Source organism: Pristis pectinata, chromosome 26, assembly GCF_009764475.1.
Source record: "Pristis pectinata isolate sPriPec2 chromosome 26, sPriPec2.1.pri, whole genome shotgun sequence".
NCBI classification, from domain to species: Eukaryota; Metazoa; Chordata; class Chondrichthyes; order Rhinopristiformes; family Pristidae; genus Pristis; species Pristis pectinata.
In genome coordinates, this window is record NC_067430.1 from 18,663,123 (window position 1) to 18,806,448 (window position 143,326).

Sequence of the window (143,326 nt, forward strand, 5' to 3'; positions counted from 1 at the left end):
TTAGCCTTACATTCTAATAAAGAGTTTGTGTCAGATAAATAAAGATAAAGATAAAAATAAATAAATAAAGAGATTGTGTCCCTGACCATTCTCCAGGCTCCTAGTTAGCTGGCCTTACCCAGAGAGGTAATTCAATAAAACACCTGGCCCCAATACACCCTGTCAGCCCAGGTCAGGGAAGGGGTAAGGTCAGGCCTATCCTGAATCAGCCCTAGCCATTCCACTCCATCTGGAACATACCCATGTGTTAACATTGTGTAAAGGCTGTGTTTGGATGACAATGGCATGCCAATATTACCAGAGGCAAAACATGAAATTAGCCATTACTATGTAGTGGACATCTATGAAGCTGTACCCCAGAAGAAGATTGCACTCCAGCAGACACAACACCCCAAGAGAGAGAGAGGGAGAGAGAGAGAGAGAGAGCAACCAGAGGGAGAGAGAGAGAGAGAGAGACTCAATGAGCATCCAGTGATACAACCCTTGGAGCCATAAGAATGGTAAGAGAGAAAGAGGGAGAGAGAGAGCACCCAGAGAGGGAGAGAAAATCACTTATGTTCCACTATTCAGAGTTGTAATGACAAAATCTGTTATTTGCTGTTTCTTGATTTTCATTCAAACTCTTTTCAATTTGCATGTCCTACCACATGGATTTAGATAACTTGCCCAGTTTATTGATCACATGTTAAAGTACCAGTGACACTGGACACTGCTTTGCTAAACAACGGGCTGTGGTTGTTAGAGCACACAGTGTGAGCCGTAACCAGACTCTGCACTATGTTACTGGCAGTAGGCAAACTGGGAGTGAATCATTCCTGCTCTGCAGTATCCAGTACTCATGGATGATTGAACATCTGGGGGTCAGTTAGCATCAGTCAGAGGTCATGAGAATGCTGGGGTGTCCCGCCCCCTGTCAGCTGATGTGCTTTGGTTGCAATGCCCTCACGTCCTGGATCTGGGAGACTTGTTGTTGATGTGGTCAGTGTCGGAGAGCACAGCAGGATCCAGATGCCTGGGAATGTGGGCGCAATAATGGCACTGTGGGGCAAGTGGTGGTCACAATGACATTCCTCAACCCTACATCTGTCCCACTACCTGCTCTCACTCACTGCCTAAGGTGTTGCAGGTTAGCTAGTAATTTGAACTACAAACAAAGGTGCTTTATTTGTAAAAGAACTTACACTGTCCAACCAGTGGCTTTTTCCACAGACACACAGCTTCTGCAGGCTTCTACAGTGAAGCATCACAGCAGCATCCAGAGAGCAGCTGGTCACACACTACAGTCTTCCAGTGGTACCAGCCAATATCACATAAGTTACACTCCTGTAATAATGAAAAGAAATAAAATCACAAGGATGATGGACTGTCCTTTCAGATCTGGTCTGAACTGGCTGTGATCCTCCAGAGTTTGCTCATCAATGTTCTTGCTCTGCATTAGTGACCCTCAGTCTCAGTATCTCTACTTCCACCAAACAAGCCTCTTCTGTAGTCTACCTGAGGTGGCACCTGTTCCTCTGACATGAGGGATCCTCTCCTTCGTGATCTTCTGTGCACTGGGGTTGGTGCATCAAGTCACTGCTTCCTGCCATGTCTGATGTGGGCTTCATCCTCACCATGTCTCCAACATTTAGTGTTGCCAGCTCTTTGCAGCTCTGTTGTAGCATTCCTGTCATCTTTTGGTCCCCTCCATTGTCGTCCTTTAATTTTCTGCATGCTAGTTTCCCTGTTGCATGAACAAATGTGCGTATTGATCCATGATGTCATTGAATACTATTGATGATCCTGTCACACTATACCTTTATCAGTCTCATCTGCTGGACTATGAAACCCATCTGTAGCTCTCTTGAATTTTTGGGTCCACCATCTTCAAAGAGCATCTCCCAACAGGCTTCAGTTAAATCTTGCCAATACCTGGTTTGTTGGTTTTAACTGCACTGCTTAAAGATTGATTGCTTGCCACCTCCCAAGTCAATTTCAAATGTGACTGGTGGCTTTTGCACTAACATCATGGTATAGTAAGAGTTGCTTCTGCAGAATTCATTGCATTAGACTGTGAACCTGTGTCTGTCCCTGCACAGGTCATACTGTCCTCTCCATTGACTTTGGATGCCCTGTTCTTCATGCATTGCTGGTAGAAATGATTTTCCAATCAACATTGTGTACACTTTTCCATAAATCTAGAATAATAATAGAAATTGTGGAAAATACTTGGCAGACCAGGCAGCATTTGTACAGAGAGAAACAGAACCAATGTTTCAGGTCAGTGAGTTTTCTCCACCTATTACTGTTTCATGCAATTAGCTAACTCCCTTTCAAATGGATACTTTTCTCAACAATGTTTTGGACCTTCTCCTCCCAGATTTCATGTTCTGACATGGAGTGCCACTGAACACTCTCCTTTTACACACTCTTCCTTTTCACACATCATTCAGGTCTCAATGAATAACTAGCTCCTCACTTTGTTATCAAAGCTCTGGCTCCCCCACTGTTTGCAAAGTTGCCAAGTGAGTGATCAAGGCTTGCTTTCCTTCACCAAGCCTTCAAAAGGGTTGCCAGTTCTCAGTTGGTAGACTCCTGGAGCTTGGGCAGCACGATACCGAAGCTAGTAGAGTTGCTTACTCAGCGTCAGTGACCCAGGTTCAGTCTGACTTCTGGTGCAGTCTCCGTGGTGTTTGTACCTTCTCCCTGTGACCGTGTGGGTTTCTTCTGGGTGCTCCACTTTCCTCTCCCATTCTACAGATGTCCGGTGTTGGTGAATTGGCCACGGTAGATTGTACTTAGTCTGTAGGTGCATGGTAAAATTCGGGGGAGTTGATGGGAATGTCAGGATGATTAGTGGGGGAATGGGATTAGTTTAAGAGCCAGCGTAGACTCAATGGACCAAAGTGGCATCCTTCTATGTTGAATGGAAATCTGTCACAAAACTTTCTGCCTCCAGCTGCCCCTCGCCCACCTCTCTCCCTTTGGTCATCCAGCACATCCACTTTCCTCCAAACAGATGTTCATCTCGGTCTTCCTGGGAGTGACAAGTAGGTTAATCATTAATTCTTGGCAACTCCACAACAATCCAGGAGAGTTGCCAAACCTACTCTTCAATACTGAATGATAAAAAGAATGGAACATGCCCTCCTGATCCATCCTCTCGCATCCAGGTGGGATGTGACCATCATTAATCTGCCCTGTCTGTCTCTATCCAGCCCTGACCCAGACTGAGACCATTTCAACCCTGTGGACATGACCAGGAATTAACAAGCTCAGTCAGCAGTGAGTTGCACTTCTGAAGCTCCTCTGATTCAGTAAAAGGTGCGTCACAGAGACGTGATGAAACAAAATTTGCCACATACAGTGATATTGTGGGAGATGATCAAAAGCTTGGCGGAACAGGTTACTTTCAAAGACCATCTTAGAAAAATAGGAAGTAGAGGAAGAGAGGTTCAGGGCAGAGAGATGAAGGCATGGCTGTCATTGGCAGTGAGTCAAGTCAGAGTCACAGGAGACCGGGATTGAAGGAGCTCACAGATCCTGGAGGGAAGGGAATTTCGATTCGAGGCATTGCTGGAGTGGAGCCGGTGTTGGTCAGCAAGTACTGTTGCTTCCAGAGGTACTTCCTTCTCAGTGCTCACACTATCCTGATCCACAAGGTTCACCACACTTGGGTCACAGCTGCACTGCCACCGAACTTCATCTATATTATACAAAAATGCAAGGCCGATGTAACATTTTATGCAGTATATAAATAAGAAGGAGCAAGAAGATTCCTACACCTGTACCATCAAGTGGCTCAACTAACAATGCATGTATGCAGTTGTGAGGTACCGAGGGATCTTGCTGTGTATAAAGCAGCTGCTGCTTTCACCCAGCACGACAAAGTTATTGAGCTAAGAACTATGTATTTTTAGCTGTTGGTGTATGTAGGTGTCTCTGTGCACTGTTCCAAACTTAAAATCAGACCATGTTACGTTTTCATCCAGCATGTTATTTTATTGAAATGCACTGGCCTAGAGATTCTATGAGTGCGCAGGGAAGGTCTTTCACATTTGTAAACAAAAAGCTGATAAGTAAGCTGGTTTTGATTGCCTGACTTCCCAATCAGCTCATTAATTAGCCAATCAGATTCCTAAAGCTCATCATTGTGGAAGGAAGACACAGGAGCCTGCAGACGCTGCAACCTGGAGCAGAAAACAAACTGATGGAGGAACTCAACGGGTCAGGCAATGGACAGTTGATGTTTGGGGTCAAGACCCTTCACCTGGATCGGAAACCTGCTGTATTTAGCTGGTTGAAGACAGCAGGTGACTCCAGTCGCACAATCACACAGTTGACTCCGCTGCTCTGTGGGAACAGCCTGAGCAAGAAGGCACATCCCACCTTGCCAGGGAAAGGAAAGAGTGTTGACCGTGCTGATGAGACCCCCGCCCCAAGATATTTTCTCCCTCACAAAGGCAACAGTGGGCCAGTTGTACATTGGGACAGCCGTCCAGAAAGTGCATGTGAGAGACCGATCAGCTCCAGTATCACATTGAGTCATTGTCTGCCTCACAATCTGTCACAACAAGGTGCTAATCAATGAAATTTGATTCTGAAATGGGAGCTGTCCCTCGCTCCCACCTCCAACCACTTTCCCAGGATGAGCTACTTTGTGCTGACATTAATATCCTGGGATTTGTGAGACAAACTTGCCGTCCAGATGGCCCTCAGAGACTCAGGCTGCCCTGCCCACAATACAGAGGCAGATCCCGTCACTAATTCCCCGTGTAGCTGGGCACACGTCTATTGTCCCGTCAGCGAGTGGGGGGATTGGCTGGTGAGTGTGGGAACCCGAGGGAGAGCAGAGCCCCACACTTTGTCATGCTAATACAGGCCTTTAAATACAGCGGCTGCTGAGTCCGGCCTCACAGAGCTGGGTCAGTCGCTGCCTCTCACTCTCACAGTCCGCAGTGGGCTTCACCCCATGCTCCGCCTGACACACATGCCTCCGAGCAGCGCTGCGGATCAGCAACTGAGGGAAGGCACCAAAACCAGGGTCACCCCCAGGGAACCACGTGGGGTAAGTGAAGCTGAGACGGAGGCATTTCTGCACCTGGTGTGTCAAAGCCAGAAGGAGGCGGGTGAGAGGGCAGGTTTTGGGGGTCGGTGCTGATTCCTGACTGAGCTGTTTCTCTCTCCCCGTGTGCCACAGCTGATGAAACCCCTGGTGGAGAAGCGTCGCCGAGATCGGATCAACAGCAGCATCGTGCAGCTGAAGGGATTGCTGGAGAGAGAGTTTCACGCTGACCACAACTGCAGGCTGGAGAAAGCCAAGATCTTGGAAAGATGTGTGGACTTCCTGAGGCATCACCACCTGCTCGGTGAGTGTTTCCCAAACTGTTCCAGCTTCTCTCGGTGACTGGGAAGGCCGGGATACCAAAGTGGACCCAGTGTAGGTCGGAGATCAGTTACTGACGCCCAGCTCTGAGGGAGTGAACAATTGGCTGCATCTGGAAAAAGAAACCAATGAAAGGTAGTCACTGCTGTGATGTAGGGAATGAAGGGGCTAAACTGTGCACAGCAAGATCCCACAAACAGCACTGTGACCATGACCACATTATGTGTGTCAGTGATGTTGGTTGAGGGACAGTCATTGGCCCTGGAAGACCTGGCCTGTTCTTCAAAGTAATGCCATGGGATCCTTCACATCCAGCTGAGAGCTGGCGGGGCCTCAGCTGAACTCCTCAGAAGTTCCAGCCATGCAACACCTCCCTCGGATTATGTGTTCAAGTGCAGGAATTCCTGACCTGGGAACAGGGTCAGCTCATGGTCAGGATTCTGAGCTCACAGGTAAAAGCGTGCTCTGCCTCTGGGTGAGTGTGTAAAGGAACCACCCCGGTTTCCACAGACAGCAGTGTCCTGGGTTTGATGCCCAGTTTGTGCGGCATTAGCTGATACAAGCTGGGGCATTGCTGAGAGGCAGCGAGGGGACGTGTGCAGGGTGGGGTCTACAGAACGGGAGGGCATTATCATAGATCCCAGTTTGTTTAACAAGAATGTTTGCAAAATGCCAAATGTTTGACTCTGCGCTGTTCCAAAGCTGAGGCCTAACTCTGTCTCTCTCCTTCCAGTCTGCAGACATCCCCTGCAGGATTACAATGACGGCTACACCCAGTGTCTGCAGGAGGCCCTCTGCTTCTTGTCGGCACACCAGACCAAGGTTCCCGGCCTGCTGCAGTGTCTCCACGGAGCGAGGGGAGAGTGCAAGGGACAACGTGTCCCGGCTGCGGCTCCTCCCCTCACTACTCCGAGTCAGATTCCTGCGAAACAAGTGGCGCCTCCCAGCACCAGGACCCCATGGAGACCCTGGCAATTCTGAGCCTCACTGAGTGAAATAGCGGACACCCTGAAATACTGAGGACATTTCAGAAAGTCGCTTCCCAAGTATTTGTGTTGTTTTGTCATATTGACAAGTGTCTGTGATTGTAAGTCAATGATTAATCTTAATTGATTGGGGGCTGTGGTTCAACTGAGGCACCGCTCGTGGCAGTGGGACAGTGAAGGGGATTTTAACTCCACAGGGAGCATCTCCATGCAGTGCCGGATCCCACACAGCACAAGTTTCCCTGGCTTGGGACACTGCTTGGGCTGGCTCTGGCTCTCTTCCCAGATAGCCTGTTGGCTGGAGAGTTGACCTCAGTTCCCATGAACTGCGGGGAGGGAGGAAGTGGTTGGATCCTGGTTAACATCTGGCATTAACCCCACTCGTGCAATGCCGGATCCCACACAGCACGGCTGCTCTCTCTGTCGGCACACCACAGCCAGCTGCTCCGGCGAGGGGAGAGGGCAGATGCCCACGTGTCCTCACGGAGACTCCTCCCCACACTCCTGTTATCAGGCAAGCCCCCGGGTTTTCAGGATTGACTTGTTTCCTTTCAATTTCTGAGAGTGGGAGATGCTGTGTGGGGATAGTTTGACGATGAATGGCTGCTGTCCGCCAGCTACAACAATGGTAGCGACAGAAGCCCCGGTTTCCGGTTCTGTTTTAACTCCTCTTCCCCCCACCACTCCCTCCTGACCCTGCAAAGGCAGCAGGACAGCCGGGCACCAGGACCCTGAGGGACCCTGGCAGACCGGAGCCTGAAATACTGAGTATTTGTGTTGCTTTGTCATATTGACAAGTGGCGGTGACTGTAAATCATTGATTAATGGTAATTGCCTGACGCTAAGGTCACTCACTGAAGGGGATTTTACCTCAACGGGGAGCGGCTTCATGCCCAGTGCTGGGGATTTCCGCAGTAGGAACTCGCTGGCCCGACACACACACACGTGGGCTGCTCAGCACCTCCCGGTTCGGGCAGCCTATTGGCTGGACACGTCCGTGATTGACAGGGTGAGAGCTGGGGCAAGCTCATCCCCTGTCTGCGCATGATCTTGGTTGCCTGTGATCCTCCCATAGTTGAATAGCCTGTTGAGACGGATTGATTTGGTAAAGGGGAGGGGTGCATTGACTTTATGGACCCGACCCTATGTGGTCTGCTGCGGAGTACTTATCCATTTCTGTGAAATTGGAGCATTTGAGCTTGTTTCTTTCTTTGGAAGAGTTTGGGGATTTAATCCCAAAGAACGACGCTGTAACATTGCTGGATAAACGAGTGTACGGGGCGAATACCATGGAATATTTTCAATATTTGAAAATTGGCTGTTAAGAGGTTTGGGGGAATAAGTATTTTAATGCTGGAAAATTATCAGCTGGACTTTGGGAAAGTAAGTCAAATTGTTTGATCCTTGCAAAGAGCTTGGACTGACTTCATGGCTTTCCGTCTTACTTTTAAATTTTATATTTGTATATTCTATAAGGAAACTAAAGCAGATTTATTGGAAAGTGCCTTTTTTGTAAAATGTTGCTTTGGGAAAATTTGCCTCGGGGATAAAGTCGAAAATTTATTTTGATTTAGTTTAATGTGACCTAGCGCCGCTGCCAGGGAACATCATGTCTCCTGTTTATCAGCCCCTCCATGAGTTCAAAATTCCCCCTGGTATTCTGTGTGTGTGGTGTTAGTTCACCTGCAGTGCCTATTGATGCAGTGCCTTATTCTCGAATCAGATTGCACCACCACGTTGGGCCTGGTTTTGAAAGTGCCCAATGCATTAGAATTCAGAAGGTTTGGTGACTGATGAATTGCTACCCCAGAGTTCCTTGGTCAGGATTCCTTGGTGATTTGATCGTGAACTCTGATTTCTCCTGCAAGTTTGTTGAGTGCAATATTATTCTTGAGATTCCATTTTCCAAGGAGTGGTGTTCCATGGCAGCAGGAGTAATGGGCAGCAGTTAGACTTTCCCACAAGGAAGTGATGATGAATTGACCAGGAGCCAGTCTCCCTTCTTTTCCCCTTGCCCTGCCTCTCAACATCAGTTAACCACCTTCCACTGGACCATTGGAAAGCATCATCAGTAACAAAAGGGATCAGGCTATGCCCTAACATGTTGGAGGGAGAGAAAGGGGGACCAAGGGGGCTGACAGAAGGAATCATCTGTTAAGGTGAGGACAGACACCACAATGCCTTAGCAATGAATCAATAATGTCATACCCACTACTGTTCCCAATCACACATTTTGAACACTTCAGGTGTTGCACTTGGTTCCTGTCATGTGCTCTTTGTCACATGTTGATAGTAAAGTGGCAACTTGCTGAGTAAGAGCCTGGGAGATTGGCTGGAGTAACAGCAAACTGTTCTCCACAATAAGGACAAACTCTTTGGAGAATATCTGTGTCGGTTTGAGGGAGTTCAGATACAGACTGACACATTTTGCACAATCTCAATACAGGGTTTTGACCCAAAACATCAACAATTCCTCCCCCCCCCACCCAATGCTGCTTGACTCACTGAGTTCCTCCAGCAGATTGTTTGTTGCTCCAGATTCCAGCATCTGCGGTCTCCTGTGTCACTCAGGTACCAGATTTACTAACGTACTGATACGCAGAGACCCAGTATTGAACAGTCTTGCAGTTAATGCTATGTTTTACTCAGTAATGGCCCAGTTACAGTAGCCTAGTTCAGCTTCCTTCATCACTCCCAGGTGGTGCTGGGATTCAGTATTCCCCCTCAATTCCCTTCTTCAGTGGCTTCACAGCTAAACCCACCCTAACTGCAACACCTGCTGCAGGAGTGAGATAAGCCCCAGGCAGACACTGGGGTCGGTAGGAGGGGTTTGGAAAGACGTCTGAGATCTGATCTCAATATCATTCTGATCAGGCTGGCTGTCCCAATCACATGAGGTTTTATTCAATATTCTGAAAGTGAAACTGTGAGCAGAGGAGAAGCCAGTTCCTCAGCTGAACATGCTGAAGGGCAAGAAATTCCTGATCCCCCCTGAAGGAGGGTTCAGCTTTGAGAACTGCAACAGGTAGGAGATGGGTGGTGGGTGTGGGTTAATAGGATGGGAGGAAGAGGAGAACACGATGGGAAGTGAATGAATTTCTGATTGAAGCCTAGAGCAAAAAGGAAGCGGTTGCCAGACTGTTTGATGCGCCCGCTCCCCCATGACCCCGCTTCTGCCCAAGATCAGCCCCGAAACTGACCCAAGGCTGCCAGGTTCGAGGGTGCTCTGTGCCTGGGGGATTAAGATTACGGAGCAGCAGCTGGTCTGCCGAGCATTTTGAATAAAGATTTGCAAAGTGAAACTGAAACAAGGCAGTTCTGCTTGAGCAGCCAGTTCAATGGGGAAGTTTTGCTCAGACTTCAATGAGCCTATCCCTCTCACAGCAAACACACTCTTATATACAGACGTTCTGAGCTTTCCTGTGCCCCACTTGCAAGGTAATTGTCCCTGCTGAGTTCGTCATCTTGTTCCCCTCCCCTCCCCTCCCTTCACGTCTGCCATCCCCACACCTCCTCTTCCGTTTTTTTCTCCTCTCAGCTCCCTCCCCTCTGTTCCTCCATTTCCCGCCCTGCCTCCTTCCATCTCATCTCCGACTGAAGACTCTCATTAGGGTCCAGGACCCTGCCTTTCCTGAAGTCACTGACTCTCAGTGCAAGTAATTCCTCATCCCTGTATATTCCTCCATCTGTCTGGTACATCACCCAGGTCTGACTCTCTGCCAGTGAGCGCCCACAGCTTATTTAATTATGAGGCGGGAATTAGTTTGGGAGTGGGAGGGGGTGCAAGTCGTGGCTGGATCCTATTGTTTAATTACCGCACCCCAGCCCCTACCCCCATCACCACAAGATGACCCCTGTCTAACACAATATCAGGGGTAAATAATTAGGAGCAGTATCCCACTGGTTAAATGTTCTGCTCTGATCCTGATAGACAAGTTTAAAGACTTGGGCCAACTTGCTCAATCTCTCCATCACTTTTTAAAACTTACTGTGTCTTTCAGGAACAAAGCATTGGAGGGAGACCAACTGAAGGTGGGCCTCAAACCTCCAAAAGCAAAGAAGACAGGGACCACCATTGCTGGTGTCATCTTCAAGGTAACTGTTCACCAACAGCGCCAGTCACTAACTCTCCCAGGGTGGCTGGAATCTCCAGGGATTAATCGCCAGGGCAGGAGATGGCAGAGTTCAGTGGTGGCGTGGCAGTTAAATCAAAGATTAGCACTGTAGACACCTGGACTAACACTCTACTGACACGAGTTCAAATCCCACCACAGCAGCTGTGGGCTTTAAATTGAGAAACAATCTGGAATTAAAAAGCAAAAAAAAAAGTCATGAGTAAAGGTGAACACTAAACCGGCAGATTGTTGTAAAAACAGGTTCACCAATGCCCTATCGAAAGTGCAAACCCAGCTCACAATCACCTGTGGACTGGTCCCTAAAACAGGAGAGCTGTCACACGGACTGTTCAGCAACCGCCTGACTGAATGATACTTTTTAGAGACGGCACGCCAGACCCTCCCATCACCATCACAGGGTAAGTCCTGTCCCACAGACAGGACAGACCCCCCAGAGGTGAGGGGCATAGGGGTGGATACGTCAGAGGAAATAGCCCTGGGAGTCCTCAACCCTGACTCTAGATCCCATGAAGTCTCATGGCGTCAGGTCAAGCATAGGCAGGGAGATCTCCCCCTGATTATATCCTACTGTCGTGTGTGTGTGTGTGTGTGTGTGTGTGTGTGTATCTTTATTAGAAGGATTGCAGTGGTTCAAGAAGTTCGCTCAATACAACCTTCTCAGGGGATTTTAGGGATGGGCAATAAATGTCTGCATCCCAAAAAATGAAAGAAAAAAATCACATTGTCCAATTTTTGTTAATTCTTACACCTGAGGCTGTAATTAACATGAAGTTAACATAGCTCTAGGCAAGCTATTTTAGCAGCTTTGGATTCTCAGCTTGCTCTGGGCAGTGTGACGGGGATGGTGAGTGAGGATTGCCAACATGACTGACTGTCCCTGTGTTTTGTTGTGTAGGATGGAGTGATTTTGGGATCTGATACCCGGGCCACAGATGACATGGTCGTGGCTACCAAGAATTGCATCAAGATCCACCACATCGCTCCTAATATTTAGTAAGTCTTGTTCTCAGATCGAAGAATCTGTCGAATCATTACCTCTAATGGCCATGCTGTAAAATGACATCTCCTCTTAGCCTCCTTTGTTCCAAATAAAACGACCCAAGCTGATCCAGCTTTCCTCATAACTACAATTTTCCAGTTTTGGTGACATCCTCATAAACTTCCTCTTTACTTTTTCCAGTATAATCACGTATTTCCTGTGATGTTGAGAACAAAACTAAAGACAGTATTCGAGTTAACTAGTGTTGTACACAGTTCCCATATAACCTCTCAGGAGACAGACTATCAATTGACATTTACTACAAACCCACTGACTTCCACAGCTACCTTGTCTACACCTCCTCTCACCCTGTCACTTGTAAGGGCGCCGTTCCTTTTTCTCAGTTTCTCCATCTTCGCGGCACCTGTTCTTGAGATGAGGTCTTCCACTGCAGGATGTCCAAGATGTCCTCCTTGTTCAGAAAACAAAGTTTCCCCTCCACTGTTATTCTCTATTCCCACACTTCCGCTCTTACCCCATCCCCTGACAGACAGAACAGGGATAGAGTTCCCATGATCCTCACCTATCACCCCACCAACCTACACATCCAGCACATCATTCTTCACAACTTCTGCCAGCTACAACATCGTCCCCTCCCCACCCTTTCTGCTTTCCACAGGGACTACACTCTCCATGACTCCCTGGTCCACTTGTCCCTCCCCACCCATCCGTCCCCTTTCCCAGGCATTTTCCCCTATAACTGAGGTGTAACACCTGTCCCTACACCTCCTCCCTCACCCCCTTCCAGGGCCTTAATCAGCCCTTCCAGGTGAGGCAGACATTCACATGCATCTCCTCCAGCCTTGTTTATTGCACCCAGTGCTCCCGATGTGGCATCCTCTACGTCAGTGAGACCGGGCGCAGACTGGGCAGCCGTTTTGCCGAGCACCCGTGCTCTGTCCACCGTGGCTGTCTGGAGCTCTCGGTTGCGGCCATTTTAACTCCCCTCCCCATTCCCACACTGACGTGTCTGTCCTTGGCCTCCTCCACTGCCAGGGTGAGGCTAAGTGAAAACTAGAGGAACAGCGCTTCATATTCAGCCTGGGGAGTCTACAGCCCGATGGCATGAACACGGAATTCTCCAGTTTCAGGCAAACTGTACCCCCTCTCTCCCTTTTCTCTCTGCTCCCGATCTCCCCAGTTCTTCCGACAGCCACCCCAACCCCCGTCACCCTGTCCCTTTCCCCTCCTCCACCTGCCCATCACCCACTGGGACCCCTCTCCCTACTGGTCCCACCTGCCCACCCCTCATTTGGTTCCATGCTCCACCTTCCTCTCCCGTCAGATTGCATCACCTGCAGCCCTCGTAACCTGTTATCCTCTCACCTCCCAGCTTCTGTCATCATTTCCACTCTCCCCTCCTCCATCTGCCTATCAACCCTCCTCACCCAGGTCGACCTATTAGCTCTTGCTCAACCCTTTCCCTTCACCTTTTTATACTGGCGATCTCCCCTCTATCTTTCAGTCCAGATGAAAGGTCTCAACCTGAAACATCGACTGTCCATTTCCCACCATAGATGCTGCCTGACCCGCTGAGTTCCTCCAGCGTCTTTGTGTGTTCTCCAGATTCTAGCATCTGCCGTCTCTTGTGGTTCCCATACAACCTCCCTGCTCTTTTATTCTCTGCCTTGGCTAATAAAGAAAAGCATCCTGCATGCTGTTTTTAACAATTTATTGACCTGTCCTATCACCATTGAGGATCTGAAGGTGTACATTTCTAGGACCCTTATTCCCCCCACGCTTCTCAATATCCTCCCATTTGCTGGATATGCCTTGCCCAGTGGCTCCTTCCAAAATACATTATCCCACACTTCTCTGGATTAAATTTAATTTCCAACTTAATTGCTCAACTGACCACATCAGCGATATGCTCCTGAGCTTTATCCCCGTTGTTAACCACCTGGCCAATTTTTACATCATCTGCAAACTTCTTCATTATGCTGCCCACATGTAAGTCTGAAACATTAATGTATAAAATAAAAAGCAAGGGACTGTGGAGAAGCCCATGGAACCCCTGTGGTGACAGTCTTCTGCTAACAATCTTGGATAAGATTTGCCACTCTTCTTTGGATCCCATGAACTTTGACTTTTTGACCTGTCTGCCATGTGGTACCCAATCAAAAACCTTGCTAAAGTGCCCTTGGTGGCCCTCCTCCCCCCACCCCCCCTCCATCACATTACCTCCTCAAAATATCCAGTCATGTCAGGCAGACACAACCTTTCCTTAACAAATCTCTGCTAAGTGTCCTGGATTGATCTGATTGATCTAAATGAAGGTTTATATTGTATCTCAGAATTGTTCCAATAATTTGCCCATCACTAAAGTTAACCTCTCACTCTCCATCACACTCTCATTGTGATATTAACCTTCCACCCTCTCCCTGTGATATTAACTTCCTCTCTGGCTCTCTCTCCTCAGCTGCTGTGGCGCAGGAGTGGCAGCTGACGCTGACGTTACATTGGAGTTGATCTCCTCCAACATCCAGCTCCACAGCCTGTCAACTGGGCGCAAGCCTCGAGTGGTCACTGTGAACCGGATGCTGAAGCAGATGCTGTTCAGGTGTGAGACCGGTGACACAACAGGATGTGGGGCTCTTGGTGCATTAGAATTGAAGTGGGATTGATTGGGCTTGGGTGGAGGGTGGAGGGTGGAGGGAGTCGTACTGAGGAGGAGAGGGTTGGAGTCCCTCAGTGGCTTTTCCCTGATTTCCATGCTCCAGTCTCATTTAGCTAGGGTGACTCATCACCACAAGGGTCCCAGCACAGTTCAAGGGCCAGGGGAGAGGGACACAAGCAGAGCAGGCACCAGAGGCTGTCACAGTGGGGGTGGGATGTTGGGGAGAGGTTCACCTTGAAGTTGGGTGTTTCTTGATCACAAAATTCGGGGTCCCATGGAAGATGTGAGAGATCCTCCTTCTCCAGGGCACTGACTTTACAGAACATCTTCTCTTCCAGAGCACAGCTGGCCAGAGGCAGCACACAGCAGCTCTGCCCAGTCACCCTAAAATAATTAGCAGAGTTCTAGCTACCTTTTTATTAAAGTGTTCAGGCAGAGCCATTGAAGTCAAATGAGAGGCCCCTTTCAAAATGGTGATGGCCGTCAACAAATTTTACCCACCCCTCACTCCTCAGTTAATGCCCAGAGAGGGGGAACGATTGACCAGTTCCTGATTTAAATGCAATTGTCATCCTTGTCTTTCTGCAGGTACCAGGGGCACATTGGACTGTCAGTGATAGTGGGGGGTGTGGACTGCACAGGGTCCCACCTGTACGCAGTGTATCCTCATGGCTCCACAGACACACTGCCCTATGCCTCCATGGGTAAGGAACAGTCCAGATAAATACATAAATCTCCAGGTTAATGTGGGTGAGTTGGCAACTCTGACTGGTGTTAAAAGCACTGCGCTCACACAAGCAGACTGGGCAGGGGCACTGCAGACAGCCCAGGAGAGTCAGCACTTCATGAAGGAGGTGGGTGGAGGATGGGAGTGGGGAGAGAGAAAGACTTGTACTGACAAATTGTACACCATTCAGGTCTGCTTTGCCATTCCATAAGCTCATGGCTGCTCTTTTACCTCTGCACCACTCTCCTACATTAATTTCATAATTCCCTTAATATCTACAAAAAAAACCCCCATAGATCTCCGTGTTGAACATGCTCAGTCACTGAGCTTCCAAACCCTTTGCACAATCGATATCAATGATTTGACTGAGGAAAACACATTATTATATGAATACACAGCATAGAAACGGGCCCTTTTGTCCCACCTTGTCTATGGCATTCCTTTTGCCTGCATTAGGACCATATCCCTCTATGCCTTTCCTTTCTACCTATCTATTCGAATGCCTTTTAAATGTTGTTATTGCATTTGGCTCCTCTGGCAGCTCGTTCCAGATATTCACTGCCCTCTGTGTGAAAAACCGATCCCTCAGATCTCCACCCTCACCTTAAACCTATGCCCTCTAGTTCTAGACTCACCTACCCTGGGAAAAATATTCTGATTATCTATCCTAACTATGCCCCTCATAATTTTATAAAAGTGTAATATTTTGAGTTCCATGATACAAACCTGAGTGTCGTATCTAAATTTACGCATCTATATTCAGCCAGTATATTTTAAAAATAGAAATAAACTGACCCAAGTCCACACTGCATGGGCACTACAGTCAGAGGTCACTGTGCTTGGAACTCAAGGGCTCTACTGGGACAATAATCAGTGCCTGGGTGTTTCCTCAACAGGCTCTGGCTCGGCGGCTGCCATGGCCATCTTGGAGGATCGGTTCAAGCCAAACATGGAGGTTAGTGAACTACTGTGGCCAAATCAACATCTCCAGCCTTGAACTGCCCCAAGCCAAACAAAGTTTTATTATGGATTATGATTGGGAGTCCATCTCTAATATTACATCCATCTTACATGTGACTTGAGCTATTTACTTTTTTACTTGAACAAAACCTATCCAGCAACTCATCAGTGAGCAGTTTTCCCAACCATCGGAGGATCTAAATCCTTGTTATCAGTATAAGAGCTGGAGATAGTTCATGAGTTCTTGCTACTCATGGAAACCACAGCAAGCTTGGGGTCTCTCCCCTTCCATCGCCCACCGCCTACACCCTGCCATTCCCCCAACTCTCATTTTCTCCTACACAAATCATCTGTTCTTGCATTACTCCAGTGCCAGTGCTTGGATTACTCTGGCTCTGAGCCACTCCAGCCCAGGACCCATGTTATTCTTGCCCTAAGCTCTGGATCAACCTCACTCTGAGCCCTGAGTTACTCCAGCCCTGTGCCCTGAGTCACACCAACCCAGATTCCAGGTTATTCCAGCCCTGAGTCTCTGGGTCACTCCAGCCCCAAGTGCTGAGTAATTCCTGTCTTGATCCCTGGATTATTCTAACCCTGAGCTCTGGGTCACTCCAGTACCTGGGCTCTGAGTGTTAGACCTTGTGTTGCTCCATCTCTAAGCTTTGGGTTCTTCTTGGCCTAATCTCCTGGTCGCTGTAGCCTGGACCCTGAGTATCTCCAGCTGTAGCCCTGGGTCTTTCCCACCCTGGGTGTAAATTAATCCTCCCCTAACCCCGGGCACATCATGGAATCTCTAAGGCCTTTATCTTATCTCCAGGAGGAAGCAGCCAAGCAGCTGGTCTGTGAGGCCATTACGGCCGGGATATTCTGTGACCTCGGTTCTGGGAGCAATGTCGACCTCTGCGTCATCACCAACAACAAGACCGAGTTTCTCCGTCCTTTTGATTGCCCCAACAAAAAAGGGGAGAAGTAAGTACCCAGCCCCCAGGGTCATTCAACAGAAACCACCTGAGGAATATCTGGGGACAATTGGAAGTGCAGAATAGGAAAATAAGGAGGATATGTTTATAGCTGGAGGAATGCTGCCTATCCTGGTCACCGAACCAGGGAGGATGAAAGGCTCGGGAGGGGGTAGAGGAGAGTTCCATTGGAAGCCTGCGGTCATGTGGACAGACTGGAGAAGCTGGAATTGTCCCACATAGTAATGAAATGATTAAAATTCTGAAAGGAGAGTTGAGGGAGAAAATATTCCCATTGGCAGGAAGGTGGATAACCAGATGACATATTTAAAATACTTGTAATAGAACCAGGGCAGGATGTGGAGAGTTTTGTTTTGCAAAGGGAGACATTGTCTGCATGCACTGCCTGCAAGGGCAATGGAAGCTGATTAACAGTAGTCTTCAAAATGGAATTGGATGAAGACTTGAAGGGGAAGATGTGGAGGGCAGTTCTGAACGATCAGGGAAACAGGACTGTTACCCAACACAGCCACAATGGGCCAAATGGCCTCCATCTGTGTGTGTCATTCTGACACCCACCTCACATTGTCATTCCTCACCACACCCCCAACCAACTTCCCTGTATCTTATTAATTCCGACTGTTTCCTACAGGAAGGGTGTGTACCGTTACAAACAGGGCACCACTGCTGTGCTGACGGAGTCGGTCACTCCGCTCAAAGTGGAGCTGGTGGAGGAGGTTGTACAGAGGATGGACACTGAGTGACGAGTGACATCCCACCCGCTCTCCAGGATCCAACAGGAGGATTGTGACAACGTATTTCTGTTGGAAGCAGATGCATTTAATGTTTGGCTGTAGGGTTTTTACACATTTTCATAAACGTAGTTTCCAAATCAGCTAAATCTTGGTAGCTTCTATGCTTAGCAAATCAAATTAAGTAATGTATTTTGTGCAATTTCTACAGGATTAAGGGGCTGTTGATGTGGATTGGGCAGGACCAGGCTTCTACCACAACGGGCTGGTCATCCAGCCTCCTCCCACTATCAGGGTTTTTGACCTGACACCTGGTCAGCCCCAGGCCTCCCTTCTGCTTGCTCTTGTGGGTCTCTTGCTTACCCCTTGGCTAATCCCAGAGCCTCACACTCCCAGACCGTGCAGGACTCTGGCCTCCTCTCAAGCAGTCTTGGGAATTCTGCTCTCCCTCTTGGCCAATCCCAGGGTCTCAGCCACCTTCTTGGCCAACACTGGGACCTTTGCTCTCCCCCTAGGCCGATCCCAGGGTCTCTGGCCTCCAACTCAGCTGCTCCTGGAGACTCCTTCCCAGAGTTTCTGTCCACCCACCCAGGCCCAGACACCCCTACCTTCTGGATCCCACAAATCTAACCAGTTATGAGCCTGGATTGGAGCAATGGACTGCAGTGCAACAAAAGAGTTGTATTGAAGAATAAAAAATTGATACTAAGGTTAAACACTCAGACATGATTTAATAGCATGATTTAAATATTTTAACTGAAATATAAAGATGTTTATGTAGTTTCTTTCCCCTTGGTTAAAATAAAATTAATTTTACTTTTCTGCAATTTTATCTGCTTCATTTGCAACTGAGCCACAGTGTTCCGAACTTCATCCCAAATCTTAGGTAGGATCTTGTTCAGGAACAACATCTTCGTACAAAGGAGTGATGTGGATGTCAATCTTTGCCTGACAGCCATCTGAGGAGGAGCAGGACCACATGTGTAAAACATACAGCTTTTATTGATAAATTAAAGGATGGATATAACAATCTGAGATGCCTCATAAGATTTTAATAAGTAGTGATTTGTTTATTAAGCACTGGAATATATTTACATACTTTCCAACAGAGTTTTAATTTTATTAAAAATAACCGTGAGAAAAGAATGATTGGTTCATTTGCTGGGTGGGCTCGTTCACACACAGTACTTCCAGAAACAGTCCGAGAAGTTGTTCCGCTTTTTGCTTGGTTTCCTGCTCCTTCCAGTGAGGAGTCTGTCAGACCCTGCCTCTGCTTTTCTTCCATACAGAATCTGCAAAAGGAACCAGAATAGAGCCAGGCCAAAACTAATTCAAAGGGTCTTCCAAAATATTCATGTCTCCAACCCTTATTACATTATATTTCCAATCCCCAATCTGTAATGTCAGACCCTACCTGCTCCTCAGCCCAGCCATACACTGACCCAGTCCACAGTGGTACAGATAGTAGAGCTGCTGGCTAACAGTGCCAGAGACCTGACCTCGGATGCCACCTGTGTAGACTTTACACATTGCCTCCTGTGATCACGAGCTTTTCCTCCAGGTACTCCGGTTTCCTCCCACATCCCAAAGACATACAGGTTGGTGGGTTATTTACTGACTGTAAATTGCCTTTAGTGTGTAAGTGAGTGGGAGAATGTGGGGGAATTGATGAGAAGGTGGCGAGAGTATAAAATGGAATGACTGTGGGATTAGTGTTGTCAATGGTCGGCATGGACTCGGTGGGCCAAAGGGCCTGTTTCCGTGCTGTATCTCTCTATGACTCTCAGTGATTCCTATTCTCACCCCCTGCTCCCACCCCAATCCCTTTCCTTTGATCCTGTCCATCCCAAATCCCAACCTTTCCCTGGACCACCAATCACAATCCCACTTGCCTGCTCACCCCCAACCCCACCTTCACCCGTACCTGTCACACCCCAACCCCACCTGCCTGCTCATACCCCAACCCAAAAACACATCCAGGGCAGATACAGGTAGGAGACTAACATACAATGACTACTGACTGAACATCAGGGGCTGACAGACACATGTGGGGCTGACAGACAGATGGAGGGTTGGAGATACGTGAGGGGGTAGAGGACAAGTGAGGGTGATGGACAGGTGAAGGTGAGGACAGTTGAGGGGTGAGGGACAGGCGAGGAGTGAGGACAGGTAAGGGTGAGGACAAGTGAGGGTGAGGACAGATGAGGGGTGATGGGCAGGTGAGGGGTGGCAGACTGCTGAGGTGAGAACAGATGAGGGTGACGGACAGGTGGGGGTGGGGAAACAGGTGAGGGGTGAGGACAGGTGAAGACCTGACAACTGAGGGGTTGGCAGACAGAGGAGGGGCTGTGTTCTAAACTCTCACCTCTTTCAGGTTTCCAGAGCTGATGTCACTGATGTCCCTAAGGCCTGTGGATAAGGAAGGAAATTTAGTTCAACTCCTGAATCCAACGTATGTAGGAAACTCCACAGCAGAAATACCAGCTTAATCAGATGATAAGATGAGCCTGAGGTGTAAAGAGAGGGTCTGTGGAGGGGAGCAGATAACATGAAAACCTGGATTGTTTGTGTAAAGCTTCCAGTACACTGAAACTCTGGCCCGTCGGGTGATATTTGCCCTGCTCCCGTTCCACTCACCAGGACCCCGGTTTCCACACTCCTGTTGTACCCACAGGGGTCCCATTTCCTGTGCTCCCTTTCACTCACCAGGGCCCTAGGTCCTGCATTGTCTTTCAACTTAACTGGTTCACTGGAAAATTTATTATAATACTGTGTAACATCTTAAAAAAAAGTGAATGGAAAGTGGGCTGGGGTATTAATTGAAATGTCATCCAAGAGTTTGGAAACTCTGCCAGTCCGGCACCACCAGAGTCCCAAGCCTGTGGGATTATTGGAGTTTTGCTGTACTCAGGGCACTTTTCTGAATCCCCAGCTCACGTTGAATCCAATCCACTTCTGCACAATTAGACACAAGAGTAGAAATCTGCACCCACACTGCCCATCAAAGGTGAGTACAAGATGGGCCAAGGGCCTAAAATTTAAGTCTCGTTTCCCTCTGATGTTCTGGGCATTTCCAGCATTTTCTGTTTTTTTTCCTTTCTCTATTTTACAGCAGAAGTGATATGCAGAGTAAAACCCCCACCACCCTGGTGCCATCACCGCTCCCGGAGCAGGTACAGCAGAAGTTACAGTCAGTGTACACTGCCTCGGTGCTGGCCCATCCTGCAGCAGGGGCAGAGGTAAGGAGCCAGACTGAGTGGGTCCACACTGCTCTCTGACAGCAGCAGGAGACTTGTTACCTCATCCTGGTTTGACTCTGACCCAGGTGCTAGCTTCACAACATTCCCCACTGCTGGTGTCGGAAGTGAGCATCATGTTAACATCCTGATCACAAGATTTACCAAGACATTGAAGACCCAGCACTGGAACCACATCGTGTCTAAGCCTTCCTACACTACTTCTATAAACAGGCTGAACATGTGAATGGTGCCCTGCACCTGGAGTGTTTATTCAGTGGACTGTACCATTCTTATATTGCTCAGCAGCTTCTAGATCTTTGATGGCATCATAGAGGTTGTCCCTGGCCATCACAGCAGATCTCCAAAGAAGGAAGCTATTGTCCAAGTCTTGAAATTCGTTCAGATTTACCGCCTGATTTTCCTCCCCGGACACTGGAAGAAAATGATTTGAGTATTAGACCATCAGAATGTGGGAAGAGCGAAGGGCATTCAGACCATCACAACCCCAGTCCCCATCCCGTTCACCTGGGACCCACATCCAATTTTTCTACATCAGACTCCATCTGAAAGCTATTTTTCCTGAACTATTTTGCATTGGTATCTCATATTAAGATAATGTTTTTGTTCTGTACCCCAGTGAGAGTCAGTGTCTGTAAACTTAATATCCATGGAAGCTATGCATTTCAATGAGAGTTGGTGTCTGTGCAACTATACTCAAAGATCCAGCATCTTTTATAATAATCACAACTATAACTTTTCATTTTTACAACATCTTTAACAAAGTAAATTACATGAAGGCATACAGGACTGTTATCAAAGGAAATTGGGACACGTAAGATGTGAATTTGAAGTATGGTGTTAAAGGAGGAGCAACAGTCAGAGGTGGAGAGATGAATGCGGAGAGTTTCAGAGTTTGGACCACCCATGGAAGAGTGAACTGTTCGTACTGGAGGAACGCAGAGGGCCGGAGGAGTTATTGAGGGAGACAGTTTGGGCCCATGGGGGATTTGAAAACAGGAATAAGAATTTCAAAGTCAGGCAGTGTTGGGCTGGGGTCAATGTGAGTCCAGGAGTGCAGGGGAGATGTGTGATCAGGGCTCAAGGCAGATAAAGGGACGGGTCTCAGTTGTTTAGATAAGGTCTGGTGAACTGACAGGGAAGGACAGTCAGGAGAGTTTTGGAACGGTCGTGCGATTAAACTTATGGAGGAGGTTTCAGGAATGCATGTTTCATAACTTCCACATAAATTGGAAACAAAAGGGAAGCAAGTAAATAAAAACAAAACTGCTCCCAGCTTTGGTATGTGAATCAGGGAAGAAATCCCACAGGATATTAAATGCAGTAACACTGAAGCCAGGGTTTAAAATCACCAGTCTATATTTTTGATTAATGCAAGCAATTGCATTCTATAGGGAGTAAATAGAATGGCAATTGAATTGTAGCAACTGAACTCTGTACCCTAGCTGGAAATATGATTCTGGTCTTTAAATAGAGAAATGGAAATATAAACTGAAGTTAGCTTCTGAATCGGTCCCAAACTCACTTTGTACAATTGGGTCTCTAAACCAAACATCTGTTTCAAAGTTAGAATAGATCTTAACCTCATCCTTTTCAGGAATGCTGTCCTACACTAAACAATAGATTTATTATTAACCGATATATAAACTCTGGACTACAACATTTACGTACACATACTTATACAAGCATAACTATTATTTATTTATAACTCACAATAACACAAGAAAAAATAAAAAGAAAGGTATGTATTTATATAGCACCTTTCACCACTGCAGGACGTCCAAAAATACTCTACTAAAATATTTTTGCAGCGAACTCATAGTTCTAATGTACGATACATGGCAACCAAATGGTGCACTGCAATGTGATAATGACCAGATAGTCCATTTTGGTGATGTTAGCTGAAGGATGCCTGATAATCAAAACATCTAAGAGAATTGCCGGCTCTTCGTCAAATTGTAAGGTGAGATCTGAAAAGCCATTGAAAAGACAGTACATCCAACTATGTCATACACCCTGCAACCAAGTGCCTTAACCTGGTACTTTTCACACTGAGGTATGGAGATGGAGAAATGATGATGGGGACATACGAAAGAGCTCAGTACAAGCTTTCCTCAACCCCTTCAACCCACTTTCCCTCCCCAAGCTCTGCTTACCTGCTCTGTACCTGGAGTCTGCCACGGGGATAGCAAAGACATAGTATCCACTGAGAAGCAACACACCAGCCAGAAGCACCAAGGACATGATGAAAAGGGACTGGGAAACAACGTGCGTGTGGGAGCAAGAACAGGAGTGTGTACCCAGTGCACCACATGGACTTTATATACCCTGCTACCCCTTCCCTATCACAAAAAACAGAGCAAGATCAATAAATTACCTTGAGGTGTCGGATCCAATCAACACTTTATTCTGACTCATCTTCAAGGATAAAACAAGAAAGCAGATGGGACACAGATTTACTGCCCCTCACTAACAGTTACAGAGAACAAACACATCTAATTTACCTCTCTGTCAAACCCCAAACTTAAAGAGCTATTTATCATTCACAAGGAAAGTGACGCAGCTTTATCCAAGAGGATTTGAAATGATATGTAGGTATTATTGAATGAATTAAACACTTGCTCTTCTTAAAAAAATATTGCTTTGAAAATCTCTTAAAGACCCATCTCCCTGTCTTCTCACTTCCCTTACACTATCCTGTTATCCAATTCAGCTCCTTTTTTTGTATTTAAATATTTCTAAATATGCTCCACACCCTACTTCATCTTATTACTTCAGAGTAAATGCTTTAACCTTTCTCTTTGGATAATCTGGCTTCTTCCTAAACACATCTGTGCTATCTGCCTCAAACACCTCCTGTACTGAGTTTTTGCCACTTTCCAGGTGATGAAGTTTCATTCCAATTCCCTATTGGATGTGAAATAAAGAAAGAAATTACTGGAGATACCCAGGAGGTCAAAGGTGCTCCCTGGAGAGAGAAACAAAGTTAGCATTTCAGGTTGGAGACACAAGAGATGCAGACGCTGGAGTCTGGAGCAACAAATTGTTGGAGGAACTCAGCGGGTCAGGCAGCAGCTGTGGAGGGAAATGGACAGTTGACGTTTCAGGTTGAGACCCTTCATCTGGACTGGGGTTTTTTAGCACTTCATGTTGATGACTATTCATCAGAAGTTGTTTTTTGTTAAGAAGGAAAGCAGAAAGCAAAGAAGGTGAATAAAGTGAAAGAGAAATCCATCAGTGGAGAGCAGACTTTCTTCAAGATGGGAATTCCTGGAAGAGAAATAGGATTGAATTTAACAAAATGATTAAACAAAAGGTAACCAACAGTGCTGATGAAAGGTCATCGACCTGAAAAGTATCCATTTCTCTCTCCACATTTCCTGCCTGACCTCCTGAGTATTTCCAACATGTTGTATTTCAGATTTCCAGCATCTGTAGATTTTCCCCTTCCTGTTACATTTATTGGATTTATGATCTTATATTGACACCTCTAGTCCTGTTATCTCTCACCTTCTCTCCCCCATCCAACCACTTAGTGGTTTTAAGGAACACTATTGGAACGTCCTTCAGCATGTTCTGTTCAAAGATATGGAGTCTGTTCGATCTTTCCTAACCATTTCAGTCTCTCAGTTCTGATATCAACCTGAGAGAATGTTTGTCCACCTTCTCCACTCTCTCCAAATCCTTGTTGATAATATGGAGGACAGAACTGTTGACAGTGCTCCACGCATGGTCTAACTCAATGTTCCAAATAAATTTCACATAGCTTTTCTGCCTTGCAATTTTATTCTTCTCGAATGTATTGTTGGTACTTTTTATTTGCTTGTTAACTTACCTTGCTGCTTTGGTAATTTGTGAATCTATACCCCTTCTTTCCTTTGATCTTCTCCCCAACTAAACATTGATTAGGCAGACTAGGTAAGAAACTCAGTACCTCCTGGTCTGTTTGACCAAGCTTCTCACTAAACTATGTTGGCCTGCAACTTCAATCCACATTATTGCCTCTGTGCTGGTGCACAGCTTCATTATATATTACAATCGTAATATATCTTCATCTTATTAAATGAAGATGAAACTAAAACGTAAACAGAATAAATAAGTAGGACAGCCAAAAGTCAGTAAAGTTTAATTTCTCTGACTTTTACAGCAGGTTGCTTGTACCTACGTCTAAATACCTCTCATATTTCTCAATAAAATATAAAATAGATGCATCAGCCACACCTGCGCCAGAAAACCTAGGCAATATTTCTGTTGTTATAAGGAGTAATAAATATGTAGCACTGGTGTGAATAAATGATATTCAGATGTCATGTTCTGCAATAAATCTGCTAAAATGGGGACTATAAATGAAATTAAAGGAAACAAGGTAAAAAGTAAGAGGAACACAATGTTACCTTTGGTTGAGCTTTTAAATCAAGGTGCTGACAGCTGGAGTGGATGAATCTACAGTGGTGAATTAGAGGAACAATGAAACTGACTCTTACCCTGCCACAGGTTTCCATCGCTTCTGTCAAGTATCAGCTTGCTGTCCTTGGCTCCTGAAGGGCATTAGTTTCTGGTGGGAGGCAGTTCCAAAGGTCCAGATAACCACTTGTAACTTTGGTCACAAGTAAGGGGTCTTTTGTCCAAGTATTTGCAGGACATGGCCATCACTGAGAGCAGCATTTAATGCTTATGTCTAGTTGCCTGGTATAACAGCATGGCTTGTTACGTCCATATTAGGATGCACCTTGGTTGTATTTGGGTTGTTAATCCAATGCAGTCTAATGAATTAGGTCTTCAGTCATTTTTTTTACTATAATCTAGAAATGTACCCACCCTGGGCTATTCTGTAAATGACACAAGAGTTTCTCTATAATCTACACAAGTAATGAGAACCTTTGAGGCCCTTTTCCCCAATGTATTCCCAGTCAAAAGAAACCAATTATGGCAACAGATTCCCATCTGTCAGCTCCTGACCATGTCTCCATCAGCTGAATGTCTATGCCCTGGACCTCAATGTCCTCTCTCAGGATGCCTTGGTCTTTAGTTGCCACTGTGAAACATCCTGGAGGATCATCTTGGGGGCCCAACATACTCAACACCCCTTCATCCTAAGTTGTATTTGGGTCTCCTGATTATACTGGTGCAGATCGAATGGTGCACCATTGCAGTCAGGGCAATGCACCAATGTAAATAGGGCATAAAATCACAACAAATAAAATGAAGTGCAGTGTAAAAAGAATCACACCATTGCAGCTGGGATGGTCAGCAATTCAGAAAGGGTTGCGTGCCAGTGCAGCTGGGTAACGTGTAAGTGCATGGATTTAAACTAAGGCAATTTCATGAAGATGGAAGTGGGTGCTCTTGATGGTGGAGCATATATAAGATGGCATCTATTTAATTTCAAACACAAAATCATGGTTGTGTAAACTGGCGAAGCTGAAACACAAGACTATGTGCGTGGTAGGCAGGTGCGGGGGAGGAGGGGAGAGCAGATCCACCGGGTGATGGGTCAAAGGTAAGAAGGATAAAAAGTGGGGTAGAAAAAAGAAAGAGAGATGAGTGACCCAACTTCTGAGCTCCTCAAGGCATACAGGAGTGTGATGGAATACATACTACGATGCACCTCCAACAACACTCAAGAACGTTTACACCATACAGGACAAAGCTGCCCCTTGACTGTCACCACCCTAACCCTCAACTTCCATCACTCTGTAGCTGCAGTGTGAACCATCCAGAGAAGGCATGGCACTTGCCTCGGTTACTGTGACAGGATCTCCCAAATCCACAATCCCTACCAATAAAAGTGCAACAGGCACTCGGGAGCACCACCCCCACATAGTTCCCCTCCAGGTCACACACCATCCTGATTTGGAAATGTAGCACCGTTCCTTTATTGTCACTGGGGCGAAATCCTGGAACTCTGTCCACAACAGCACTGGGGAGTACCTTTACTAGACAGACTGCAATAATTCAAGAAGGTGGCTCAGCACCAACTTTCCGAAAGCAGTTAGGGATGGGAAATAAGTGTTGGTCTTGCCGGTGACAATCCGGCCCCATAAATGAAACATGAAAGAAAAACTCTTCTTCAGCCACAGACAGTGATCAGGGAGGGTGACTTTTGGGGCACAGACTTTGTGGTGGGCACTGAATTGTCAAACTTCCCAATATGTAGTTGTAAGAAGTTTCTGATTACGTGGGACCGCCCAGTCGCAGTGTGAGAAATCACAAGCTGTGTTGCTCTGCAGCATCTATGGAGCCCGGTGTTGTGTTTTCGGATAATGTTGTGGAGAGACAGCAGAGGGACAAAAAATAGGAGGGACCCAAGATTTACGATCTCTTTATTAGTCACATGTACATCAAAGCACACAGTGAAATGCGTCTGTTTGTGTAGAGCGTTCTGGGGGCAGCCCGCAAGTGTCCCACGCTTCCAGCACCAACATAGCACGCCCACAACTTCCTAACCCACATCTTTGGAATGTGGGAGGAAACCGGAGCACCCGGAGGAAACCCACGCAGACACGGGGAGAACGTACAAACTCCTTACAGACAGCGGCAGGAATTGAACCCAGGTCACTGGCGCTGTAATAGCGTTATGCTAACTGCTACACGATCGTGGATCCCTGACAGACCCCAGAGCCAGAGATGTGGGAGCAGGAAGAGGAGCCATCACAAGGCATTCTCTGGCTGCAAGTGGATAGAGAAGGATGGAATTGGACCTCAGCCAGCAGGTCTGCTGCAGAGAGGCATTGAATGTAAATGGTCCCATTGACTGTGTCAGAGGATGCAGGCAAGAGAGGGATGAGGAGGATTGTTTATCACACAAGAACATAGAGCAGTACAGCACTGTCCATGTAAGAGGTGACAAAGGATGTCATTTATGACTCTGATAAAGACCATTTTGGGGGCAAGTACTGAGAGAAGTGCCAAGTTTTGAAGGGACAGAAACGTGATTGGAGGGATTCAGACAGCATTGTGGGAGAGATGGGTCTACAGATTTCCGTCTGCTGCTCCAGCTGATGGCAAATACCCGGGGACTCATCTGCATAAAGCTCAATCCCTCTACGATAAATCTAATCTTGTTAAACCTGCAACATGCGAGGAGCAACCACCAGGTGGAGCAGTTCACCCCTGCTGAACCAGCGGTGGAAGGAATCAGTCACCCAAAACATGGGTTGGAGTTCAGGAGTGTGAAGTCCACCAGAGGTGGACGTCACCAGAAGCGAGCTGGATGCCGGTTTCCTGTGTCATGTTTGGTTCGTAAGGGCTGGGGGTTCTGGAAAAGACTATTCAAACCCTGTCCCCCCACGGGGACATCTGCCCTTACATTGGAATGTGTGTTTAATCACCACCCTTGGCACCCAGCAACCCTTGGCCCATGCTTCAGCTCCAGTCTTTCCTCTGTCCAGGTGTTGGTACATCAGAGTTCATTCCCAGCACTTTCTGTTTTTAGCAGAAGGTGAAGGCGACAGAAGGCTGCAGAAGGCTTTCTGTTTTTACAGAAAGTCTCGGATAGCCTCTGAATGCCAACTCGGGAGTACAGCCGGGGTATTGGTTCCTCTTCACTCTCACATCGAAATGTCCGTAAACTCAGGCTGATCCAAATCCCTCTGCCTGGGACTTGCCACTTCCCATTTCCCCAGCCGCCCTCTCCTCATTGCCCCACACATCAGCTGCCGGCTCCGCGATACTTCCTTTGCCTCACGGTTTGAATGAGCACATCTCCTGCAGTCACTGCCCGTGTCAGGCACCGGGCCAATGACCTCTCACCCTTGTGTTCGCCTTCCTGCACCGTCCCGTGACCTGCACACCAAATGCCGCAGGGACTCAGCGGGTCGGGCAGCGTCTGTGGAGGGAAATAGTCTCGGGTCGAGACCTTTCATCTGGACCGAAAGGGAGAGGGGAGATAGAGAGGGGAGGGGCAGGAGCTGGCAAGCGATAGGTGGGTCCAGGTGAGGGGGGTGATAGGCAGATGGAGGAGGGAAGGATGGAGAGATGGTGAAGGCGACAGAAGGCTGCAGGTGCTGGCATTAGTTCTGTGACCCTCCTCAGCCTCCAGTTTTCAGCTCTCTTGTGGTCTGACCCCTTGCCCAGACCACCCTGGCAGTGCCTTCAGATGTCCCAAACTCTGGAAGTCCCTCCCTGCAATCTCCCTGAACTCCTAAATAAAGCCCCCCGCACCCCCCACCCGACCCCCAGCTCTCCTCAGAAACCCTTCAGTGATCCTGTGCGGGTTGGTAACGTTTCCGAGAAGCACTTGGGGGGCGGCGGTTAAAGATGTGAATAATTGCAAGTTGGTGGTGGTGTTGACTGCAGGCGGGTGAGGTGAGAGGGGGTGGTGTCTGTTTACCAGCTGGACTATGTCCGTGCGGCACGTTGGCGGGCGGCTCCCCGAGATGTGTAGTTGTCTGTGCGGCGCTCCACAGGCGGCCTCTGTCCTCCAATTCACCACAACAGATGTGTGACAGGATTTTGAATGTGGTTTGGCAGCAGCTGCCCTCCGTAGTCCCAAAGACAACAGCTGTTGGAATCAGAGGTGGAGCATTGAGGGGTGAGGGGTGAGGGGAGAGGAAGAGGGAGAGGGGAGAGGAAGAGGGAGGGGGAGAGGAAGAGGGAGGGGTAGGGGAGAGGAAGAGGGAGGGGTAGGGGGGAGGAAGAGGGAGGGGTAGGGGGGAGGAAGAGGGAGGGGTAGGGGGGAGGGAGGGGTAGGGGGGAGGGAGGGGGAGGGGTAGGGGGGAGGGAGGGGGAGAGGGAGGGGGAGGGGGAGGGGTAGGGGGAGGGAGGGGGGGGGAGGGGGGGGGAGGGGGAGGGAGGGGGGGAGGGGGAGGGAGGTGGGGGGAGGGGGAGGGAGGGGGGGGGGAGGGGGAGGGAGGTAGGGGGGAGGGGGAGGGAGGGGGGGGGGAGGGGGAGGGAGGGGGAGGGAGGGGGGGGAGGGAGGGGAGGGAGGGGGGGAGGGAGGGGGAGGGAGGGGGGAGGGAGGGGGGGAGGGAGGGGGGGAGGGGGGGAGGGAGGGGGGGGAGGGGGGGAGGGAGGGGGAGGGGTAGGGGGGAGGGAGGGGGAGGGGTAGGGGGGAGGGAGGGGGAGAGGGGGGGGGAGGGGTGGGAGGGGGAGAGGGGGGGGGAGGGGTAGGGGGGAGAGGGGGGGGAGGGGTAGGGGGGGGAGGGGGGGGGAGGGAGGGGGAGGGGTAGGGGGAGGGAGGGGGAGGGGTAGGGGGGGGAGGGGTAGGGGGGGGGAGGGGGGGGAAGGGGGAGGAGGGGGAGGGGAGGGGGGAGGAGGGGGGGGGAGGAGGGGGAGGAGGGGGAGGGGAGGGGGAGGAGGGGGAGGGGAGGGGGGGGAGGGGAGGAGGGGGAGGGGGGAGGGGAGAGGGGGGAGGGGGGGGGAGGAGGGGGAGGGGGGAGGGGGGAGGAGGGGGAGAGGGGGGAGGGGGGGGAGAGGGGGGAGGGGGGGAGGAGGGGGAGGGGGGAGGGGGGAAGAGGGGGGAGGAGGAGGAGGGGAGGAGGAGGGGAGGGAGGGGAGAGGGGAGGGGGGAGGAGGGGAGGAGGGGGGAGGGGAGGGGGGAGGGGGGGGAGGGGAGGGGGGAGGGGGGGGAGGGGGAGGGGAGGGGGGGAGGGGAGGGAAGGGGGGGGAGGGGGGGAGGGAAGGGGGGGGAGGGGGGGAGGGAGGGGGGGGGAGGGGGGGAGGGAAGGGGGGGGAGGGGGGGAGGGAAGGGGGGGAGGGGGGGAGGGGGAGGGGAGGGGGGGGAGGGGGGGGAGGGGAAGAGGGGGAGAAGAGGGGGGGGGAAGAGGGAGGGGGGAAGAGGGAGGGGGGGAAGGGGGGAGGGGGGGAAGGGGGGAAGGGGGAGGGGGGAAGGGGGAGGGGGGGAGGGGGGAAGGGGGAGGGGGGGAGGGGGGAAGGGAGGGGGAGGAGGGGGAAGGGAGGGGGAAGGGGGGAGGGGGAGGAGGGGGGAGGGGGAGGAGGGGGGAGTGGGAGGAGAGGGGGGAGGGGGAAAGAGGGAGGGGGGAAGAGGGAGGGACGGGGAGGAGGGGGGAGGAGTGAGGACGAGGGGGGGGACGAGCGAGGGGGGAGGAGGGGGAAAGAGGGAGGGGGAAAGAGGGAGGGGGAGGGGGGACGAGGGGGGGAGGAGGGGGGGACGAGGGAAGGGGGAGGAGGGGGGGAGGGGGGAGGAGGGGGGGAGGGGGGAGGAGGGGGGGAGGGGGGAGGAGGAGGGAGGGGGGAGGAGGGGGGAGGGGGGAGGAGGAGGGAGGGGGGAGGAGGGGGGAAGAGGGAGGGGGAGGAGGGGGGAAGAGAGGGAGGGGGAGGAGGGGGGAAGAGAGGGAGGGGGAGGAGGGGGGAAGAGAGGGAGGGGGAGGAGGGGGGGAGAGGGAGGGGGAGGAGGGGGGGAGAGGGAGGGGGAGGGGGAGGGGAGGAGGGGGGGAGGGGGAGGGGGGAGAGGGAGGGGGAGGGGGGGAGGGAGGGGGAGGGAGAGGGGGGAAGAGGGAGGGGGAGGAGGGGGGAGGGAGAGGGGGGAAGAGGGAGGGGGAGGAGGGAGAGGGGGGAAGAGGGAGGGGGAGGAGGGGGGAGGGAGGGAGGGGGAGGGGGGAGGAGGGGGAGGGAGGGAGGGGGAGGGGGGACGAGGGAGGGGGGAGGGAGGGGGAGGGGGGACGAGGGAGGGGGGAGGGAGGGGGAGGGAGGGGGGAGGGAGGGGGAGGAGGGGACGAGGGGGGAGGGGGGAGGGAGAGGGGGGGAGGGAGAGGGGGGAGGGGAGGGAGGGGGAGAGGGGAGCGGGAGGGGGAGGGGTGAGGAGTGGGGGTAGGGAGGGGGGACTGAGGAGAGGGAGGGGGGAGGAGGGGGGAAGAGGGAGGGGGAGGAGGGGGGAAGAGGGAGGAGGGAGGGGGGAAGAGGGAGGGGAAGGGGGGGGAAGAGGGAGGGGAAGGGGGGAAGAGGGAGGGGAAGGGGGGAAGAGGGAGCGGGAGGGGGAAGAGGGAGCGGGAGGGGGGAAGGGGAGGGGAAGGGGAGGGGGGAGGGGAAGAGGGAGGGAAGGGGAGGGGGGAGGGGAGGAGGGGGAGGGAGGGGGAGGAGGGGGAGGGAGGGGGAGGAGGGGGAGGGAGGGGGGAGGGGAGGAGGGGGAGGGAGGGGGGAGGGGAGGAGGGAGGGGGGAGGGGGAGGGAGGGGGGAGGGGAAGAGGGGGAGGGAGGGGGAGGGGGAGGGAGGGGAGAAGAGGGAGGGGGAGGAGGGGGGAAGAGGGGGGAGGAGGGGGGACGAGGGAGGGGGAGGAGGGGAGACGAGGGAGGGGGAGGAGGGGGTAAGAGGGAGGGGGGAAGAGGGAGGGGGGAAGAGGGAGGGGGGGAAGAGGGAGGGGGGAGGGAAGGGGGTGGGGGGGAGGGAAGGGGGAGGGAAGGGGAGGGGGGGAGGGAAGGGGGAGGGAAGGGGGAGGGGGGGAGGGGGGGGGAGGGAGGGGGAGGGAGGGGGGAGGGAGGGGGAGGGAGGAGGGAGGGAAGGGGGGAGGGAAGGGGGGGAGGGGGGAGGGAAGGGGGGGGAGGGGGGAGGGAGGGGAGGGGGAGGGAGGGAGGGGGAGGAGGGGGGAGGGGGGGAGGGGGGAGGGAGGGGGGGGAGGGGGGAGGGAGGGGGGGGAGGAGGGGGGAGGGAGGAGGGGGGAGGAGGGGGAGGAGGGGGGAGGGAGGGGGAGGAGGGGGGAGGAGGGGGGAGGGAGGGAGGAGGGGAGGGAGGGAGGAGGGAAGAGGGGGAGGGAGGGGGAGGAGGGGGGAGGAGGGGGAGGGGAGCGGGAGGAGGGGGAGGGGAGCGGGAGGAGGGGGAGGGGTGAGGAGTGGGGTGTAGGGAGGGGGGACTGAGGAGAGGGAGGGGGGTGAGGGGAGGAGAGGGAGGGGGAAGAGAGGTATAAAGGGACGAGGAGAGAGAGATAAAAGAGAGAAGGTAGAAAGAGGATGATATAGGGGCAAAGGGAGAGGGTAAATTCTTGAATCAAAGAAAGGGGAGTTCACCGGAGAAGTGGGAGGGAAAGGAGGAGAGAGTGGAGAGTTCACTGGAGAGAGGAGAAAGAGAGAGGGAAAGGAGAAGGGTGAGGGAAAGAGAGAGGGAAAGGAGAAGGGGGAGGGAAAGAGAGAGGAGAGTTCACCGGGGGAGGGGAGGGAGGGGAGGGGAAGGGAAGTGGGGAGAGAGAGAGAGCACAGGGCGATGGCGGTATAAAGCTGGGAGCCTGCACTCCGGTCGGGTGCGGTGAGCGAGCGGCGGGACAACTTCAGTGACTCGGCGAGTTTTGTCCCAACTGTTGCAGCCCGTTCGCCGGCCGAAGGCGGCGGACAGAGAGAAGGCGGGGAGCAGCGGCTGGTAATGAACTGTCCGAACTGGCGGGGGGAGGCTCGGTTTCCGGACTTGCTGATCAAAGTTAAACTCACACTCTGTCCCCCATCGGGTGGCGGAGACTCTGACTGGGGGTTGATCGTTGGGCAGGTTTGCGAAGGACCATTGTTCGGGCTGTGAGCTTGGATTTATTTGTGGGAACCGGCTGTGATGAGCGCGGTCTTCCCCTGCTGTAAGGTCGAGGGCAGGGGGAACGCCGAGTCCCAGACGTGGAAACGTCCCCTCCAGTGACCGGCTCTGCAACCCCACCCAGCACCACAGTCTGTCGCCGTTCGAGGTGGCGGCTCCCCACCAACTTCTTGGGGGGGGGGGTTGGGGGAGGTTAGGGATGGGCAATAAATGCTGGCCCTTCAGTGATGCCCCCATCCCACGGTGAATTGTTGGGATGTGGTGCGCACTCTGGCCGGGTCAGTGTGTGGAAGATCTGCAAAATACCGCAGATGCTGGAAATAAAGCGGTAAATGCTGGAAATGTTCAGTCGGTGGAACAGCCTCTGCGGCGGGAGGAACAGGGTTGCTAACTCTTCATTGTTACGAGAAAAAGCTGGAGGAATGGAGGAGGAGAAAGGGAATCCGTGTTGTGGGTTAGAAGGGAGGAAAGATTGAAGGACAGTAGGAATGGGGATGAATAACTGACAGTCCCAGGAGAAGGTATGCATGGAATTACTGGAACCTTTGCCAAGGGCGGCCATGTGCAAAGTGCCACAGTGGCTCTTGCCCGAATGCCTCGAACCCAGTGCTGAGCCCGGGCTGTCCGGTGCTCTCACTGAGGGAGCTCTCAGTCTGCGGTACCTGCCAGGCATTGACCGCTGCCCTTCCTGGTGGTCCTCATCCTCTGGACCTTGTTTTCCACTGGCAGGATAGGGGCTCACCTTGGTCACCTGCACTGCCTCCCTGCCTCTGCTGGTGTGCTTCACCAGAGTGCAGCTTCACAAGGACAGGTTACTCTCCGCTCACCACCCCATGTGACCAATTCCTCTATAGGCCATTCGACCTGGAGACAGAAGCTTTGGCATTAGGCACACTTCTCTGTTGCAAACGGGTTTGTCCTACCATGTCCTGCTGACCTTCGTTCTCCCACCTCAGGGCTGTGGCCCTGATGGCTGACTTCTGTTTCCATTCTTCCACCATCTTAATGTGTGTACTTAGAAACCTTAGAATTTTAAGATCCACCAGTGGGCTATGAATCCTTTAAGTTTCTACCCATAAAATATTTTTGTGTGTGCTTTCTTTTCCAGACATTTGATTATTTGGATGTTCCCACCCAATCGTGCTCGATCCCAAATCCACAATGAATGAAATCGTGATTGATCAATCCAATCTACCTCGGGTGCGAGAAGGTGAGCAGGAGATGGGGGTGAAGCTTTCCATTTCTAACTTTGTGTGTGTATACTTTTCATATTAACCATATATTCATTTTGCAAGGACCTTTGACGTAGTAAAATATTCCAAGTGTATAAGTAACCCAAAGGTTGTAAGTCATCCCAAGATTAATACTGAGTCAAAGTAAAGTGTTATGATCTAATGATCAAGAGTTTGGTCAGATGTGAATTAGAGGTCTTAGTTTAGGACAAAAATTTCAGAGTTTAGTATCAGAGAGCATTGAGATAACATAGGTACTCAGGAGGGGAGGGCTGAGGACTTGTACTTGCATCGTATGATGGTTGGATGAACGCTGAGCTTGGAATCGGTTAATGCAATAAGTAGATAACATACTGAAACAATACTAAATACTGGAAACTATCTTTCCCTCTTAAGTGAGTTGAGTGTAACTTTATTGAGTTAGTAGCTCATTATCTCACAAAAGGATAAGGGGTGGCAGTAGTGAATAATCTTGGATACAGGATTGGATTTAGTGTTCATGTTTGTTCTTGCATGTACTTAGTCAAGGAAAGTAGAAAATCGATGCAAATCAATTGAGGGACATTGACAGAACAGCTCGGGGAACTTTATTCTATATTTAACCCATTGTGTCCCTACCTACTTGACAGGACATTGATGGTGTAGATGGAATTTCATTCCGTATTTAAGCTATGGTGCTTCTGCCCAGAGAGTGTTTGATGGGATTGTATAGAGTTGCTTTATTCTTTCTAACCTCTTGTTTTGTCTTTTCCATTTCTGTTTCTAGACCCATGCTTTCCCTGCCTTGGGAACGTTTGTTGTGATAACGCAGAAGGAGCTTTACTCTGTTTCTAAACTCTGCCCTATTTGCCCTGATGTTTGATGGGTCAGTGTGGAAAATTTTAGTCCACTTGAATTCAGACTAATGAACCAATCACCCAGGTCTGGAGCAGCTGCCCTGTTGATTCTGGATATTTTATTCCCACCAGAAACTTCCTGAGGAGAGAACTGGTTGGCAGACCCAGTAAAGTATTTAACTTATTTGTTTTAAGTTGGGGTGCAGTGTCCAGAATAAACAGATTGTGAGTTTTCTGCAACACCAGCCTTGTGTGCCCTGTTTGCAGAACTGGAGTTGTTTATTTCATGGCAGGGAGTGGATGTAAACATTAGTAAACTGTCAGCAAATGGCAGCAGTTTTATTCAATGATGTTTAAAATCTATAATGACCCACAGTCTTTATTTCCACTGTCATTGGAGTGAGTGGAACATTCCCAGCATCTTTTCAGTAGTATAACAGGGAGGTGCTCTGTGAGAGGTACTTTCCACGGTGCTTGTGAATATCCTTCAGCTTGTGTTCTGAATGAGGAGGGCGGGTTTCTTAATTCAGCCCTTGCTGCAGTGGGGGAAGGGCAATTTCTGACCCTCCCCTTCCCTGCTAACAGTGGTAAATCCAGTCATCCTTCCCTTCCAGACCTGGTGGATCACTTGGGGATGATGTTGGGAAATGTTCCTTCACACAAAGGCTGGTGAAAATCCAGAGCTTAACAGCTGGGAATTGGCTGAAAATGTCAAAAGTGAGATTAATATTCTTGACTAACAAAAGATTATCATAGGTTCTTGAACTCCGGCTGGTAGACTGGTATGTGATCTAACTGAACAGCACAGCCTGTTCAGATGGCCTTTCCACTAACTCCAGGTTGTTTTCTGTGAAGAATGCAGGATTTTAAGGTGGTTTAGATGTCGGCACTTCAGAGGAGATTACTTGGCCCGTTGTGCCTCTGCCAACTCCATGAAAGTGCTCTCCAATCAGTCCCATTCTCATGCTCTTTCCCCATAGCCGTGGAAATTTTTCCACTCTCTTTATGCACCCAACCCCCTTCTGAAGTTGCTCACAGAGTCATACAACACCGAAACGGGCCTTTTGGCCCAACTGGTCCATGCCAACCAAGATTCCTATTTAAGCTAGTCCTATTTGTGGGAGTTTAGCCCATATCTCTCTAAACCCTCTATCCCTCTCCTTTAAATTTCCCCCTCTTCACCTTAAATCTATGCCCACTAGTTGACGTTTCTACCCTAGAAAAAGATCCTGACTCTCTACCTTGTCTGTGCCTTTCATAATTTTATAAACTTCTGTCAGGTCTCCCCTCAGCCTCCATTCCAGAGAAAACAATCCAAGTTTGTCCAACCTCTCCATATAGCTAGTTTGTTTCCTCAATCCCTTGCATTCCATGATGCAACTTGTCGGTGGAGTGGCAGGATTGGGAGGGTGCTGCACTGGGGCAAGGAAGTGACCCTCCTTAAACGGGCCTTGTCTGGCCTGACCCTTGTGACTGAAAGTGTGGGTGCTAACCTTGTTCCCGAATTAGCTGCTGACTAGTTGCAGGTACAGCCTCCACACTGCTCCTCCTCATTCAATGTGGCCAAGGTCCGCAGGATTCCTGGGCTGCTGTCTGGTCCCGAGCCTGCTCTGCAATGTGACTCCTAAAGCAATGAGTAGGTCAACCTGGCTCTCCCTGACATTGAAGGTAGAATTTTCACATGGTCACGTTAGTGAAGTCTTGTTTCAGACAACACATTCGAAGCCTATCAGTGCTGTGCAGTGAAGGATGCACAGTAAGTGGTGATCCTACTGGTGCTGCTCAGTGTGAGAATGAATCAGAGGGTGCTGCTTTCTAGCCCAGGGCCAGTTTAGCTCCCAGATGTTGTCCTTTGTGGTGGATCAGCCAGGAAAGCATAGGTAAGATTTCAGCAGCAGGAGAGTGGGAAGGGGAAGGAGTCAGGTGGTGATGTAGCACAGACTTGGTGAAGGAGATGATTTGTGATTCTTCTCTTAGACAGAAGAATACTGGTAGTAGAATACGTCTGGGCAAAACAGAGTCGGGCACCTCCATCACACAGCTCCCTCAGCAGATCCCACTCCTTGTTTCAGCCGCCGCCAGCGTCTCCTGGTCCTCCCTCTGTCCCAGTCTCCACCTACAGCCCCTCACTGTTGGTCCCTGGACAGAGGTTTTTTCCAGTTCATCCTGTTACAATTTGGAATCTCTTTCGAAGAGTCCAACCAACCAGCAATCACTGCTGGCCAGCAGCTGGGGTCACAACTCACAATCTCCTTTGACTATCAGAACCAATGTTTGTTGTAAACTAACAGCAGGAGTGAACGTCTCATTTCTACAGTGGTTGTTGGGTGCTGAACCAAATGAGACTTCGGAGGTGTTAACGCAGTCCTGGCTATGTGTGGGCACAGCACCAAACCATTCACTGCAATGTCAGCAATCCCAGCGAGAAAGCTGTGGTTCTGGTGGTGTATGGCTAAGTAACAGACTCATCAGCCAACAAGTGTGAGTCCAGTTTGCATCAAGATGCATTGAGAATCTAAATTCATTACTTTCCAAATAAAAATTGGAGTACAAACTGTCATCAGTACAAGTGACCACTATGCTGCCAGGTTGCTGAAAAGTTAACTGTTATCATCATCCTATAGGGAAGGATTCTTGTTTTTTCTCTCCTAGTCTAGGCTGATATGTGACTCCAACCCCACTCCCACCAGGGCCATCACAGTGAGTGCTTTGACTGCTAACTGCCTTCTGAAGTGACCTAGTGAGGTGATCAGTTGTAACAGACTTCCTTGGCGCAATTAAGGATGCATACATTCCTCTCGCTCTCTCTCTCTATTTGAATATAATCTTCGGCTGAGGACCAGTTTGTGAATTGTTTGACCCATCAGGAAACCATTTGGTACGATTCCTCACACCCACCTCATCCCCTCTTCTCTCACCTTCTGTTTAACCTTTCACAGACCCATTGGATCATTGTGTGCGAGGCTCTAAATTTGGTCTGCCTGCAGTTTCTTTACATAGTCAGCATTTGGTGGCTCCTCATAGCTGGTAGCCGATAGCTAAAAGTTGAAATGTCTGCATTTACAAAATGAGTTTCCACAAGGATTTCACACTCGTTTCGGTTTTGCTGAAGTTAGTGTTTCCAGGCAGGACTTTTATCAAAAAATTTTTTTGTTGATGTTAAGATCTCTGTAGTCTCATGAATCCCAGCCCTCCCTCACCAAACCCCTCTGCAGTGAGTGTTTGTACCTTTGTCTCTGGCCCCATCTGTGAGGAATTAACATGTGAATGAGCTGCTGCACTCTCTCTGACATTCCTTTCCAAGGGATCTGTTCCCAGAGCATCTCCTTCAAAGGACACAAGGGCGAGAGGGCTGGGGCTCCATCCATCTGTTCCTCCCTCGGCTGAACACACATGGGAAGTTTCATTTTCATTTTTTTATTGAGTTGGAATGTTTTGAGGAATAAAAAGTGATCTTTTGATTTCAAAAGTATAGTGGAAGATTGTGGGGTATTTTTACATTATTACTGTATCTCTCACTCCTGTGTGTGTGTTTATTTTCTGTGCTCGCTGGAGTGAGGGGCTTCATACTGATGAAGTAGGTGCCTCCAATTTCAGACGAAATGTTTCAATTACAAAGATTTACAGATCAAGTTAAAGGAAAGTAAATGGCTCCCCTCCTAGGCTACCTAGGCTGTGAATTCCAACATTAGCCTCTGACAAAGACCATATAACACTTATCATATCCTGGTATTTCCGAGCACTGTCACCCATCCTGTGGTCTCTGAGTCAGATTGCCAAATTAGGGGCATTTTTGTTCTGGACTTGCACCCATTACTAATAACTATGGTCAGATGTATAAAGCACTTTAAAAGCAGGAGTATTCCCAAGCACTAAAATTTGATGCCCAATCACCCAAGGAGATATTGAGACAGGTGACTAAAAGCTTAGTTAATGAGTAGGTTTTATGGATCATCTTTAAGGAGAGATGGGATGCAATGTTTAGCAAGTGATTTCCAGAGGTTGGGGCCAGGAGCAGGGGGCATGTGGAAGGCTCAAAAATTGGGGCTGAGCAAATGATCATAACTAAGAGGAGGCCAAGGAGGAGGAGTATGGGCAGACCTGAAATGCAATAACACTGGGTTGGGCCTTGTAGAGTTATTTAAATTTGACATCTGACCAACAGACTTCACCCCAAGTCTGCATTGACCTGGAACTTCTGTTCCATGGGGTAACTCTGCTCTCACTGGCTTCCTGTAGCTCAGTTTCTGATTAGAATTTAATAGGTTTGGGATTCTGTTTACAAATTCATTAATCAAAGGGAGGTAGTTTTTCTAATCTTATAAATACTTGGGTCTGTACTTGTGTACTCTAAAATAAATTAAGTTGCTTATATTTACAGAATTAATTTAACCGTGAAGGAGAGTAACAATCCTTAATCATATCTGTAATCAGGGTAATCCCTACTACCGTATCCTTGGTGAAGAGCTAACGTACTCCTTTGTGCGCTTCTCTCCTTCGGTGGTGACATTCTCTGCAGTCACTCTCTGGGTGGGATGCTCTTCCCCGAGTTACGTTCTGAAACTCTACTCTGTTGACTTCAATCATCACCTTTAAGCCTTCTCCCACCGTTGTTTGGTGTTCAACTTTTCACCTCTGTAGAGCACCTTTGGGACATATCATGTAAACATTCTGCATAAGTGCAGATGAAGTCAGCCCTGGAGAAAACCTGGTTGCTGTTTCTTGAACTTTTCTCAGTGCATCCATATCCCTTCAAAGAACATTGTCCAGAATTGTTACAAAAACCCAATTGCAATTGGACTCACCTGGAAGTTTTATTCAGGAACAAGGGAACCTTCTGTGATGTATGCTTGTGTACCCAGTTCTTGATTCCGTCTGTTGATGGCAGTTCCACTTTGTATCAATTGTTTGTGTTTGAATTGTGCTAGGATCTGTAACAGGAAAAAATACTGAAGCACTGAACACATTTTGAGGAAAGGCTTCAGGAGATTTTAATATGCATCGACGGAATGTGGGTGGGCACTTGAGATATAGTGAACAGTTAGGGCCTGGGATGCATGGTCAGGGGTAGCGATGGTAAGAGATTCAATTGTACTTTTCAAAAGGGAGCTCTAAGTATCTGAAAGAAAAGAATTTGCAGGGCCATGGGGGAGAGAGTGGGACCAGCTGCATTGCTCTTGCATAGAGCCGTATGAAAGCAATGGGGCAAAATGCCTCTCTTCGCACTGTGATCATTCCGTGAACTGAGTTACGTGGAACGATTATTGTAGAAATTAGGTCAATCAAGCATGAAGCAAAGTAACATCTGGGCCAACTAATGTGATGGAAGAAGGAAATGGGGAACTCTGCAGAGAGGACACGTGTTCACACTAGGAAAAAGACCGTGTCAAAAACTTTTCAGTTCTGTGTAACCAAAACGGAATGAGTAGTGGATGGGGCAGTGGGTTTCAAAAGTACAAGTTTGATTGATGGAGTAGGGATTATGGGATTTTCTGGAAAGACTAGACGGAATAGGCTGAATTGGCTCTGTGACTAATTTATGATCTCCTGATCAGGGTAGGATTTGAGTGCATTTGTTGACCAGAGTTTTCCGCTGTAAATCTGTTTGCATTCGCATGCATCCAACTTTCCTCTGCTTACTTTTCCCCTTCTTGTATTACGTTGGAGCAGGTGAGCCTGTTGTTTAAGGGCAATGGGAAGACTTTGGGGAACTCCCTCACCAACAGTACAAGGCTCAGATTGGAAAATTCTTAATATTGATTTCCGTCAGGTCAGATACTTGGAGGTTTAAAGTGTCTAAGCACGCCACTGTCCAAGGTGACCCAGTCTTCCTTCCCATGAACTATCCCTTCAGTTTATTCATTCTTGGCCTGAGTGTGGATGGAAAGGGCAGTGTTCATTGTTCATCTCTTGGACCTGGGAGTGGTTTGACAAAACTGAGTAATTTGCTAGATCACTTCAGATGGGAGTTAAGAGTCAGCTCTGTTGATGTGAGATTGGAGTCACACGGAGCTAGATCAGATAAGGACCATAAGTAGGTAGGCAGTGCAGTGATCTGTGAGCTTTGTGGTCTCCTTTACTAATGCCAACATTACAGTTCCATTTTTTTTGAACTGAATTTTGATTCTGAACCTGCCCTTGAGTGAACTGGCCCTGCACTCTCCAGATAATGAGGCCAGAAACTAAACCATGCACCACCAGAACAGCATCCTTCTCCCTGGGATTGCTGACATTGCTTCTGAATGATTTGGGCCCCAGTGCCCCAAGCCAGAGCAAGGACTGGACTAATACTGCCTGAATCTCATTTAGTCTAACACCCAGCCACTATCAGGGAAAAGGACTTTCAGCCTTGTGGACTGGGGGGCATTACCTCTAATCCAACCGCCCCCATGTTTCTGCTTTGTCTTCAGGACTACTATTGTTTGATCGTACTCGGTGGCTGCTGTTCCACACTTGGTCTATACTGACACCCTGAAGAAGCTGGAATTAATTTGCGAGTTGTACCCCCTGTTCCTTCTGTTGGGAGTGAATTGTTCACAGCATAGAAAATGCTGGCCATTCAGAGGTTTACATGGGTTGTAAATATTTACAGCAAACATTGGTCCAATGCTCAGTGGTGGCTTTGAGTTGATCAGACACCTTGAAAGAGATTCCAAATTGACTTGAAAGAAACTGAAAGAAAGAAAAATGTTTCCTAGGCCTATGAAGTGGATGTGGGAGGGGACAGGCATGGGCTGGGGGGTGTGGGGGCAGGAATGTTTTGGGCGTGTTGGAGTGAAGGGAGGAGTAGGATTTGCTGATGGAGGTGGCCAGACCTGTCCACGTGTGAGTGAGGAGACTATCTAACCAGGGAGGGCAAGATGTGTGCAGCCAGGTGCCATTCTGTTCACCAGACTCCGGATGAAGGTGTAAGTGTCCTGATGGATTATACCTCCTTCCTGGTGTTCCAGTACTCTGGTGTAGACTTGGTTAACTCTGAGCAGGCTGGGAGACCTGGAATGTGGGTGTGTACAGAAATGCAGACTTGTGCCCTTTCAAATAAAGCACCTTTTTTCCCACCTCTTCCTTTAAAAATGAAGCCAAATCTGACCTCAGCCTCTACCTCCCTGTGTTTCCCCCTCAGACCTGTGAAGCCTGTGTATTTCCAAACTTTCCATCGACACATTTCCCTTGGCAGAGGTTGCCAACTCTTAAATGTGTCCATCTGTCTCTGTGGCTACACATGCTTCTGTTCTTCACCCGTCTTTTCCGATGTGGCAGACACACAATCTGTGTTTACAAGCTGCAATTATAGCGCTCTGGCGTTCCTGGAGAAAATCCTCTTAAGCTGCGGTTGTCTCATATGTTTTCAAGTGACTGGGTGCAGTATGTCAAGGGAAGAACACCTCAAATATCACAGTGGGTCTCCTTCCGTTCACCCCCACTCACAGCCCCCCCCCCCACCCCCAACGTGAGGCAAACAAGGGGCCTCCCTGCTCTTTGAGGCTGGTGTGTGTATCCAAGAATTGCTTGGGACTGATGAGCATCATTTTCCCCCTGACAGAGCCAGGATTCCACAGTCAGACCAATGCTGGTTTCTCTGTGGTAACTGCGCTGCTGATGCAATTCCCCCTTGAGCTGTCTCTTGGCCTGTGACAGGCTGGGGTGAGGAGTGCAATCCCACACATGTGAACAACAGAAGGAGTTTTGTGCGATGAATGATCTTTGGCCTGTGCACCTTGTAACAGCCTCCTTTATCCACAGTTGCCACGGCAGCATGCAAATAAATGTCTGGGTTCATTCTGCAGCAGTTGCTGGCGAATTGTCAACACCTCCAGTTCTCAGTGGGGTAGGCAATGAGGAGCCAAGGTGCAACTGTTACAGGAAAAGGAGTCCATTCAGCCCCTTGAGCCTGTTCTACCATCTTATTGGATCATGTGTGTCCTGGGTAATTACTCAGTCTGTCCACTCTGGTTCAGTATCCCTGGGTAGTCCTGCCTGACAAGAATCCATCAGTTCACGTCCTGAACATTTCAGTTGCCCGTCCAGCTGGACAACATTTGATGAGCCTTGGGTTTAAATTCCTGCTCTGTGTAGGGTGAGTCGACCCAGTGGTTTGTTGGCTCAGTCCCCAGTAAAGAACAAACCTGGGATCACACCTCAAAAACAAAACTTTCATTTTCACAACTTCGGCTCTGCAGGCAGAAGTGCTTCTGACATCTGGTCATGGTTGCAATTCAGGCAACATGTTAACCAATGGCACATGGCGAGCATCTACAAACAGCAATAAGGTCAACTGTGAGATCACCTGTTTACAGTGATGTTTTCTGGTTGAGGAATTAAATATTGGCCAAGTCACCAGTTAGAATTCCCTGTTTTGTTTTTAACAGTGCCCTGAGGTCTGTTGGATCCAGCTGAGAGGGCAGAAGAGGCTTTGGTTTGACAGCACTTCTAACAGTGTCAGCTTGGTTAATGGGTAGTCATTGCTTTAAGCAGCAGAGTGACCAAGCCAGCTCTTGGGATTGATTTAAATGATTCACAACCACAACGGGTGTCCTACAGCTGCTAACACTTTGATGTTGAAAGGAGCCCGTTATTTAGCAGAGCTATTAAACATCACCTGCTGGCTCTCGGATTGCTGTGCCCAGCGTAAGGGGTACAGAAAGGGTCCCAGCTTTGGTCCCAGCTTTGGCCTCTGCTCTGTGCATTTCTGGCCTCCTTGAGTAAAAATGAAAGATGTGCGCTTGCCAGAAAGGGAGTGCAGTGAAGGTTCATCCGGTTGGTTCCTGGGATACGAGGTCCATTGTATGAGGGTAGATTGAGTAGCTAGGCCTCTGTTTTCTCATGTTTAGAAGAATTAAGTGATTTCATTGAAAGGTACAAAGAGGGCTTGACGGGATAGATGGCGGGGGGTTGTTCCCCTGGCTGACGAGCCTGGACATGGGGTCAGTATCTCAAAACGAGGGAGAGGCCATTTAGGACTAAAATGAGGGGAATGTCTTCACAGATGGTGATTTGAATCTTTTGAATTCTCTCCCCGAGGGTTGTGGAGGCTCAGTATTGATTTCATTCAAAATGGAGATGAGCAGATCTCTGGATGTTGGAGGAATCGAGGGTTGTGGGAATCGGGTGCACACGGTGTTCAGGTGAACGATCAGCCCTGACCTTTTTGACCGGCGGAGCAGACTCCAGGCGTGGCTCCTCCTCCTCCATTTCTTCTGTCCTTGATCTGGGCTACGTTGCTGCAGGGGTCAAAGGTCAACCCAGATGGTTCTCCGTTACCGCCCACGTGATTTGTCAATTGGGATCGGTGGGGGGGGGGGGTGTGGGTGGTGGGTGGCATGGGAGGAACTGGGATCAATCTTCTCTGTCTCCTCCACAGTCTTTTCCAATTTCACTTAAGCCTTGCCCCTGTGGTTCCCCCCCAACCCCCTCTCTCTTATCCATTTATGCCCTCCCACCCTCTTTTTAAATTTTTACATATATACTTCTAGACCCCCATTCACCCAGTTTTGTTTCCCCCTCTTTCCCCCCCAAAACCTCACCTGGCTCCACCTGCCCACCATCCCTCACTCCCCTAGGTCCACCTATCACCTCCAGCCCCTGTCTCGCCCCTCCCCTCCCCTTTATACTGGCTATTCTCTCTTTACGCTCTGCCCTGATGCAGGGTCTCGACCTGAAACCTGACCTCGACCATTCCTTCCCCCCACAGATGCCACCTGACCCACTGAGTTCCTCCAGCAGCTTGTTTTTTGCTCCAGATTCCAGCATCTTGTTTCTCCATTGAACTGCTCTTTGATAACTCAAAGCTGCCCCATAGCATCTGGCAGGTGGGTGAGGTGGGCCAGAGCCAGCTGGCTTAGACTGTATTCGATGAGAGCCAGATGAATCCCACTTTCAAGACCACCCCTCACCTGCTCGCTGACTCATAGAATTACTGTGTGATTTATTTCCCGATGTCATACTTGCATTTGTTTTTTTTTTGCATTAATTCTGCATTTCACTTGTTTGGGGAATGGTGGACTTCACTCTCCCTATGCCCAGCATCAATATTCCCCACACCACCAGGTGTAGAGACTGCTCTGCTTGACCTTACAGTGCCCTGCAGCCAGATTTCCCTCTGTGCAGCGGGTCTGTGCCAGTCAGCTGCTTACTAATTGGGGGCAGTGTGGTGGGAGGTTGGTGGGGGTCAGACTGCTGTGGTCAGTCCAACGGAGGGTCAGACAGGATTCCCGCTCCTCGTTACCATCCAGTGATCCCCTGGTTTAAAATGCACCAGGACTGGGCTTTGCCAAATGGCTGGGACACTGAAATGGTGAATTTGTCCTGTGGTTACCTGCTGCCCGGAGCAGGCTCCTACGTGAAGAATGACCATTCATATCAGTGTATGTTGGTCCCAATGACTGGAAGTGTTGGGGTGACAAGCCCTTGGAGTGGGGAAAATAGGGAGGGGAAAGAATTGCAGTGTTTCCTATCTATTTATTCACATTAACCCCACTGCACTGCCTCGTTCTTTGCCTGGTCTGGGACAAGTGCTGCTGCACTGAAGTAGAGTCCTATCACTTCACCATCTCTGTCGTCTGACTGCCAGTGAGAGCTGAGCACCAGCAGACCACACAGCTTTCCAGGAAACTCTGTGCAGGCACCATTGGGAGGGTTCCTGCTGCAGCCTCAGGAGTCTGGATTTCAGTGTGTGTCACAAATCAAGTTATCTGATATCTATGAACAGATCCTCTGGAAGTTGTGGGTGTGGCTCAGGTGAGAAGATTCAATCAAGCAAGCCTTGTGTGGGCAGTGAGGTATCTCACGGCATCTTTCACAATAAATGTTCTGCTGTTAATGACAGGAGTGGTAACATGGGAGTAGTAACAATCATTAGTCTCTAGCTAAAAAAGCTCAAGAATCACTGAATCTTGTAACACAGGAGCAGGCCGCTCAGCCCATTTGTGTTGTGCTGGCTCTTTGAGTTCTCCAGTTATTCCTGTTTTCCCTTGCTCCGATTCCACAGAGGTGTGAGTTCCTCCAAGGGGACTGTCTTCAGGAAATCTGTTTTGTTTTTGTGAAAAGTTGCATTTCTTTCTGGCCACTGGCCATCATGTGGAGACCCCGAGGGATCTCGCAGCCAGTGAACTACTTTGTAGTGCAGCTGTTGTTGCAGGAAAACGCAGCTGTCAATTTGTGCACTGCAAGCTCCCGCAAATAACAGTGCAGCAGCCGAACAGATGCCCTGCTTTCGGTGATGTTGGTCGAGGGATAATTCTGCCCAGGATAGCGGGAAGAACTGTCCTGTTCACTTTGGACACACGGGTCATCCACAGGTTACGGCAGGGTTCCGTCGCTGGGAAGTCCAGTTTATTGTGGTGCGCGAGTATGGAGAGGGACAGGTACACTGAACCTGTACCTCACCCTAACCTGAATAATGCGCAAGTTGGAAGTGCGGCCATGAACAGAGTTCCCACACGGCAGGAGATGCCTGCAGGCCCACAGCAGCTGGCAAATCCATTCCCCGTTCTCCCAAACTTTAGTTCACGTGCACGGGCTGTACATAGGTCTGGTGTCTGTAAGCTGGGGGAGGACCTATGGTGCTGTGGGAATCTTTACACTCACCTCAGCGGGCAGGCAAGGCCTCAGCCTAACATTACATTCCCCCACCCCAAGAGACCATCAGTGCAGTGTTGTACTGGCAGTCCGAGAGCAGGGTTTGAACCCAGAACCCTCGGAATCAGCTGGAGTGCAAGCACTGAGCTACACTCGATTGAAGTATTTATCTTGGCCCATTCCTTTCATGCCACAAACTGTGATCCACCAGTTCAAGAATCTGGTGTGGTTAACTGTTTAGCAACCCCCAGTGGGAAAGTGCTGCTGTTTGTGGCTGTGCCTTTAGCACTAGCTCTAGGCTCGGGAATTCCCCACCAATCCTTTCCACCTCCCTTTTCTTGAAGGTGTTCCTCAATACTCCCTATCTGACCACAATTTTAATTGCCTGCCTTACTCATGTGGCTCTTCTGTTAAACTTTGTTGAAGATGGTTCCTGTGAAGAGCCTTGGGAGATTTTCCTGTCAGTGGGTAGATTTTCCATGTAATTGCAACTGGTTGTTACTAACTGCTGGTTAATCAGTTCTTGGGGCAGTTATCTCTTTAAAAAGAGTGTTTTCTTTGAAGGTGATGTGTGTAAGGCACAGACCGTGTGGCGGTGCAAGGTGTTGTAATGTTCTGGGAAGCGGGTCTTGAGCAAGGAGTTGGTGGGGACTGTGGCAGTGTGTCTGACTGGTATCGGCACCGGCTTGGCGGGGATGTTCACCAATGATGGAGGGTGTGACCAGAATCTTTTCTTTCCCCTCCATTGCAGTGTGCCGTGGCTTTGCGGTCTTGGAGGATGGGGCATTGGCACATAATCTTCAGGAGCGAGAGAGTAAGTAGAAGTGGCACCTGTGGATCTGAGAGCAGCCCGCCCCCGACACCCACAGAGGCTGCTCTTGACCGTTTGCTCTTCGGCCGCCCCTTTCAAAGGGCTTCAGGTTTTACACAAGGACAAACTGCAACAACAGTGCTCGATCTCTGAACATCCCCCAACCACCAATCACAATCCCCACCTCTAGACCAGGAGATGCGTGCAGGATGCTGGAGGGGCTCAGGCTTTGTTGCATGAGAGCTGATGGACTGGCACAAGGAGGGGCCACAGCTGACCAAGGTTCCTCCTGCTCCATTCACCCCTGCACATTGCCACAAACTCTGAGCAGCACCGACTGTGTGGCAGCTGAGAGGACGGGTTGGAAGTGTTAAGGGAGGAGGTTACTTGAAGGCAAGGAGGGTGGATCAGGAGAGGTTAGCATGATCCCGTAGTGAAGCACAAGAAGGCTGAAAGCTTTCTTGGTTGTGCTTAGGTTGGGACAGGTGTCCCAAGGTTATGTGGGGAGAGTTCAAATCCGGGACTGGGGAGAGTCTGCAATGAAGGTTCCTGGGGCTGGGGAAATGTATCTCTGGAGATGGGTGGGTGCTGCATCACAGTGGTGAACATAGGAGGGCGAGGGGGTGGAGGCAACGTGGAAGGCACAGCTGAGCAAGGGAGGGGGGAGGTTTGTGTGGTGGCAGTGGTTGGGGGAAGGTCTGGAACTCCCCTGGGTTCTCCTTTTTTGCTTCCTGTTTAAAAAATATAACTGAAGCAGTAGTTTCTAAAGCAAACAGTGAGAGCAGTGTCCCTTTGTTGGTGTCCCCAGTTGAACAGCACTACGCCTCGAACATCGAGAAGAACAAGTTGGTCCGGCAGGATGTCTGTGTGGCCAAGAAGCTGCAGGACGAGGAGGAACTGGAGGCCCAGCACTACAGCCGGGAACATCAGCAGCAGATGTAGGTCCATTGGTTGGGGTGGAGGGGAGCTGAGCTCTGTAGGAGGGTCGGGAAGGCAGGGGGCAGGTGGTGTGGGGAAGCCATCTCAAACATCAATAAGTTCCTAAGATGTTGAATGAAATCCTGCTGAACACTTGACTGAATGATGTCCGTATTTGGAACAAAGTGCCCTCTTTGATCAGCCACCTCTGACCCGGTCACCGGGCTTGGTTGCCGACAGTGACCTGCACGCTGCAGCAGACCATATAATAATGGACGGCGTGCTGCGGCCCTGGCGCTCTCACCGGGATCCCAACAGTGTCCTTGGTTTGGTGTTTTACCATGTGGTGAACTAATGATAGAGCCCATTCTATCCTCGGCTCTGGGTTGGAGCCCCCGTCGTGGAGAGGTGCTGAAACTCCTGACCCCAGCTTCTACCAGGCGTTGAGTCTCATCCAGTGACCAGCCGTCCATTGTGGATTGGCTGGTGTCACAATCACCTCCACCTCCAGGCCCAGGTATCTCCTCCACAGGCCGGGCAGTCAGTCCCACCAGGGCAGAGGGAAACAGTATTGGGGCTGCAGTAGTTCTTCCTCTGGGGAGCCCGAAACAAAGGCTGTGGTGGGTTGAGAGCCCTCTACCTCCTCTTTCTTCCACTCCCCACCCCACCCCACCCCACCTTGGAGCCAGTCAGAACTCTGTGCTGGCAAACAGTGTGAATTAGCTCACAGGCTGCCCTCAGCCCTCCTCATTGAGTTCAGTAGCAGGAAAAGTGTGTTCCTTGAGGAGAGAGCCCACAGAGTGCATGGGGCAGATAGGTGTCGGTCATGCAGCAGCCTGGGTCAGGGTTGCCTCTGCAGATTTTGTGCTCTTTCTCCTGCCCAGAAACATCCCCAGCTCTCGCCTCAGGATATTCAAACCTGTGCAAGTTTAAAGGATGTTTATGGAGTCCAGTGAGAGCTTATGTTTACATTATGGAACTTGCTGCTCCCCTTGGCCTTACCCTGCGCCCCCCCCCAGTTCTCACCCACACTTCCTGCTTCCAGTCATCATCAAAACTCTCTGAGAACTTCTTCCCCTCCCCATCCCAATTCCCACCTCCCCAATTTCTCCCTCGCCTGGCTCCCTGTTAAATTAACCAGGCTCCCTTTCTGCGATAGACTGCAGACCCAGTCCAGCGATGGCCCTTTCACCACTGGGTCACAGAGTCGATCACTAGTCCAGAGACTCAAGCATGTGATCCAGACGAAGGTCGCCAGTGCTGTCCCAAGGAAGTGGTACACTGTCGGAGCAAGTCTTTTGGAGGAGACGCCCACCAGCTAGATGCAAAAGTCCTTGTGGCCACAATTGTAAAGAAGTGGGGGGGGGGGTGCAGGCAGGGAGTCCACTTCTCTGTGTGGTTGACTCCTGATCAAAGTCAAGGTGGAGTTTATTGTTCTGTGCACGTATGCACAGGATCATCACAGCAGCATCACAGGCACATAGCATCAGATATGAAACATTTACAAGAACATCATAAACATATCATTTGTGGGATCTTGCTGTGTTCTTGAGCTGACATTTTTCCAGTGTTCTCACTTCACAGCTAGTGAAACACCTGGACTGTTCCAGATGTGCGAGTCTCTTTCCTGAACTCACCATGGTTTCTGTCTGCAGTGAAGAGCTCGATTCGCAGTACGCCAAAGTTGTGCAGGAGGAGATTGAGAAGCGGGTTGAGGAGAGTCTGCGACGGGAGGCACAGGACAAGGTAGGCCATGTCTCGCACCCACTAATCGGTATTTGCAGGGAGTCTGAGGGTGGGGCGAGGCCTACTGATCCCAAACACCGAACTTCAACCTGTAACTCAGCTGAGAGGAAACTCTCTCTCTCTATGTAATCACATGCTTCCAATTTATCAGTCCTCTGTTCCCACAAGTTCAGTCCTCTCCTGAATCCAAAGTTGATGGCTTGGGTACAAGTCGGGGAGAGGCCCCCTCTCTCCAGTCTATGCAAGACCCACCAGGGCTCTCGTGGCGTCATCATTCTCCAATATCTGCCAACGTAGGAACTGGATCATCATCCTTTGAGTGCCTTATCACAGGCAACAGCTGCACAAATTTGTGAGCAAAGAAGGTGTCTGTGACCTGACCCCCTGGGGCAGCAGATGGCCAGGTGAGGCCTCTGCCCTTGTGCCAGCACTGACCTGGGCAAGGGGTAGCTAACCCTTTTGTTAATTCCTCTCACTTCCTCACCAAACACCACCGGCAACCAGTGGGTTCGAGTGGGAATGATCAACCAACAGGCCAGACCAACAATGCCAGGACTGACTGTCTCTGCTGCTTGTGTCAGACACAGTTTTCCCCCTCCTGCTCTTTCCCCCACCCCACCCCCACACCTCACCCAAACACGTCCTTGTTACAGACACCTTGGGTCGGGGCCGGTTGAGCAGCCTTGGGTGTTGGTTGGGAATAAATATTGGCTAGGCTCCCAGGGAGCACCCTGCCCACTGCCTTCCAAGCGGTGCCATTCAAACGTCTACATCCATCCCAATGTACACATGGGGCCTCTGTTTAACGTCCCATTTGAAAGGCAGAGCTCGATCATTGCAGCACTCCCTCAGTACTGTACTGGAACTCCTGTCTCTGATGGGAGGGGGGCAGTGGGGTATATACAGGGATTGGGGGTGAAGAGCCTATACTTGATGCCATCTACACAGCATCGGGCCAAAATCTGCCTGTTGTAACCAGCAGCAAACAGACTCGAGGATCCTCCTCCCTGACCCTTTCCTCCAAGGAGGGGCACCCCTTTCTAAATTAAATGCACACCGTTTGTTTGGAACAGAGGAGAAACGAAAGTAGGATCGTGTTTGCAGCTGTTGGACCAGGCAGCTGTGGCTCTCAGCCACAGACAGAAGCTTCTAATGCCATGAAGCTCTGTCGACTGAAACCTTAAACCAGTGCCTTTGGGTGAGGAACTGGCAGGCTTACAGATGGGAGGAGCTGTTCCTCCTGAGAACCTGGCAGACACTGCAGTGAAACACGCTGTCAACGTGTCTCATCACTGGTTCTGTTACTGACACCGTATCACAACAGTGAGTGAAGAGAGGCATCTTGACAGGGTGGTAAAGAAGGCGTATGGCATGCTTGCCTTTATTAGTCGAGGAACTGAGTTCAAAAGACAGGAAATTATGTTGCAGCTTTATAAAACTCTGGTTAGGCCGCATCTGGAGTATTGTATTCAGTTCTGGTCACCCCATTATAGGAAGGATGTGCATGCTTTAGAGAGGATGCAGAAGAGGTTTACTAGGATGCTGCCTGGTTTAGAGGGCACGTGCTATGAGAGGTCGGATAAACTTGGGTTGTTTTCTTTGGAGCAGTGGAGGCTGAGGGGAGACCTGATGGAGGTTTATAAGATTGTGAGAGGCATAGATAGAGTAGACAGCCAGTATCTTTTCCCCAGGGCCAGGGTTGAAATGTCTAATACCAGAGGGCATGCCTTTAAGGTGAGGGGGGTAAGTTCAAAGGAGATGTGCAGGGCAAGTTTTTTTTTACACAGAGGGGTGGGTGCCTGGAATATGCTGCCAGGGGTGGTGGTGGAGGCAGATACAATAGAGGCGTTCGAGAGGCTCCTAGATAGGTCCACGAATGTGCAGGAAATGGAGGGATACGGACATTGTGTAGGCAGAAGGGATTAGTTTAGTTGGTAATTTGATAACTAATTAGTTTGGCACAACATCGTGGGCTGAAGGGCCTGTTCCTGTGCTGTACTGGTCTATCTTTTAACCCTTTGGTTGCCTGTGTCGATCTGGTACAGCCCCCACTACCTCTGGGTGACACATGTTGACGATGTGTTTCACTGCAGCGTCTGCCAGGGTCTTGAGCCATAGCTCCTCCCATCTGTAAGCCTGCATATGCCTCACCCAAAGGCGCTGGTCCAAGGTTTCAGTCCAACGTGTTACATGGCATAAGAAGCTTCTGTCTGTGGCTGAGAGCCTGTGTTGGACCTTGTGCAGTGTGAGTGGTGGGACTGGGCTCTCAGCGCCTGCCACTGAGCCTTCTATTTTCCCTCCTCGATTTCTGCAGCTTGCCTTTGAATCCTTCTCTGAAAGTTGCCTCAGTTGATCCTTGTATCATCACCACAAACAGAAGATGATAAGAAATCCCTTTCCCCAGAGAGAGGGTCTGGTTCTGGTCTCCCATACAAACACGAACCTCTCCTCCACTCCGGCCCATCTATTCCTTTCAGACCTCCCTATTGGACATCAGTGTAAACTGGCTCCATGACAGCTGGGCAGATCCTCTCTGATTCCATGAGGCGGATGTTTTAATTTGTAAATCCTCTTGCTACTTTTGTATTCCACAGAGCATTTCCTACAGCAACCAGTGTCGATGTAGTGTGATCAGAAACCTCAGCTCTGGGGGGGCCTGGTGGGGGGTGGTGGTGGATGTTTCTCTGTAGGGGGGCTATTAGTTGTTTTCTCTCCACCATCTCACCCAAGTGACCGCCTCTCACATGTTCTGACGCCTTCAGAGCCCCCAGATCTGTGCAGCACTAACTGAGGCGGGGGCAAGAGTTTGTTGATATTCCAGCTAAAGATTTGTCATATTTTATAAATAATAAAGACAGAATGTAGGTGATAAAATGAGGCTGACCCCTCACCTCCTTCCCTCCAAACCCACTGTATCTGACAAGTTGAGCAGGTAAGAGGATTTACAAAGATCTGCCATGTGAGAGAGTCTCAGGCACGGTGACTGCTTCATCTACAAGTAGTTTGTGGCTGGGTGCCTGCTTACACAAGTAGGAGTCGGAAACACCCTGTGTAATGTTGTTGAGCAGTAGATCAGCAGCCCTCCCTTCTTTGGGTTGCTTTATCTCCACACAGCCACGCTTGTTTTCACCTGAGGTGCTTTTCATCTTACTCGCTCCAAGTGGCTTCCTTCTGTTTCTCCCCCGGCGCAAATCCCTGATTAATCCCAGAATCGCTGCCACAGGCTGGTTCTAATTCTCTTTAACTTTAATGGCCGGTGTGCCTGCCCATTAAGCTGTCCCTGGCTGGGTCCCAACACTCTGCATCCTGCCGTTCACAGCTTGCTGATTGCATTCTTGGCTTTTGCAGGCTTCAGATTTGGTAATCTGGGGGAGTAAATGTGCTGGGGGGGGTGGGGGGGGGGAAGATTGCTGTTTGCCATGAGTCCCAAACCAGGGAATTAAATGCAAGGGAGTCGAGTCAGGACATCCCTTGGTATACAGCAAGGCACTTGCTATGTAGATTACTTGGAGCATTGATGTACTTCAGGTCAGAGGTGGAAGGGAGGTGGGACTGAGCTTGTGTTTGGTGTAAATGTCCACATGGACCAGTTGGGCTGAATGCTCTGCTTTGTGTTACAATCCTCTGCACTGTTTTGATCTCAGCATCAGCTCCCCAATGTTTGGGCTGGTTTATCTGAGCTCACTGCACCGGCATCTTGATGAGAAGGTTGTGGAGTTGAGCCCCCCTGAAGGTGCAACATTCTCTCTGTACCGCACTGGGAATGTCCACCTGGATTATCAGCTGGAGTCCCACCTGCAGAGCACAGCTCACTGAGCCAAATAGGTAGTGATGGCTCCTCCTCTGCACTTGGCTCTGAACTTTTGAGGGGCAATTCTAGGCACCTCACTAGGGATCATTTATTGTTCGCCCTTAAGGTGACCTTGGGGAGCATCACAACTGGGCTTGGTCCTGTTCACACCCGGAGAGTTCCTACCCTGGAGTAATGTCTGGTCTCCTGACACCCTGGCTGCAGGTGACATTGGCTTTCATTCAATCGCCATGGGACAAGACGGGCTCTTGCTACTCTGCATGACGTGGTGGATAAACCCGAGTGGTTTGGGAATCTGGAGTTAGATTTCTGTGGGCAGGAACTTCTAAAGAGTAGATTCACTGAACCGGAAAGCCTTCCTCCACATTAAAGTTCTACATCAGAATATGACATGTAGAGGGCCTCCCTCAAGCCACTTGTGCCACGTTTGCAGCTGACTCTAATGTAGGAGTTGCTTATTTATAATATGGTCAATGAGTTAAGTTATTTTTAAGATTTATTGCTGTAGAATGTGGTGAGCGAGCTGCATTTTCTGAATCCCTGTGCCACTTTCCTACTTGCTCTGGATAATGGGGTCTGCTCAGTGGGATCACGTTGGGTGAGGAACAGGAGGGGCAACTTCAGTGGAGGACGTCTGTTGTATGTGTGACCCAATCATCTATTAACTGGGCAAGGAGCATGACCTGAGCCTTGGTCCTCAGTTACTGAACTATCTGCCCTGATGGAGTTTCAATCTCCAGGCATGTTTAGTGTAAGAACACACATAGGAACAGGAAGAGGCCATTCAACCCCTTGAGTCATTTCCACCATTCAAAAAGATCATGGCTGATCCAGTCCTGGACGACACGACTCTCCTATTCTCTTTCCCTCTCCATGTGCCTTGTCTTCCTTGTAGTGTAACTGTCTGTCAATCTCCATCTTGAACAAAATCAATGATGACAACCCCCCACCCCACACCCCACAGCTTTCTGCAATCGACAATCCCAAAAAGTCATAACTCCCTGAAAGAAGAGATTCTTCCTCATCCCTATCTTGCGGGCAACCCTTCATTCTGAACCTGTGCCTGCACCAAGGGAAGCATCCCCTCAGCACCTACTTATCAACGCACCACCCCCCCCCCCCCCCACAAATTTCGATAAGATCACCTAAATTCCATCGAGGCTCAACCTCTTGTCAATCCGTTCATTCCAGGAGGCAACCTACAGAACCTTCTACCCTTCTACACCCTATTTCCAATGGACATGCCTCATTCCATAACTGCATGTCGTCCTCCAAGTGCTGTCTCACCAGCACCCTGCAACACAGCATGTAAACTTCCCTACTTTTTATAAAGAACAACATTCCATTAGGCTTCCTAATTGTTGTACCTCCAACCTTTTTGGCTCAGCCACCAGACCCCTCTGTACTGCAACATTTTGCAGTGACACTCCACTTAAATAAAAGGAACTTCTCATTGTCCTCTCCAGGGTGATGGCCCGAGTCAGGTTTTGTGGGCTTGGGATTCATGGGACTCTGCTGTGTGAGAGAGACAGGATAGATATATGACTTCTCCTCCCAGCTCCACAACACCACTCCATTAAGCTCGGTTCTGTCAGCGGTGAATCTTCTGGCGCCGATGCTGTAATGCGTCATTGAAGAGAATGGGTCCGGGCACAAAATAAATTGTCCTCCTGCATTTGGTTCAACCTTGCTTGTACATCACTGCTGACACCCTTAATGGGATCTCAACGTTCTCTCTAGATGTCTACAGTTTACTCATGTTTTTGTCGTCATTTCCTCCACAACTCTCAAAGATGCTGATCCTCATGGGTTCAGCTGCCCCTTTCCTCACCCTCTACAGTGCTGGTTCTCGCTGGGGTGAAACCCCTCCAATCCCACCCCTCGACAGTGCTGGCTCTCGCTGGGGTGTAACCCCTCCAATCCCACCCCTTGACAGGGCTGGCTCTCACTGGGGTTTAACCCCTTCACTGTCCCACCAGCCAAGTAATTCGGGTCACGTTACTGCTGCCCTCACCAACACTTAAGTCCCCAGCCTGCTGCTTTCTGCTGCACAGTAAGTGACTCTTTTTACTGTGGACTGATTTTAATCTTGGAGCATAAGTGCCAAAGGAAATGTAGAAAGGAGTTTGGCCTGTCCCATTACTAAAGAACCCAATAAAACATCTTGATGTTTTAAGTAAATGTGATTTAAGATGTGTAATGGCTGGGTAGCACAGGACTGAGTCACGGTGCTGGTTAGAACCTGTAGGCCTTTTATTCTGGGTTGATGGAATGTGTTTCCAATTATAGAACAGCTGTAAAATAAAACACAGAATGCTCGACTTTAAATGGAGAGCCTGGCCATGTGAACTTCCAAGAAGGCTGAGAATTAGAAATGGTTACCGTGAAAGATCGGCGTGAAATTCGTGAACACCAGGGAAATGATATTGGCTCAGGCTGGAGGGGGAGCCCTGGTTTTCAAGCGAACTTTGCCTCTGTTACCCCTACACCACCATTCCAGTCATCACCTTGTTGCCCTGGTGCCCTCCGGCTGCTCTTGGAGAACCTTGCTGCCTGGTGTCTGCAGCCCCCACCCACCCCTCCTCCGCAGCACTGAGCCACACTGGCTCTCCTCTTTACAATGTACAACCCACTGATCTGATTCCACAAATTTGCCCTTTCCCAATATTGCAACCTCCCCAGGCACAGCATTCCTGCCCATCCCCAGTTTATTTGCTTCCCTGTCGGTGGCTGCATCTTCTGGGTCCTAAGTTCTGATGAACCTTTCTGCTTCTTAACCTCATTCCTTTCCTGTCTTCCTACCTGTGTGTAGTCTTGTATCAGGTTAAGTTTGCCCCCTTCATGAAGCAGCTTGGGGCATGTTTTTAGGTTAAACCTCAAGACTCTGGTCATTTGCTTCTTGCTGTCTCTCATCCCTTGTCCATCAGACTGAACCTCCCCAGATGCTCCCTATTGCTCTACTCCTGAAATCACCCTCCCCCTTTGGACTACACCATCTCCCTTATCTCTCTGACTTCACCTAATCCATGACTCCCACCTCCCATTCACTTGATCTCACTCCAATCACACTGACTGCTCTGCTTCTCTTCCCAGCTGCCTCATCCACTGATGTCGCTCGTGGCTCCCTCTCGGGTGAAGGGCACCTTGACTTTACACACGTCATTGACATCCCCTCCCTGAAAACCCACCCTTGCCCCCTTCTGTCCTGGCCAAGCCTGGGCAAGACTTGAAGACCTTCTCCTTGTCCTGTCTACCTGGCCACCATTCCCATCCCTGGAAGTTGTCCAAAGCTGGGCCAGACAGTTCCTGACCTTGGTGGTGCAGCTGTGTTTTCCTCCCTGTTTCCGTGCCATCACTCAGAGAGCCCGTGTGTCCACTGTTAACATTAGCCAGCTCTGCCCTACCACAGCTCATCTACTGTAGCAACCCTCGCCCACACCTCTGTTGCCTGTGGCCTCGGGACTGACCTGCCCTTCCAGGCAGTTTCCCAACTTTCCCCCTGTCCCTCACGTCCTCACTTCAGCCTCGGCAGTCCCTCAGCTGCTGCCTGCCGACGGACCATGGATCCTGCTGTAAACAAGGTCGTGGTCTCAGGCCTCCTCCTCCCACCACAACATCTGAAACCTCTCACAAGCCCTTGCACTTCTGAGCCGCTTGATTTGGACCTCCTGCTCTTTCCTGATTTTTTTTTAAAATCACTCCACCAACGTTTGGCCCTTAAGCTCTGGAACTCTCTAACCCATCTCTGCCTCTCTCCCCGAACATAAACCTACCCCTCCGAGCCAGCCTCAGGCCTTCTCCCCGATGCATTTTTGGGTGCCTTGAGATGCTCTGGACTGTTTCACCGTGTGGGAGATTACACCAAAGGGCAGGGATGTGGTGCATCTGCCGCTTTTTCTTAAAGGTGGTCTCACTTCCCCCAAATTCTGTTTGGGATTGTGTTTTTCATTTTCACCCCAACGCTTGGAATCGCAGACTGGCCGCCTCCTATTCTCCAACAGCCATCTTACCTGTGCCAACTTTATGAAAGCACCATCTAATTAATCCCACTCTGTTCCCGTCGCTCTGTAAACCTCTCCCCCTTTTCAAGTATTTACTCAATTTCCTGTTGAATGTTGTTACTGAATCATGTTTTAAAAACGCTCCCTATATTCCCTCTTTATTTTTGCAAATCGCTTTAATTTATTTGGATATTTTTCACTTGTGGACTTGGCTCTGAGCTCCCGGGTCTGTTTATGAGTGAAAATTGCCGGGGCTGGGGGTTTGCATCGTTTACCAGAGTGCACAGCAGGGGGCGGTGTTCCAGCGTCTGCTGATGCTCCTGCCTGTTCAGCAGCTGGAACTGTGCCAGATGCAGCAAACAGATGTTGATAATTTACTCACCTCTAAACTGGTCCCGGGAGCCAAGAATCCCCCGCCGACCTTCTGGGGAATCGTTGGGTTGCAGGAGGTGTTAATCTGCCCCCGTGAACATTGGGGATGGTTGGGTTGTTGCAACCTACATTAACCCTTAAATGTGTGCTAATGCTGGCCTTGTAAGAATGCCTTGTGAGTGAGGAACAGGTGGAGAAGTTGCAAACCTTTGGAGCTGAATCCCGGCTTCGGGAAGAGAGTGGTGTAAATCAGGATTGTGAAATTGCTGCGTTGCTCTCCCCCGTGTGGTAGAAGATTGAACTGCAGCGCTATATAATCCTAGAACAGTTTCATGATGCAATTGGTAAAGTTCCCCTAACGTTGAATGAGAACAGAAACAATGAGCTGCAGTCAGGTCGACATTATGCACTTAGGCTTCCTTGTAGAAACCCAGTGCTGAGCTTGTGGTTCAATGAAGACTTGTTTCTGTGCCGTGCTCAGTTCTATACCCTCTCCAGAGACACAAGTACGTTCTGGACATTCTACCATCAAGCTCTGGGAGCGCTGCTCTGTCAAAGGTGCTGCCTTTCGAGTAAACCTTAAATCCCAGCTCGGTCTGCCTCTTGGCTGGAAGCAAAAGGTTCCATGGCACGAGTGGAGGAAGAGCTATGCTGTCCTCCCTGGGGCCTGGGTCAGTTGTTCGATCTGAACCAGCATTACCAAAAGACAGATTATCTGTTCATGGGAACTTCATGTGAATCACAGAATCATAGAACATTTCTGATACAGAAGGAGGCTGTTCTGTCCATCATAGTCTATATGATGGTTATAAAAGGACTACCCAGCCTGATCCAACTTCTAGCACTGGGATCACAGCCCTGCAGGTCATAGTTCCTGGTACTGCACCCTTTGAGGCAGGGAGTTCCAGACCCCTACCACTTGCTAGGTGAAATTTATTTTCCTCATTTCCCTACCCCCCCCCCCCCCCCCCCCCCCCGATTTTTCTTTACCTCTCCACTCAGGGAAAGAGATCCTTCCTATTTACTCCATCTGTTCCCCCTAATTTCATATATCTTCGTAGTCCCCACTCCTTGTCTGTTCCGGAGAAAATAACCCTAACCGATCCAGGCATTCCTTGTAACTGCAGTTTACCATTCCTGACAACAACCTCCCAAATCGCCTCTCCTCCCTCCCCCTGTTCTCCCCAGATCCATGGGCCCTGGGAGGGTGAGAGTCTCTGTTTTTTATAGGCAGTTAGTAATATCAGTGAGTAATTACAGCTGCTGATCAGAAGTGGAGGCTGCCAGCCCCCGCGTTATTGTAAGCTTCTTCCTCCGAGATCTGTGGCATCTGTCGCTGGTCCAATCTCGGAGTTTTGGTTTTATTTTGGACCAGACCTCTCTTCCTGGTAAATAAGCTGATCAGTACCTCCTCTGTTTTCTCAGCTTTTCAGTTCCAGTATAACCTTTCTGCTTGTATTCAATGTCTCGGCGAAGAAAGGATAGTGTCCCACATGTCTCTTTAACCACCTTATTGACCTGTCCTACAACCTTTAAGGATCTGTGGACACATACTCCAATTCCTGCACGTTATCCCATATCCTCCCATTTACCATGTATTCCCTTGCCTTTTTTGCACCCTGCCCCCCCCCCAGATTAAACTTCAGTTGCTACTTTACTGCCCAATTGACCTAACCACTTACATCTTTCCCCCTCGCTGTCTACCACCTGGAGTGCGGAGATCTCAGACCTCAGGACCGAGGGAGGTCATGGCGATGGGGAAGCATGAGGAGGCACCTTCTCAGTTCTGTACCTCTCCTGTTAACCCCAGATCCCATGGGCCCCATGAGAACGAGGGTCTCAGTATTTTTATAGCCAGTTAGTAATCTCAGTGAGTAATTCCTGTTGCTGATGTGGTGGTGCTGATCAGAAGTGGGGGCTGTCAGTCCCCACATTATCATAAAGCCTCTTTCTCTGAGACCTCTGTGATCTATCACTGGTCCAGTCTCCTAGTTTTGGTTTTGCTTTGGACAGGCGCAGTGCTACTTCTGAACTCTGCTTCCTGGTAAACAAACTGGTCAGTGTTTCATTTCCCGTCAAAATTTGCTAAAATTCCCCACCAACTGAAAGCTTCACTGTAATCACCGGCTGTCGGGCTGCCTCCCACCTCTTGGTTCTCACTTTCATTCTCCCCCAGTTCTAGCTGTTATGAAATAAGCCGCCCTGTGTCGATCTGAGTCTCCACCCTGAAAATCCTGCAGTTAATCCAATCCTCAACCTTCCCTTGTCAGTGAAAATCAAAAAAAGACTGCACTTGTTGGAAATCTAAAATAAAAACACAAAAAATGCTCAACCTTCCCCTCTCTGGTTAAAGTGTTGGCAAAGGTGCCAACTCTCACTGGGGATCAGCCCCCTTCCCTGAAGGTGCCGACTCTCACTGGGGATCAGCCCCCTCCCCTGAAGGTGCTGACTCTCACTGGGGATCAGCCCCCTTCCCTGAAGGTGCTGACTCTCACTGGGGATCAGCCCCCTCCCCTGAAGGTGCCGACTCTCACTGGGGATCAGCCCCCTCCCCTGAAGGTGCCGACTCTCACTGGGGTTCAGCCTCCTCCCCTGAAGGTGCTGACCCTCATTGGCTGTACGTTGCGGTTGAGCTCCATGTGCTGCCCTGTCAGCTGACCCCATCCCCTTGCCACTGAATGCCCAGCTGGACTGGGCAACTTTGTAGTTTTCTGTCCCCTCCCTGCCTGACCTGATGCACAGTTCATGTTTTGTTTTCAAGTGATGACTGCCCCTTGCAGCATGCATGGGGTTTTCATACTGGTGTCTAGAAATTTGAAGGGGCTTTTTTTGGCGGAGTGTTGCAGAGCGGTGCTGTGACTAATCTGTCCCATGTTTGTGTTGTAGGAAGTGGCCAGGAGGTTACAGGAGGAGGAAGAGCTGAGGAACCGGAGAAAACTCACTCTGGAGGCTGAGGTGTACGGAGCCGGACAGGAGGCATACCGGCAGAGGGGTAAACCATGCCACGTCCTTGCATTTGTACAGCGCCTTTCACAATCTGCAGCCTCAGAGCACATTGCAGCCAATGAAATACTTTAAGTGTTAACCCTGTGATAATGAGGGAGATGTGGCAACAAGTTTGCATACAGCAAGCTCCCACAAGCAGCAATCTAACAAGGTCTCTGCTCTGGTATAAGAACGAGAGAGATAGAAGCCGCTCGAGCCTGCTCCACTATTCAGTAAGATCATGACTGATCTTTTACCTCGGTTCCATTTCCCTCCACGAGCCCCAGGATTTCTTTAATATCCATTCAGCTTTCAACCTCTGCCTTGAATACACACATCAACTGAACTTCCACAGCCCAAAGATTCCCCATCTTCTGGGTGAAGAAATCTCTTCACAAATATCCCATGGCATTATTTTTTTGTCCAGGGTTTAATGCCTTCATCAAAGGTGGCACTACTGACAGTGCAGGGCTCCCCCAGCCCACCACTGCAGCCCCATTTTGGATTCCTGATAGGACTGGAATCATGACCTTCTGACCCTGAGGCCAGGGCACTGCCTACTGAGCCATGGCTGACACCCTGCGGCTGGGAAGGGGGTGAGGTGGTGACCTTCCCCCGATCAACTCATTGAATGTCACCGCATGGAAGAAGGCCATTTGGCCCATTGCAGCAGGGCTAACTCTCCAAGAACCATTTCTGCAGTCCCTCCTCAGACCTTCCCTCAAATCCTTTTCTGCTGCACTCATCTCCCTGTTAAAAGCTTTATCAATGGTCACGGAGGACATCAGGTTCAGGAGGGGTGACTGGGGTCATTGGTTGTGTAGGACTCGGAAGTGACAGGAACGGTTTCCGGGCTGGGTTGTACCACTCTGGAAACTCCACTGGTCACTTCCTGGCAGGGACCATGTTGTGGGGAATGGGCTTGTTCAGACACAATTCCGAGAGCGTTGTTAGCAGGAATCAGGTTCCATGTTTCCACATCGAGGATCCCATTCCCTAATGAAAGAATTCATCACCTCTCTGTCTTGGTGATCTAAAAATTATTCACCAGCAGAATGTGTTATTTATCACTCACCGAGCTTTATACATTTTGAGGCCCACACCCAGACCCCTCCAAGGAAGGGTGAGTTTTGGCACTCTCTCCAACTGATGGATGTTGGTTTAATGGAGGGAGCAGGGACACACCATCAACTGGATTTTGCGTGCACAGCTGAAGTCACGTGGCTGGTGTTTTCCCCGGTGACCACATGTTCACCCTACACCCTGGTGCGTAGCATGTTACGTTAGGAGGGGACAAGGTGGACCCTGGAGAGGGATGGGTCTGGCAACTACATAACCACTGCCATTGGACATCGCAAAGGGCATTACCTTGCAGTATGCAAATAAAACAAACACCCAGAGTTCATTGGCACCTCTCGTGGTGGGTTCCTCGGTCACTGCAGGGTTGTGTTATTTGTTCTGTGGCACAAAGCAGACAAAGGTGTCTGCCCTTTCCAAGTTGTCCTCTAACAAGCCACCTTCCTTCAAACACTGCACCATGTGGGGTGTGTGAACAGGGCGGGAGTGGGCCGTGAGCAATCAGTGGCGGTGGTGGCGTCAGGTCAGGTGTTCGGGGATCTGGGTCGCAAATGACCCAGTGGAGGAGAGTTTGTGAATCGGGCTGGAGTGAGGGTGGTGTTGGGGTATTGGATTGGATGATTGGTGGGTGTGAGGGTCAGTAAGGCGATGGGTGGGGCGGGGGAAGATTTGGGAGATGGTATGGGATGGGAGGTAAGTAGTTTAAAGGGGACCTCCTTGGGTCAGGGGCCCAGGGCGGACCCGGGACCCACTCGGAGAGATCCACTCCAAACCCCACTGCTGCAGTGTGAGAGCCACTACAGAACCACTGTTGGCTGGGCTTACAGGGCCCTGACCACAGACACTGTATGGAACCTGATTCCGGCTAATGATGCTCTCGGAATTGTGTCTACATAAGCCCATCCACACAACATGATTCCTACCCAGGAGTGACCAGTGGAGTTTCCGGTGTGGTGACCCAGCCCGGAAACCATTCCCGTCACTTCCCAGTCCGACAGAAAACCCCAGAGCTGCACAATCAACGTCCCCAGTCACCCCTGGTGACTCTTCCACCACCTCCCACCCACATAATGCCCCATAGGTGGACTTTGCCTGTGATGCCCCCACAGTGAAACAGTCGGGCTCCATTTGTGTGAGAGGAAGAGTGAGTTCAGTTGGTGCCCCGCGATCCTTTGCCCTTCTGCACTAACACAAGTTGCGCGTGTCTGAGGGACCATTGCTAATTGCTTTTTTGCCTTTTGACTTGAACAGGGAAGAGACTGTGGCGTGAGCAGGGTGGGAGCTCTCTGGACAGGAAGGTTGCAGAGCTGAATATCAGAGATTCCTACAGTGCTGATGAGGAGCAGCTCCAGAGGGACGAGGCATTGGCCCGTCTCTTGCAGGAGGAGGAGGAAGTGAGGATGGTACAGCTGGTACGTGGGGGCAATTGGAGCGCTCGGGGTTTAACGCTGTTGATCGGTCCATCACCAATCATGAGGTGCTGGGCTGGGCTGTCAAATAGCCTCGGGTTGTTGTCACGGTCATTAACTGTTTCCTGAGAGTTTCCTCAACCCTCCTCCGGCCCTGCTAGCATCAAGTACCGGAGGGGCAGACTTGGTTCAGTAGGGAGTGCAGGCGCATGCTGCAAGGCAAAGCCCAGAGTGAGGTAGCAACACAGTGAATCAGTAATACAGGACCACCTGCAGTCTAAACAGCACGCAGTAGATGTGATGCCACCTCCACCGATTGGCTCAGCAGTCCTGTTTGTAGCTCGTCACGCATGGTGGTGGTCAGTTAAACAGCCAGTAGGAGGAGCAGGAAGAGGTTCCAAGGACCTTCCCATCCTCCGCAATGGTGGGGCCCAGTAACTGAGCAACAACATCAAGCAGAAGCATTTGTCAATGAAGTGATCTGTCTTGGCTTCCTCCTGAGATCCCCACCACATCATTGTGGAAGCCAGTCTGCAGCTGATTCAGTTAACTCCACGTGAGACTGCAGGTTGCAGTGAAGGTTATGGGAAAAGATAAGATGCCAGCCATTGTAGGGAAGTCTAGGACTAGCTGTGCCTGTAGCCAAGCTGTTCCAGTATAGTTGCAATACCAGCATTTCCTTGACCAATGTGGAAAGTTAACCAGTGCGCTCTGTCCATCAGTGGTAGAATGACCAGTCCTGCTACTTATCACCGAATCAGCCTTCTCTCCATCCACAGCAAGGTGAGGAAAGCTGTCGTCGGCAGGGCTGCCAAGCAGCACTCGCCAATGACCTGTTCGCCAATGACCTGTTTGGGTTTTGCCAGGATGCCTTAGCTCCCAATCTCCTCAAAGCCTTGGTCTGAACGAGGACCAGAGGGCTGAATTCCGGAGGTGAGGAGAGAGTGACTGCTCTTGACGCCAAGGCAGCACTTGACTGAGTATGTCATCGAGGAGCTCTGATAAAATGGAGGCCAGTGGGTACCAAAGGGCAAACTGGCCAGTGGTTGGAGGTATACCTCCACCCAAATGAAGATGGAACTCCTCAGCAAATGAAGCAGTCCATGCCTACGTATAGCAAGAGCTGGACAACATTCAGGCATGGGCTGTTTAGAGGCAAGAAGCATTTGTGTCACAGTGCCAGGCAATGGCCATTTCCCACAGAATCTAACCACCCACCCTTAACGTTGACTGGCATTACCACCACCGTCCCCTCCCTCAACATCCTGGAGGTTGCCATTGACCAGAAACTCAGCTGGACCAGCCTCGTAGGGCTACAACAGCAGGGCAGATGGGTGAGTGACCCATCTCCTGTGCTCCCAAGGTCTTGCCTCAAGCTGTGCAGAAGCGTGATGTTGGAGTTGGATTATACCAGCCAGGACAAAGCAGCCTGTATGATTTGCACCCTTTTTGCCACCCTAAACATTAATTCCCTCCACCTCCGTCACTGTGTGGCTGCAGTGTGTACCATTTACAGAATACATTGCAGTTACTCACCTCTTCTGTTATTACAGCACCTCCCAAACCCACAGCCACGACACTTGAAGAGGACAAGGACACCCCACCACCTGTAGGTTCCTCTGCAGGACACTCAGCACCAGTCCTTCTTCATTGCTGTGTCTAAATCGTGGAACTCCTTATCCAACAGCACAGTGGGAGTCCCTTCACTAGAAGGACTGAAACAGTTCAAGGAGTTGGCTCACCACTACTTTGCTGAGGGATACTAAGGATGGGCAATGGATGCGGCATTGTTAGGAAGGCCCCAATCCCAAGGAGTGGACAAACAACCCTGTGAAATCTCTACACTCCAGTTCTGGCCTCCTGGCCCTCAGTGAATTGCTTCACAACTCGAGGCTGTGGCTGGGCTCCAGCTCTGGGAATCCCTCCCAGAACTTCTGTGCCACTCTCTCCCTCATTCTTTAACCCATCCCCACCACTTTAAATCCTATTATTTGCTCACCTTTCCTAATTTTCCAATGTTGATACGCTTTGGGAAGTTGTTCTCTGCGAATGCTTTTATGCTTTAAAGGAAGCACAGATGGGGTCTGACCTGTGTTGAGGTTTTACTGTGGATCTACATTAGGTAGAGGAGAAAAAGGGAGTGTTGCTTTTCCTCAGAGTGATGCTCGGGACCTGAGTTGGTCAGTCATGGAAAGTGGGAGAGGCTTAGTTACAGTATCATGCTTTGCTTTCAGTGCCAATAGTTTGTATCTCACTTGTAAATTCAAGCTTAAGTTCAAGAAAAATCTCTTACAGAAATCAAGGAGCCAAAAGAATCAGGAAGAGGACTTTCGCACTGCACAGGTCGCACAGGATGAGGTAAATCTTGCAGGATGGGGCATCACTCACAGGGTGGTGGGAGGTATTGTTTGTACAGGTTTGCTGCACAAGGTGGGTAGATATTGCCCAGGAGCAGGTCTGTACTGACGTTCCACACTCCCGGTCAGGGTGAGTATGGCTGGTGTTACTGAGCCTGAGTCTCATTGCCCGATGTAATCAGTGTGCTGTGGACAGGAGGGGTGAACTCTCAGACAGAACCTCCACCAGGTACTGTCCCTCAGTTGTGTTAGAGTCAACAGGCCCAACTGATCTATGCCAACCAAGATACTCACCTAAACTAGTCCCATTTGCCAGTGTTTAGCCCATATCCTTCTAAACCTTTCCCATCCATGTACCTGTCCAAGCATTGACTCTGGATCATGCAGTGGCCTGGACACATCACAGAGGCAGCTGGTGAGGTTCGATGTCCAGCAGGGTTCCTGGGTGGGGTGTGCCAGTAGGAGAGAGTGCGGTGTGCCCTGGTGGGTGGGGCATACCCAAGCAGGTGTGGACAGTGGTCAGCTTTGAATGGTCTCCCAAACACTGAATCTGGGATTAGCTGCAGCGATTCTCACTGTATGGACTGCAGCTGAGGAGCCGGTATCTTGCCCTGATGAAAAACACTATGATGCTGGAGGAACTCAGCAGGCCAGGCAGCGTCCGTGGAGAAAAGCAGGCGGTCATAGTTTCCAGTCAGGACCCTTCTTCTGGACTGAAGGTATGAAAAGGGCAAGGCCAATATTTAGGAGGGAAAAGTAAAGCAGTGATAGATGGACAAAAGAGGGGAGGTGGGGTGGGCACAAGGTGGTGATAGGTAGATGCAGGTAAGAGATAGTGATAGGCAGGTACGGGGGAGGTGGGGAGAGCAGATCCATGGGGGATGGATCAAGGGGAAGGAGAGAAAGGAAAAAAAGAGAGGCTAGGAAAGGGAAGAAGCATGGTGGGGTGGGTTGTGGGGGGGGGGGGGTGGGGATTACTTAAAGTGGGAGAATTCAACTTGGGCTGATGGTTCCCTCTCTCGTGGCTTCGCCCTTGACACAATGGCAGGTGCCAGCCTTTGCCCAGTGAGTAACACTGTCACAGATCCAGGTCTGGCTGCAGGGACGCGGGCCATTGCTGTAACTTCTACATATTTTGTTGTGAGAATTCCATTCTTAGTCATCACCTGGGACATTGTAAAGTGAGCTTTGCTCTGTATCCAACCCATGCTGTAATTGTCCCAGGAGTGTTTGATGGGATAATGTATCCAAACCCTGTACCTCCCCTGTGCAGGTTTCATAACACAGAGATCACTTTGGAGGATTTCTAGTCTTCCATTGGCTGCCTGTATTTGTAGTTTCTGGATTTATTGCAAAATCCTTTGCAGAAACATTAACTTCAAACAGTAACAAAAAACAGGCTGCTAGAGGAACTCAGCGGGTCAGGCAGCCTCTGTGGAGGCAGAGAGATGGCCTACGTTTTGGGTCGAGACTATAAACTGGTTGTGTGTGCCAGTGTTGGTGATGCACCGCAAAGATTTAAGGTTTTGGAATGAACACGCATCAGCAGGGGAAAAGTTGCCTAATTTAAGAATATCCTGGTTTATGTGTGATGCACGAGAAAATGTCACAGTCCCTGCTGGTTTAAGATTTTTAGTGGCAAATTAAACTTTCATTCCCTCATCCTGGCCACGGAAGATGGGCAATGATTACTGAGTCAGTTCCAGGAAGTGACTCAGCCCACTTCAATCCTCTGGGCTCCCCCAGAGGGTCTTGCAGCGAATGCTACACTGGCTAGAAATGAAGAGAAGTTGAGGCGCATCTGCTCCCACAGGTGGGCAGAAAGATCCCACGACACGATTTTAGCGGAGAGCTGGGGAGGTTTCCCTTGGTCCTGATCAACCTTCACTTGATCAGCAGTATGGAGGTAAACAAGCTGGACTTTGAGCGCGTTTGTCTGAGAGGTGGTGTTGCCAGCCAAACGGCTGGCAGGCTTCCTTCATCAGTGGTGAGATGTTTGTGCTCGATGTGGCAAAAGGCTGGAGGGGTTTTTCTTGTATGTTTGCCTGGGAATTAGTTTTTAAAAAAAAACACATCTATTCTTCGTAAGTAAATCATGCGTAACAAGCAACTTTCATATCTTTTAGAAATACCTATGCCCATTTTCTGTCAACTGCTGCCTATCGGACAGTTGGATCAGGCACTTCCTGACACAGTTTCCCCCTAACAGGTTCCCCACCATGTTACCTTTGTCGCCCTGCGCCCACACTACAACGTTCCGCGCCCGCCATGGTGCCGAGCTCTTCTGTTGCCTCCGTCTCCAGGCCTACCTCTTCAGCAAGGATTCCCCACTCCCACTGATGACCCCTTCTCCCACCTTGAGCCCTCCCTCGTCCTGGCCTTCTGCCCACTCTGGATCTCTTCACCTCCAACTGCCGACGGGACGTTAACCGTCTCAACTTCACCACTCCCGTTACCTATTCCAGCCTCACCCCCTCTGAACGCACTGCCTTCCACTCTCTCCATACTAATCCAAATCTTGCTATCAAACCTGCAGACGACGGGGTGCTGTTGTAGTCTGGCGGACTGACCCTCACATCGCCGAGGCCAGATGACAACTCTCGGACACCTCCTCTTGCTTATCCCTCAACCTGGACCCCACCAAGGAGCATCAGGCCATTGTCTCCTGCACCATCACCAACCTCATCACCTCTGGAGATCTCCCCTCTGCAGCCTCCAACCTCATAGTTCCCCTACCCCACACTGCCCGTTTCTACCTCCTACCTAAGGTCCATAAACCCAACTGCCTGGGTAGGCACATTGTTTCTGCCTGTTCCTGCCTTGTATCTTGATTCCATTTTGTCCCCCTTAGTCCAGTCCCTTCCCACCTATGTCCATGACACTTCACGTGCCCTCTGTCACTTCAACAACTTTCAGTTCCCCGGCTCTGACCGCCTCATTTTCACCATGGACGTCGAGTCTTTGTACACTTCTGTCCCCCATCAGGAAGGCCTTAAGGCTCTCTGTTTCTTTCTCGATAACAGACCCAACCAGTTCCCCTCCACCGCCACCCTGCTCTGTCTGGCAGAACTGGTGCTCACCCTTTTCTTTTGGCCCCCCCCCCCTCCCATGTTCTCCAAACTAAAGGTGTATCTGTGGGCACTCACATGGGCCCCAGCTCTGCCTGCCTTTTCATCGGCTGCGTGGAACAGTCCATGTTCCAAGCCTACACCGTTAACGCCCCCAACTCTTTCTCCGCTACATTGATGACTGCATTGGGGCTGCTTCCTGCACCCGTGCTGAGCTCGTCAATGTCATCAACTTTGCCTCCAACTTCCACCCTGCCCTCAGATTCACTTGGTCCACCTCCGACACCTTGCTCCCTTTTCTGGATCTCTCTGTCTCTGTCTCCAGAGACAGATTAACCACCGACTCCCACAGTTACGTTAACGACACCTCTTCCCACCCTGTCACTTTCAAGGACGCCATCCCCTTCTCCCAGTTCCTCTGCCTCCATGGCATCTGTTCCCATGATAAGGCTTTCCACTCCAGGACATCCGAGATGTCCTCCTTTTTCAGTGGTCGGGGTTTCCCTTCCACCATCAATGCCGCCCTCACCCGCATCTCCTCCATTTCCCGCACATCTGCCCTTGCCCCCTCCCCCCCCCCCAACATAACAGGGACAGGGTTCCCCTTGTCCTCACCTACCACCCCACAAGCCTCTGTATCCAACACATCATTCTCTGCAACTTCTGCCACCTCCAATAGATTCCACCACCAGGCACATCTTCCCCTCACACCCCCCCTGCTTTCTGCAGGGGTCGCTCTCTCCGCGACTCCCTTGTCCACTTGTCCCTCCCCACTGACGACCCTCCCAGCACTTATCCCTGCAACCACTTCAGGGCCCTAGACAGTCTTCAGGGTGAGGTACCGCTTCACCTGTGAATCCGAGGGTGTCGTTTATTGCATCCGGTGAGACCCGGCGCAGATTGGGTGACCGCTTCGTCGAGCACCTTCACTCCATCCGCCGCAACAGCCAGGATCTCCTGTTGGCCAGCCACTTCAATTCCACATCCCACACCCATACTGACCTGTCCATCCATGGCCTCGTCGACTGCCACGTTGAGGCCAGATGCAGGTTGGAGGAACACCACCTCATATTCAACCGGACGGCCACAACATCAATTTCTCTAACTTCCAGTAACCCTCCCCCTCTTTCCCCTCCCCCCTCCCTTTGTCTTCCCTCATTCCTGTGGCTCCATCACCCCTTCTCTTCCAAACCCCCCCCCCCCCCCACCATCTACTCCCCACCTCCTTCCCTTTTTTCCATGGTCTACTGTCCTCTCCTACCAGATTTCTCCTTCAGCCCTTTGCCTCTTCTACCTATCGCCTCTCTGCTTCTTGCATCTTCCCCCCTCCCCCACCCACCTCCCTTCCCCCTCTAAGCTGGACTCACCTATCACCTGCCAGCCTGTGCTCCTCCCCTTCCCCCGACCTTCCTATTCTGGCTTCTGCCCTTTTCCTTTCCAGTCCCGATGAAGGGTCTCGGCCCGAAACGTCGACTGTTTATTTCCCTCCATAGATGCTGCCTGACCCGCTGAGTTCCTCCAGTATTTCATGTGTGTTGCTCCAGATTCCCAGTATCTGCAGAATCTCGTGTCCCCACTATATCTGCTGCTCACGATGACATCAACACGCTCATTAACACCTTACCCACAGAAGTTAGATTGATCTTGAGTTTCCATTTTGTTTTACACACAATAAAAGAAGAAGCAAATAGCACATGAAGTTGCAAATAAGATGTGGTTTGAAGTGTCATCTCTGGATATAAAAATTCCCTCGAGTCATTTCACTCTCATGAAAATGTAATAGCTGTCAGCACTAACCACAGATTTAAACATCTGTGCACTGAACTGGTCACTTTGTGTGGTTTGAGGCCTCTTTACTCTAGGGTAGCATGGGAGGCCTCCCTCGAGACACAAGAACTCCTGGATCCCTCCTCCCCACAACCCTATTTTCCACCTTGTCCCACCCCACCAAATGATCCCCCTCGCTCCAACTTGCAAGCAGCTGTTCCTTTTGCATTGATTTCGATGCCAAAAACAGCCTTATCCAAGACCAAATTTGTTTCTCTCAGGAAATCGCTCGGTACATCCAGAGACAGGAACTGAAAGCCCACAAGCAGTCCAAGGGGCTCAGGAGAGCATGTTCTGGAGACAGCAACAATTCCTCAGAGAGGTGGGAGAGACGGGTAAGGAAGAGTGTGCCAAGTCCAGCGGGAGGAACATTGAAACTTGGAAAATTCGGAGCAGGGGTTTGAGCCTGCTTCGCCATTCAGTACAACCATGACTGATTCTCTGTCTCTGCCAGATTCCTGCTCTCTCCAGAAATCCCTAGGCTCCTTTTGTGTCAAGAAATCTATCTGCCTCTTAAATGTATTCATGAACCTGGCCTCCAGTACCTTCTGTGGAAGAGAATTCCACAAGTTCATCACCCTCTGAGTGGAGAAATTTCTCCTCATCTCAGTGAAACATCTCCCCTGACTTCCTGAGACCAAGTCCCCACTTCTATATCGCACAGCCAGGAGAAACATTCTACACCGCACAACCAGGAAAAACACCATACTATAACACAGCACGGGAACAGGCCCTTCGGCCCACCAAGTCCATGCCAGCCATCAACCACCATTTACAATAAACTTGTATGAATCCCATTCTTTTTACTCTCCCCACATTCTCATCAACTTCCCCTCAACCCCCCCCCCCACCCCTGAGATTCTGCCACTCACTTACCCCGCCGTCTTTGCGATGTGGAAGGAAACCAGAGCACCTGGAGAAAACCCATGTAGTCTCAGAGAGAACTCACAAACTCAACACAGACAGTACCCAAAGTCAGGATTGAACCTGGGTCTCTGGTGCTGCAAGGTGAAGGCACTGCTAGCTGTACCACTGGGCTGCACACCCTCCCTGCATCCAGTCTGTTGAGCCCTGTCAAAATTTTATACATTTTAACAAGATCTACTCTCATGCTTCTAAACTCCAGTAAGTACGGGTCTGGTCAATCCAATCTTTCCTCATCAGGCAACCCCACCATGCCGGAATCAGTACAGTGAAACTTCATTGAGCTCCTCCAATGGGAAGTATATAGAAAAGCTCAAACCTGCACACAGTACTCCAGCTGTGGTCTCACTGAGACCCTGTCTAATTATAATAAAACACCTTTACACCAGTACTCCAAACCTCTTGCAGTGAAGGCCAACATACTATTTGCATGTTTGCTTTCAGTGGCTGGTGTACAAGGACACACAGATTCCTTTGAGCATCAACATTTCCTGGTCTATTGTCACTAAATTAATGCTCTGCCTTTGTTTATTCCTACCAACATAGATAACTTATATTTGACCATGTTATACTGCATTTATTCTTCCATTCACTCAACTTATCAAAACACCCTGAACCCCTTTCTATATTCCTATCAAATCACAATTCCACCCAGTTTGTGTCATTATTAAATTTAGAAATATTTTTCAGTCTCTGATCTTTGTTGTCAATAGCTGGGGCTTAACACTGATCTCTGTGCTACCTGCTACACTGAGACATACCCATTTACTCCTGTTTCTTGTCTTCCAACCAATTTCCAATCCCTGCCACTATATTACCTCCAATCCCTTTTATACACTAATCTCTTATCTGGACTTTATTAGAGGCCTTCTGAAAATCCAAACACACCACATCCACTGGTTCTCCTTGATCTGTTCTATCAGTTACTTCCTCAAAAAAAAACTCCAGTAGGTTTACCAAACATCATCTCCCTTTCATAGATCCAAGTTAACTTTGTTTAATTCTCTTGGTATTTTCTAGGTGCTCTGTTATCACATGCTCTATGATAGATTGTAGCATTTCCCCCACTACTGGGTCTATACTTCCCTGTTTACTCTCCCATCCTCTTTAAATATTTGGATCATATTTGCCACTCTCCAATCTGCAGAAACCATTCCATAATTAATAGAACTTTGGAAGATTACAATGGCCCCCTCTTCCATGGCTCCGGGATGCAGACTATCAGGTCCTGGGATTTAATGGCTGTCAGTTCCATTAATTCCTGCAGCACTGTTGTATACTAGCTCTATTTTGCTATAATTCCTCCTTTTCATTAGAATCTTGGATCCCCCAGTCTGAGAAGTTATTAATGTCCTCTTCCTTGAAGACTGAACCAAAGTATTTGTTTAATTGCTTTGCCATATCTTTGTTCTCCATTTTCCCATTTCTGACTGTAATGGATGTATATTTGTTCTTTAATTGTTTTCATTTTGTATACTTGTAGAAGCTTTTACCATCCACTTTTATGTTCCTTGCAAATTTACCCTTCTCTATTTTTGCTCTCTTCACCAATCTCTTGGTTCATTTTTGCTGAATTCAAAACTGTTCCCAATCCTCAGAGTTGTAACTTGTTCTGACGATTTTCTACAACACCTCTGGATTTTGATAACCATGGTTGGGTTGCTCTATTTTGTGTCCTTCACACTGGAAAGGATTGTGGAACTGTTGGAGTTAAACTCACCAGTTACTGTGGTGTCCACACTGTACGTGTCCCTAATTTCCTGATTGCTGCTGTCTCTATGTTACCACTACTGTTTGAAGGCTGAAGTACAATTCTCGGCCGTGTTGCTTCTTGGCCCTACCCAGACTGATCCTACGTTTTGATTTTCCAAGGCAATGTTATTTCTCACTATTCTGATTTCCTCCTTTAGTGGCAACACCACCTTACCACCTTTTTCCTTTTTGACCATCTTTCCTAATTGTTCCTGGACAACAAGCTCCAGCTGTTGGCTTGAGATAGATGAGCTCAGCTTGGCCAAGGGCCCAGAGCTGGGATGAGTGGTCTGGACGCTTTGGTTCCTCTGTGAATGAACTCACCAAGTGGCAGGGATGGGGTTCACTCCAGATACTCTCCGTAACTCAATACTGAGTGGGGGGTGTTCAACCAGAGGCTTCCTTCATTTGTACGGCTCCTTTACCAAATGAAATGATTGGGGGATGAGGGTTGAACTCGCGCTGTGTGGGTGAATTGGTCTTGACTGGATCACCTTCTACCTTTAGAGTCAAACGGGCTTCTCTCGCCAAGAATGGCTGAATTCGGAAGAATTCCCATCTCCAAGTGGTGGGAAGAGCCCAGAGAGAGGGTCGTCACCCACAGAACAGCTGCAGCAGACCAGGTACATGTTCACAGGAAGGGAGGCAAGCAGCAGCTTCAGTCTCTGTCACACTGAGGGGGACTTCATGAATCCCCCCCACTTCATCCCGAAACTCTCCTCCTGAAGCCGCTGACTGCCTCTCTCCCTACGAGTATTCCAAGTTATCTACAATGGTGTAATCATTGTTGAAAGAAATAAATAGTTCCACCTACAGACTATATGAGAAACCTGCCAGTCTAAATATAGCTGGTGCTGGGGGCGGTTCGTACAGTCATAGTTTCCATAGTTACTGCTTTGAGGTATTCATCAGCGTCTCAAAGTACATTTTTTAATGCTTTTTAAAAATTTTGCTGCAGGTATCTGTTCCCAAGAAATATCGCAGAGGAGCTAGATCCGACCTTTAAAACCAAAAATGCCGAGTGTTCATCGGAGTCGGTCCGTCCTATTCCACCAGGTAACATCATACAGGGCAAGAGCTGTGTGTATCAATCATCCCTGCCCCTTAATCCAACTCTAACCTGTATCTCACTGCCAGCTCATCCATTATCCTCCATATTGATCCTGCCTGCTGGCTAAACGGTAACTTGTACACTTGTTCCTGCCGCAGGATTGCCTCGCTCCCGTGCTATGCCGCCAGATGGTTTCTACGACTACCTGGATGAGCCCTCCGAGCCCACGTTTGTTCCACCAACCAGACGGCAGGAAGAGAAGTTGGTGAGACAGAAATCAAAGGAGAAGAAGGAAGGATGTAAGCAACAGTGAGAGTGGTCTGTGCTGTGCAACAGGCTGATACATCTGAGAAGCCTCTGTCACACACTTGTGCACAAGTGCCACACACACACACACTTTTCTTCATATAAATTCCAGGTTTCCACTGCACACTTTGCTTGAAGCACTCGAACTATTTGCGTTAGTGCCTCTGGAGCCTGCAGCTGTAGGTTGTCCTGAGTCACACGTCTCACTGATTCCAGTGGATCTACACCTGCAGGCTCCAGTGCACCAACCTGGAGTGAGCAAAAGGCAGCTGGTGTAGGGCCTGCCTCTGATCCTGGTGCAAACAGCAGCCTGGCAGCAATCTGTTGCACTTTAGTGTCAGTGAAGGGAAGGGGTGATCCCCAGGTCCAAGAACCTGCCTCAAGTTTGAATGACACAACATGGAAATGGTCATTGATGAAACCAGCAGGTGTGGATTTGAGTGCCCCTTCCTCTCTTTTTCTATTTGAGGCTGAGGTAGAGAGACTGATCAAACAGGCTGCACCTCACTGGTCATGATAGGAGTGCCTGCCATAACTGTTCTTGTACGCAGTGCTTTTGGTTGAAAGTGAGAGCTGAGAGTGGCACCTTCGCACCTCTGGCCTGGAGCCTTCCTGGACAAGGTGAAGAATGACTCTCCCTTTTATAATTCTCCTCACTGCTCTTGTGTATGGGCAGGATTGACGGATGCCAGGAGCAGGGGCCAATGATCTCACTCCCGGCCCAGTTACACACACAGTGCCCAAACTCACCACTAGAGGCCGTACAAACTCAGATCTCGATCGCCAGCGTGTTCCTGCGGCTCCCCACACGAGTTGTGCCTCTGGCTCACTCCAACTTTGTACAGACCCTCACTGAGCCCTCTGCAGCATCTCCTTGTACATCGCAATCCAAAGAACCCGGCCCCGAGGGAAGGGCTGAACATTCCAGTAATTTAATCTTTGCCTATTTTGATGTATTTAATAATGCTGGAATTTCTTTGTTGATCATTACTTTGGACAATGAAAGGGAACTTTAATCTGTATCTGGCTCATGCTGTACTTGTCCCAGGAGTGTTTGATGGGACAATCTGAGGAGAGTTTTGCTTTGTATCCAGCCTCTGTGTCTAACCCTAGGAATGTTTCATAAAACAGAGATTGCTTTGCAGGATTTCGTGTCTCTCATTGGCTGCCTGTATTTGCAGCTGTTGGATTTATTTATTTAACTCCTTTCCGTAAACATTACCTTTAACCTCTAAACTGGCTGTGTGTGTGCCAGCATTTGGGGTAGCATCTCAAAGGTTTAAGTTTTGTATTATTAGTACTGCCCATAAAGAGTTTGTAGGACTGTGCGTGCACTAACAGGGGAAATGCTGTCTAATTTAAGAATGCCTTGGTACACGTGACGCATGAGGAAATGTCACATTCCATACTGACATTTTAAGAATCATGCTACATTAACTTTTCATGTCAGGTTGAAGTTGCATTTCCCAATACCATCCATGTGATTGTCTGGTCAGTGCAGAGAGAGTCAGCCCAGGGGGAAGTGACTCGGGCTCGTTCTGTTCTTGGGGCTCCCACCTTGGAGGCAAGAGGCTGTTCCATATCAGTGAAGAGGTGGGGTCTACAGCAGCCTCCCTTGAAGACTTCTCTGATGTTATTCCAGGTGCCGGTTGTCTTTGTCCCCAATAACTGGATTTCCTAAAACCACGACTTCCTCTTCTACCAAGACGCTCTGTCCTACACTTCACCCTTCATTACTGAACTATCACTGACCAGGGCCAGGTGTGTGTGGGATCTCGCACTGTAAACCCTGCCAATGGCTAGTTGATGGTAAAGCCAGTTACCAAACAAAAAGCAGTGACTGTTGTTACAGGAAGTGCATTGTCAGTGTACAGGGTAGATACTGAGAGCTACCTGCTCAGTGGACACAGGCGTTGATCCTGATTCTGTAAGTGGAGGTCGGTCTGTGTTCATGACCCCAGGCCTCTCTCCACCCACCTGACCCTTTCAGGTTTAAGAGGCTTTTTGCTTTTCTTTTACTGAACTGTGGAGCCCAGGGCTCCTTGATTATTGTCACTATGGAAACCATCTCCAGGGAGCCCTGTGCAGCCAAGGTAACCAGTCAAAGCTGGCAGGGAGGCTGGAACCTGTGATCACCATAGAAAACTCTCAGATATGAAAGGGGAGTTCTAGGGAAAGTTCCAAGGTTGACACAGCTGCTGCCTTGGGTTTCTTTTTTTAGAAATCCCAATGTTAATCCAAATTATCTCAAGTCAAAAAAGCGTGGAAAAGCCCCACTCTGAGGGCTGGCCATGTCATTCATCACTCTGTCAGAATTCTTCCCCAACTCCCCAAGGTTCAGAATCATGCTCCTCGAGTTTCTCTCCTGAAATATTTTAAAATCTCACCCCCCCCCCCACCCCGTGCCTGCTCACTGTGATTTGAAGGACTGTGCGTTTAATGAGGGACTCCATCTTCTCCTTTCCTGTCAGTCAGCCTCTCCTTGTCAAAGGGTGGTACCCAGTGACTCACGGTGCCCTTCCTCTAAGAGTTCTTGCTTCCTGAACCCTGAACTGAACAAACGAGCGGCTACAGGTGTGTCTCCCAGTGCCAGCACAACATGTTTCCTCACTCCTCCTCCCTCGAAGCCTCACACTGACTGACACGAGGTTTGCTAGAGTGAGGGTCAAAGTGACATCCTGGGATTGGGAACAAGTTACATGCCCAATGTACACTTAATATTGCTGATGTTCTCTTTTGTTTCTGCATCTAACCTCAAAGATGGGGCATTTATCAAGCACAAGGCTACCATCTTATGGTTTTCCAAGAATGAATGACGAACGTGTAGCTCCTGTTTTCCTAATGGGGAGCCCCGACCATGTGATCTTCACGTGAAGGATGACTCAGCACTGAAATGGCTCATTTACCAACCCATGACCTGTAGTCACATTCACTGACCTTCCAACCCATGACGTGTAGTCACATTCACTGACCTTCCAACCCATGACCTGTAGTCACATTCACTGACCTTCCAACCCACGACCTGTAGTCACATTCACTGACCTTCCAACCCATGACCTGTAGTCACATTCACTGACCTTCCAACCCACGACCTGTAGTCACATTCACTGACCTTCCAACCCACGACCTGTAGTCACATTCACTGACCTTCCAACCCACGACCTGTAGTCACATTCACTGACCTTCCAACCCATGACCTGTAGTCACATTCACTGACCTTCCAACCCACGACCTGTAGTCACATTCACTGACCTTCCAACCCACGACCTGTAGTCACATTCACTGACCTTCCAACCCATGACCTGTATTCACATTCACTGACCTTCCAACCCATGACCTGTAGTCACATTCACTGACCTTCCAACCCACGACCTGTAGTCACATTCACTGACCTTCCAACCCATGACCTGTAGTCACATTCACTGACCTTCCAACCCACGACCTGTAGTCACATTCACTGACCTTCCAACCCACGACCTGTAGTCACATTCACTGACCTTCCAACCCATGACCTGTATTCACATTCACTGACCTTCCAACCCATGACCTGTAGTCACATTCACTGACCTTCCAACCCATGACCTGTAGCTGCATTCACTGACCTTTCAGCCAGATTAACGGCTCTGCTCAATCCCAAAGGGTAGCTGGAGACACAAGAGACTGCAGATGCTGGAATCTGGAGCAACACACACTGCTGGAAGAACTCAACAGGTTGAACAGCATCTATGGGGTGGAAAAGAATTGTTGAAGTTTCGGGTCAAAACCCTGCATCAAGACTGGTGCAGGGTTTGGACCTGAAACGTCGACAATTCCTTACCTCCCACAGATGCTGCTCGACCCATTCTCCCAGCAGGTTGTTTGGTGCCCCAAGGGTCAGCTTTCATTCACGTGTTTCATCTGTGTAACTTTTAACATTTTCTTAAAATTTAAGTGCTTTCTTGGCTCTTTTTATTCTAATGTCCTATCTGGAGTTCTCTCCCACTAATTTGGTGCACGTCCTGCCCCAGAGCTGATACCCAGTCCCAGGTTGTTGACTGTACATTGGGAGCTGTGTCTGAACCATAGGCTGCCCCAGAGTAGCTCAGGAATGACGAGTGAAATTCTGCTTCATTTTCTCGAAAACTGCCAGTTCTCTCCAGAAAGAAGCTGTACCTTTCCAGTTTCTTTCAAGTGAGCCTCCTGCCTTTTCCTGGCAGGAAGTGAGGTGGAAAGGGTCTTGCCCTATTAAGATCCATTAAAATACTCCCTCTCAAAACTACACTAGCAGGTGGTCCTGTCTTCAGTCTGAGGATTCCGGGTCATTCTGAGGAAAGGTTGCATAATTTTCATTGGTTTTGGGTCAGATGGTAACTGATTTTCCCCTGTCCACACCAGCAGTTCTGTATTATTTTTCTATGTATTACTCTGTATATAATTAAAGAAAATGGAACCCTGCACACCCAGGCCTGGTCTCTAGGGTCTTTGATCTTTGGAACTTGTTTCATGGCCTGCCTTTGCATGGTTTGCAATATGTTTTTTATTCATTTTTATGGAATGTGGGTTTCATAGACACAGCCAGCATTTATTATTCTTTATTTCTTTATTTTGAGGATTGGGCTACAAAGCCAAAAACAGCAACATGGTTAAAGGTAGGTCCTCATTCTGCCCCATGGTGGTAAGTGGTTCTACAGAAATCACACCCGGCAATATTTGCAGAACAAATTGGAAATCCATGGTCACGATTATAGAAGTGTCTATTTTTATGGCCCCACGTCCCCTGTCTGGGAGTGAGGAACAAAGAAGTGACCATTAATAAAGGGTTGGTAGTGAAGCAATGAAACCTTTCTGACCTGATAGGGGTTTAAAAAGCCTGCTAAAAAGATGATGAGCAGATCAATTTTGATGTTCCAGAAGCCTCCACAGTTTAGAAGATCACCATAGACTGGAAGGTAACAATTTTAATCTTGTTATTCCAGAGAGGAAGGAAAGAAAGAAGCAGTGAGCTATAAGCCAGACAGTGATAGGAAAAATGCTTTCATATCACAAGGACTTGGTAATGCTGCAGCAAATCAGCCTCTGACTGGGCAAAGTCAACTCAGAATTATGAATGGAAATTTTATTTGACTAATCTATCAGTTTTTGAAGGTTAGATCTAGCAGTGTAGATAAGGGAAACCAAAGTTCATGATGAATTTTTTAAATGTTTTTGATAAAATGTCTATTTAGTTACGTCCTCAAAGAACTCTAATACAATTGTAAAATATGATTTGTTTCATAAAACCATATTGATTCTGCTGTCTGATTGTATTATGATTTTTAAAATGCTCTGCCATTACTTCCTTAATAATGGCTTCTAGCATTTTCCCGATGACAGATATTAAGCTAACACCGCTTCTGTTTCCTGCTTTCTGTTATCTGTTTTTCTTGAATAGGGGAATTACATTTACTGGGACCTTTCCAGAATACAGGGAATTTTGGAAGATCGCAAACAATGCATCCACTATCTCTGCAACCAATTCTTTTGATTCAGGGAAATCTCTATGACACAGAAGGCGGCTATTTGGCTCATATCCAGCTCTGACCCGTTGAGATTTCCAGCACTTTGTTTCAACTTGTGGTTCTAAGTAGCTACAAATTCTTTGTTTTCCTTTCTTCCACCTGTGCACCCCTTTTTAGTGTCTTCCCCGTTACTATCCACTTCCTCCACAATTTACTACATTGATGTTGTACATCAGCTACCTGGATCTCCGAGTGAGTGTGCACAGCATCCATTGTCGATCCTTTCTCCTCCTCTCCCCTTTCATCGATCTCTCTAGAAATGCAGCCTTTTCCTGCAACCTTTGACCATTTCCTGCAGCTTTTAATCCTTTTGCAGAAGCTTTTCTTTTCTAGCCCCCCCCCCCCCCCCCCCCCCCCAGTGTTCCTGCACTAACGGCTGTGTTCTTGGCCCAGAAGCTAACAAGCACACAGGTCTTAGCCATTTTCAATCTTTCTTAGCCATAGGAGTTTCCACCCATTCTTCATCCTTTTCCTTTGGGATACATATTCATTCATTTTTGAATGTTAACTTTCCACTCAAGTGCTGGTCTAACTTAACTCCTGTTTTCCCTAATTCAACTCCATCCTGGGCACCAGATCAGTCAATTGGTGCCTCTTACACTTATTCTGAGAAGCTGGTCTGTGTTGCTCCAGGCAGGTGGAACTAGCCAAGGCTACAGAGCAACACAACCAGAATCCACTTAAAAGTTTAAGACTGAGTAAATAATGCAAGTAAAATAATATAAATACAAGTACTGCAAATAATGCAACACATTACAAGAAATATACGATAGTTATGATAGTGGTGAAGTATTTTTTGATATAAAGTACTACAAAAGGCTGTGTACCATTGTGACCTCTGTACTCAAATGACTACACAGTTTCCACTGAACTGTAACTTGAACTTGCATGATCTCTTCTTGAACATTGAGTGCAATTCACTCCAGTGATCACTCGAAGGATCTTGTTCCCATCTGTACAGATGATCATTTGCCTCTGCCATTCCCTTTTGAAGTGCCTTTTAACTTTAAGTATTACTTGCTTATGCTTCTCTTTAACTCTGAATTATTTCCAGTGTAACTTGTCCTGGTGGTCACTTGGAGAAGGAATCTGTTCCCTTGTGTAATCCTGTCTGCACCTTCCTTGTAAGTTGATAATACAAAACTCACTCAGGGCAACTTATTTGACATTTCCTCTTCCCTTCCACAATTTTGGTTTTGCCATCTTTATCGTGTCTGTCTATTCTGTGTGTCAGAGAATTAATCCATTGTCCTCTGAAGGGAAGATGATGTTTTGACCAAACAAGGTTTAGATGGGAAAAGTTCTGGGTTTCTCAGCATCTAGAAAAGATGAATGAAGAGCAGTAACATTTCCAAAGGTTACAGAGGTGAATGCAGACTTAGTGGAATGAAAGTTGCTGCTCCTCAGTGGATTTGTAAATCCACTAGGCAGCCAGACCACTGGTATTAAGAGAAAGAAACAGACAGCTCATTTCCTTCAGCTCATTTTAGAAGTTCATTGAAAAAGTCGTTTGGCTCCTTGTGGCACACTGGGATATGAAGTTTGGTTGAATTTTAGTCGGTGTTGGTTTATCATGAGTTAGATGCATTCTTGCTGCAGGTTTGGTGATACAGCAAAGCAAACCAAAAAAGGATGCTAGTTTATTAAAATAAACTGGCAAAAAGTACAAAAAAAACATTGTAGGAGCTTCTCCAAGTATCAAAAAGGCTAAAGACTGAGGCTGGGGCATTGATAATGGAGGCGAAAAAGGCAACGGAGGAAACAATAAACAGATTTTTGTATCTGAGATAGCAGGTAATGTGAAAAATCTTCTCAATAATATCAAATCAGGGTGCAATAGATAGGAACTTAAGTGGTGCCATAGAGGCAGGTAACATTGCATGGGTTTGGGATGAAATCAGGGGAACGAAGTCAGGTGGGAGTGGTCTCTAGGACCCCAAAATGTGACCTCCAGGACAGAGCATTTATGGGGAAATATCTAGGGCATTCTTGAAGGGGACAGCCTGGTCATGGGCGATTTTAATCTACATATTGATTGAATGAGCCAAACTGGCAAGGGTATTTGAGAAGAAGAATTTGTGGAGTGAGTCAGGGGTTGCTTCTCAGCACGGTATGTTAAGACACTACTTGGAAAAAGGCTATTTTAGATTTGGTCATGAGCAATGAGGAAGGATTAAAAAGATCTTATGATTAAAGATCACCTACGTGCTGGTGACCACAATGTGATAAAATTTCAGGTACAGTTTGAGGGTGAACACCACAAGACCAAAACCACTGTCTTGAACTTGAGTAAGGGCAATTATAGTGGTATGAAGGTGGAGTTGTCTCAGGTGGATGGGAAAATAGCTAAGAGACAGGTCAGTGGACAAATCGTGACAGGTATTCAAGCAGCTGGATCATAACACTCAGCAGGAATTTATCCCAATTAGAGGGATTCCATGAGAAAGAGGCACAATCTGTGGTTAACAAAGGAGGCCAAGGATAACGTTAAATTGAAAAGTAGGGCATACAAAGTGGCAAGGGCTGGTGGTAGCCAGAGGGCTGGGAGGTTTTTTGGGATCCAGCAGCAAAAGACTAAGAAGCTCATAAGAAATTGATTTTGAGAAATAACTTGTGTGTAATATCAAAACAAACAGAGTTTCTATGGATATGTAAAGAGGAAGGAGGCAGCTAAGGTAAGTGTGACACCTCTAGAGAACGAGGCTGGTGAATCGATAACAGGAAACAGAGAAATGGCAGATGATAAGTCATTTTTCTGCATCAGTCTTCCCCATGGAGAACACTGCAAAAATCCCTAAGATAACAGATGGACTAATTCCAAATAGCAGGGAGGAATTTGTAAAAATTCCAATCACAAGGGATAAAGTATTAGAGAAACTCATGGGGATAAAAGTGAACAAATCACTGAGACCCAATGGCCTAAACCCCAGGGGTTTGAAGGAAGTGGTTGCAGAGATGGTGGGCCCATTGGTTGAAAATTTTCAAAACTCACTAAATTCCAGGAGGGTATCAGAAGATTGGAAAACAGCCCTTGTGACTCCTTTATTCAAAAGGGAGAAAAACAGAAGGCAGGGAACAATATGCCATTTAGTTTAACATCTAACATTGACAAGGTGGTAAAGTCAATAATCAAAGAGAAAATAACTAATCATTTAGGAAAACTGAATATAATCAAACCAAGTCAACACGGTTTTAGGAAAGGCTTCGACAAACTTTCAACAAATCATTTTTGACAAATTTGATTGAATTCCTTGAAGATGTGACAAGGAGAGTTGATTGGGAGAGGGAGGGATCCTGTAGATGTAGTGTATTTAGATTTCCAAAAGTTATTTGATAAGATGCATAAATTAAGAGCCCTAGATATTGGAGGAAGTGTGTTAGCATGGACTGAAAACTAACAGTTGGAATAAATGGTTACTTTTCAGGCTGAACGGATGTAACTAGTGGACTATCCCAGGATTGGTTCTTGGCCCTCAATTGCTTACTATTTACATTAATGACCTGGCGAAGGGAATGAACTGCAAGGTTTCCAAGTGTGCCAATGTTATTGTGATGAGGACATCGTAATTCTGCAATGGGTCATAGATAGAAAACCTAGCAAATGCAGTATAGTGTGGGGAAGTAAGAGAACTTTGGTAAGAGAAAAAAGGCAGATCATTATCTAAGTGGAGAGAAACTGCAACTGATGAAGTTCAGAGGGGTCTAGATATTCTAGTGCATGAATCGCAGAAAGTTAGCAGGCAGATCCAACCAGTAGTTAAGAAGACAAACAGCATGTTGGCCTTTATTGTGAAAGCATTGGAGTTCAAAAACCTGGAGTTTTTGTTACTTTTGTACAGGGTGTTGAGGCCACACCTGGAATACTGTGCACAGTTTTGTTCCCCTTACCTCACAAGGGATAATAGCAGCATTGGAGACGGTCCAAAGGAGATTCACCAGGCTAATTCCTGGAGTGACGGGTTTGTCCTATTGAGAGACACTGGACAGTTTGCTTCTCTATTCCTTGGAGTTTGTAAGAATGAGGGGTGACATTATTCAAACATACAAGATCTTAAGGGAGCTTGACAGGGTAGATGTTGCCATGTTTCCACTAGTGGGAGAGTCATGAACAAGGGGATATAGCTACAAAATAATGGACCACTCATTTAAAACTGAGGAGCATAGAAAGTTCTTCTCTCAGATGGTAATGAGCCGCTGAAGTTTTATGCCCCTGAGGGGATGGAGGTCAGATGACTGAATGTATTTAAGATGGAGATGGATAAATATTTGAAATATCAAGGAACTGAGAGTTATGGGCAATTGGCACGAAAGAGGAGTTGAGGCCAGAATGGATCATCCATGATCATGTTGAATGGTGGGGCAGGTTTGAGGGACGCGGTGACCTTGTATTCTTGTTCTAAAACAATCAATATCACCAGAGAAAGGGTTTGAGGCAAACGGATGGCCAGCAGACGTCGACCTGATCGTCTCTCTACTGGGTTCTGAAAAGCTTTTTATTCACTTTTAAAAAAACTTAAATCATCCCACAGGACTATGATCCTTGTGTTGGAAGATAGGATTGGGCTGACCAATTGAGTATTGCTCATGTTTTCTGTCCTTATTTCAGATTTCCAGCATCTGCAAATTTTTTGCTCTCCAATTACTTCAAAGCGCTGGTAGCTGAGGTGGGTCAGTGTGACTATAAAGAAGGACCAATAAGAGGCAGCTCTGCTGGACTAACCAAAGTCTTAAGTGTGCCTGGTTCAAGCAGACCTGGGATGACACCAAATAACAGATTAGGGTAGATTGCAGGTATGGAAGAGGTGGTCCATATAAAATCATTGGTGGGGAAGGAGAAACACCCAGAAGTATTTGATAACAGATAGGTGGCCCGTTTTCAAAGCAGAGAGTTAGAATGGTACCAATTGGCTGGAGATGATCTCTATCAACGGTTAAGAGCCGTTCTTGTTGGTACAAAGCTTATTACTAATGCAGCCTTGTCAGGATTTGATCTGGAGATCTAGGCCTGCCAGAGGTCAGTGTTACAGAACTTGATTATACTGTTGGAGGAGGAGCAGGATAGAACCAGGACCGAGGGAGGAAAGCAATCCCAGGCAACTCCAGACTCAGCTGTTGCACTGGGCCTGGGAAGTCAGTGGTGAAATGAAGGAGGCAAGGCACAGGGAAGATTGGGGGTGGGGGGCGGGGGAAACAGGTGTAGGTAATCAATCTAGAGTTAAATGCAAAACTGGAAATAAATGCAATTCCGACAAGGGGATAGATGGGGAAGTCTAGTCTGGGACTCTCTGCATCTTCAGGTCAATGATAGGGCCATAAACAGCCAGCTATAATAACTGTGTCCACCCTATGACAGCCAAGGAAGACTGATCTTGGACCTGATTGTAAAAGGAGAGCGGCGAGAATATCTGGTAGATGCAGTGCTTACAAACATCGATCCAAACATGGGATCTACAGGGGTCCAATTGTCCAGTGGCTGACCCTATATTTTGGTTGGATTTGCAGGAAATACACTGACTGGCACAGTAGCAAAACCCCTTTGTATGCAAAGTCTGGCTAATTGAAACGGGGGTATTCTTATTAATGAATTGGTTCCAGGATGAGAGTGTATTAGAATCAGATTGTTTGGAAGCAAATGACCTTGTGATAGATTTATTCAATCATTGCTAATGGAAGGGTGGTGAATGTCAGTGCTTTCTACAGGATTGGTGGGGAAAGGTGTACTCCCTGGAGAAGAGCACATAACTGGGAGGCTGGAGTGAAGGAAAGCCTGGAGTGGAGGAAAGCCATTATTGAATAGGAGAGGGTGGCCTCATCTGTGGGAGAGTACCAGGAGAGAGGTGGTGGCACAGGGAAAGCCTTTGAAAACCCCAAGAAGATAACATAAAGAGGGAGATTTAGAGGTAGCAGTAAAATCCCTCAAGATGCAAGGGAGTTTACAATGACTGGCTGTGCTTTTAAGAAACTGGATGGATCATGGAGAATGAGGATTGCCTACAGAGCTTTAACTATGAACATCCCAGCATGTACCCAGTGATTACAGCTGTGGTGGATCTACTCACAGTATAATGAGTGCAGCAGCAGTGTTACACAGCGTGGATATTTCTAATGTGTTCTGATCCATTCTGATGAGAAACAAAGATCAGTACAAATTTACCTTTTACACTTTCGGGGCAGCTGGAGGTGCCAGCCACACAGGTCCCCTTGCAGTCCATCCATATCCATCAGTGAATGGCTAAATGTTTTGAAGGTTTTTCTACCAGGAGCAGATCTGCTGCTATTTACAGACACTGCTGAAGAACATATGGTGTTGCTGGTGTAGTTGTTACAGCTCCTAAAACAACGTGGGCTAAAGATGAGACCTAAAAAGGCTCAGATAGGGTGAAAGGACACACAGGTTTGGGGAAACACACAGAAGCAAAGAGAGACGGACATAGACATAGTAAAAAGGAACACAGTGCAGGAGCTACCAATGCCGGAGGGTGTTTCAGCCTTCATGTTGTTTGTGGGACAAGGGATAATTCTGTGAGTTTATTGATGTTTAGCTGGACCTGCTATAGTGTGTTAACATGAAGACAGCTGAATGGGAGTGGACCATAGGATAATAGAATAGAAAGGTTAACAAAAAGTCTCAGAAAGCTCCAAACTTGGGAACAAAAGCCTCTAAGCAGAACTAACAGTGCAGTACTGTTAGAATTAGTCCAGCGCAAACTTGGACTGATGGGATGTACCTCTCATTGTCAATGTGTGCAGGACATCTATTACTTACCTCTCAAGCAGTTAACTACTTTGTTATGTTTACAATAACCTTGGGATCCACTACAGGTGGAGTCACTGAATCACTGACCCTAGCAGTAAACATGGGGTATGTAGGGAACCCACATCAGCGTACAGTCGAAGGAGGTCATAGAGAGACGCAGCACGGAAACAGGCCCTTCGATCCACTGAATCTACACCATCAGGCACCCATTTTCACGCTAATCCTACATTAATCCCATTTTTTAAATTCTCCCCACATTCGTATTAACTACCCCCAGATTCTACCATTCACCTACACACTTGGGGTAATTTGTAGTGGCCAATTAACCTACCAACCTGCACATATTTGGGATGTGGTAGGAAATCGGAGAAATCTACATGATCAGAACCTCGCCCAACATCCAATGAGGGGAACAGATTGAGCCCTTTCCATACAAGGGCAGCTACTACCCTGACCACAGCTAAAGTCTCAATGTGAGTGGTATTCTCTCCTTGGAGAGTCAAGTCAGGTTTCCCTGACTAGTAATGCAAGTGACCTTGAAACTGCTGGGTATTGAAAGGAAGTGCATATAACAGTTAATCTACAGACATCAGGAATTGTCAAATGTATGGATAGAGGTAAAAGAAATTCAGGAACAGACTGGGTGAACAGGAGAAAATTGGGATGAAGTGTTACCGTCAGTGTCAATGAATATCAGGGGATGTACCTCCCACATAATGGGATACACACTCCATGAGTTAATGACAGGGAGACACAGGAGAAAGTTAGTACACATGTTAGTATTTACTCTGACCAAAGGCAGGAGAATGAGGTAACTTGGGACAGAGATGTAAAGATGATTGGAGGAGCTTTATCAACAAGCTGCAGGGAATATTGGTCAAACACATCAAACCATAAGGATGAGGCATAGAGGATTAGGGTAGGAATATCTGTGACGCTATAGGCACTATATGATATCAGTTCCTGCTGCACAATTACCCAAGAAGATAGAAGGGTTTTACATTAATCAAATGATACAATATAAACCTCAAAAGTAACAATGGAGAGCAAAGGACACAGTAGAGGGTACAGTGAAATGGTGGATCTCAGAGGATGATGAGTTAGCTATATGGTAACTGACAGTATCAGCTTCTCAGGGAATGAGTGGGAGATGGGACTTGAGGACCCAAACTTGTAAATACGTATGTAGTTCATTTAATGAACCAGATCTGTGTGGCCCAGATCATTAAAACAGAGTCATGCAGAGTGAAACTTTGTTTTATTTCTACAAGGAAGAACAGAGAGAGTGGTGCCACTTCTGGGGATCGGGTGGAGTGAGATCGTGATCAATGAAGCTGATTGGTGCTCATCAACCATTACTTCCTCAGGGAGTTCTGACAAAGGGGCTCCAACCTGAAACGTTAGCTTTGTTTCCCTTCCCACAGATGCAGCCTGACCTGCTGAGTGCTTCCAACATTTTCTGGCTTTGTTTTAGATTTCCAGCATCTGCAGTTTTTTGGTTTTCACCTTCTCAGGGAGAGCAGCTGAAGTTGGAACATAAAGGATGTACTCACATGTCTTTTTAATACTGATGTCAGTTCTAATTAGGGAAAAGTAGGAGGCAAAGGCAGAAAATCAAAAAAAAAATTGCAGATGCTGGAAATCTAAAATAAAAACAGAAAATGCTGGAAACACTCAGCAGGTCAAGAATGAGAAGCAAGTGACGGACCCTTTACCAGAACTGCGCAGTTCTGGCTTCAATCATGACAAGGGATCTTTGACCTGAAGTGTTAACTCTCTTTCTCTTTCCACAGATATTTCCTGACCTGCTGAGTGTTTCCAGCATTTTCTGCTTTTATTTCAGGATGTAAGAGCAATTTAATTTTGGTTTACATTAATAAGAAAAGAGAAGGAAGAGCAATTTGTGTGAATTGAATCAGCTGCCCACGCCACCAAAATCTCAAGGTGCCACAGATGTAGTACTGCTCACACCTGCACCCAGAAAAATCCCCCGAGGGAAAGCTGAAGGTAGAGTCTGCAGCATTTGCGAAGCTGTTGAAACCAACTATTCTGTTACAAGTGGCATAGGGCCCCAGTGACCAAACTATAAAGTGACATAAAGGCTGTATAATACATTTAGGGACAGGTTGCAGGGACTAGTGTAAGTATGGATGAAATAAATGATCAAACCATAACTAGCATCAGTTAGTAGCGAATACCCAGAGCACACTAATAAAATTCCTTAAAGTATCCAAAACAGATACCATGACCTAAAAATGGCCCAGCAACTAATCAGATATTATGTCAAGATTATGCATTCCCTGACAATTCCAGTTACTTCAGATTAAATCTTTTAGAATTGACGCAAGGTTCAAGGACAGAAAGGTATGATGTCAGTTAGGGGGGGTACAGGGATCTAGGAGGGGATATTACAGGAGCTTCAGTCCCTGCATTTGACCAATAGATTTAAGGCTCTTATGATGTTGGGGTCAAGTGTTGGGGCTGGAGAGAGGATGAGCAAACTAACGATGACACCGTTACAGGAGGCCATTCAAGCGGAGGCTGAGGGGATGGTGAAAGGGAAGGTGGTTGTAGCAGGGAACAGTGTAGTTCGGGGGAAGGTACTGACAAGTGCAACTGGGAGCATGAGACCTGAAGGCTCTGTTGCCTGTGTGTTGCCAGAGTTAGGGACAACTCTGGACTGGAGAGGAACTTAAAGGGGGAGGATCCAGCTATTGTGGTCTGCACAGGTACCACCAACACAGGTGAGACAAAAAAGTGGTCCTGCTGTGGATTATTACCTGAGCCACTAGTAAATTAACACAGGCTTTAGTAAATCAGGGAGATGAATGCGGGGCCCAAAGATTGTTGTGGGTGAAGAGGATTTCAAGTGGTGGGACACTGGCATCCATAACAGGAAAGAGGGAGCTATTCCGTTCAGACAGACTACATGTCCTCCCCAGTTTATGAATGCTTGACATTTAGGAGACTGATGGGACGGATTTGCCGGCTGCCGCCGAAGTGCAGGCATCTTCTGCTGAGTGGGAATTCAGTTCACGGCTGCACTTCCGATTTGTGAAATATCTGGGTTATAAACAGTTCACAGGAACAGAACCCTGCTGTAACCCGGGGAGGGCCTGTACATCCAATCCACACTGAGACCAGAGTTCTAGCAAATTGAACAGCTGGGAAGGTAGGTAGGACTTTAAACTCAATAGGTGGGGGAGGATCCCAATTAAGAGAAATCAGAATGCTAAAGAGAAAAGATAAGGACTCCCAGATCCCCTCTAAACCTCTCACCCTTTACCTTAAATCAGTGTCCTCTAGTTTTATTCACCTCTGCTATGGGGAAAAGTTTCCTGCATCATCTGTACTCATAACTTTATGTCCCTCAAGCATGTCCCTTCTTAACCTCCATGGAAAATAGACGTCCCCTCCAGTCTCTCCATGTCACTGAAATGCTCCATCCCAGACAACATCCCAGTGAGTCTCCCCTGCACCCTCTCCAGCACAATCACATCTTTCCTGCTGTGTGGTGACCAGAACTGCCACAGTACTCCAGCTGAGGTCTGACCGATGTTTTATAATGTTGGAGCATAACCTTCCTGCTCTTCTGAAGGTGGATGTAAAAGTTTATAGAAATATGTAAAAGGATAAAGATTAGTGAAGGCAAATGTAGATTAGTTACAGTCAGAGATTTATCATGGGAAATAACAGAGCAGTTAAACAAATACTTTGTTGTAGAAGAGGACACTAACAAATTCTTAGAATTGTTAGGAACCAAAAGGCTAATGAGAATGAAAGAATGAAAGCATTTAGTATATCATAAGCTATTATAGTTATATTTATTGTATTTATTCAGAGAGGGGGCAGAGTATACACTTACCATTGACACCTTTCCCCTGCTATTCCTTATTTCCACCCACACTGATTCTACACCCTGCTTCTCTGAGCCAAGGACATTTAATACCACTGCACCCATCTCATTGTTTATTAATCAGAGCCTTATAAGAATTTCCAACACTGTTTTTGTTTCAGATTTTCAGTATGCGCAGTTGTTTTTTTTTTGCTTTTCAGTTCCTAGTCTCTCTGGAGTTGTTTGCACCAAACAGGAAAGTCCTTAATTCTCCAGAAATGGAAAGAGTTGGAGCTGAGTCAGTGGCCTGTTGCTGATCATTGTTGAGTACCCCAACTATTATTATCCCAAGTGTTCTGAGGTGTCAAAGCCCAAATGATGTTGACTCAACGAACAGAGTTCAGCAGCATCGTGGTTAATGTGCCAAACTAGCACCAGAGTTCTGGACTTTTAATCTAAACTCATGAGTTTGAATCACACAAGGAAGCTTGGGGAATACAAACTCAAGTTAATTAAATAAACCTGGAACTTAAACAAAAGTTTAGTTTTAGTATGAGTATCCATTATTTCAATAAATACAGGATTGTCATAAAAACTCATCCAGTTCACTGATGTCCGTCAGTGAGGTTCTGCCAGTCTATTCTGGCCAAATTGGCTCCAGATCAACTATTGTGATTAACTTTCAACTATCTTCTCAGTACAGAAGCAATCATAACTGGACAATAAATCCTGGCATTGCCAGTGACATCTACATCCCATGAATAAATAAAACATGCAGTCAACCGCCCGACCCATTTCAAACCCAACCTGAAAACATGAGCCCAACACTGCAGGAGCAGAATTAACAGAAATTTGTTTATTTCCAACAATGACTTACAAAAAAATTAAAAGTGAATACATTATCCTACATCACACTATTGAAAATAACTTACATGCAGGAAATATTTCCCTACAGTGCCCAGTAAACAGCATGATTGGTGTTACTGAGCATCTGCCTGGGCTAAGCCTGACGCTGATCTCCCAGACCTGGAATATGACAGGGACTCTATGGATACTGTGGGGTGGTTCCCTGAGCAAACTGTCCAAACCATCTGGCAGAATGCCTCATCACCAGAACCCACCAACAAGCACCAAGACCTCACTTGGCTGGTGGGGAAAGGGGCCCTCCTGGCCACATCTTTCCTGTTTGGTCAAAATATCATTCCCAACACACGTTGTCCTCAGTTATCCACCTCTTTGCAGACTGTGGATTTGCTAGGAGCGCGTGGAGAACCTTGTCACGGTTCATCCTGAGTGGCTGTGTAAGAGAGGACTCTTTGATCTATGGGCTGTTCCCACACACAGAGACGCCATCAAGTACTGCTGGAAGATCATCAACCTGGTGAAAGACGTTCCTTAGTCTGCCCAAAACTTGTTGGTCTTCCAGCACAGCGAGATGTCCAGAAAGGAATGCTGCTGACTGGCACAGCCCAGGCTGCAGGAGTACGTGCTGAGGGATGCACTGAAGCTCGGTGCAGCCAATGCAAGGGCCTGCTGGGGAAGGACCACAGTCCAGGCTCCTTCCGCTACTGGACATGGAGGAGCTAAGCCCAGTGGGGATGCCCTTCAAACAATGAAAGGGATGGATTGCCCCAGGGGGCCTCATGAGTGGCAATGATGCTAAAGTTAAAGAAATATGTTAACACTAATGAGTGTATTGACCAAATGAAACTAAGAATGTATTGAGTTTTGCACTGTTTTTCTTTTTGTATATATTATTTTATTAACAATAAAGTTTATTTTTGAAATAAAAGAAGTTGACATCATGATCAAAGTTACCCTTTCCCCATTCCACAGTAAACCCCACCCACTAAATCCTCTCTAATCCCTTCCTTCTCCTAAACACTCCCCTTTTCCATATTGGCTGAATCTTTGCTTTCAGCCAAAGACCCCGCTCTCTCTCTCTTCCTCCTCCAAAAAACAAGCCACAACACAACGGACAGTTTATATGATACAAGACATGACGTTAGAGCTGCTCCTCAGACAGCAAGAGCCTCACCTTTGCTGCAACATGTTGCTTCCAATGGGCTGCTGCACCACCAGTCACTCACCACCTCATTCGACCCCAGTCGTGTACCTACTCCCTCATCCTTATCCGTTCCTTCTCCCCATCCCTTACTTCAGCCACCCTGCCTCACCAATGACTTAGTTATCCCCACTTCTCCTACTCTTTTCCCACAGCTCTACAAAATTCTCTTTCGAAAATACTGATGTAATTCCCTTATTGGAAGTTACCGCTGAATCTGTCTCCACCACTTTCTCAAGCAGTTTACTGTCGATCAGAAGAGGGTGAGTAAACAGTTCTCACCTTTCCCTGGTTCTTTTGCAAATTCTCTTGAATGTGGGACCTTCTTAGCTCACTACCAGACTTGGTCATGAAGAAAGAGAGAATTTTAAGGGCATGCCTTCCATAAGAATCATTTTAAACACCATAATCTCAGGAATGAACAGAAATTGAGGGCCAAAGCTGGGGGGGGGGGCGGGTGGTGGGGGGGAAGGTTATCCATGACTCTGAATGTGATTATTTTCAATCCCACAGAGTTATTGTCCATAACATTTCGAATTCACATAAACACAATGCAAAGGATTTTGAACAATTCTTTCTGGGAGGTTGCATGTTGGGAGTAAAAAGCAGACTGAAGTTTGTTGATCTTGTGTTTCTTCCACTATTGCATAATGCTGCCCCAATCATTTCAAAGACCAGTCCTTGGCCCTGCTGTGCAGGAAGTCTGGGATCACTCTGGAGGTTTCGGGGTGGTCTCTTGCCGCAGCTGCCAGTCTCCCGTCTCCTCTTCTGGAGAGTGACAGCTGCACCGGTCGTCTGTTGTCACCGTCAAGGCAAATGGAAGTTCCTCTAAGACATCTAAGTGGAGAAGAATTGTGAAAAGTAATTCCACTTTACTGCCTATAATTGTTCCTCATCAAAAAATGGCTCTTCCTAAAATTGCTCTCTGCTAAATTCCAGCCCCACTTTTGGTCCAATTTACAACCCCAATGTCTCCAGCAATGTTGGCATGAAGCTCTAGAATTCCCTCCCTAGAGTGGTCCTTTCCCTTGGTACCCCTTAAACCCCACCTTTTTAAACATTAAGAATTTGTGAAACAGCTAGGAACAGTGTCAAGGGTAAATTGCTATTATGGAGCCGTAGAGGACAGATACAGGTCAGTTACACCAGCTGGTCCCTGTTCCACACAGGCCTCCACTCAGCATACTTCACCATGCCCCGTCCTCACACCCGCTGGTCTCCATCTCCCACATGCATTCACCTCTCCCGCCCCATTAAGGTAACTGCTACACAGGTATGGTGGTGTGCAGAGGTGTGCAGAGGTGGTGGTGTGCAGAGGTGTGCAGAGGTGGTGGTGTGCAGAGGTGTGCAGAGGTGGTGGTATGCAGAGGTGGTGTGCCACAATCTTGTCTTTTAAGAGTTAAAATCATGAAAACAAAGATATTGGGCTTGGAAGACAAAGAAATGCTCCATTTCTCAAACACAGATTGCAAGATGTGTCTGAGGCAGTGGGTGTGGAGGTTGGTTGTGCCAATGAAGGACACAGACAGAGGGGAAGTAGGGAGACATGTTCGGAAAAGATCAGATATGTTGCACCTCCCTATCTTTCCTTGCTCATATTAAGCAGGTGTTTGTCTTGGGTGGGTTAAGAGGTGTGAGATGCAGAACATACACTTACCATTGCTTTTCATATCCATTGGGATGGGTTTCTGCTTTCTCTTGGACTGGATCACAACGTACAGAGTGAACGGAATGAAGACACACGGCAGCAATACTATGGCGATAACTGCAACTATCCCATCATTTTTGTTGTCTGGAGAGGGAACAGAGAGCAGCCCACTAGTGATGCAGCAAGTAAGTCTCCTGTTTTCTGTACTAAGTATGGAGCAGTCAAAATAATTTTCTGTAGCAAGTTGTAAACTGCCTTAAAATACAAGTGGATAAGGACACTTGATTGATTGGTTAACTTTGTCAATCAGACCTGGTCACTGCACCAGTCTGATGATTATGCTTCCCACCCCAGGGGAAACATGATCCCATTCTGCAGTTTGACAGGGTAGATTCAGAGATGATGTCTTCTCCACACAGGGTGTCTATGTCTCAAAGTAAGGGATCAGCCATTCTAGATTTAGATGACAAAAAATGTCTTCACACAGAGCCTAGTAAATTGTTGGGATTCTCTACCTATGAGGACTGTGGAAACTTGGTCACTGAGTATATTCCACACAGAGAGTGGTAGGTTTTGGTTTACTTTCGAATCAAGGGATAGGGGGTCATGGCAGGAGACAAAAGGTCGGAGATGATCTTACCAATTATCCAAACAGGCACAAGGAACCAAATACCCTACCCCTGCTTTGATTTCTTATGTTCAAGTCACTGATACACACTGCAGCACCTCACTGGTCACAGCCTCCTAACACAAAAATTACCCATTTATCCTGCTCTCTGCTTTCTGTCCATTAACTAATCCGTGGTCTCTGACAGTATCTTCTCCCCAATCCCATGTGCTCCAATTCTGTTGAAGATCCTCTTGTTTGGTATCCTGGTGAAAGCTTTCTGAAAGTCCAAGTACTTTCCCCTTTACAGTATGCACTCTGCTACTTACAACTTCAAAAAAAAACCAAAAGATTTGACAAATGGGGTTTCCCTTTGATAATTCCATATTGATTCTGCCCAATTCCATTATTATTCAACTGGTTTTACCTTAAATATAACCTCTACCATTTTCCCAGCCAATGGTTTGTATTTTCCCACTTATTCTCTCACTCATTTCTTAAATAGTGAGGTTATAACTGCTGCCTTCTGTAGGAACTGTTCCATGGAACTTCAGGGGATGACAATTTGTGGATCCACTATCTCCATAGCCACTACCTTTCAACATTTTGGGAAACAAGTCACGAGGCCCTGGGTGTTATCAGCTTTCAGACCCTTTAATTTCTCCAATAGCATGTTCTTAACCAATACTAATTTCATGCAGCTCCTCCTTCGCTCTAGTCCTGTTGTTCTCCACTATCTCTGGGAGGTTTTCCATGTCTTCTTCCATGAAGACAGACACAAATGATCTGTCTAATTTTTCAATTATTTCCTTTTCCCTAATATAATTTATTCTGCCTCAGTTTGCAAGGGACCCACACAATCTTTTGCAATTCTTTCCCTCAATACACATCTACAGAAACTTTTACAGCTTTTACTGTTTCTAGCTAGCCTAGAATTCTTCTTTCCCTTTCCTTATCAATGTTTTGGTCCTCCTTTGCTGAATTCTGAACTTATACCAAGCTTCAAGCTTATCCTTCTTTTAGACAACATTATAAACCTTTTGCTTTGATCAAATACTATCTTTAACTTCTCACATTAGCTATAGCTGGACCACTTTTCCTCTGGGTTCTTGATCTTTAAAAAGGTATATATAAAAGGTATAAACTATGTACTAATTCTTTAAATGTTAGCCATAGCTTGCTCCCATATCTTTTAATGTAGTCTCAAAATTAACTGTAGCCAACTTATAACTCATACCTTGGTAGTTTGTTTTCAATTTAAGGCCCTGATTTCAGATTGAACCAAATCACTTTCAATGTTTGTATAAAATTTTATCACATAAGATCATTCTTCCATGAAGGGACCACAACTACTAATGAGTTCTTTGTCATTGCACAGTACCAGATCTAAATAGCCTGTGGCTTCATTGCTTCTTCGGTACACTCCATGTAGATTAAAATTCCCCATGATTATTGTATTAGCTTTGTTGTATGTTCCTCTATTTTCTTGATGTATATCACCCTCTACATTAACACTGCTGCTTGGGAACTTATAGACAACTCTCAGCAACGTTTTCTGCTCCTTACTGTTCCTTAGCTACGGCCCTTCCATCAGTGCTACCCCTCCTCCTTTTCCACTTTTCTGATCTCCTCTAAAGGTTAACCATCCTGGACTATTTTAATTCCCGACATTGGTCACTTTGCAATCTCAAAGCTGGATACAACTTGTCCTACTCCATCAGTGCCAGTTAGTTATGACATTTAACCTTCACGTTTGGGAAAGTTGTTAAGCATTCCTACCTTGGATCTTCGGACGGTCTGGCTGTGTCGGGGTTCTGGGTTTGAACCATCCTGGGTTGGTTATAGGCACTGGAGTTGTCAGGGGAGACCCGCACATTACATTCTCCGACCTGGAACCATTCCTCACCACTTGGAGGCCTTTTGCTGAACAGCTAGAATGATAAACATCCAAAGGGGATTACATGTACAGACTGCAAATGTGAATTCACTCATGGTTTGCTCAATGAATTCTCTCTGGAAACTTATGCAATGACTGGTCTTATCTGTAGGAGGTCCTGTGTTTAAAGTGGTTGAGATGATATCTGATTTTCTTTTACACTCTACAACACGTGTTTCCTGACTTTACAGTTACAGTATCGCAAGTGAACCATCAGCTTCTGAACAGTGATGTTAATTCAGCCCTAGTTTCACTGTGTTGAGAGAGGGAGGGTATGATGAGTTCGATTGCTGCCTGTGGGTAGGAGTGGAATTTTTAATTTTCCATCAGCAGCTCGGGCTCTAGGCCGCCAGTTCACATGTGAGTAACACCAACCGCGGGTGCTTAAAGGGACACCAATCCCCCAATAAGGTTCTCCTTGGAGATCCTCTTAAAGGAACAATGCAGTGCAGTGAAGCAACCCATGGAGTCTCTCACGAAAGCAGTAGCTGGTACAATAAACCACGACACAACGTTGGGTTAAAGAACAGAGTGACCTCCAAGTCACATCGTCTTACACTCAGTTTACACACTTTGCCTTATCAGCTCCCTCTGCAATTGCCCAACACCCTTTTTTAAAGAAAATTGACCCAGAGTCTTTTTCCTCCGAAGGACGAGGCTCTCACTGAGCACCTGCACAAGTGGCTTTTCTTCATCATCACCCGTGACAAGGGACATCACTCTCGAATGACCCATCCACAACACTCCCACAGGCACCTGAGCCGCCCTCCCATGGTCTCCCTGCCCAGTGCTCAGGGCAGAAGCTGGTGAGTTCAGCACTGACCTGGCTCAAGGTTGCTGCTGTTCTGGCTCAGCTGCAGCCAAACAATTCGGTCATGCTCTATTGCCTTGACTGGTCCCTAGCCCGAGGGTGTCTGTGTCCTCCAATGCCCCCCCCTCCCACTACACCCACACCATCCCCAACCCTGTCTGACTTTCCTCATTTAGAGGGGTCTCACCCTCCCCAGCCCTGTGAATCCACACTTCCCCAGTCCCAACCTCGTACCCCGATCCCAAATCACTCCACAGTCACTGCCAATGCTGTCAACCACCTCCACCCCAGCCTCTGGAATTCCCTTCCTAGATAGCACTACCTCTGTCTCTCCCTACTCCTGGCACTTGCCCCTCAGCAACTACTTCATCACCTGCTTTTGTGGCTCAAGGTCAAGTCCTAGCACAACTCTGCAGAGATCTGTCAGATTTTTTTTGCTTTAAGGATGACCCATAAGTTGACATGGTTTCTATTATCATTAACATTTCTTTCAGGAAATCTGTTGTTCCAAAGCCCCAGTCACATCCCCCTCACTCATCTATCAGACATTGCTCTTCCTCATGCTCTCTGCACACCTCTGAGGGAGAACTCACTCTGTCCAGGGTTTGCAGACACCATCCACTGTGTCAGAGTATGTGCCGCTCTTGCAGTCCTTGCACTTTGTGTCCCTGAATGAGTCGCCTGTTAGAGAAAAGCAGAGAGGATTCGGTTAGTTGTGCCTCCGAGACTGGGTGGCAGAGGCTTATCCGGAAATATTCACTTCCCACGCTACTACATGTGGGGTTAAAGTGAATGTTTCATGGAGAAAATCGCAGGAGTCAACAAAAAAAATGTGATCCAGTACTCGGGGCCAGAGGGAGACAGAGAGGTTACAAGAGACCGGGTCACACAGTGGGTACAACAGTGCGCGGGTCACACATAGTGGGTATAACAGGGAGCGGGTCACACACAGTGGGTATAACAGGGGGCAGGTCACACAGTGGGTACAACAGTGAGCGGGTCATACACAGTGGGTATAACAGGGAGCAGGTCATACACAGTGGGTACAGCAGGGAGCGGGTCACACACAGTGGATACAACAGGGAGCGGGTCACACACAGTGGGTACAACATGGTTCAGGTATGGGAGGACTGGATCTCACAGAGCAGGTACAGAAATGTTAGAAGCCCTCACAAAGTGGTGTCGACGGTAATGCCAAGCAGTACATGGGGACTGAAGAACTGGGATTAGAATCACATGGTGGGGATTACACAGGGTGGCACAGGGATCACAGAGTGTGTACAGTGATTTGGAGTGTACGGAGGGTTAGTGGCTCCAGGACCAGTTCCGTGCGAGAGGAAGACTCGGATCAAACTGCTGATGCCTGACTGTGCTAAGGAATTGAGGGGTCCCAAAGAAACAGACTGCATTCTGTCATAGTCCAGCCAAGGGCATCAAAGCTTTCATTTCCCTAAATAAATCCTGTGAACATCCCACTTCCAGCCAGAGCAGCAATGGAAATGTAACATGGGATGGCCCAGTAATAGCCCAGAGGGCAAGATGCTGGGACATAGGCCCCAACCCAAAGATCCAGTGCTCAATGCCCTCATCAGTGCCCCAAAGCCCAGACCCTGAGCCGATGCCTCGTCCCAAACCTAGCCCTCACCCAGCACGGATCACCACTAAGACTGAGTCACAACTGATCTCAGATGATATAGAGCAGACAGTACCAGACAAGACTGGAACATTCTCACCTACTTACACGAACGTATTGGCCAAGAGGAAGTGGCTTTGGTGATGATGTGTTTTCTCTGGTGATTCAGCTGGTTGTGATGTCAGCACCAACAGCGCACTCAAGGGTCCCTTCTACCTCGCAAGATCAGTGGTGAGAGGTGTTTAAAGGGGCCAAATATTACGTTATGGTCTGATGGTCCAATCCAAAATGAATAACAAGCTGATAATATCCCAGAATGGACTCATTGGCTCACTAATCCTGCAAAGTGTGGTACGGAGTACGCTGACCAGATAAGGTGCCATTGGAGTATACTGATTGGACAATACTCTGACTGAAGCAACTGGAAAATGCTCCAATTATATTGACTGTACTTAACAGGCAATCCTCAGGATATGAAGAATTATACAGACTTTATTTTTATTCACTTGTTAGATGTGGGCATCACGGCAAAGGCCAACATTTATTGTCCCCATTTCATTGCCCTTGAGAAGGTGGTGAGCATTTTTAAACCATTAGTGTCCTTGTGGTGAATGCCATTGGGTAGGGAATTCCACGACCCAATGACAGTGAAGGACCTCTGATATATTTCCGTGTCAGGATGGTGCACGACTTGGTGAGGAATTTGCGGGATTTCCCCATGCATCTGTTGTCCTTAGCACCTCCCAGTGATAAAGGTTATACGTTTGGGAGGTGCTGTCAATTGGATAATGTTGATTAGATAACATTCAAATTATACAGGTGTCTACAGACCATACTTGTAAATTGTCACAATATCTTCGAAGTAACTAATAAACATGAACAAATATTTGAAAAGAAGACTGTTCAGAATAGCCTTACCCTTTTGTTCCACCTCCTGTCCCTTCTTACACTTCATATGCGGCTTGCAAGATTTACAGTCTTTCCCTGTGCACATGAATCCCTGTTTACAGCCACAGACGGTGTTGGAGGTCGCCAAGCAGGGATGTAGGATTTCAAATTTACCTTTCAAAAGCAAAAACACATGTCACTGAGGATTGTTGATGATGAAGGAAGGTCATCGACCTGAAATGTTAATTCTTATTTCCCTCTCCACAGTTGCTGCCTGACCTGCTGAGTGTCTCCAGTGCTTTCTGTTGCTACTTCAATATCACTGAGACATTGTAGGAGATGGCAGGAGAATGAAAAAGGCAGAAACGGGGATGAAGAACTGAGCTACTGAAACAGAAATAGAAAAGCAAAGGGAAAATGAGAGAACCAAAGAACGGGGAAGAGAAATTTAGAGAGAGAGAAAGACAGACAGACAGACAGAGACAGAGACACAGAGACACAGAGACACAGAGAGAGAGAGAAACGGAGAGAAACAGGGAGAGACAGAGAGCAGGAGAGGCAGGGAGAGACAGTAAAATTTATGAAGCGAGTTGGTAGCCCAGTGGTGCTCACCAAGGGTGCTGTAAGAAACATGGACCCAGGCAAAGTGTAACTAAAACCACTGATACCCCAGTAAGTTACCTGGAATTACATCATTTTTTAGTGTAGTGCGAGTGGTGTGCAGGCATGGGCAGGAGAGGCTGTGTCTCCGGGATGGGGGTCCCATGTAGCAATTCTTTCAAGGTCAAGGGTATCTCTCATCTTTCTTCCTTTCCCCACTTCCTCCCCCCTTCTATCTCATCCTTTCTTCCTTCTCCTCCTTTACACTCTCTCCCCTCTTCCCCCACTCCTGTTTCCTCCTCTTTCTCCCCCTCCCCATATCTTCCCCAACCCTCTCACTTCCCTTCCTCCACCCTGCTCCTTTCCCATCTCCCCTCTCTCCCCTATGTACTCCCCGTCAGAACCAGGACCTGATGCCACTGTCCAGCGGGCTGTGTATGTGTCGGAGGCACCTACCTCCGGTACACATTCGACACCTGCTGCACTGCGACTGGTTGTTCGGGCTGACTGAGTATGTCGTTGCTGGGCAAGGTGAGCACTGGCCGGTGTGAATATTCCGAAATGAGCCTGTCAACAAGAAAGACATTGGACTGTTAGTTTAGCTGAACAGGATTGATTTCCTCTCAGGACCCAACGCTGCCCAAATCTACCCCACCCACCATCCAGTACCTCACACAAACTCTCTCCTAACCCGACTCAGGAGTTTGGAGGATACCAGGGGTGATCCAAAGTGTGGGTGAAGTACCAATCTGAGAGCCAGGGTGGGCCAGGTGCATCACCTGTCCCCTAGCTGATCCTCCTCCGCATGTGAGCCCACTCTCGTTTGAACAGCCTGTGGGCACACTGGTGTAGCTGGCACTCGATGGTGATTGGGGGAATTTAAAACAAGCTAGTATTGTGTCCTGAGACACTGCTCTGTCAGATCTGCAATTGGAAATGAATCCTCCTCCCACAGGGGCCAAGAGGAAAGGAAAACACCAGAGATTCCCGACCGATCCTCAGCAAACAGACTTTGACTTCACTGAATTACCAAGGGAAAACAAACCTAGGCCTAACCCAGACCCCTCAATTCAATTCTCTCCTGCCCTCTCTCTCAGCCTTCACCTCTCCTTCCCACCCCCTCCACCTCATCAACTGCCCCTCCTTCCCTTGTGAAGTGGGGAGGGTCAGTTGCTGGCAAAATTCGCCATTCCTAAATTATTTCCACAATGACCCCAAAAGTAACATCCACACCTCAGGTAGCGCAGGAGAGGTGAGGATACAGTCTCAGCTGGAAGTTTCCAGGACGTACTGAGGGAGAGCTGCACTGTCGGTGGTGCCATCCCTTGGGTGAGATGTTAAACCGACAGCCCAGCTGCCCTCTCAGGTGGAAGCAGACAGCTCACTGCACAGTTGGGCTGTTTCAGGGATGGATTGAGGCAGATCTTCCGGACATTAAAATGCCTTGTGTGGAATCTTGCTGTGCACAAACTGGCAGTTCTCTTTCCTCATTGCACCAGTAACTAGATCTGAAATAGGTACCTTATTGGCTGGGAGATGAAGTGGAACATCCCGAGGTTGTGAAAGGCACTACAGAAATGCAAATTCTTTCCTTCCTTGACTTAAAGACTCAAATCCCCAACTCAGACAACCGACAAAATTTTCAAAAAATTTTTGCAGAATCAGATTGACAAAAAATAGTTCTTAAGAAATGTAAATAATCTCAAGTCCATAATGAATCACGAAACCCCTGAAAACTCCCTGTGAGGAAGCTCAGTCAGTAAGTTATTGCCCATCAGTGAGGTCTGTGGTTTATCCTCTCAGCTGCCAGCAGGGTCTTGACAACAAACGTGGTGTAAGGTGGCACTTCAACCTGTCCACACCCGCCCCCTGGGCCCCTCCTCACCTACCCTGACTCCCCACACCCTCTCAGCTCCAACCTTGCAAACTCCCAGCTGTCTGCAAACCCCAAAACCCCTCACCCCATGTGACCTCTACAACCCCACACCCCCTCCACACACCCTCCCCCTCCACACACCCTCACCCCTCCACAGACCCTCACCCCTCTGCAGTCCCTCCCCCCTCTGCAAACCCTCCACAATCCCTCAGCTCTCTGTTAGCCTTCTCCCCTTCACACCCCCAATGCAAAGCTTCCACCAACTCCCGTTCCTCTGCAAGCCTTCCAGTTCTCCTTCCAACCCCTCTGACCCCACTGCCTCTCACAACTCCAATTATTTAGTGACCAATCTGACAATTCAGTAACAAGCAGAATTGCTGAGGCCCAACAGCTGCAAATAGGAACATTGTCTAACAGAAAAAAAATCCAACGAAGTTCATGAATCTGCAGTTTTCCTCCTTCTTTCCCTCTTCCTCACCAGGCTGAGTGTAGGATTCAAGGTAAAATGGTCAAGGGTTCAGGGCACAAATGGGACGGAGCAAAAATAGGCAAAATGAGTGATGCTTTGAAAAGGGACATTATGCAACATTTCCTTCAGAACCTGTGGCAAAGAGCTCGTCTTCTATTTGCTCTCACCAGTGTAAACATACCTTTCACATTTATGAATGAAAGAGCTAGATTTCCTGTCTCTCTTTTCAAAATGAATAAGAGAGAGATCTCTAGTGTTGAACCAACAATGCTCCAGTCCACTGAGTGAGGGAGCTGCATATCTTAAGTTTTAGTTTGAAAATTACGCAAAAATAGAAACCCCAAAACAAACAATGAGTGAAAGATGGAATAAACCAGAACAGAGAGAGAAGTTAGTGTTCAACGCAGTCTTCCCTGAGAGAGGGAAGCTGCTAGAAAGCGAATTAGGATGAAAGACTGAGGCAAGTAAATAAACCAAAGTGGGGCAGAGGAAAAGCACAGAGAAGCAAAAGACGGCAGACGTTGGAAATCTGCAATAAAAGCAGAGAATGCCGATAATCAACAGGTCGGGCAGCATCTGTGGGGAGAGAAACAGATGTTGAACGATCATCCCAAAGGATGTGTTTCTCTCTGCATAGATCCTGCCTGAGTTGTTGAATATCTCCGGCGTTTCTCATTCAAATAAGCAGGAAGGACTATCACGTGTACAAGGTAATACAGCACGAATCTGCAGTCACAGTTTGGCGCCCAGGAGTGCATCACTCGAACAGTAGTTAGAACCATCAGAAGTGTAGAGGACAGAGGGAAATCCGAGAGGTTGACGAGGAGCTGCAGACTGAACGGACCCGGGACTCGTTCCCTACCTGCAGGACAGCTGCTGTCAGCGACCACGGTTGCCAGCACGGCGAACATCAGCACTGCAGGTCCCGACACCATCCTGTCCCGACGGCGCCCCACACCACACTGAGTGAAACCTCCTCCCTCCCCGTGTTTAATCGCGCTTGACGTACTTGGAGGGAAGGGGGGGGGGGAATTCCCAAAACGTGAGAGGGCTGCTGATGAGCATCGGATCTGCTGTCCGCCCCCGTCTACCCCCGCACAGGGCAGCGGCAGCAGCAGCAGCAGCTCCGGCTGGGCCCCCGACCCCAGCCCACGGCCGAGGGGAGGGGCGTGTGTGGCTGAGCCCTCGGCTCCCGGAGCCCCTCCACAGTCTTCAGGTCTAGCGTCGTCCGCGGAGTTTCCCTCCCATTAGACATGGCATTTCCAGTAAACTCTCAATGATGCGAGGTAACAGATATTTAATTTTGAGATTCAGGGTCCCCGAGGGGTTACGTGGGGGTTTCCGGGTTGACAGCGGGAGCAGATCCCAAACGCTCCTGAAGCTGTCCAGAGACACGGTGCCCTGCTGGAATCTGGAGCCGTGTGACTTCCTTCTCTGCAGTAAAGAGACAGTCCAGCTCTCGGACCAGAGATTGGTTCGTGCATGTGAATGGTCGGATGGCACAGTTGGGGACAATATCTTGGCCCACGGCCGCCCCTCGTTTACCAGCAGTCAGGCACGTTATCCGGTGAATGCCCCACAACTTGCTGCATGCACGTCGTTGTATTTCCAAGATTGCAACAGCTATCTCGTTTCCAAATAATTCCACATTTCCTTACGGTACGGAAGGAGGCCGTTCAGCCCAGCAAGTCTATACCGGGCCACAGAAAAATCCCATTCCCTCACCAATTTTCCAGGTAATCTATTTACCTCCCCCCCTCCATTCCCATCAACTGCCCAGAAATTTTACCAGTCACCAACTCACTAACGGAATTGAGATTAAAAAAATCATTTGATCCCAGCATCTACATCCCTTCGGGGAAAGAATTCTAGGTTTCCATTTTCTTTTGTGTGGGAAAGTGCTTCCTGATTTCTCTCTTGGAACGTGTTGGTTTCATATCTGTTATCATTTGACACACCTTGATAAGCACAAAATTAAAATCCAGGAAGGAGAACTGTACCAAATATCTTTGCTTCCCTTTTTCTTTGCTGTTTGCTCTTCCCTCTTTGCTGAGGTGAACCCTTCTAAGCATCATTTTAGCTGGAAATGTGAAAAACAGTGCATTAATTAAGATGTTCATTCTCCAGACATTCTGCACTTTTTCAAAACAGGTGATATTTATGGATGGTCCCTTAAACTCCATTTAAGACTGCGGTTCCTCACATCATTTAATCTTCATTGTTGTGGTTTCTTCTGTAGTTAACGGCCTGCTAGTGTTTGCTGATCTCCTTGCAGTCTTGTATTATAGTCCTTATGTCCATTCTGTTGTTGACCTAACCTATAATTGAAATGGGTGTTAAACCCAAGGTCACCAGGTGGGAGAGTCTGCCCCAGTCAGAAAAATTAAGGACATTTGTAAATGCATCAGCAACGCGCCAGTAAACACTGAGTCAGTTTTATCTCTTACATTCCTGTAACACTCCTACAGTCTGTGTTAGCGTCATAGTCACAACTTATGAACTTAAAAAATTATGAGACTCACAATTGTAATTAAAATTGGGAATGAAATGTTCAGCAATGAGTCAGCTGGTAAAGGTTGAATGATGATTTGTGTCAAGAGACAGTGGAGATTTTTATTTAATCTTAATGCTTGTGACCTAAGGAGAGAAAATCAACCAAGATTCTTGCTCATGACTTTCTTGCCCATTACATTAAAGCCATGCCCTCTTGTATTGAGCATTGGTGCCCTGGGAAAGAGGCGCTGGCTGTCCACTCTATCTATTCCTCTTAATATTTTGTACACCTCTATCATGTCTCCTCTTATCCTCCTTCTCTCCAATGAGTAAAGCCCTAGCTCCCTTAGTCTCTCCTCATAATGCGTATTCTCTAAACCAGGCAGCATCCTGGTAAATCTCCTCTACACCCATTCCAATGCTTCCACATCCTTCCTATAATGAGGTGACCAGAACTGGACACAGTACTCTTGTGTGGTCTAACCAGAGTTTTATAGAGCTGCATCATTACCTCACAGCTCTTAAACTCAATCTCTCAATTTATGAAAGCTAACACCCCATAAGCTTTCTTAACTACCCAATCCACCTGTGAGGCAACTTTCAGGGATCTGTGGATATGGACCCCCAGATCCCTCTGCTCCTCCACACTACCAAGAATCCTGCCTTGGAGTTTGTCCTTCCAAAGTGTACCACCTCACACTTCTCCAGATTGAACTTCATCTGCCACTTCTCAGCCCAGCTCTGCATCCTATCAATGTCCCTCTGCAATCTTCAACAATCCTCTACACTATCCACAACACCACCAACCTTTGTGTTGTCTGCAAACTTGCCAACCCACCCTTCTACCCCCTCATCCAAGTCATTAATAAAAATCACGAAAAGCAGAGGTCCCAGAACCGATCCTTGTGGGACACCGCTAGTCACAGCCCTCCAATCTGAATGCACTCCCTCCACCACAACCCTCTGCTTTCTACAAGCAAGCCAATTCTGAATCCACACGGCCAAGCTTCCCTGGATCCTATGCCCTCTGACCTTCTGAAGAAGCCTACCATGTAGAACCTTGTCAAATACCTTACTAAAATCCATGTTGACCACATCTACTGCACTACCCTCATCAATCTGTCTGGACACCTCCTCAAGGAATACTATCAGGCTTGTGAGACATGATCTGCCCTTCACAAAGCCATGCTGGCTGTCCCTGATCAGACCAAGATTCTCTAAATGCCCATAGATCCTATCTCTAAGAATCCTTTCCAACAGCTTGCCCACCACAGATGCAAGGCTCACTGGTCTATAATTCCCTGGACTATCCCTACTACCTTTTTTGAATAAGGGGACAACATTTGTCACCCTCCAATCCTCCGGTACCATTCTCGTGTACAAAGAGGACTCATTAAAGATCCTAGCCAAAGGCTCAGCAATCTCCTCCCTGGCCTCGCAGAGCAGCTTGGGGAATATTCTGTCAGGCCCTGGGGACTTATCTGTCCTAATATTTTCTAACAGCTCCAACACATCCTCTCTCTTGATATCAACATGCTCTAGAACATTACCCTTACCAACACTGTCCTCAGTGTCATCAAGGCCCCTCTCCTTGGTGAATACTGAAGAGAAGTATTCATTGAGGACCTCACCCACTTCCACAGCTTCCAGCCTAATCTTCCCACCTTTGTCTCCAATCGATCCTACCTTTACTCCCGTCATCCTTCTGCTCTTCACATAAGTGAAAAGTGCCTCGGGGTCTTCCTTAACCCTACTCGCCAAGGCCTTTTCATGTCCTTCTTAAATGGAGCACAGTTCTCTGCTGCAACCTCTTGTTGCAGAAAGTAAGCTCCATATTTTCTTTACTCTCTGAATAATGATCTTGCCCTTAAATTCCTTATTTGATGTGATAGTTTTTACCCTATGTTTTTGCTGCCTTGACCTGGGCTCAGCTAACACAGAAATGGTTTCTCCCCATCCACCCTGTCAACCTACTTTGTAATTTTAAAGATCTCTCAGCTCCTTCCTCAGCCTTCCCTTCTTCAGAGGAAAGGGCTGCTGGTCTTTTATTCTTTCCTGTACTTTTTCCTGGTGCTGCAATAGTACAATATCTCTTGACTACAAATAGTACAAACTCTCTGAGCAAGTACAGACTAGAAGCCGCCACATCCTTATTCCCTGTACAATAACCTGGCACTTGTGGAACCTAGTAACAATAGAACTGTCCCTCATTTACTGCACTAGTGAGACAGAAAGTAGAAGTGATACTGGTTCAGCTCAGGTTACTGAAGCTCTCATGGAAACGTTTTAAGAATTACTAATTGGCTGCATTAGTTCCAGGAAGAATGGATTCATTCCCTAGTCAGTCACTGCCGTAAGTGAAGTGATATCATCCATATTATGTAGCTATCCTCCACTAACTATAATTTACTGAAAAAGTAATTTTGCTCTTGGAGCTTTGCAAGAGTTTCAGTCATGAAATCTGGCTCCTGTATTTGGGTTGAATGCTGATCAAATAGATGCTGGTTGCTGGTTGTTGAGTAAATAACCTTTGCTGTGATATGGTCCTTTTACTGTAAGTCCTATCATAAATTTAACCCTATCTCCAATCCATTACTTATACAAATTGGAAAGGAACAGGGAACTTTGCACGGAAGAGAATGACTAACAATCTGCAGAAAAGTCCACCATATACATCCTCCACTTCACAGCACTTCTCTTCCCCATTGGTTAGTTCCTGCTTCATTCTTGATGATTTTGTCCCCTCCTCTGACCCACTGCAATTCTCGTTCCAAAGGCATTGCATGTCCTTCTATGTCTTGTCTTGGTGACTTCAAGGCAATAACATTAAACATGAGATATTTGACATTATGTTAATGTAGGATGGAAGTCATGTCATTATTTTTTAATACACCATTTGTGCACATTCCTTCCTTTCCATTTGTTTTGAATGTGCATGTTGTCCCAACCACCCACCCACCACCATCACTCCTTCATACATGAGGGCTGGTTGCCATGATGTTACATAATCAACTGGTAATTTCACTTTCTTTTGAATTTTTGTGGAATTGAAAATGGGGCAGGTGCATATTAGGCTGCTGAAGCAGTAAAGGATTTGTTGTGTGTCATGTGAAAATGTGTATTCATATAGTCAACCCCTGTCCACAATCTCTCCCATGGCAGTAATTGTCCTCTACATGTGGAAATGAAAATTCTTCAAAGCAATGTTACAAGTCACAACAAATCTTTGACCTAATTCTGCTTTTGAATAATAAATACATTGAATGGCACGAGTGGGAGCCACTTATTGAACTTAGAATGGATTGCCTTGTGTGTGTGTGGGCTGTGCAGATTAGGAAGATCCCAGCTGAATCACCGGCCTGTGATGGGGTCACTGATCTCAGCAGAAATGGGCTGCAATTATTGTAAGTAACCTTGAGCTAGACAAGTTAAAATGCCTTGCTGCCCACTGCCTGCAAAGGTCTTGCTCCTCTATCTACACAAATAGTGTTTACGCAGTGCACTGTTCTATCAAATGATGAATTCATACTCACAATGCACAATTAATAGAATAATGGAATTGACAAGATACAGAAGAAGGCCATTTGGCCCATTGAGTGTATTCCAGCTCCTCAAAGAGCAATCCTACTGTCCCCCACGCTTCGCTCATATTCCTGCACCTTATTTTCTCTCAAATGCCTCCCTTTTGAAGCTCTGATGATGTTTCCACCATCGACACAGTCCAGATCAGAACTGCTGTCTGAGTAAAAAGCTTCTCCTTGTACCTTTTATCCAAATCTGTCCCCATGCTTCTCCTTGAACCTCTATCTACCTTTATCTACCCTGCCTAGACTAGTCCTGACCTTGTATACGTCTGTCTGATCTCCTCTCAGCCTTCTTTTTCCTAAGGCAATTTTTCTGCACCCTTTCTTGGAATTGTTTACGAACCCCCAGCTGTAGGTAGCCAATGCTTTATACAGTTTCAACATAATTTATCCGCTTTTTGATTAAACTCTGTCTCTACATGAACTGATACATTAAAGGACTTTGTACAAACCCTGGTCCCTCCCTCCCTGTGTCATTTAGTTTATATTTTGTCCCCATATTCTTTGTGCTAAAGTGTATCATCTTACAATACTCTATACCAAATTTCATCAACCATTTACCTGCTCATTCAGCCAGATTGTCTATGCCATCCTCCCTATTTGTCACAGTTCCAAGCTTTGTGACGTCCAATAATGAGCATCTTAATTCTGGCTACTTAGTGTATGAGATAGAGAGGATTTTCTGGACCACTCAGTTCCTTTCAGAGCAGCTGAATCCATACCTCATACACTAATCAATCTTTCTGGAGGATGAGAGGAGGAAGCAGGAAGGGAATGGAGGGAGGGAGGAGAGAGAATTGGGATGGTTTGGGATCTCGCCATCCATCCTTTGTGGATAAGGCTCCCCAAGAGTTACCAATCCCAAAATTACTCATCTGGGAAACATAAGTAGTTAACTGTTTTGGCCAATGTGGAAGGAACTTTACAAATTTACAAAGCAGGACAAAGAAGGATGAACTGATCCTTCCAGTGCATCAGGTGATCTGTGAGCTACGGGACTATCAACCTTCCTTGTCTTCCTATCTCCCGAGAGAGACACATACACAGAATATGAAACAGTCATAACTTCAGGAAAGCAACGCCCAGCTTCTGGACATCTCACTGCTCCTTACAACTGATGAAGTACTGCAGAAGCGCAATAATGGCTGCAGAAAATGTGGCAGTCAATAAATAGCAAGTTACTGCAAACAGCAGCAACTGGACAATGAGCAGATAAATACAGAGCAGGGAGTCGGTAAGAACTGACTGTTCTTGAAATAGTGCTTTGGATCTTTTACAGCTACCTTGCATGCAGTTTAGCAGCAGAAAATCTTTCTGTCAGTACCGCACAGAGTGCCAATCAGGATTACGTGTTGATGTCACTGGGGTGGGCTTGGACCCATTGTTCTGGGCCTCACTGCTACACTGCAGTCACATTCTGACGCAGTTAACACAATGAATACCTCAACGAAACAGAGGTTAGGTGTGAAGCAAAAGCGCAGTCGTGGTGGGTGGGGGTAGTGAAAGCAGCTTAACGTGTGAACTATGGACCAATGTGAATCAGCAGCGCTGGGGGAGGCAGGTAGGAAATGCTTTGCCGTAAGCGGGGCTGGGGGAAAAATCCGATGGCCCTACATCGACTGCACTGTAAGGAGCCTTCGTGTGAGTATTTAAAACTTATTATTTAGTTTCCTGCTTGTGTAAGATTGTTGCTTTTTTTAAACAGTTCCTTGTGGTTTGAGACAGGAAGGTGGTGCGGAGCTATCTCAGCGACTTGAGCTGCCTGAGCACCCGAGCTGACAGGAGGCCGCTGCAGAGGGGGAAGGTGGTCCTGTCGGTGATGTCACAGGGCTAATATTCATTGTGTGAGTAATAACTGCCTGTTCTCAACTGCATGTTCATCCCCTCAAATGCCTGCTCGCTCTGCTACAACTGCACGTTCTGTACAGTCACCCAGCATTGGTGCCTTTGCTGAGGTCACTCTTCAAGGCTCATTCAACGTTCAACCAATTCCCCCAATTCGGGCGACTGGTGAACAAAGCAGGTTCTCAGGCTGGGAACTTTGCCATATCTCCATGAAAGGATTTCACTCATACAATACGAATATGGTTTCAATTTTGTAGATTTTTTGGATTGAATAAATTTAATCTATCAAGTCCCATTCAATCTAATTTTTTCTTTTATCCATCCAGAGTTGACTCAGCTTTTTCCATATGGAAAATGAAGGGAATAGTATGTTTTCATGATTTATTCATTGATAACTGTTTTTCATCTTTTGAACAATTGTCTAACAAATACAATTTGCCTAGATCACACTTTTTTCAATATTTGCAAATTAGAATTTTTTTAAAAGCTACTATACCCTCTTTTCCCACACCTTATAAAACTGAAATTATGGAAAAAATTTTTGGTTTTAATCCTTGTCAGAAGGGCTTGATAGCAATAATTTATGATTTAATTATGAAAATTCATTCAGAACCACTGGACAAAATCAAGAATGAATGGGAAAGTGAACTCCAGACATCTTCACCTACAGAGACTTGGAAGAAAATTCTTCATTTAGTTAATACATCTTCAATGTGTGCCAGACATTCTTTGATACAGTTTAAGGTAGTTCACAGGACCCATATGTCAAAAGATAAGCCAGCTCGTTTTTATCAACATATAAATCCTATATGTGACAGATGTAAATCGAATGTGGCTTCTTTGACACATATGTTTTGGTCCTGTCCTCTTTTGGAAAAATATTGGAAAGATATTTTTAACATTATTTCAAATGTATTGAAAATTGATTTACAACCTCATCCTATCACTGCAATTTTTGGATTACCAAGGATAGAGTCTGGCCATCTATCTGCCTCCACTAACCGTATGATTGCCTTTGTTACATTAATGGCCAAATGATCCATTTTGCTTAAATGGAAGGATCCAATCCCCCCTACTACTTTTCAATGGTTCTCTCAAACTATATCATGTTTAAACTTGGAAAAAATTAGGAGTGGTACTGTTGATCCTTCGCTTAAATTTGAGGAAGTTTGGAGTCCATTTATTCAATATTTTCACATGATATAGATCCCCTTATAATAACCTTTCAATTTAGAGGAACGGAGCTGACGACATAATATTGCTCTGTTTCTATTGAGAAATTTTAGTCCAGTTTTTTTTGTTTTTTTTAAATTCTTTTTCTTTAGCTTAGTTTGGTTTGATATATTGTTTATAATTTTTCTTATTGTTTTGGGGATTTTTTTTCTTTCTTTTATATTTTAAAATGAATATTTTTCTTTCATATTACATTCCTTCACTAACAGATTGTTGGATCTACAGATTTTTTTTATACTTCATTGTTCTTTATGATTATCCATGTCATGATTGTTCTCTTGATCTCTTTGTATTACATGTATAAACATTGATATATTAATCTGTATTCATTTGAAAACCAATAAAAAGATTGAAAAAGAAAGAAAGGATTTCACAAGCAGGTTTGTGCCCCAAATGAGGAAACTACTTGTAAAAGTTTCCTCCTTTTACCACCATATAGTACCAATGTGTGTACCATTAGGTGTAATAAAGTATATTCTGCATGTATTGTGGACACCAAGAACATCCACCACACATATACATCAATTTAACTTGTATACAATGACTAAAATTTGTGTCATGGATTTGGCATGGACGTACCACAAATATAATATTTACACTGTGCATGAATGTATGTTATGAATCTAACAAGGACATCAATGAATTTAACATGGATATAGTAAAACTCCGATAATCCAACACGTTTGGGACCTTGGTGATGACAAGCTAGCAGATTTTCTGGACTATCGGAAGTTACTCCCGTTAATATCCAAACACACCTTTATTTCACTTTTTTACATGTTACACAGCAGTATAATACATTTTCCAGTGAACTCAGGAAGTTTAAAAGGAAGCAAGAAATGTACAAGCGCTTCAGACGTGACTCTGGCCACAAACCCCTCCCCACGTTCCCTGACCCCTGGTGCTCTGGACCCCAACCCTGGCTCTGGCCATACCCTTGACTGACAGTCTGGGCCCCAACCCCCTTCTGTGTTGTGGAACCCCTGGCTCTGGCTGCACACCCACTCATTCCGGAACCCCGGCTCATATTCCAGAGTTACGGCTGAGCAGATGCCGAACCATCAGGATTTGTGAACAACCAGATGCCGGATTATTGGAGGTTAATTACACATGACTGTGACATATGTATATCACCAGTATAATGGGTATTCCATGAATGTCAATAAACAAAGAATAACATAAAAAAAGATTCTTGGATTCTGCTGACACTGTACATTTCTTCAGGATTCATGAGCTCTTTGCAACCAATGACGTGTGGTTACTGTCGTGCTGTGTTAAAGTTAGTTGAGGCAGAGAAGGAGTACTGTGTCTGACCGCAGTGGCCCTGGGGAGGAGAACCTGGCAGCTTTGCTCCTGATTTCCAGTGGCAGTGGGCCGATTCTGGCCGAGGACAGCAACAGGGCTCAGCAAGGACGGAGCCTGGATTTAAGGTTGCTGATATGATGATTTTTTTTTAGGGCTATTTAAAAATCATGAAGTGATGATATGTAGCAAATAGAAGCAGTCTATCTCCAGTGGCCAAGGGGAAATAGATATAGTGTAAATATAGAATTATAAAAAGGAAAGGTTTTTTTCACCGAAGAGTCTGCCCAAAAATTGTAAAACCACAGTTAGTGACTGAATAAAGTTCATATCAATTTTAAAGAATACATTAGATGGATAACTGAAGGAAAGTGGGATAAATTGGTTTGTATGGGAAGGGGGTGAGGACTCCTGCTCATGTGCTCTATACCCACAGGGGCTGGTTCATCTGCAGGGTCCCCAACTGTGCTGTAATTCAACGTGCTCCTGGCAACACCCACTGACTGGCCCAACATTTAAATCTCACAAAGAGTCAGCACCTTCAGAAGAGCAACAGAGAGAATTATCCAACAAAAAGAATGTGGACAAAAGTGATTCTTATTGGGCATGAAGCAGGGGCAGATGCAGGTGATCCTGTTTTTCTGGTTAGACATTAAATCAAGATCCTTCAGCCTCTCGAGTGAAAATGAAAGATCAGCAGGATATCCGAGAAAGAGCTGGGAAATCTTCTTGGCATTCTGACCACTTATTTCTAAATCATAATTATTTAAAACTACTTATCGAGGCAAAATCATGTTGCTGATTGATAGAACTTGAAGAATGCAAATTGGCTGCTGTTTTTCCTAATTACAACATTAGATTCATAGCTTTGTTTTTTCCATCTGAAAATACAAGATTGTTTTGACAAGAAGGACCAGGAGATTCAGAAAGTAATTAACCAGAAATGAAGATTTTCTTGGATTAGAAATGCATCTGTGTTTCAAGGAAAACAAAACAACTCTACAGATATCTGGAAGACAAGGTTCAACAAGAAACCTGTGACAAAGGACAGGTGGTGGGTGCATCAAGCAGAGGAGGTCCCTCACAATGTGTGCAGGTTCTTCAGCACTGTCAATACCATCAGTGACCCAAACCCAAGGCACAGCCTGCTGAGAGCCAAAAATACACACAAACCTATCAAGGATACAGAGGCAGGTAGAGCCCGCTCATATCAATGACAAATCTGCCTTTGACTTGAGTGCCCTTATCTCCATCCCACAGCAAACTGTCCGGTCCAGTCTTACTGCCACTCCAGACCGACAAAAACAAGACGTCAGGTCCCAGCTGAAGTTCCAAAACTTGGCAGAGGGGAACTCAAGTCACAAATGTTTGGGAAGAAGAGGACGTGTCAGAAACACTGCAATCATGGCCATCTTCTAGAATGGAAATAAATCCAACTGCAGTAACAACAGAGGAGTCTCTCTGCTGTCTGCCACTGGAATAGACATCAGCAGAATGCTTGGAAGCCACCTCTTCCTGATGGCTGAGGAGGAGGCTCCCCAAATCTAGGTATGGATTCCATCCACTAAGAGGAACAGTGGACGTGAACTTCAATGCGCATGAACTCCTAGAGAAGAGCAAGAAACAGCCTCGGATGGCCTGGAAGTGACTTGGGGCACCCCCTTCAAATTTGGCTGCCTGCAGAAACCTTACATCTGCTACATGTGGTGATCGGAACCCCAACGCTACAACACACCTTTCCACGACTGCATAATCACCTCGACGTTCTTCTTAATCATTCCTACCATAATATTGCACCTCACCTCAGCAGCTTCCCGGTGGAACAGAACAAATCTAGGACAAATGGGAGTTGTTCATTTGACAATAGCTCCACTCCAGAACCAAGGTCACCCAATTTCAGTCTTTTAAAATACACATATGTACTTGCACATCCAGAGGCTGAGCTCCAAGTCCCTGTCAACTTGCTCATAGATGCATATAAGGGAATGGGCCTTATACTATACATCTGCCAAACCAAGGTCTCTGACCTACTGATCAACCTCTGATGATAAAGTGCCTTTCCTGCTATCTATATTTACGGCAGGCTGGTAACTGAACTATCACTGAATGTGCTTGAGGGTGTATAAGCAAATGACAAAAGAAATGCCGATTTTGAGATGAGAGTTTACAGTAACCTTATGCAACAGCCTACACTAAGATAACCATCCCTTTTCCTCTAGCTGAATCCTGCATACATTCACGACTGCCAATCTGATAACAATCCCATGCGGCACAACTTCTGGTGACTGACTGAATCACTGCCTTCCTGACCGTAGCCCTGGCTCAACAATCTACCTGCCAACATCTGCTGCCAACCAACCAACCAACCAGTTCAGCCTTCCTGACTGCAGTAACTCTGAAAGCTCTTGTGTTTATGCTAAAACTTCACTGCTAAAAGCAACCACTGCTGCTTCTGCTTTGTAAGGTTCTCACTGCCCCTCTGCTCACCTGGCCTGGGTGTACAGAACTTCAGCTCCTTCCTGCCTGCTAGCTGTGTCAGGTGTTTGACAGTTTTTAACGTTACAAGTCATACTTTTGAATGACCCACCCAGTTCACATCGGGATACGTTTTAGCTGAAGAAACAGAAGCTTTAACATCTCCTAGCACCTGCTGTGTTGTTGAAGCAAGCTAACTCCATATTGACATGGGTAAGTAAACAATCCCTGCATAACAGGATTGCTTAGGACAAAACACCTCCATCCTAATGGGCCACACGTAGGGATGAGCAGATTATTACCCGCCACCTTCCCTTCTCCAGCCCCAATTCCCATCAACTCTCCACAAAATACCACTACCACATCATCACCAGACTCCAGAAACAGACACTTTAATCTGAACTGCATCTTGACAAGAGATTGCCAGGTGGACAGAGGAAACAATTCAAGGATGTTCTCTTCAAAAAATTTAACATCCCCACTGAATCACAGTAATCCCTAGCCCATCTCCACTCAAAAAGGAGGACGACCTTTTAGAATGCCACTGAGAATCTTGAGTTCATTTGTCATGAGTACAACAGAAATGGCAGAAGACCTTCCCAAAACCCCTTCCCCTACCATCCATCCATCCGTCAAACACCTCCTGCCCCACTGATGGCAGAGTCTGTGGGTCCCACAAAAGTCTCATCATCCATCTCAGTACCCACAGAACTGGAGTGAAAAGCAAATCATCCTCAATCCTGGAGGTCTGCCTAAGAAGATTGCAACAGTCACCACACTCCAAAAGTACTCTATTGATTGATAAACATTTGGAAACTTCTGAGAATGTGAAAGGCATAATTCTAATGCAGAGCTTTCTTTCTGACGAAGGGTCTCTGATCTGAAACCTTGGCTCTGTTGCTCTTTCCACAGACACTCTGGCCCAATGAGTGTTTTCAGCATTTTCTTTCTGTTTTGTTTCATTTCTTTGATTTTCACTTTCTTCTTTGTCGTTAACCGGTCATTGAACTGGTGTCATTTGGTCTGAAGAGGAGGACATGAAAATTCATTGTGACAGTCACTTTAAAATGATTCAGAGTATTCGAAGCATCTGAATCTGTTTCTGAGAAATGTGTCAAGATGACTGTATAAATATAATCTCCCTTCAGCAGTAATAAGTTGCTCACCCTTACAGTTAGGACTGGGGTGTTGGGGGTAGCTACTTTGTGGGTGTTTATGCATGGTCATACCTACTGATTATCTTTTGGATCAACTGCTTAATATTTACCTCACCATGGTGATCTAGATGGTAAGAAACACAGGGTTTTTAAGGGCACTTATAGAATAGTGATGTGTGACTGATCGGCTGTATCAGACACCTAGAGATGCAAGTTTCATTGCAAACCATGAACAAGGGCTTAATGGTGTGAAAAGTTGTAGTTTAATGCCAACAGCCTGCTCACTGTCTGTTGCCTAACTCATAAAGGGCTCCACATGAGAAGGAAGAGTTGGACCAATTGCGTGGTTCTTTCAAAGAGCTGACACAAACACAATGGGCTGAATGACCTCCTTCTGCAATGTATGATTCACTAACAGATACACACTAATCCCATTTTTATTCTCCCCACATTCTACCACTTAACTACTGATGGGGCAAATAGAATGGCTGGTTACCCTACCAACCCACACATCCTTTAAGATGTGCGAGGAAACTGGATCACCCGGGAGGATCCCACACGGTCACAGGGAATTCATGCAAACTTCACCCAGACAGCACTGGAGGTCAGGATTGAACCTCGGTCACTGGAGCTGTGAGGCAGCAGCTCCAGCAGCTGCCTGTTTGTGTACTGCAATAGGTCACTCCCACTTCACTTTCTGGGAATAAAACACCTAAAAGACCAACATATATATAGTGCCTCTTACCAGTGCAAGATGCCCCACACCGTTTTACAGTCAATGAAGAATATTAGCAGTGCACTCACTGTTGAATGCTGGCAATACAACTGCACACAGCAAGCATCCACAAACAATGAGAATGGCCATATGATCTTTGATAGTGAAACCTGTGAAAAGATATATATTGGCAGGACATCAGGGAGAAATCTCTGCCTTCCTTGTGTAGTTCCATGGGATCATATCACATTCCCCAGAGATGGCAGATGAACTTTTAACATTTCATTTGGGAGAAGCGAACCTGGGTCACTGGAGCTGAGAAACAGCTGCACTAACTGCTGCATCTCTCTGCCAACCACCTTTGTATTATGGTCCCTGCTGGTCCATCTTTCTTACTTCCAGACTTTTACACAGAATCTAAATTGCCAAATTGCCACAATAGCAGATCTCCCTGCCTTCCTGACTTACAACTTTGTAAATAACCACTATACTACATCTGTAAGTCCAGGATTTGGTTTATCATGATGCTGGTGGAAGTGGGTAGAACTTGGGGGCTGGACCTGATCTTCCCCACCTGCCCCTCCATAAGTTCCTGTCTAATTGGGCAAGAGCCATCAGAAGGTGAGGCAGCATTGGAGGGAGAGCCAATCTATTACTGGATCCAGGAAATTCAACCCAGCTCAGCAACCGACAGGCCAAGCAAGAACACAAGAACATAGGAGCAGGAGTAGCCCATTTGGCCCCTCAAGCCTGCCCCACCATTCAATATAACCATGGCTGATCTATGCTGGCCTTAACTCCCCTTCCGTGCCAGTTCCCAACAACTCTTAATTCCTCAATCTTTCAAATATTTATCCATCTCCTCTTTAAATATATCTAATGATCTGGCCTCCACTACCCTCTAGGCAGTGAACTCCAGAGATTCACTACCCTCTGAGAGAAGAAAATTCTACGTCTTAAATGATTGTCCCATATTTTGTAGCCATATCCCCTTGTTCATGTCTCTCCCACCAGTGGAAACATCTGAACATCTCAGTCCTGAAGAAGGGTCCTGACCCGAAATGTTGACCACCTGCTTTTCTCCACAGATGCTGCCTGGCCTGCTGACTTCCTCCAGCATCATTGTGTTTTTCATCTAGATTCCAGCATCTGCAGTCCTTTGTTTCTCAACATTTACCCTGTCAAGCTCCCTTTGGAACTTATATGTTTGAATAAGGTCATCCCTCATTCTTCCAAACTCCAATAAATATAGACCTAGACTGTCTAGCCCTAGTCTTGACAGGACAACCCTCTCATCCCAGAAATTAGCCAGTTGAATCCCCTTTGAACTGCTGCCTCATTGTCCACTGGGTACTGGTTTGACCCAAATTTCAATCATAACCTCCATTTGAAACATTGAAGTGCAACTTGCAGGAGCTATCAAACTTAAGTTGTCTGGCTCTGTGAAAAGCAGAAAGAAACCTCCCCCCCCCCCCCCCACAGCAGAACTTTTTAAGGGGCTCCTCAATAATGTGTAGCAGTGTTGGAGACTGGGTCAGAGGTGACATTGTTCAGCAGTTTGAGGTGAGGTGTGTTGTCACAGTGCAAGATGAACGAGCTGTCATTGTAGATCTACTGATCTCCAACCTGAATATGAGCAAGAGGGCCTGACGGCAGAGCTTCCTTGTGGAGGAGGGTGGAGGAAGGGGAAGATCGGCTCTGGCCAGGAGACCGCACCCCTGGAGTTTGGTTCCCTATATTTCTACTCCAGCTCCTGGAAGAGCAATGTGTCCAAGGGCTAAAATTCTCAGAGTGTCAGCCTCTGTGATCAACCATCTGCCTGGCAGAACTTCAGCTATGAGCTAAACCTGGACAGCTCTGCCTGGTAACTCCACCCTCAACTTCTTGCCTTCTGATTCATTCAGGCGGGGGGGGGGGGCAGGGGGAGGGGAGGGGGCGGTGTCAGGCTGCTCTCCGTGATTCCACCAATTACAGAGGGACTCTTTATCCCTGAGTGTACAGCTGGTGGTGTAGGTACGTGGATCTGCGTAGATCGGGATGGTTAAGGGTTATGGAGGGAAGGCAGGAGAATGGGGTTGGGAAAAAAACAGCCACCATTGAGTGGCAGAGCAGACTCAATGGACTGAGTGGCCTAATTCTGCTCCTGTATCTTATGGTCTTATGTTTCCCATGGTTCAGGGAGTGATGGACTCCACTCATGGGGCGGTAATGGCTCCACACAGGGACCCAGCCTGTTCATGACATTGTTCCATCGATGTCACACACCCACCATGGCTGGCATGTCCTGCCACTGATCTCAGCATGCCATTTCTCCGATCTTGTCAGAGTGTCACACTGATATCACCACCTTTCTGCACCACCGTCAACACCTTTGCAATTCATTTGAGAAATTCTTCCACCAATACTTCTACAGATAAGAATATATTGTTGCACTGACATTAGCGCCTGTCCTGCAGTGTGTGCCCAGTACTTTGTGTTAACAGTAAACCATTCACCATGTAAACCCACCAGTACAGTATCCCTCTGCCACCACCCACATCTCATAATCTTCATGGCCCTAGAAGCGGCTTCATCAGACGTTCAGACTATCAGTTCTTCTGCTAATGGGGAAATCACTCAATACAATGAATTTCATCCTCTGGGCAATCCCCGTGGGAGTTTCTTCCTTAATTTTAAAACTGAGTGAGGTGGCGAAAATCTCAACCCTTCCCGATGTAGGTGTTCTGATACTCGTGAAGTATCCAATGTCCCACCATAGCCCGGGCTTGGTGCGTCCACCAATTTACCATCTTGTGATAATTCAGGAGGATCCGCCAGCGACAATAGTCCCCCATTCAACTCCGCAAACCGCGCCCAGGAGTAATCTGCCAGAATCCGCGGGGAATAAATGGGGCTCCCGGTTTTCGAGATACGCGGCCGTTTCGGGAACGGATTCCCCGCGAAGGTTAAGAGTTCAACGCGTAAACACTGTAGTTGTCTGAGAGGCGGGCAGCGAGTGTCGGTGAAGACCACGGTTACCGCCAGTGCCAGGAATGTGAAGGCTCAGGCCGCCTGCGGTTCCCCCGGGCAAATTCAATCCGCGCAATTGTTCCTCCAGTGAGAGAATCGAACCGTGGGCCCCGCACCGGGAGAGATTGCAACGTGAATTTTAATTTTCAACATTCTAATTTTAATAAGATAATTATTCCTCGCTTTAGTTATAAAATACAACGTCCTCACATGGCATTGCGTTAGAAGTGGGTGTCAACAGCATGGGAAAGAGGCCGTCCAGGGATATGGATAAGGGAAGAGAAAGAGTATTGGTAGGAGGGGGCAGGCCCATGGCAAATGTTGGGAGCAGGGCAGTGGGAGTGAATGCAGGTAGAGCAGAGTTGGAGATGGGGAGGTGGTGGGGGGTCTGATGGAGCAGGGAGTGTAGGGGTGGAGGAGAGGTAGGGCAGAGTAAGTGAAGATCAGGATGGGGCAGGGGTAGTTTTATAGTCATGTTAAGATGGGGCAGGATGGTCAGAGGTGGTGTTAGGTAGAAAAGGGCTGTCATTGGCGACAGGGTAGATAGGATGGTATTTCCATAACTCAGAGGATGAATAGGGATGGTGTCTTTTCTCATCAGTATTCACCAGAGAAAGGGATGTGGGGGATGAAAAGTTAGGGGAGGGGTATGCTGATATTCTGGAGCATGTCTATTAAAGATGTTGGCACACATTAAACTGAGTAATTCCCCAGGGATTGATGAGATCTCATCCAGGATACTATGGAAAGAAAGGGAGGAAATTGCTGGGGCTGATGGAGATTTTTACATCTCTGTTAACTTCAGGTAAGGCACCAAAAGACTGGAGCATAGCAAATGTTGTTCCTTTATTCAAAAACGGCAGTGGGGAAAAGCAGGGAAACTACAGGCCAGTGAGCCGCACATCAGTGGTAGGGAAATTATTGGGGAAAAAAATTAAGAGACAGAATGAATGTTCACTTGGAAAGGCAGGGCCTGACTCGGGGAATCAGGATGGGTTTGTGCAGGGGATATCCTCTCACAAACCTGGTTGAGTTTTTAAGGAGGTAGCTAAGAAAAACGATGAAGACAGAGTGGTAAACGTGGAAAACATGGACTGCAGCAAGGCTTTTGGTAAAATTCAGCACAGTGGGCTGATCTAGAAGATTAAATGGTATCCGAGGTGTGTAGGCAAACTGGATCAAAAATTGGCTTGATGATAGGAGGCAGAGGTTGGTTGTGGATGGGTGTTTTTCTGACTGGAAATCTGTAACCAGTGATGTACCACAGGGATTGGTGCTGGGATCTTCGTGAATTGTTACACATATAGGTGACTTGGATGAGAATATAGGTGGTTTGATTAGTAAGTTTGCTGATGACACAAAAACTGGTGGAGTTGTAGAAAGCGAAGAGAGTTGTCTAAGGTTGTAGAGGGACATGGATTAGCTGAAAAGCTGGGTGGAGCAGTGGCAGGTGGAATTTAATTCAGTCAAGTCCGAGGTAATGCAACTTGAATGATCAAATGAAGGCGGAACGTATACAGTAAATGGCAGGGACTTTAGGAGTATTGATGTACAGAGAGATCTTGGGGTACAAGTTCATAATTCTCTGAAGTTGGTGACACAGGTGACTAGGTAGTGAAGCATGCTTGCCTTCATAAACTGAGGCATTGAGAATAAGAGATGGGATGTCATGTTGCAGCTGTACAAAACATTGGTTACGATGCACTTGTGTATGATTTTGGTCACAAGATCACAAGATCACAAGACAAGGGAGCAGAAGTAGGCCATTCGGCCCATCGAGTCTGCTCCAAAGAAAAGGGGAAAAGAAATGAGAAATTGGGGGGGGGGCAAGAAAAAACTAACCCCAATTTCCGGCCTTATCCCCATATCCCTTGATACCCCGACTATTTAGATATCTATCTATCTCTTCCTTAAACGCCTCCAATGATCTGGCCTCCACTGCTGTACGTGGCAAGGAATTCCACAAATTCACCACCCTCTGGCTAAAGAAATTTCTCCTCATCTCTGTTTTAAACCTGTACCCTCTAATTCTAAGATTGTGCCCTCTGGTCCTGGACTCACCCACCAAGGGAAACAGCTTGGCCACATCTACTCTGTCCAGTCCTTTCAACATTTTAAATGTTTCTATGAGGTCCCCTCTCATTCTTCTGTACTCCAGTGAGTACAGTCCAAGAGCCAACAAATGCTCATCATATGTAAGCCCTTTCATTCCGGGAATCATCCTCATAAATCTCCTCTGAACCCTCTCCAACATCAGCACATCTTTCCTAAGATATGGGGCCCAAAACTGTGCACAGTATTCCAAATGAGGCCTCAGTAGTGCCCCGTAGAGCCTCATCAATACTTCCTTACTTTTATATACTATACCTCTAGAAATGAATGCCAACATAGCATTCGCTTTCTTTACCATCGATCCGACCTGGTGGTTAACCTTTAAGGTATCCTGCATGAGTACCCCCAAGTCCCTTTGTACTTCTATACTTCGAATTTTCTCTCCTTCTAGATAATAATCTGCCCGTTTATTTCTGTTTCCAAAGTGTACAACTGCACATTTCTCAACATTGAATCTCATCTACCATTTCCTCGCCCATTCTCCTAAACTATCTAGGTCTCTCTGTAACCTTCCTGTCTCCTCAATACTCTCTACTCCTCCACCTATCTTGGTGTCATCCGCAAACTTAGCCACAAAACCATTTACTCCATCATCTAAATCGTTAATGCACAAGGTAAAAAGAAGCGGCCCCAACACCGATCCCTGCAGAACACCACTAGTAACCGGTAGCCAACCAGAACAAGGTCCTTTTATTCCCACCCTTCGTTTCCTGCCAACCAGCCAATGCTCCACCCATTCTGTTATCCCACCTGTAATTCCATGACCTCTCATCTTATTAATCAGTCTTTTGTGCGGCACCTCGTCAACGGCCTTTTGAAAGTCTAAATACACAGCATCTACCGCCTCTCCCTTATCCACCCTACCTGTGATTTCTTCAAAAAACTCCAATAGGTTGGTCAGGCAGGATCTTCCCTTCACAAAACCATGTTGGCTTGGACCTATCTTTCCTTGCACCTCTAGGTATTCCATAACCCCATCCTTGAGGATCGATTCCAATAACTTTCCCACCACTGACGTCAGACTAATAGGTCTGTAATTTCCTTTATGCTGCCTCCCATCTTTCTTATGCAGCGGAACTACATTTGCGACCCTCCAGTCCTCCGGAACCATGCCGGAGTCTATCGATTCCTGGAAAATTATCACCAATGCCTCCGCTATCTCTAAAGCCACCACCTTCAGAACCCGGGGATGCACCTCATCCGGTCTGGGAGACTTATCAGTCTTTAGCCCATTTAGTTTTCCTAGCACCTTCTCTCTAGTAATCTTAACTGAACTCAGTTCCATTCCATGAGACCCCTGACTAACCAGTATATTGCTGATGTCCTCCACAGTGAAGACCGATGCAAAATACTCATTTAGTTCCTCTGCCATCTCTTTATCATCCATTATAATCTCTCCCGCACCGTTATCGATTGGTCCTATATCAACCAGTGTCACTCTTTTACTCCTTATATATTTAAAAAAAACTCTTAGTATCCTTTCAAATGTTATCTGCCAACTTCCTTTCATAATTCATCTTTTCTTTCCTAATGACCTTCTTAGTTTCTTTCTGCAGGTTTTGAAAAGTTTCCCAGTCTTCTGTTTTCCCTCTAATTTTTGCTTCCTTGTACACCCTCCCTTTTGCTTTTATTTTAGCTTTCACCTCTCTCGTTATCCACATTTGTGCCTTTTTTCCATTCAAAGCCTTCTCTTTTCTTGGAATATATCTATCCTGCATTTTCCTTATTTCTTGTAGAAATTCCTTCCATTTCTGCTCCGCCGTCCCTCCATTCCAGGCAACATCCTGGCAAATCTCTTCTGTACTATTTCTATTGCCGGACTACAGGAAGGATGTGGTGGCAGTAGAAATAGTACAGAAGAGATTTGCCAGGATGTTGCCTGGAATGGAGGGCTTTAGGTAAGGTGAGAGATAGGATGGGCTGGGTTTGTTCTCACTGGAGCGTAGGAGGCTGATGGGTGACCTTCTAAGATTTATAAGATCATACAGCACAGAAACAGGCCCTTCGGCCCAATTGGTCCATACTGACCAAGATGCCCCATCCAAGTTAGTCCCATTTGCCATCACTTGGCCCATAACCTTCTAAACCTTTCCAATCCATGTACTTGTCCAACTGTCTTTTAAAAGTTGTCATTGTACCTGCCTCAACCACTTCCTCTGGCAGCTCATTCCACATTGATACCACCCTTGGTGTAAAAAAAGTTGCTCCTCTAGTTCCTATTTGAGGGGCATTGATGGGATAGATGGGGTAGTCAGAATCTTTTTTCTGAACTAGAGGGCATAAATTTAAGATGAGAAATTTAAAGGAGATCAGAGGGGCAAGTTTTTCCACACAGAGGGCAGTGGTAAAGGCAGATACAATTACAAGATTTAAAGGCATTTGCACAGGAACTTGGATAGGAAAGGAGGAGAGGGATATGGGAGTAAAGCTGGCAAATGGGACTGGTGTAGATAGGCATCTTGCTCGGCATGGACAAGTTAGCCAAAGGGCCTGTTTCTGTGCTGCACAGCTCGAAGGCTATGAAATGACAGCCCAAAGGATATGTTAGTTAGTGCCAGGGTGAGGAATATCTCAAAAAAGCTGGGGGGAAATTTGGAAAATGAAATGAGAGAAATGCACTTGCTGAGGTTCACAGGAGGGAAAGAAATTCTGTTGAAGGACAGTCAGGAGTTGGGAGCTAAAGCATCTCAGTGACCCCCTCTGCAGAATTAGTGAACCTTATGACCCTTCTGTGCACTCCAACAAAGAACTAACAGGCTACAGTCATCACTGCATATTTTCCAACCCTTGAGGCCAAGGATGGCTATTACTCCGAGCCTGAGAAGCCCCTAGTCTGCAACCCATATGGAGCCAAACTGATGCTCCTGGGTGACTTCAATGCCAGGGCAGGAGTGATCAGCAGGGAGGGAGTAGGAAGGTTAACTCCAATGGGCTCCTTCTCTTGAGAAGAAACTTGGAGCATCGGCTCGTCAGATTGAACACCCTGTTCACAGCAGCAAGCCTGTCCACGCTAGGCAGATATCTCATCCAGCAAGCCTGTCCACGCTAGGCAGATATCTCATCCAACAGAGGGATCATGGAGATATCTGCTTCACCCACACATGGACAAACACTGATGACTTCTGGACTGACCACTGCCTAACCCCTTCTATTATCTCCATCAACCTGGCCCCAGAACATCAGCGTCAACAGAAGTGATGTCAAAGCTCACCTTGGAGTTAACCACCTGTCAACTCCAAGCCTACAGGAGCCATAAGGTCTCCACAGTTTATGAGCTTCCCTGAAGCTTGCCAAAATTACACCTCTATAGAGGCTCTTGGCTTCTCTAACAAGAAGAATGAGGATGGTCTTGATGAGAATGACGAGGAAATCAAGAACTAATTATCTCTAAACAAAAGGCATTCCTGGATTGGAAGCTTCACCTTTTCAGTCAAGAATGATAGCAAGGTTGGGTCAAATAAGCTTCTGTTGAATGGAATCATATGTATTCACATCAAGGACAGAGTTGTAGTTGGGGTTGTCTCAAGCCAGTGATGATGACTACCCCTCTGTCCCTGGCAAGTTCAATCCCACTCCTAGCTATCAGTTGTTGGGGCTTTTGATGTTGGGGCTGTAGATATCTTCCTCAGTGCTCATGTCACAGCTGTTAGCAAGTTGCTAAGGTCTCTCCATCCATCCTTCCTCAAGGGAAAAGAAATAGTTTCACAGATCCCTGAAGGCAGAAGTTGAGCAGAAAACCCATGACCTAAAGAACAGATGGAGGATGGAGAGAGCACAGGAGGCTCAACAACTTGCCGATGGCCATGACATGTGTGGGTTCTTCACCACTGTAAGAGCCGTCTCTGGCCCAAACATCTGAGGGATAGGAATGGGGGCGAACAGAAGGACAGTCATCCCTGCTGGAAGGAACATTTCAAAGACCTACATAACCGTGACTCTGTCCTTGACATGACCGTGAAGAGACCATGGCAGTGAAGAGCTTTAGTCACAAATCCACAGCCTCCTCACCTACATCTGGGAAGAGGAGGATATTCCAGAGAATCTCAGAGATGATGTAATTGTGACAATTGAGGCAAGTCCATTTGTGGTGACAACAGAGGGGTTGATCCCTGCAGGATCACACTGCCCTCTGACAATAAACATTGTACACAGAACTCCAGCTGTGGCCTAAACAGTGTTTTATGAAGTTGTGACATAATCTTTCTGCCCTTATATTCTGTGCCTTGGCTAATGAAAACAATAATTCATGTGCCTTCTTCACCACCTTATCTACCTGTGCTGCCACCTTCAAGGATCCTTAGACTTGTACTTCAAGGTCCCTCTGTTACCCAGTACTCCTTAGGGCACAACCATTCATTGTGTATGTCCTAGCCTTATTTGTCCTTCTAAAAAGCATCACAGTTAAGGGGATTAAATTCCATCACCTTTGCTCTGGCCAAGACACCAATATCATCCTGTAGCTTAAGACTACCCTCCTCACTATCAACGGTACCACCAATTCACTGAAAGGATAAGCAAGCCAATGTCAGTGCCCTCTCCCTGATCAATGCCCCTAGTATTGAGGACCTTGCTACACGCAATGTTCGTCAAGCCTTGTCATTCACCTGCCTGACACCAGATTCCCAAAACAGACACTCTTCTCTGAGCTGTGTCATGTGAAGGTATCGCCAGGTGGACAGAGGAAAAGATTTCAGGTTCTGCTCAAAGCCTCTTTGAAGACAAGCAGCATCCCCACTGACTCCTGGGAACCTCTGGCCCATGACTGCTCAGGGTGAAGGAATATTTGGGATGATATCACCTCGAGGCCATGCACTGGGAGCACACAGAAGCTCTGTGTAAGCAACAGTCCACCTCACAATTTACCCACCTACTCACCCCATCAGCCACCATCTGTCCCATCTGTAGAAGGGACCACAGTTCCCACATTTAGCCCTGTTGTCCACCTCAGGGCACACAAACCTAGAGGGGAAGTAAGTCACCCTCGATTGCAAGGGAATGCCTGAAAAGAAGGAACCAATCTGGTAAACCTTGGCTGCACTTCCTCTATGGCAAGTACACCTTTTATGTAAGAAGACCAAAACTGTTCGCAGTTCTCCAGGTGATGTCTCACCAAGGCCCTCTACAGTGCAATGGGGCATCCTTGTCACCACAGGCAGCATTTGAGGCAAATGGTAAGATGTATTTAGGGGGAGGCTACAAAGAATATGAGAGCCAAGGGGATAGAGGGTATGTTGATGGTTAACCAGGAAGGGGTGTCAGCGGTTCACGGCTGCGTGCACTGGTTGAGCTGATTGGTGTGTTTCTGAGAAGTAGCTTCTTTATAATTCTGTGTAAACGGTGGAGTGGGAAAGGTTTAGAGCGGTAACAGGGAGAGGTTAATGTTAGGGAAGCACAGGTTTGTAACGTAATCCTCAGTAAGAGGATTATGTTACAAACCTGTTCAGCAAGAGCAGACCGTTGAAAGGTAGAGTAGTAGAACCTTGAATGTTTCCATTCACCTCATTTGACGTTAAATGTCAGCAGTGATGTTTTCGGTGCAGTTCCGCAAAGTTCAAGTGCTGATTGCGCCCGCATAGTTCGCCAATGCCGCCTTCCTGGGACTGCTTGTTCTTCTGCTAACGTCCACACGGACAGTGGGCAGCATTACAGTGCCAGTTAAATACGAGAGGGGAGGACAGTGAGTTCCCAACAGTCCTGGTCCTGCCTTTGTACAAGGTGTTCCCAAAGCTCGCAAACTGCGGAGTGAATTCTTTGCTGTATTCGCAGGAGCCCGGTAAAAGTCACGGTGAAGCTCTGCGTCATATTCTTTGTAGGGTGGGAGGCAGTGGGGTGCTTTCGCCTCCGCCGAGTGAGAGAGAGAGAGACGTGTAAATTCTACCCTGATAATGAAAGTCCTTTCCTCAAAGTGCTCCTTCCTACTTCGCCTTGGAGCAGCAGCACTGCACTAGGTGAAGAATTCCCCTCGGTGACGCATCTTATGGAGCAGTAGATTTGCTCATTTCCTTTGTCTCCTAACATCCCGAGTTTGACCATCTTGCCGAGCAGCGGACCCACGGCGTCTGAACCACCTGAGAATTGATACTCGGTTTCGTCATGATAGAATTTTTAAAATAAAGAATGAAAGTTCATTCTGGGAACGGGAGTCTTAAGTCTCAACAAATCAGGCAACCAACATATGAGGCGTGAGTTATTCGTGGTGTATTGGGGAAACTACATTCAAATGTATGACAGTAAACAAGTAATGACTAATATTGAATAGCTTACCGTGAATCTATATTCTTGAAGACACAAAGCCCCAGCAGGAAAAGTGGTCCAGCCTTAGTTAATCAGCTAAAGAGATAATATTAGCAAAATAGATAATGGGAAGCAAATAAAGATAACATTACATCAAAGGAAGGGGCTTATAATGTTGCCTGGATGAGACTTAAACCTGAATATTGGAGCAATTTCAGAATTCAGCAAAGAAGGATCATAACTTGTGTTGACTGACTATGCTGTGTAGGAGGCTGAATATTTGGAACTTCAACTTTTTGCAGTGTTATAGGCTACCTAGAACTTGCAAGAATGCTTGAATTATTGTGGAATATGCACATATATTCACACAACTTGGAACGAGTGAGAGTATGTCTCCCTTTAAACTGCTGCTTCAAGGTCTAACAGCACTTGCATTACTTTCTGAAATACTTCTTGTCCAGCCAGGTTTAACCTATTCTACCCCCTCCTCCTGGTCACACAGGCATGCCCTGGCTTCTTCTTCTCAGGTCATGCAAAGGCTGACAGGGACAGTTTTAATTAAAAAAAAACCAAAGGTACTCATTTCCACAGCCATCTTTCACAAACCTGGGATCACCCAGAGAGATTCGCGGATAATGAAGTACTTTTGAGTGTGCTGCATGTTGTGATGCTTGGCCAATCTGTGCACAGCAAGCTCCCATAAACAGCACTGAGAAAATGAGCAGTTAATTGAGTGACAAGTATTGGGCTTCCCCGTCCCTGCTGTCCTTCATAGTACAAAATGTCGGCACAACATTGTGGGCCGAAGGGCCTGTACTGTGCTGTAGTGTTCTATGTAATATTGATAAGGAATTAGAAAGTAGAATGAGAGTAATCTAGCAAGAAGCATAAAAATAGACTGTAAAAGCTTCATTAGAAAGCTACAGCAAAAATTATTGTGGGTCCCTTACAGATGAGACAGGAGAAATTATACAGGGGAAAAGGAAGTGGCAAAAAAATTTGACAAGTTTCTTGTCTTTCTTCATCGAGGAACAATTAGAAAACTTCCTAGAAATAGTGGAGAACAGTGTGTCCAGAATGAATGAGTAACTCCAATACATAAGCATTAGTGAAAAAATAGTACTGGGGGAATTAATGGAACTGAAAAGCAATTAATCCCCAGGATGTGATAATCTGCACCCCAAGCTTTTAAAGGAGAAATAAATTTTGTGGAGAAATAAATTCCCCCAGAATAGAAGGTAGCAAATGTGATCCCAGTACAGGTTGTCCCCAGACTACAAATGCCTGACTTCTGTACAGCCCGTACATATGAGTGAGCACTTGGGAGACTGCCGGGATAGATTTGCCGGATGCTGTGGGGCTGCAGGTATCTTCTGCCACCCGGGAACTCGGTTTGCGGCCGCATTTCCAACTTGCGAAGAGTCAGAATTATGAAGAGTTGACAGGGACAGAGCTCTGTTGTAACCCGGGCAGGACCTGTACTTAACAAAGGAGGGAAGAGAAATTGAGGAATTAGAGATAAGTTAGCCTGACAGTAATAGTAGGGACAATACTAGATCCATTTTAAAGGAAGTGGTAACAGGGCACTTTGAAAATAATAATAGGATTGAGAAGTAAACATGAACGAGAAATCCTGTTCAACAAATCTGAGGTTATAAGTAACAGAAGAGTTAAGGGGGAGCCAATTGAAATCGTATATTTGGACCTCCAGAAGCTTTTTGTTAAGATGTTATTAAACAAGATTAGAGCAGGATAATAAAGTACATGGATTGGTTAACAAACAGAAAACTGAGAGTTGGGTCATTTTTGAGTCGGGAGGCTGAGACCAGTGAGATGCTGCTGGAGTCGGCTCTGGGGATCCAGCTGTTTTCAGTCTATATCAATGGTTTGGATGAGGGAATCAAATGCAATATGTTCAGGTTTACCAATGATACAAAGTGGGGTGGCAGTGTGGGTTAATAGGAGGATGCAAATTGGCTTCAAGAGGATGTAGACAAGGCTAAGTGAATAAGGGAGGACAGGGCAGGCAGAATATATTGTGAAAAAAATTGTGAAGTATCCTTCATATGGTGAGATTGAACAGCGTTGGCGTTCATAGGGAACTTGGTATTCTTGAGCATGAATCACTAAAAATTAACATACAGTTGCAATTAGGAAGGCAAACAATGTGGTTGTTTTTATTGAAAGAGGAATAAGCATGAGAGTAATGACATCTTACTGAAAATATATTGGGGCCTGGTGAAACTACACCTGGAATGCAACGTACATATTTGGTCTCCCTGTCTAAGTAGACTGGTCCCATTCTGTCTCGAGTTTTGAGAGATAACCTCCTTGAAGCATGCAAAATTCTTACAGGGCTTGACAAGGTAGAAGCAGGAAGTGCCAGGGTTCACAGTCTCAAAATAAACAGTCAGCCATTATGTATAGAGAGAAGAAAAAGTTTCAAGAAGAAAAAGAAAAAGAGGGCTGTGGAAGCTCAATTCAAGACAAGGATTGATGGACTTCTGGATATCAAGGGAGTGAAGGGATATGGAGTTAGTGCAGGAAAGTGGTGCTGAGGTAAAAGATCAGACATGTTCTTATTGGTTGGCTGAGCAGGCAGTTGGGAGCTAATGGCCTACCCTTGCTTCTATTCTTACTTATATATGTTCTTAACTCTCTGGACTTTTACAGCCCTACAACCCTTCAAGATCTTTGTAACTTCTTCCAGCCCAATAATCTTCTGCGATCTTTCAATACTCCCCAACCAAGTAACCTTCAAAGATCTCTGTAACCTCCTTCAATTCTGATCCCTTATGAATCGCTGACGCTATTTGCTCCACTATTGGTGGCTACAGCTTTAGCAGTCCAGGCCATAAGCACTGGAAATCTCTTCCTAAACTCTACCTCTCTATTTCTTTTCACTTTAGTTCTTCATTCAAAAAAAAATCCGATCTTAAAATCTTCATTCAAAAAAAAATCTCCTTATGTGTGTTGGTGTCAAACTTTCTTTGATAATTGCCCCTGTGAAGCACCTTAGAATATTTTACCACATTGAAGATGCTCTATAAATGCAATTGTTTTATTACTTTTGAGTTAGTGATTCATATGGCCTGGGGTTGATTGCATAGTTGAGTGAACCTGCTTTGCACTCTGTGAATGTTGATGAAATAATTCTCCTTCCCTCACCCGCCTGCCACCCTCTACTGTGGTTATACTTGTAGATTTCTGGTGCCTATCTTATACAATTCTTCATTGTAGTCATTTGCAGTTAGACATTGAGGCACAGCAATTTCCTTGTAAAATGAAACCTCTTTTAAAAGCCTGGAAATAAAAAGCTGGTATCATTCAGAGTGGCCATGGGGCTGTTGGATTGTGGTAATCTAGAATTAGTTCCCTGACATCCTTTCATGGAAGGAGTTCTGTTACTCAGTTATGCGTCACTAGGGTAATAAGTACTTATCATGCTACCAAAGCACTCCTACCTAATATTACTATCAATAAAAATGTCCTGGAACACGCTACTGGTCATAGCATATTTCAATTCAAGAACAAAATATCGGGATACTGAAAATCTGACAGAAAATGCTGTAAATACTCAGCAAGTCAGGCAGTATCTGAGGAGAGATTATTTTTCTGTTTGCTCTCCATTCTTGCCGGCAGACTCACCAGTGGGTCAGGGTTATTGTTTCATGAGATGATCTTTCATTAAATCATTGACCTGAAGCATTCACTTTGCTTCTCTCTCCACAAATGTTGTCTGAACTGCTGAGTATTTTCTGATTTTATTTGTGATTTCCAGCATCTGCCTTTGAAAAACGACTGTCTGTCATAATTTGCCCACAGATCATATGGCTGATCTTTAACAACTAAGGTCAATTTACCAATGCACATTGATGCTTCTTGTTAACAGCTCACGATTCACAAGGTTGGGAAACAATTTGTGTGCACATCAGGTTCTGACGTACTGGGTTACGTACCTGTGATTACACAAGAGAATTGATCTCCTAGTGTCTGCAAAGCTGAAGAACACCTGGTGTTGTTTCCAGTGAGACTGAACTTTTGCAAAAATGGTAATTGCTGGCCGGCTGTTTTGTTCCTCAACTGATCTAATGCTGCAGCATAATCTGATTCTATGATCAGCCCATCATAAGTTCCCCTGCATTCTGAACTTTGCTAAACGTCTTCCCCTGCTATGCTTCTCGCTGCCTGCTTCTTGAGGATTGTCTCTCACTGGGTTTCAGGTGCATTTGTGCTGGGACCCCTTCATTACTGGGGCTGGGAGTCTGTTTTTTGTGTCTGCACTTTGGTAGTCAACCTGCAGCTTCAGATCAGGAGGAAAATGCAGCAAGTCCAGAGAAACCCGGCACAGAAACTGGGTGCATTCAACTCAGGACAACCATGGAGCCAGTTATCTAGGTCTTGCTGCATGTAGGTATAGACCTCGTCGGTTTCTGAGGGGTTAAGAATGGATCTGAAGATTGTGCAATCATTAGTGAAAATCCTTCCTTCTGAAGCAGTTGAAGATGGTTTGGCCTATGACTTAGTTTTGAGAAACTCCTGCAATAATCTCTTGGAACTGAGGAGATTAAGCACCAACAACCACAACTTTTTTCCTTTGTGTGAGGCAGCCTCTGCCATCTGAGGTACCCAGTGTCTGAATGTTCCTGTAAGGAATGTTATGTTTGCACTCTCCATGATCTTCAACCTCATCCCCAACAAAACTGCAAGGAACCAAGAATCTCTTTAAGGGCAGGAGTAACAATGACACTTGAGTGCAGGGACTGCCCCGGTTACCTGTGGAGACCCTGTGGGAGGCTCCAAGACAGGCATGTCAATATTGGCTTGGCTGTCACAGTAAGTTGTATCTGCCCACTTTTCTCACTGGGCAAATGTACTTTGGTGCTGGCTAAGTAAACTGGCTAGTGGATTGCTTGATGGCTTGGTCTGTGATCAAGTCACTCACAGGAGGGGAGAGTTTTGAAAAACTTGATCGTTCAGAACCATTTCTGTCGCACCAGAAGTGGAATGACAACCAGGCCAGCAACATTCGTCATCCTTCCACTGAACCTTCACTGTGACGTGACTCTGGATCAAGGCCATCAGACTGATAAGAGGCATCCTGAATAAATATAAATAGAGAGAGGAGGAAGAAAGTCCTTATTATTTCACATGGCCATGTCTGTTTTTGTTAGTTCTTTTTATTAATGGTTGGTTAATAAAGCACAGCATGTCAGATGATATACCTGAGGATATGGTGCATGGCAGCTAGTCTTCCTCAATAACTCTCACTGGAGGGTTGGATATCAATCTTGCTTGGCCAGAAAAGGAAATATGTCTGTATTATTGGTTTCAAGAGCAGCCATGACCGAAAAAGGCTCTTATTTAATGGGGTGCAAATCCCATGAATGTAAGCATATAGCACAGATGGGAGCCACCTTGTTGCTAAATATCAGCTTTCACATGCATGGTTAGTACAGGGGTTTGCCAAGATTTATATGGCCAATTTGACAGAACTGGAATCAAGTTAGCATTGCACAAGGGTTGATGACATTAATTACTGCATCCTCTGTACTTCTGGCATTTTCTTACAACACATGCTTCAGAATGATCCAGCTTTGCTGATGTTGCAGGTCACACTGACAAATGTGCTCTTGACACTGCAATTTGAGCTGATGACATTGCAAAGGAGCTGAATTTCCTGATCTCTATCTGTTTGCAGCTGCACCCATCCAGGCAGCTGGAGGATGTTCCGTAACACTCCTCACTTTGATACGGTCGACGATGGAACAATTTTGAGTCACTCACCACAGGACACACAGCCTTTGACCTTTTCTTGTAGCAACAGTTGTTTTTCAGGTCAATTATGACTTGGTCATAATTATGAATTGGGGTTCAGCACTGGTGAAACAGTTGAACGTCAAAGGAGGTGGTTAGAAATAGCCACTGCCTGGCACATAAATGACAAGTTACATTCATGCCACATATCAGCCCATGCCTGAATGTTTTTTAGGCATTGTTCCAAGCAGGCATGGACTGCTTCAATTTTTGAGGAGTTCGAATGGAATTGAATACGTACAATCATCAGTGAACCTCTCCATTTCTAACCTTATGGTAGAAGGAAGGTGATTGATGAAGCTGCTGAAGATGGTTGGGCCTAGGACACTGCTCTGAAGAACTCCTGCAGTGAGGTCCTGGGACTGGTGTCAATGACCTCCAACAATCACCACAATCTTCTCCTGTGTGAGGTATGACCCCAACCATTGGAATACTTTCTCTGTGATGCTAATTGACTTTTGTTTCACCAGGGCTTTAAACTAAATGAGAGCATGGGGAGGGTGTGTGTGGTTCACTTTAAGATAAATCTAGAATGTCAAAGAGAAAAGACAAAGAACTAGTGCAGGACACTGAAATGTTCACCAAATTATGTCAGATAGAAGCAGAGCATATGCACAAAAGAGTGCACTATCAAAATATGGTCCAGGTGAGAAAAAAAAGCCAAAAACATCATGGAATGAAAAACTGCTGCAATGTTAAAATTGTTAAAAAGTCAAATATAAAGATGCTGTATTTGAATGTGCAAAGCATGAATAATAAGGTAAATGAATTAATTATGCAAATAAATGGACAGAATATAACTTCCATTATGGAGATGTGGCTGCAGGTGATCAAGACTGTAGATTGAATATCCAAGGATATTAGATATTCAGGAAGGTCAGGAAGAAAGGAAAAGGAGGTGGGGGTGTCATTGCTCATAAAGGATGAAATCAGAGCAATAGGAGAGAGGATAATGGCTCAGGAAATCAAGATTGAGAATCAGTTTGGATAGAGAGAAGGAGCATCAAGGGACAGAAGGAATTGGCAGGAGTTGTCTGTAAACCCCCAAACATTAGTGGTAATATAGGGGATTGCATCAAACAGGAAATTAGAGATGCATGTAACATGGGTACCACTGTAATCATTAATGACTTGAATCTACATATTGGAATTAGATCTACATATTGACTAGTTGTGGAATACATTGAGAAAGAAGAACCATTTTCTATGCCACCTGCACTTTCCTGGCTGTTTGCAAGCAGTTCAATCTGACACACGGCCAGGTCCCATCAAGCCTCAAGCTGAGTAGCCAAACTTTACCTGGAGCTGTCTCCTCCTGTAGGTTGTTTCATTGTCCACAACTATTCTTGACTAGATGTGGCAGCACTGCTGAGTTTTAACCTGATCCACTGGCTGTGGGCTCGCTTCTCTCTGTGATTTACACGTATGTAATCCTGTTTTATATCCTTACCTGGCTGACACCTCGATTTTAAATGCACTTTGTGGTGTACTGGCAAGCACTTCATTGAACTAGGGTTGGCCCCCTGGCTTGATAGCAGGGGGAGAGTGAGGTACAGTATATGCCAGGGAAGCAGGTTACAGAATGTGGTGGAGTACAATTGCATGCTTAATGATTGCCCAGAGCACCTCATGAATGCCCAGTTTTGAGAAATGTTCTGGTCCCACACAACATAATGCAGGGTGTCCTCATTGTAAAGTTAGGACTTTGTCTCCATAAGGCCTGTGAAGGTGTGACAACTACCCATGCTGTTGAGGATAGCTGCATCTTTAGAAGGTAGGTTGGTGAGGAATGTCAAGTTGCTGCTTGCTCAGTGCTTGCCACAAACCCAGGCTGGCGTCATATCTGTCAGTGGAGCTGCAGCCTAGCCACTCCAGGAGTCTTGCCTTGAAGGGACAGACTGACCATATCAACTTACTCAGGGTTAACAGCTGGTCCAGACTCTCTTGCTTGCTGTCATCTAAAATCTCTGAGGTAGAGGTCAGGAAGTTTTGAGAGACTTGTGTAGCCTGGTGTGGAAGGAACTGCCGCTCCTTAACATGTCCAGGATATTGCACACACAAAATGCTGGAGGAACTCAGCAGGTTAGGCAGCATCTATGGATGGACATACACAGCCGACATTTCAGGTCAAGACCCTCCTCTTTCTTAAGGTTGTTGATCACAGAGCTCCTTCTGTGAACCTTTTGGAAGAGGAAATATGAGTATGTCTCATCCCACTCCATGAAGCAGATCAGATTTTCCGGATCGGAATATGCTTTTGACACAGTGCTCAACCATAGATTCAATCTTTGAGCCTATTTTTAATATGAAAATTTATGGTACAAAATCACAACACAAGTGGTTTCCTGTGGCAAAATGCCCAGGGTTTGTGTGAACTGCTTTATTAGGCCAGGACTGAAGTATGGGTCTTATCTGCTCCAGTTGCTGACTTCCATTGTGGAGAAGCAGTTCTGTGGTTGGGGGAAGAGTCTTTGATTCCCGTTTGAAGTTTGTCCTGGATCTTTGGTTTCAAGTTTTGTGCTGTCACATTCTCGGAGCTGGGGTGTGCTGTTCTCTGGTCCTGATTTCACGGAGCTGCAATGTACGGGACACTGCACTAACTCCAGTTTCCAGAGGTCTGTGTATCTTGTGTCACTGCTCTCTGTTTCCTGTGTCTGTATTATTTTTCAAGGGAATTTGGTTTCTGCCTCAAAAATAGTTTATTTGGGATGTGTTGCCGATATCACCTTCCCTTTCTCCCAGGTTGTGTTGTTTCTTCTTGCTCCTGTTTAGAGGAGATATCACAGTTGTTTGATGGGGTCTCCAGCCATCACCTACTGCTTTAACGCCTCTGGAGCAGTGAGCTTTTCTATTCCTTCCTTCAGCATCCAATCCTCCCCCACCTCTGGGTTGCTTTCATCTCTGTGGCATTAGGACTGGGCTCGATGTGGCTGTTGGAAGCTCGTGCCACTTCTCCTCTGTGCCGTCTGTATTGTCCTCCTCCTCCACCTCTTCCCCTTTCTCCTCATCATCATGGTGTTTGTCATGTGGGATGGCAATGGAGGTCACTGTTATGATCTCCTGGCTTCAGCAATTTGTGGTCTGACAGTGGGTTCAAGGAGAAGACAGTGATGTTGTCCATGCACAGGGAGATTTCAACCTCAGTATCTCCGCTGTCTTTGCTTGCATCCTTCCTACTGGACTGGCAGAGGAGAGAGGGCAGCCTTGTCCAACTCCAGAGTTCATCAGCAAGGTTTATGTTTCCCACTCATTGATTGGGTCTGCACTGGTGATGATTGTGTAGAGCAGACTTACCCCATTGAGGAATTGCCCACCCCCCACCAAACCCTATTATAGGAGAGCATGACCATTAAATACATGTTTGATATTCTGTGAAAAGCTTCCTCCTCTTCAAATTGAGCAAATGTCCACCCCCTGTCTTGTGCCCAGATAACCATGTCCCTAAGTAGCCCAAGGCTGTCAGGATGTTGGCAGCTGTAGGAGCTGTTGGAAGATGCCAGCTGTTCATTCCTTTGAACTAGGCAGACACATTGATGACACTGAGTAGAACATTTTTGTACATTACGTCTGCTAAGGATCCAGCCACCCACAACTTCTCTAACTTCAGTGATGTTGAGGTTGTCACCAGAATACTCAGGCCAGAGCAATGATAACATGAATGGTGGTCTGCTCCACATCATTCTTGCATGTTCAATCTCATTGATGGTCTGGGACCACATTTAGGCTGGGTAAGGATGGCAGGTTTTCTAGCCTGGAGAACTTGAGTGAATCATATGCATTTTCACAATGCTGTAAGACCATTTTGCTATTTTTAAAAAATTCATATCACTTAATTGATTAAATTTAATGGAGGGAGCTTTTCTCGGTATGTGACCTGCATCAGTATGTACAGTATGTGACCTGAGAGTGTTTGTGACTCTGTAGAGGGAGCTTCATATTATCTCATTGTTCTGTGCCTACTCTGGGAGTGTTCAATGATGGAGGATAAAGGGAGTTTTATTCAGTTTCTAACAATTGTCCCACAACAAAGTAGGATTATGTTCATAGAATTTTACACTGCTGTCCAGCTACATGTATATTTAGGGAGGGGGAGGACTCAGTATTAAGATGACATTTATCAAGGAGTTTTCAACGTTAACTGTGTTCAGTGGGAAGGTTTGCGTTGTTCTGACCTTTCACCCACTCACATACGTACATTACGCACTACACAGAGTGCCCTGCCCACACTCTCAGCTTTTTCTCATTGTGCTTTACTCACAGTAGCTCATCTCATTCAGAGAATTAGATAGAATATGTTAAATATAAAGATTGTGACGTGGTAGCATCCATATGTAGCAGGTTGTAATTAAGCATTGCTTTATTCTTAATGAGGCCACCGTGCAGAGACAGCTTGCTCTATCATTCATTCCTTGACACTTTACTTGAAACTTGGAGCATTAAATTGGCAAAATTCTATTCTGCTGGATTTAATGTGCTAAACTTTGCTTAAAGAAGTTGGAAAGTCCACTAAGAATTAAGTCCTGATGTCATCACCAGTTCTGAAGCCAGCTCTTTGCACTAGTAAAGCATAACAAGACCCAAAACACTTGCACCCACACTCTTCACTCAACCGCCTCGCACTTGCTGAACTTATTGCTATTGCCTGGGCTTTTACTTACATGTGGTTAGAGCTATGAATAAGTCATAGGCTCGCTCTGCAAATGAACATTAATGACGATGTGCACTTGAAAGGAATCTCCAATGATGAGGTCTCCAGTTTTTTTTATTTATCCGTTTTTCAAGATCAGGGCAAGGCCAATATACATTGCCCCACTCAAACGGCTGCTAGCATTCAAATGAAGGTACTTTCATGGTGCTGTTGGATTGGGAGTTCCAGGATTTAGGCCCTATGATGATGAAGGAATAGGAATATAATTTCAAGTCAGTCTGCTGTGTGAATTGGAGGGGAATACACAAGTTGTGGTATTCCCATGAGACTGAAACCATTGTCCTTCTTGGTGTTAGAAATTGTGGTTTCGGAAGTTGTTACCAAAGTAGTCTAGGCAAGGACCTGCTTGCATTTTGTAGATGGTACAAACTGCAGCCACTGTATGTCAGTGATAGAGAGAATAAATCTCTGGGCTGTGGATACAGTACTAATCAAGTGGGCTCCTTTGTCCTGGATGGTTTCAAGCTTCTTGAGTGTTGTAGGAGCTGCACTCATCCAGGCAACTGGCAATGAGGCATCCAGGCAACTCATTCATCGCCCTCCTGATTTGTATCTTGTAGATGGTGAATAGACTTTAGAGTGTCAGGAGGAAACCCAGTCTTTGATCTGTTCCTGTAGCCTCAGTATTTATGTGCTTGTTCCAGATGACTTTCTGGCCAGGTATTAATGATGGGAATGCCATTGAATCTCAAGATTATGTGGTTAGACTCTCTCTTTTTGGAACTGGTCATTTTCTTGCAATTTTGTGGCACAAGTGTTACTTGCCATGACACAGCTCATGCCTGAATGTTGTTTGGGTCTTGCTGCATGTACACATGGACTGCTTCATTTACTGAGGAGTTGTGAGGGAAATTGAACTTATCCCCAAATCTGACCTGATGACAGAAGGAAGAACACTATTGAGCTGAAGATGCTCATGGCTATGAAACTGTTCTAGGGAACTCCCACAATAATGTCCAGGGGCTGGGATGATTGACCTCTGACAATAAGAACAATCTTGCTTTGTGTAAGGAATGACTCCAGTCATTGGAGCAATTCTTCTTAGTGCCGATTGACGTCAGTTGATGCCATGCTCAGTAAATGCTGCTTTGATGTTAAGAACATAAGAAATAGAAGCTGGAGTAGGACATTCTGCCCTGCACTTGTTCCACCATTTATTACGATTATAGCTGATCTTTTACCTCACTGCCACATTTCTGCATTAACTCCGTATCCCTTGATTCCCTTAATATCTAAAACCTATCAATCTTTTTCTTGAATATACATGAGAACTGAGGCTGCACAGTCCTCTAAAGTAGAACATTTCAGATTCACTACCCTCTGTGTGAAGACATTTCTGTCCTGTATGGCTGGCTCTTTATTTTGAAACTATGATTCCTGGTGCCAGATATCCAAGCCAGGGAAAATGTCCATGCACCTACCCTATCAAGCTCCTTAATTCACTCTCATCTCACCTCTGCAGTTCAACATTTTGGTCCACTTTTGGACCAGAGCTAGAATAAGATCTGGAGCTGAGTGGCAAAATCCAGACCAGGCTTTGGTGAGCAGGTTAGTGGCAAGTGAGTGTCACTTGATAGCATTTCAACAACATCTTCCATTATTTTATTGATCATGGAGAGTAGACTAATTGGGTAGTAGTTTAGCCTGATTGGATTTGTTCTGCTTTTTGCAAAAGAATATATCGGGGCAATTTTCCACATGGTCAGGTGCACAACAGTGATGTAACTATACAGGAACAGCTTGGCTAGAGGTGCAGCTAATTCAGGACTGCAGGTCTTGGTACTACAGCTCAGATGTTGAGTGGTCCCCAAAGTCTTTATTGTATCCTGTGTTTCTTGATATCACATGCAGTGAACCAAACTGGCTGGAGACTGGCTTCTGTGATTGTGAGGATCTCAGGAGGTAGCCAAGGTCAATCATCTATCTAACAGTTCTGGCTGAACATGATTGTGAATGTTTCAGCTTTACCTCTCGTAGGGCCCCATCACCATTGAGGAGAGAAGCTACTTCACTCTTGGAGCTTCCATCTGCCTTTGGTCGTTTTGCTCACCTCCAGATGTGACCGAACTGCAGAATTTTGATCTGATCCATCGGCTTTGACATGGCGTAGCTCCATCTACTATCTACTGGTTCTGCTGTACTGATGTGTTTGACATCTGGTGCCACCTGATGGCCAATAGAGTGCACTGCTGCACTTAGAGTGTCAGAGTCATTGTGCTTCGAAGTCACAGTAAATGAGAAATTCCACTGGATTGGATCAGGAGATGGGTTTGGTGTGGGAATACTTTCCCATTCCTGCCTGCTTCTATGCTTCTGCACACTCATGACCAGCATCCTTGTTTTATCCTCCACAAACAGGGAACCATTCAAAACAAGTCCTAACTCATACCAAGTCTTGTTCATCCTACGCTGACCTACGCTGGTTACAGGTTAAGCAATGCCTTTGTTTTTTTAAAATTGCACTCTCCCTTTCACATTCTCAGTGGTTTAGTTATTCCCTATTTCTCCTCCGGCCTTAAAATCACCTTCCAGTCCCCCACTTCCACCCCATTCTGCAGTGCTTCTCCATTTGGCGTCTTTTGATCACCTCTGAATTATTTACCACAGGTGGCTGAACCTTCAGTTTCCAACACCCTAATGTCTGGAATTCCCCT

The 143,326-nt window shown here is 47.2% G+C and overlaps 4 protein-coding genes and 1 long non-coding RNA gene across 7 annotated transcripts; 3 read left to right on the top strand and 2 right to left on the bottom strand.

Annotated features, from left to right (window-relative positions):
* Positions 1 to 4,069: 4,069 nt before the first annotated feature.
* LOC127583489 (transcription factor HES-5-like) lies at positions 4,070 to 5,449 on the top strand. The gene is made up of 2 exons (XM_052039529.1): positions 4,070 to 5,047; positions 5,180 to 5,449. Exons 1-2 carry the CDS (start codon positions 4,952 to 4,954, stop codon positions 5,384 to 5,386), a joined length of 303 nt encoding a protein of 100 aa, XP_051895489.1. The 5' UTR covers positions 4,070 to 4,951; the 3' UTR covers positions 5,387 to 5,449.
* A 3,764-nt stretch (positions 5,450 to 9,213) lies between these two features.
* On the top strand, positions 9,214 to 18,257 carry LOC127583305 (proteasome subunit beta type-7-like). Its single transcript, XM_052039145.1, has 8 exons — positions 9,214 to 9,376; positions 10,353 to 10,446; positions 11,383 to 11,480; positions 13,946 to 14,086; positions 14,732 to 14,847; positions 15,767 to 15,825; positions 16,648 to 16,799; positions 17,442 to 18,257. The coding sequence occupies exons 1-8, from the start codon at positions 9,312 to 9,314 to the stop codon at positions 17,551 to 17,553; spliced, it is 837 nt and encodes a 278-aa protein (XP_051895105.1). The 5' UTR covers positions 9,214 to 9,311; the 3' UTR covers positions 17,554 to 18,257.
* A 14,637-nt stretch (positions 18,258 to 32,894) lies between these two features.
* On the top strand, positions 32,895 to 76,468 carry ccdc187 (coiled-coil domain containing 187). The gene is made up of 12 exons (XM_052039597.1): positions 32,895 to 33,104; positions 34,375 to 34,476; positions 47,663 to 47,725; positions 48,531 to 48,660; positions 50,296 to 50,386; positions 61,457 to 61,562; positions 63,884 to 64,044; positions 66,337 to 66,399; positions 71,515 to 71,628; positions 74,477 to 74,592; positions 74,928 to 75,025; positions 75,179 to 76,468. The coding sequence occupies exons 2-12, from the start codon at positions 34,428 to 34,430 to the stop codon at positions 75,331 to 75,333; spliced, it is 1,146 nt and encodes a 381-aa protein (XP_051895557.1). The 5' UTR covers positions 32,895 to 33,104; positions 34,375 to 34,427; the 3' UTR covers positions 75,334 to 76,468.
* A 149-nt stretch (positions 76,469 to 76,617) lies between these two features.
* LOC127583521 (uncharacterized) lies at positions 76,618 to 80,562 on the bottom strand. Of its 3 annotated transcripts, XR_007958269.1 has the most exons (4): positions 78,649 to 80,562; positions 78,454 to 78,578; positions 78,299 to 78,383; positions 76,618 to 78,263 (listed from the first exon to the last, which is right to left on the bottom strand). It is a non-coding gene; the product is annotated as an uncharacterized LOC127583521 (long non-coding RNA). The 3 variants fall into 3 exon arrangements; XR_007958267.1 differs by having other exon boundaries at positions 76,618 to 78,383; XR_007958268.1 differs by having other exon boundaries at positions 76,618 to 78,383; positions 78,454 to 78,613.
* An 11,810-nt stretch (positions 80,563 to 92,372) lies between these two features.
* On the bottom strand, positions 92,373 to 105,325 carry LOC127583452 (tumor necrosis factor receptor superfamily member 9-like). Its single transcript, XM_052039472.1, has 7 exons — positions 104,851 to 105,325; positions 102,100 to 102,210; positions 101,074 to 101,217; positions 99,116 to 99,203; positions 97,555 to 97,706; positions 95,178 to 95,312; positions 92,373 to 94,357 (listed from the first exon to the last, which is right to left on the bottom strand). Exons 1-7 carry the CDS (start codon positions 104,921 to 104,923, stop codon positions 94,230 to 94,232), a joined length of 831 nt encoding a protein of 276 aa, XP_051895432.1. The 5' UTR covers positions 104,924 to 105,325; the 3' UTR covers positions 92,373 to 94,229.
* Positions 105,326 to 143,326: the final 38,001 nt, after the last annotated feature.

Coding starts and splice junctions, on each gene's coding strand:
- LOC127583489 (XM_052039529.1), top strand. CDS start 4,952: ATGCTCCGCCTGACACACATGCCTCCGAGCAGCGCTGCGGATCAGCAA. Junction 5,048..5,179: donor CCCCCAGGGAACCACGTGGG/GTAAGTGAAGCT, acceptor CGTGTGCCACAG/CTGATGAAACCCCTGGTGGA.
- LOC127583305 (XM_052039145.1), top strand. CDS start 9,312: ATGCTGAAGGGCAAGAAATTCCTGATCCCCCCTGAAGGAGGGTTCAGC. Junction 14,087..14,731: donor CTGAAGCAGATGCTGTTCAG/GTGTGAGACCGG, acceptor GTCTTTCTGCAG/GTACCAGGGGCACATTGGAC. Junction 16,800..17,441: donor CCCAACAAAAAAGGGGAGAA/GTAAGTACCCAG, acceptor TGTTTCCTACAG/GAAGGGTGTGTACCGTTACA.
- ccdc187 (XM_052039597.1), top strand. CDS start 34,428: ATGAATGAAATCGTGATTGATCAATCCAATCTACCTCGGGTGCGAGAA. Junction 50,387..61,456: donor GACGGGAGGCACAGGACAAG/GTAGGCCATGTC, acceptor TTTGTGTTGTAG/GAAGTGGCCAGGAGGTTACA. Junction 75,026..75,178: donor GGTCCGTCCTATTCCACCAG/GTAACATCATAC, acceptor TTCCTGCCGCAG/GATTGCCTCGCTCCCGTGCT.
- LOC127583452 (XM_052039472.1), bottom strand. CDS start 104,923: ATGGTGTCGGGACCTGCAGTGCTGATGTTCGCCGTGCTGGCAACCGTG. Junction 101,218..102,099: donor GTGTCGAATGTGTACCGGAG/GTAGGTGCCTCC, acceptor TGCTTTTGAAAG/GTAAATTTGAAATCCTACAT. Junction 97,707..99,115: donor GTCTGCAAACCCTGGACAGA/GTGAGTTCTCCC, acceptor TTATCATTCTAG/CTGTTCAGCAAAAGGCCTCC.